Consider the following 144179-nt stretch of genomic DNA (forward strand, 5'->3'; position numbering starts at 1 on the left):
GTTTCCAATTAGGGGTGGTAAAGTTGTTGTTCGAAGACTCATCATGGTGTGCGACAGACGCGAATCTCCCATGCTGATTTCGATAGACTTTGCCACCGATTCAGATTAAATCCATTTGATCAAACTTGATGATAATCATAAAAACGCACACACGATAACAATCAACAAGGGGTGGTTGAACATAAATGAGGTAGCTGAAATGATAGCGATCACAACTCTCCACTTTTGCAACAAACATGTTTAATCCAACAATACTTTTCCATCAAGGAATACACCCTCGGCCTGCTAAATATTTCAGTGCGCATCATTTGTCTCTAGGCAATAGTGTCTCGTGCCCACCAAATACAAGTGGGTGGACTTCAAAGAATGAACCAACCTTTGATAGACGAAATTGGTAAAACACCGTGACAAATCTTATGACATATGCTGCTCAGGAGTTACGAGAGGTACCAGTTCCGGTCCATTTGCTGCTCAAGAGCACATACAATGTACCAGTATGATCCCATCTTCCATTCAAAAGCGCGCAAAGTTGACGTACACGAGACGCATTTTAATCATGTTAATTTCCATCACAGTCATCTCCGCAGCAACCTCTATCTTGATTAATTCCCTTGATATCAATTATGAAGGTAAATTAAGAGGCGTGTTTGTAATGTCCCTCGTAGGTTATGACGTAGATTATCACTTCCATCTACACCCTGTTGTCGTAAACAAGTTGCTTGTTCATACGGCAACAGTTGAACGTTTTCCTGTAAAAATGAGAGAAAGAAAAAGAAAATGTTATCGTGATTATGATAAATCTATTAAAATATGAACATTTCAAAATAATATTGAATAAAATAGTTTAAGACAACTCTATATTGATTTCTATAATAGTGCAGGTGTTGTGGTATAGTGGGTCATTTACTTAACTCTATCACAGGGTTGAGGGTTCGAATCCCAACCTGACATTAACGTCGCTTGGCAAAATATTGATCCACATTTCCCTCTTTACCTCCGCTATTGTTGTTGAAATAATAACTGCAGGGCCCGCAGAAAGAGCAGTATTTATATTGATTTAGCTACCCTAGCTGAATAACACTCAATAAGTAATATTATCAGCAGTTACAGTAGTAGAAGTAGTAGTATTAGTGGTAGCACAAAGTATTAGTAGTAGCAGCAGCAGAAGTAGTAGTATAGTAGTAGTAGTAGTAGAAGTAGCAGCAGAATAGTATAGTAGTAATAGTAGTAGCAGCAGCAGAAGTAGTAGTAGAAGTATTAGTAGCAGTAGTAGTAGTAGTAGCAGAAGTATTAGTAGCAGTAGTAGTAGTAGTAGTAGTAGTAGTAGTAATAGTAGTAGTAGTAGTAGTAGTAGTAGTAGTAGTAGTAGTAGTAGTAGTAGTAATGGTGGTGGTAGTAGTAGTAGTCTGTAGGAGCAGTGCTATTGCATGATTAAACATTTCCGACGAAGAAGTAATAATAATCCTCTTTCGGATGGGGAAAAAGTTCTACAAAGGCATGTAACTAACTTTATTCACATTGATAACAGCGTGTACATAGTCAGTCTGCAGAGCTGTGAACTGAAGAAAACAAAAACAAATGTGTATAACACATGGAAAGGTATACGTATTGTTAATTATGCAGTGCAGCTTTTGAGTAGTTTATATCTATCAAATTAGTGAATAAATCTAACATATTTCATTGGAGCGGAGGGTGTGCTCCCGAGTAATATACTCGCCGTCTTTGAATATGTTGAATACAACTCGATCCGTTGTTTATCTTGTTTATATTTTCTACTTTGTATTCATTTATACATCATGCATTGTAAATGCTTTATTTTGATTGATTCACTGTATACTTGAATGATGTACATGTTAATTCTTTTTATCGAGTGAAACAAATAAATTTAAATTTGAAGTGTGATCCCCCCCCCCCCCCCACCCCCTCACGGCGAATAATCAGAGACAATTTACCCAAGACAGCTTACCGTGTAAAAATAAATAGTATTATTAGTATCATTTGATTTTAATTCCAATTCAAAGGAAAAATCATACTAATCATACAAATGATGAAAAAATTAATATATAAAGATAAATATATAAAGTAGGGAGATGGGAATAATACAATACAATACATAATTTAGGTGAAAACAATATATATTATAAATAAACAGTACAAACTTAGAAATTACTAAATGAGAAGGTAAACTGTACATGTTGTTAAAATTTAATAATAGAACGGAATCGAGGAATACTGCAAGAATATTTAAATATTTTTGTAAATAGAAAATATTCATATCTGATATTAGAAAAAAAGTGCCAGGTTAGATTATAGTAGTTTATGTATTATGTAGCTCATTAAAAATAAATTTATTCTAAGACAACATCATCGGGGAAATTAATTCAGGGAGTAGTTGTCCGGGAATTTCCTAAGGGATTATTACGCTATTACAGAGGATAATGGTCTTGGGGTAGCTTATTCGACAATTTTTGAGGGGGAAGTTGCCTTGGGTGTTTTTGTTAGAGAGCAGCTGTCACAAGATTAATTTCATTTTCTTTCCGACACGTTGAAAAATAGGATAAAACCTATGTACTTCCACAACCACAGAAAAATATAATCATTCCTCTAAAAGAAAAGTTTATTCCTAATTCTTGTATTAAGCAGATTCCAGTACAATTGCTGAAAGAAAAAGCTAATGAATCCTTTTATTGTTCCTTGCTTAATTTTTACAATAAAGAATCTGTTATAGAAGAAGAAAATACAAATGACGCATTTGGAGATGGTACAGTGCCCTTACGTTTTCTTTTGTGTTTCTTGTCTTCTTTAGAATACAAACCGTTTTTCTTTCACAGGGAGAAATTAATTTTAGTACAACGTATACCTACAAGAATATCAACAGCCATTTTTTCTTCCGAAATCAATAAAGGTATTCAACTGTTTCCTGACTTTTTAAAATTGAAACCTACTTTGGAAATTAAGCTGTATTTTTGTTTTAAATCGATAATGCCGTATTCATTTTTTAATCAATAGCCAGGAAATCAAACTGAATACGTGTATATATAATCAATGAAATAAACATTATCCATATGACAAACTTCGTCATGTCATAACGCACAGTCGACTACTGATGTTAGGTTTTAGGAATCAGAAAATGGAGTTCTGTTATAAAGAACCCTCCTTTTTGCAAAGATCTTCTCTATCGCCGCTCATGCCTCTTACATTCGGAATACAAACAAGAAATAGCTAACAAGTTTTAAAGGTAAAGACCAGTATTGGAAACGCCCCAGTTTCAAAAAATGAAATGGAAGCTCTCATTACCAATCATGTGAAAGAATATGTTTTGAATAATACATGATGATAACAAATTTGCCGGGAAACCGCCTACTAATTCATATATTTGGTAAATTTGTTTCTCTCATGGTCTGTGAGAGATATAGGGTAGTCCCATATACATCTTTCTGTGTATAGTGCTTGTAACTTTACGAAGAATGGGCCAAATTTCTTATCATTTTCATGATTCCAGAACCTTGCAGATGCTAGATGCTAGATGATCAACCTTTTCTGATCGATTCCACAACGTTTCTTTCACAATGCAATCGCATGACCATAACTGGTCTTTACCTTTAACCAAATATTCATGTCACTTCCATGTGTGTGCGTGCGTGTGTGTGTATCTGTTCCTGTGTGTGACTCAATGTGACTTTCAACAAAATTCTATCAATTTCATATTAATGATTCTGAAACCTCATAGTGTACACCAATTCTTATGTGCTGAATAATCAACCTTCCCATTTACTGCTAAACAAGGTATTTCCCAACTAAAACGCATGACCCAAACTATATCTTTCATGTGTAATTAACGTATGCAAACGACAGAGAAAAGCAGCCTCATAGCGACAGCGAATGGGTGTTTGAACTAGTTGTGGAAGCAGAGCAAAGCAGAATGCATTAAAGCGTTCGATACTCCCGTTTCGCCTTAATATTGTGGTCATTAAATTGCTTTCTTGGAGATGATGCCTCTAGCGCGCGAGAGAAACGTTTTACGAGCATCCATCCCATTAACCGTGTTTCTCTAGAAGCTGACGCCATATAATAATTGATATTACAACGATCCAAACACATAATTTAGGCCTTCACAATAACGAGGGTGGACATGCACTCTAAATGGCACGTTTTGGTGATGTCTGTATCGTATCATCATCGCTATCCTCATTAGCGGAGAGTGGTTGATTATCTTGAAGAAAGTGGTAATAGAAAAGAGGTATGATTATGCAGGGTGAACTCAGTTAAGTGGCGAAGAGCTAGCATTTTTTGTTTATGTAGCCATGAACGTGATGGCACTGGATAGCCTATTTAAAACTCTAGTTTATGTTTCTATTTAAGTGGCACCGCATGATTTTACAATATTATTTCGTGAAACCCAACAAAAGAAGTGTTCAATTCAATTTATTCTCAATCATACGGTAGAAGTTTCAAATCCCTGTCACTGACACTTAAAGGGGTATACTCTTGTGAGTTGGATCAATCCTTCGAAAATAAAATGTTTTTAAAACAAATTCTCAATCGTTATTCCAGCTGGCTATCTCGACAATGTTGCTTCAGGATTATGAATATTTTCACTTGCGAGAAGAAGAAAATCACCCGAAGGTGATTACAGCTTTCAAAAATTCATAACTTTCTTATTTTCATCCAACTTTGTTCAAACTTATAGCATGCATAGTTTGCTTTTCTGATTTTTTGTTCCCTTTCAGATTTGTTTGCTATTAAGGTTAAATTTTCTTAATATCAGTGATGTACATCACTCTCCCAAATGAAATTATGGCGTTAGCACGCATCATTATGATTGCCGTTGTCATGGGAACAGCGGTTTACTTACTTCTTGGAAGACATTGTGAAATTGTTTTCTGTCTTATAAAGATTACATTTAAAGTGAAGGGAGTGAGCCGAAAGAAATTTGCAGCGTAATACCAACAACATGAAATGGCGCTAGAGAATGAAGGTACAGGGACAAGGATATTTATTTTCTTGTTTTTTAAAGAGGATTATCAATTTTAATGGTCATTTTAGATATTTACTCTGATGAGTATAAGACAAAAAGCTTTAGTTGGTATTTTCAGAATACATCTTTATTCATATTGATCGAGCTATTCATCCCTATGTATATAGTTTGTGATTTTACAAATAGGCCTATGCAGTATATTGTTGAAAAAGTCTACATTAGGCCTATACGGCTATACGAGGATAACAAAGAATGTGTACCCATGTATACTTATTTTGTCCTGTTTTGCTATTTTTTTTGTTATTGCACGATGTGTTACCAAACAGGGCCTTATGGAAGACCACCACTATTGGTTGAAATATGATACCCTGTATAAAATAATTTCAGAAATATCTAAATAAATAAAGAGTTTAACAGTTACCGTCGTTATAGAAAAGAGTATGAACGACTAAAGAATGATATTACGAAAATCAAATTAAAATCTGAATTTCATTGCATGGCTTATATGGTCATGATATTAATAAATTGTTGAATACTGCGTGCGTTCGAAAAGCATAAGTATTGAGAAAACAATTATCCACTTCACTTAATCATTTGATTGACTTCGAGCAGATTCATTTTTAAACGTGAAAAAAGCAACCGTCAAAATAGATCGAATATCGGTATAAAGAAATGTTAATCAAAAAAACCGTAAAATGATTTGTGCACTTAATTTTTGCACACGATAAAGAAATTTGAAGAAAAAAAAAATAGTTCGGCCTAATCGATAAGACTGACATGCACGGTTATTCGAATTTCAAGCCTGAATGCAGAATAAACATTTAGAAACAAACAGACAGATATTATACAAATATTCCAGGGCGTGCAGTGCAAGATTTTTCAGTCACGTCAGAAATAGGCCTAATAGTTCTAAAGGTAATCAGTATATTGAACATTAACAAAGATCCCCACCCCCCCCCCCCCCCTGTTAAACAAAAAAATAAAAATAAATAATAATAATAATAATAATAATAAATAAATGAATAAATAAAATAATAATAATAATAATAATAATAATTACACATACCTCATGTATCCTGCAACGTTTTGTCCTTATAATCCCTTGCGTGAATTTAATCATTACACGATCCGACTAGTACGTCTACATCTTCAGCAGACGATGCTATCGATGTATTAACAAACAGTGATTGCGTTCCCACCTCGCATGCTGACGACGGGCATCTTCATTTGCAGTTTTGTAATAGAAATGGGATGCGCGCGCGCTCGCACGTACAGGTTCATGATTTGTGTCAATTAATGTTGTCATTGATCAAGTGGAGGGAAGCCGGTGCAATACACGGCTATTATGGGGCAAACTCCTCCAAAAAAATCAACTAGATACATTATTTTGCTACAAAAAAAGGCAATGGGAATGATTTGCCATTAAAAAAAACAGAGTCATTAGCCCATTCAGATCAATTTATTGTTTTATTCCAATAATGTTTAAAAAATATAGGATTTATATAATCTTTGCCAGGGTTGTATTATGTATCAACTGAATCTGGACGAGTTGCCTCATGCATTAACTATTTTGTTTTAAAAAAATGAGTGATTCCACATTTACCCAACGAGACAATCTTCTTATACCATAATAATGTTAAGAACTCTTTGTAAACAGGAAACCTTTATTTACACTGGCCCGATCTTTCGGAATTCTCTTGATGAGTTTTTTCAAACACTCACCAAGTCTATTTTCATTTAATAGTTTAATCAGAAGTTAAACCTAGTTAACACTTAGAAGGAATCCATATATAACATTATGCAAATGCATGCCATTATTCATCACACTTTCCTTTGAAATTGATTTTTCTCGCTCTTGCGCTTGTTTTTAGTTTTGCTTGTCTTTCATGTATTATTGTCTTGTTTTGTAACGTCCCGTTTTCCCCATCTATCCTTTTCCTTGCATTTCTATTTATATTACTATGATATTTTATGTTAGGGAACTTAAATTACGAGCCATTCTTTCCTAGGTTTCCTCCGCAATACAGCAAGCAATTATCTTCTTAGTCTCGATTATATACTTTCATTGCATTGCACGTTCCGGTGTGTTGGCTCAGTCAGTAGAGCGTCCGCCTCACAACCGGGAGGTCGTGGGTTCGAACCCCTCCCGCGTCATACCAAAAGATTTGCTGCTACCAAGTTGTTTTGGCGTTCATCAATAAGGGATAGAGCCAACGTCGATCTGGCGCTGCTCAGTGGCTGCCGGGCTCACCATCAATTGGGAAAAAAGAATTTCCATTTTCGGTTTAATAAAATTTGGAGTGGACTAAAAGATTATTATTATTTTTATTATTATTTTATTATGTATATTTCTCGTTTGTTAATATTTTAATTGGAATGTCTTTGTAAAAACGAAAAGCTTTGTAAATTGTATATGCTGTAACTGGGGAAATAAGTGAAATGAAATGAAATAATAAAGAAATCCCATCAGTACGCTTAAGAAAAATATTCATTAAACTGCCAGAAGCGAGCGAATGGAAGTTCCGCGAAAGATAATTACGTCTCCAACTAAGGGAATCACGTACCCGAGTTTAGCGCAGAACCGTAGAATAATTTTACTACAATGTCGTGGCAACCAATATCACATTTCCTGTCAGCCTGCATGACAATAAAACAGGAAGGAAAACGGGCAGAAAGCAATTAAGGGCGTATCCAGCAATGACAAGACATTGTCTTCGGGGAAGGTTTGGGGGCAGTGTATAAATATCACGTGATCTATCATTAATTCAGGACAAAAATATAGTCGGCGGGGGGGGGGGGGGGGTCATCAGAATGATTTTTTTGTTAATGAGGCAGCTGTAAACAGGTAAAGGATGGGACAAAGCGCAACTGTATAAACCCAAGGAATGGATTTTCTTCCAGTGAGCGAGCATAATTTTGGCGTCATTTCCATTGATATTGTCTATATACGCCACTGCATATAGGCCTATATATATATATATATATATATATATATATATATATATATATTAAAAAAAGCTTACGTCTAAAAGTATTCAACAAAGGTCCCATACCAATCAGTGCACTTTTTATTCTTGAGTTACAAAAAGGGCAAAAAAATATTAATTTACAACACTGTTAGAAAAAAATTAACAAGTTGTTTAAAATTTTAAACAACCCCGAGTTAACCGGTGAATCGCTCAACGTTGTTTAAAAATTAAACAAATTAAGGTTGTTTACATTTTGAACACTTAGTTGTTTAAAAATTAGGAACCTTTTAAACAACAGTTGTTTAGTAATAAAATTGCTTAACTCGGTTGTTTAAAGCAAGTTGTTTAAATTTTAAACAATAATGTTAAAATTACTAAGCAACTGTTGTTTATTCAGTATTACTGCACAACTGGGTTGTTTAAAAGGAGTTGCTTAAATTTTAAACAGAACTGTTTAATGGTTATTATCTGGTTGTTTGAATTTGTGAAATGACCTACTGGAACCACTCCTGCAATAATCACAACGATTTATACACTGTAACATGCAGAGCTTGTTGCCAATTTACTTCAAAATTTGTTCATCATATTCATGGCAGTGACAGACAACATTATTATTTGTCTCTATAACTTCACCTAAACCCCATCGGCGAAGCCGAGAAGAACCAAGTCGTCGCCTTGCCCTTGTTCCGCCATTTTCGTATGCACTTGCACTGCACGCTAGCACTGCATGCTTGCATGCATGTATTATGTACGTACTTTGTGCATATCGCATGTGTGTGCGCAAATTGCAATCGCGTATTGAGAAAATATCAACGACGCCCCCGGGACTTTTTAAACAACTCTGTTTAATTAAATATGTTTGTCTTTTAATACATAGTTGTTTAAGTCAATCGAGCACTGATTTTTCGATTTTGAACAACGTTGTTTACTTTTTAAACAACATTCTTTTAAACAGTGATATTTTAAACACCGTTCTAACAGTGAAGAGATATGAATAATTCAATTGTTGCTGTACATTACTTCGTGTTCATACAAAAGAGAGTCATGAAACAAAGTATTTATTTTCATGGTTAAATCGCTTGCTTGATACTTGCTAGATAGTGGTAGCATAAAGAAATCCGGCGACTGTACATTTTGAAAACACAAGAGAGAATGCGGACACAATGCAGTCACAAATTCTGCTTCATCTTTTTTCTTAATGTTTTCTTTAAAAGTGTCAACAAAATAAGGAACGATAACTTGAACAGCCCCATATCATGGTGATAATTAGTTCGTCTATATGCAAACGGTAGAATTCGATGGTGATAGTTAATAATATCAGCTCATTTTTCTCTGTATTAATTGTGATTTAACTCTTTAAACTCGGACCGGTAGAAATCTTCTAACAACTAAAAAAAAAAGAACACGGGGTCGCCCCTATCCTGGCTATACGCTGGTATTAAACACTGAACATTGTTTCCATTGATTTCTTTATTTCATAAATTTTGAGATATTGATTCTAAACACAGCTTTTAAACAATATTGAATAATAATTCAAATATTAAGTGTAAATAAAAACTATGAAAATATATTGTCTAAGTCTAAAATTGACATTCCTCATTCTGTATTACTTTTGAAGTGTTTTTTTTCTCCAGAAGGGTAATAGAACAGCATTTACTCCTTTATTTATATCATTGTATCTCTTTAAACACTATTCGTTTAATACCTTTAAATTCCCAGAATAAATTAGACAATTCCTTAAAATGGACGAGAGTATACGGCTTAAGATAATGCATTATATACCATGGAATGAAGACTATGGGAGAGAAGCAGCAACCTTAGCATATTCATTGTCCAACATTTTCAATTTTAACCCGCTGGCAACCAAAAGGAAATCTAGAAAGCACAGAAATGACAGTTGTCTTGATATCATATCACCCGTTGACTGCTTCCTCCTTGTATATTATTATAGTTATTCTTATATTTTGCATGAAGTATTCCCTTCTGATTTGAGTGGTAATACAACACTCCGTTTTGCAGAGTTTCCGTTGAAACGCGACTCAATTTGGGCCCAAAATAGACACCGATCGCCAATCGCATTACTTTTTCCCTCGCCATTACTTATTCCTTGAAAAGAAGAAAAGAAAAAGAGTAAGAAAAAGCAAGAAGAAAATCGATTAGGTTTGCATTGTCGCAGCGATCGATCTTCACAAGGTGATGTATTTCATCGGTGTATTGATTAAGTAACAAGAGCATCTGCGGTGGCGGATCCAGAATTCACTGACAAGTGTCGGGGGGGGGGGTATTAGACGCTAAACTGTGACAAATAACAACAACGACGACGAAGACGACAAACAAAAACACATCAGCACCAACAACAAGACGTTATTGATGATGATTATTCTGCTATGGCCGTATACAATAAGAACAAAAAGTCTCATTCAGTCTTCATGCTCCGTACATCATAAAATAGTATATCGCAATATTTTAGAATCGCAATCTTGTAATGAGGCATTGATAACCAGAGGTGATTTAAATAAAATGAATGAATGAATTATTTAATAGATAGATACATATTGAATCAATCAATTAATGAATAAGTAAATAAATAAATGAACAAAATAAAATAAACATTTGAATAAATATACATGTAGATGAATAAATAAACAAATATACACATACATTATTTTGATCATTCCAAAGCTGGTGATCGCACATTTACCGTAACATCATTTAAAGAATGGAACCATATAGCCTCTTTCATAACATCAGATAATTACACAGACCAATTTAAGAAATTCTTGAAAACATAATGTCTTCCCATGCAGAAGTGCTAAACCCCTTTTTCATTTCATTCCTTTAATTTGTACATATTTAAATTTTAATTCAATATCATGTACTATTTATTTTGTAAGCACTGTTATAAAGTTGTACTATGTAGAGCATACTGAGTGTTACGTGTAGTTATTAAAGATAAACTTGAGTACCGGTGATGCGATTGCATTGTGAAAGAAAAGGTGTGGAATGGATCAGAAAAGTTGATCATATAGCATGTAAGTAATGGAGTGTAATGCAAGGTTCTGGAGTCATCAAAATCATCATAAATTTGGCAGAGTCTTGGTAAGTAACAATCACTTACACAGAAAGATGTATATGGGACAACACATATGGTGTCGGGGCTAGTACTACCCTGATTTTCTTATCTTTCTATGCTCATTACTCAGCCAGTATACATTTTCTTCCAAAATTGTTTGGCACATGACATTTATTTGTAATCTTGAACATTCAGTGTAAGTTTCGTTAGATTCTGTGAGAATTCATTTTTTTTTTTTTTTACCAGAACTCAAGTTTATCTTTAAGGTTTTGATACAGTTAATCGTCCCTCGGAAGACACTCTGTAGAAAACCATACTCTAGATAGCCGTAAGGTGCGATCGAATCGCTGAGATAAAACGCAATAATATACCCTTTATAACGAGGTTTTTGTGTGCTATTCGCCTTCGCTTCATTAATTAAGGCAATGAACATGGGTTTTGACCACTTTTGGGAAGAAAAGAGATCATGTCATGTACCATTGAAATTCCATTTGTTGTTAAAACTGTTAAATTGCGACGAACCACCATTCGTCCGTGTTAATTCTTCCTTTTATTCCTTTCGTCCTTTATTTATTTATTTGTTGATTTATCTATCAATTATTTTATTTTCTAATTATTTATTTATTCATATTGTTTCTTTATGTTTTAATCTGTTTGTTTATTCATGTATTCATTTATCTATTCTATTAAGCAATTTTTTTTTTTAGAGAATTGTCATATCATGTTTTATAAATCCTCCATGGATTTAAAATGTTTACGCAGGATTTCTTTTCAAGGGGAGTGTTTGAGAATTTGAGCACTAATTGTTTTGTGTTTTGCCCCCGGAAATCGCGCCGACCGATATTTCCCTCAATGGAGGGAGGGGTGAGGGGGAGAGTCAACCCCCAAAACACCGACCCCCCCCCCCTCCCCCGACCCCCTTGCCTACGCGCCTGGGCCTATGCCACATTACACCACATTCTCAATAACAAAAATCGGGAACGTTCAATTTTTCCTATGCTTGAAAAAATTATAAAACTTGGTAAGGGTATGACAATTTAGTTGTAAACTGTATGTCTCTTCTCTCGCTCTGAAGATGTCGCACAGGTATAGATTATGACGTCAGATTTGTCTTGCTCCAGGTGTTTCTGCCTGTGCCTTTTCATCCCACTATAGCTTTCAGGGTTGGCGTGACATCTAGCAGAGAATTGTACAAGACAGTATGGTCATGGTGTATATTATTTAAATATTTAGTGAACTCTGAATTCGCCACAAGAGGGCTCACATCCTTTAACCTTTCTGGCTGACATTAACGCTATGAATTTGTAAACTGCGAAAAATCTGCTATAGCCTATCAGTATCAGTACCGTGACTTCATTTATTTATTTTATGTTATGGCGAAGCCAGATTGAGAGCAATTCATTTTCTTAGGGTTTGCTTCATTCTTCACACACATCGTCAGCTATAAAACTGGCCAGTACGGCGGAGGGTTTGCGGGCAGGGCTGCCACCAGTGGTGGATCCAGGAAGGGGGGGGGGTTCTGGGGGCCCGGCGTCCCCTCTCCTGGCCAACAAATAGGTTACAAAAGAAGATGGTAACGTTAATTTTACCTTTAAAAAAAGAAGAAGATGGGCCCCCTTCCCCGGCGCTCAAGGGGGAGGGGGGGGGGGTGTTGAGTAAAACAAAAAATAGAGCTCCATACCCCCCCCCCCCCATTGAGCCACACAAAAATAGTGCTCACTACCCCCCCCCCCCCCCTCTCCCCCCCTCCCCCCCCCCCCCTCCCCCCCCCCCCCCCCCGCTCATTCAGCCGGACGGCTGAGTCGCCGCTAAATATTTTCTCACGAATTGGGCCCCCTTCCTCGCCGCCGGCTGGATCTGCCCCCTGGCTGCTACCCGCTTTAAAAAGTCAACACCCAAAATGAAAAAAATACTAGAAAAAGAAAAGGTACAGAAAAGAAAAGAAGAAAAAGTCGAATAAAAGAAGACACAAACAAGACAGACAGAAAGAAGAAAAAGAAGAGAAATAAATAATTAAACAAAGAAAATACAATCTTGCATGAACGCATGATGATGCAGGCCGATGACTTTATTTTAAAAAAAAAATTAAGTTAAACATGCAATGTAGTGGTATATCTAGCTACCCTGGTGGGGGCGGGCAATGTCTGAGCCGGTATGCAGTGATCTAAATTATTTTGATGTGGTAAGTTAACAATTTTCTGGATCTTAATTTGCATTGGGGTAGTGCGACAGTTTTAAAGTTTTCTTATTACTTGGTTCCATCTTTGGTAGAGTAGGCCTATCTGTCAGGATGCCACGACCCATTTATAATGTGCCTCGCCCAAAATTCTGGAGCCATTATTGTACCCATCCTAAAATAGAAAGCAATACCTATCAACAATTATTTGTTAAACTTGAAATGTTAGCTTATTAACTTCAATCAGTATAGTATTAATGCCATAGGATGCAACTGATATATTTTAATCAATTTCCATAGTAGAAGTATCGTGGTCTGGTGGATACGTCACTGGACTCAGTGGATCACATGATTCGCGGCTCAAGTCCCGCCGCGTCATTAATGCCCTCTGTCGAGACATCATGTGCCACTCTCCACCCAGGTGTTTAATGGGTATCCGAAAGGATGAGAACGTTAATTACGTATGTTTGGCATGTACTGTGCGCGCATTTTAAACTGCGCCTGGTCGAAATACTCTCATACAATGGAGTGGGGGCGTAAAGCTTGATGACTATCATGCCTATCATGTGCCGATTTGGAATCGGAATCCAATAACCTGGGTAATAATAAAAACAATGTAAAGCGTAAGTCTTGAACAAATGGGACCATTATTATATTGTTATTACTTTCGAGTTGTTCTTATTATTCATTTTTATTCATTGTAGTTTTGACATCAGATGAGGGCGTTGTGTTGTGGGCGTCGAGATACAGAACTCTTACAGTTCTGTGGTCGAGATGCTTCTTTTGAGAGAAGTGTGGCTGCATGATCATTCTCATCAGATTATGGTAGCCTTGAAAAGGTGACGTTAAAATTATACGTGTATGAGTCAACCTACATCTTCGTAATTCCCCGGCAGAATATTCCAGGCATACCGTCTATATTACAGGCGCGGATCCAGGATTTCTTAGGGGGGGGGGGGCCCAAATTTGAAATTATGCGAGCCAAATATTGGTACATAATGGTGACCAACAGTGACGTAATGCGGGGGGGGGGGGGGGGTCGGTGCGTGCAGGGAGGGGCGAGTTTCCCCCTCCCTCCTCCGCGAACGCGGAAGTTTTGACGTTTCATTAAATTACTAGAGAAAGAAGACGATTCGTTGTACCCTTCTCAAAAATAATTCTCGTCTGAATTTAGTTTTTCCCCTCCCGCGCGAAGCGCGGAAAATTTTACGATTTATTAAATCATTACGATTCTTTGGAGAGTTCTCGACTCTTAATCCTCGTCTGAATTCAGGTTCCCCCCCCCTCCCGCGCTTCGCGCGGAAGCTTTTTAAGTTTCCTTTAATCATTAGAGAAAGAAGACGATTCGTTGTACCGTTTTCGACACTAATCCTCGTCTGAAATCAGTTTTCCCCCTACCGCGCGAAGCGTGGAAGCTTTTACGATTCATTAAATCATTAGAGAAAGAAGACGATTCGTTATACCGTTCTCGAAAATAATCCTCGTCTAAAGTTAGTTTTTCCCCTCCCGCGCGAAGCGCGGAAAATTTTACGATTTATTAAATCATTACGATTCTTTGGAGAGTTCTCGACTCTTAATCCTCGTCTGAATTCAGGTCCCCCCCCCCCCCGCCCGCGCTTTGCGCGGAAGCTTTTTAAGTTTCCTTTAATCATTAGAGAAAGAAGACGATTCGTTGTACCGTTTTCGACACTAATCCTCGTCTGAAATCAGTTTTCCCCCTACCGCGCGAAGCGCAGAAGCTTTGACGTTTCATTAAATCATTAAAGATTCGTATTACCGTTCTCGCCTCTGAATCCTCGTCTGAATTCAGGTTTCCCCCCCCCTCCCGCGCTTCGCGCGGGAGCTTTGACGTTTCACAAGAAAAATTTACGATTTATTAAATTATTACGATTCTTTGGAGAGCTCTCGACTCTTAATCCTCGTCTGAATTCAGGTTCCCCCCCCCCCCCTCCCGCGCGAAGCGCGGAAGCTTTTACGTTTCATTAAATCATTAGAGAAAGAACACGATTCGTTGTACCGTTATCGACTCTTAATCCTCGTCTGAATTCAGTCCCCCCCCCCCCTTCACGCGCGAAGCGCGGAAGCTTTTAAGTTTCATAAGATTATGAGAGAAAGAAGACGATTGGTTGTACAGTTCTCGACTCTTAATTCTCGTCCGAATTCAGGTCCCCCCCCACCTTCCCGCGCGAAGCGCTAAAGCTTTTAAGTTCCATAATGTTATGAGAGAAAGAAGACGATTTGCTGTACAGTTCTCGACTCTTAATCCTCGTCTGAATTCAGGTTCCCTTCTGCCGCGCGAAGCGCGTAAGTTTTTACGTTTCAATAAATCATTCGAAAGAAGACGATTCGTTGTACAGTTCTCGACTCTTAATCCTCGTCCGAATTCAGGTCCCCCCCCCCTTCCCGCGCGAAGCGCTAAAGCTTTTAAGTTCCATAATGTTATGAGAGAAAGAAGACGATTTGCTGTACAGTTCTCGACTCTTAATCCTCGTCTGAATTCAGGTTCCCTTCTGCCGCGCGAAGCGCGTAAGTTTTTAATTTTCATTAAATCATTAGAGAAAGAAAACGATTTGTTGTACCGTTCTCGAAAATAATCCTCGTCGGAATTTAATTTCCCCTCCATCCCGCGCAAAGCGCGGAAGCTTTGACGTTTTTTATTAAATCATTAAAGATTCGTATTACCGTTCTCGCCTCTGAATTCAGGTTCCCCACTCCCGCGCTTCGCGCGGAAGCTTTGACGTTTCACAAGATTATGAGAGAAAGAAGACGATTCGCTGTACCGTTCTCGATTCTTAATCCTTGTCTGAATTCAGTTCCCCCCCCCCCCTCCTGAGCGAAGCTTTGACGTTTCATTAAATTATTAGAGAAAGAAGACGATGCGTTGTACCGTTCTCTATACTCTTAATCCTTTTTTCAAAGGTGTTCTTTGTCTGCTCCTTTTTCTTCCTACGTCCTCTTCCGATTTGGGGGGACCGCCCCCCCCCCCTTCCTGGCTACGCGCCTGCGTTGAGATAAACACATTTTGATACCTTGTCCGACCCCGCAAGCTCAGGGGTTTAAGGCAATAAATTGCGGTCAGATAAGCATTCAGGGGCCCGCCTTAGGGCCCCTGGTGGGGTCGAGGCGGCTGAGCCGGCCCCGGAAGCTCAGGGTTTTAGGCGTTTAATTAAGGTCAGATGAGCATTTTGTTTATACCTTATTATTTTATGACACTGGCAGGTCACTATTTGGCGTGGGTTCCAGGGGCGGAGCCCAAAAAAACAGGGGTTTTAGGCATTAAATTACCGTCAAATGAGCATCTAAGGGCCCGCCGTGGGTCCTAGGTGGAATCCAGGGCTTAGCCCCCGGGAGCTTAGGGATTTAGGCATTTAATCACGGTCAGATGAGCATATTTAGATGCCTCATTAATTGTTAACACTGGCAGTTAACTATTATTTCTTTCTTGCTCTCATTCTATTTTATTTCTCTTTAATATACTTTTTCAAAAAAGTGGGGGGGGGGGGGGGGGGGCTCGAGGCTCCCAATCCCCGCCCCACCTCGGGCCTGACATGTAGGAATCTCAAGAATCATATTTCTTGCCTGGCTGTAAATTTAGTAATTTGTCATTCTCCAACGAACACATACAAACGTATTTACTAAAAAGTGAGGAAAAATCTCGGAAATTATGTCATTTCTTTCCCTTTCCTTCCTTCTCTCTTATTTTTTTTATTTGGGGGGGGGGGGGGGGGGGTCAACAGCCTGGGAGGCAAGGCCCTTTCGGCCCCCCGATCTCCCTCTTCCCCCTTTTCTTTTTTTTCTTCCTCTTCTTTCTTTCCCTTCTCTCCTCTTTCCCTTTCCCTTCTTTTCCTTTCCTCTCTCTTTTTTTTTTTTTTTTGCGGGGGGGGGGGGGGGGGGGCCAAGGCCCGCTCGGCCCCCCCCCCCTGGATCCGCGCCTGTATATTAGTCAATAGGTGAACAATAGCTGAAGAGGTAAAGGAAACAAAAGATAATGGAAAATGTAGAACAAGATTAGGAGATTGCGTCGTTCTTCACTAGATAGACATGTACCGGTAGATTAAAATAAGTGCTAATAAATATGGCAATGAATCCACTGTACGTATTTATAAAGCTGTGGTCGGATGGTTTGCCTCGCAGTATCCAAGGCCAAGATACACAGGCTTAGTGTGAGGTTGGGGGGGGGGGGGTGCAATTAAAACAAGAAGAGATGAACAAACACCGCCAGCAAAAAAACAAACAGAGGCAATAATCATCTGATTGATGGTTTAATTAGACTCCAAATAATGTTTATTCACGCAAGAGAGGTTATAGTAAAACAAGGATTAGTCCACGATTTTGGCAAAGTAGGGGGGGGGGGGATGGGTACAATTAGAGACAAAACCGACAAAGAAGTATGTGTATTAATTTTTCACGGTATAGATTTTACATGACAAGAAGTTTTGATCAGGTGCCTTTGTGAAAATGGGGGAGTAATTTCCATTTGTACCTATTTGATGTACAACACTTTGGTTTATATTTGTTCTAAAATTGCACATGGGTCTATTGTCTCCCATGAATCCCATACAGCTAGAGTTAAACGTTTCAAAAACCTGATGTCGTAGATGAGCAGTTTCTGCTTTGGAGAGTTAAACTTATTTTTTCAACACATTGAAGCTACCATAGATTTCGATTGATTCATATACAGGTTGCTATCTTCACAAATTTAATGTGGGATCGATGCGACTTGTTAAAAATTGAAATGGAATATTACTAAAAAGAACAGGATTCTGAACAAAATGAACCGTCATCAAGTTTTAACTGGAGCTGTTAATCCAGGGGATTCTTGTTTTGCCATTGGATATGTAGACGGAGTACCATTTACGGTAATTTTGAGCTTATTTTATTGCCAGATTGCTGTGTTGTATCTGTGAGTGTGTCTGTGTGATTCTCTCCATTGATTGTTGTGCAATAGGAGGTGGGTGTGTACACTGAATACTGCATACTGAGTGGACTGTAGGCAAGCTCAAGCAAGAGAGTGAAGTCTAGAGTCGACTAGGTCTAGAGTTGGAGAGATCGGGTCTAATTTTCAACCCTGTTTATATTTTGATAGATCTAATTTTAATATTTTAACTATGAACAATATCAAACAGCAAAATCGAATATCAAATAGATTCCCAAGTCAAGCTGAGAAATAAAAATAAAAGTGGAAACAAGAACTTGAACTTTTTGATTGAAGAAGAAGAAAATGGAGCCGGGTCTGCAAAATTGCCAAAATATATTACAAAAGAACAAAACAGTCGATGTCATTTCTCATAAAATTTGACTTGGTTGACAATCTGATTAAGAATAGCAGTCAGAAAATGAAAGAAATGAGCTAAGTTCATGAAGGTGGTATTCCGAAAAAGATATTGAGGTTATTGTTAACTGTTATGTTAATTGTTTATGTTTGGGAAATGAAGTCAATTGCAGGGCCCGCGCTAGACATAGCGTCTACAGAGACCCCAAGTTCAAAGATCGACAATGCATGACATTTTCATGATTCGCCGCGTGAGGGTATAACACACGTTAAAGGTATAGCGTTTTTCAAAATCTAGAGCGCGCGCAGTGCGTAAGAGCATTTTCAGACCCTCGAAATGTGTGATGTCACGCCTAATCCGTGATACTTGGTAGCTCTGGGCCTATACGTTTTTCAAAGTGGAGGGGGGGGGGCTTAAGTATTTACGATTGGGTATAGCGTAGAGACCCTCAAGATTTTTGGCCTAGCGCGACCCTTATACATGTAGGCCCTACAGTATTATACTATACAGGCCCGGTAGAACGTTTTTCAAAGTGGGGGGGGGGGCTAAAGTATTTACAATCAGGTAGAGTGTAGTAGGCAGAGCCTAAATTGGCATGGGGCCCAGGGGGCAGAGCCCCCCCCCCCCCCCCCCCCCCCCCCCCCCCCCCCCCCCCCCCCCCCCCCCCCCCCCCCCCCCCCCCCCCCCCCCGCAAGCTCAGAGGTTTTAGGCTATTAATAAGGTCATTAAGGTCATACATGTATGAGCATCCAGGGGCCAGCTTTAGGGCTTTCAGGGGTACAGCCATGACTGGGGTCCAGGAGGCGAAGCGAGCCCCTGAGCTCAGGGGTTTTAGCCATTCAATTACGGTCAGATGAGCCCTTTTTTGTGATACTGGCAGGTCACTATTCTTTCTTTTCTTCTTTCTTTTTTTCTTTTTTTCTATTTAGATCTTTAACGTACTTTTTCAAAAAAATTGGGGGGGGGGGGGGGGGGGAGGATGTGGCGCTCAATAACCCCGAGCCCCGCAATAGTATGGGGCTCTAAATTTTCATATACTGTACATGTACATGTACACCCTACATGTTTAAGTTGTAACAAATCGGGAGAGGTCATTGGAACTTAATGTTTGCGCTAGCATAAAGCTGTAAAAGGGACATCTGTGCACACACCAATGGCATGGTATTTACCTTGATTTGGGACTTCAAGTATAGTTGCTCATACTGTATATGCCCCTCTGCAGCAGGAATAAAGCCTGTGTGTTCTGGAGACTGGGCCTATGTGGGAGCATCAAACAATTTACAATAGCACGGAAATATTTAATTTGGGTTGAACATGTGATATTGAGCACTCCAAAAAGTTGGCCTTGTGTAAATTCCATTTTTTAGTTTGTTGTGACGTACATTGTAAGACAACTAATATCATTGACCAAAAAAATAAATACATGTACATGTACAGGTGTACATTCATGAAGGTACATCATGGATGGTAATGACAGAAACCATAATGTTGTAAAGTAGGAAAGGAGAGCCTCTCACAACTACAATGTATACAAGGTATACAGTACAGTGTATGTGTACCGTTATCTGGTATGTTATGAATCAGTGACAAGTTGAGTTCTAAAATTTGATAAAGAATAAGAAAGTAATCATGTAACTTTAATAGTGCAGTAAATGAAAACCACTGCACAAATTGACATCTGTATGGTATTCTTCTTGTTTTGTGCACAAAGATTTTTTTTTTCAAAACAAAATATTTAATTCCTGAACAGGTCATGTACAATGTTTTTCTTAGTACATTTTAAGTTACTTTTGAACCATACATGTACATGTTTGTGTACATGTGTAACTATATTTACATGTAGGTACATGTACATGTATGCGGTTCTTTATTTTTTCTACTCATTCTATGATATGAAGCAAAAAAAATAAAATAATAATAATGATAATAATTAAAAACTAAAAGAAAAACAATGAAATAAAAGTTTGTTTATTTAAACACAATCATTTTATTACAAGTACATTAAATACAGTGTACACTACTCTAGTTAATTAGGCTTGCTGGTAATATTTCATTAAGCTGCTACTTAAAGCACATGTACTGATGTATGTACTGTATACATGTTGGATGCTAACCAGGAAAGAGCAAGAGTGTTTTTAGCCTTTAACATGTAGTTAATAATAAAGCTATATTATTATCATTGTTGTTTAGGGGATTGTTCTTTTTGTCTTATACAATGTATTTCTTCTTCTTCTTCTCTCTCCTTCTTCTTCTTCTTCTTCTTCTTCTTCTTCTTCTTCTTCTTCTTCTTCTTCTTCTCCTTTTTCTTCTTCTCCTCTCCTTCTTCTTCTTCTCCTCCGTATCTGTTTGTAAATTATGCAGATTAAAGTGTGTTCCAGTTTATTATTCATCAATGTACATGTACAGTATGACAACTCAAGATTGAAAAAAGATGTTTTTTTTTACATGTATTTGTCAAATTTTAGTTCCTCTCCCCCATCATGATGTGGGATACGTGTACATTGTAAGACTTCAAAAATGGGGGGGGGGGGGGGGGGGGGGAGGAGTACATACACATGTAGAGGGTCAATATTCTGGTTACCTAATAACCTATACTTCTCAGGTTACAGGCAAGCCGTGAGGATTGTGTTATTAAAAACCTCCATAGTAGAGAAATCAATAGAATAGCTTTACATACATGGACAGCTCAAACTGAATGCCAATACAATTCACACTGGCTCATAATTAAACTGAGGGCAGGCATTTGAGTTCATCACAAAATTCATCAAAAATCCACACGTACAGTGTACATAAATGTATGTGCATGTACATACTTGACATCTGAAATGAAATGGAACATTGCATTCATTTTTACTAGGTGTAAGTTTTTGACATACTTACACTGTACAGTACACACACACACATGTATAATTTATAAAGCTTCTGTTTGACAATTTCTCGAACATGTTTGGCACTTGCTTTTTATGGGTGCATGCATACAGTACAGTATAATATCCCAACCAAGAGTGAGTTCAAAATACATACATTTACATACTGGTAATTTTAAGTTTGAGTTGGATAATTTAAGTTCCCCTGGGCACAATATATTGCAAAGCTCAGTTGTGCAATTTTAGATTTTCTTGAGTTTTGGTCAGTGTCAGGAAAAATTTGGTTTTGTCAGAAGCCAAGAGTAGAATGTGATACTTATCTGCCAAAGATAAGATATGAGTCAGGAACAAAAAACAGATTCATGAGCAAGTGTCATACATTTGAGTTTTAATAATAACAACTAAATTATTCATACCCTTCTTGAAATTCAATGTTTGTTGTGTTTTACATATGGTTACTACAATATCTTACTGTATCAAATGAAAGGTGGACTACATTTCGTAGTTGAATTAGGACCTCTGGCTCTGTTAAATACTTTTTAGATACACGTTCTTGTTGCATTCACGAGAAGCATTAGGAACAAATCAGTTTTGACATGTGTACAATCCATGTATGTGCATGTACAATGTACTACACATGCAGTCTTCCATTATACAGGTACAGGACATTTACATCAGACCAATTTTAAGCCAATAATAATAATAATAATTACATTTATAGGGCGCTTTATACAGATGTTTCTAAGCGCATAGGTGGTACTATACTGCTATTGATACACAATACAACTCAAGATAGGCTACATGTAAATGTACATAATGTTGTATGTTTAGCCTGACCCATATTCATGTACAATGAACATCGTATGGTCATTACATTTACCATCATTGTTGTTTGCATCACATGATTATTGTATCACATGATATCCAATTCTTCAAGTACAGAATCCTATCACATCCTGTGCTTTCCTTGTATTTACCTTGGTTTGTTTTGTTTCTGTTTCTCAATGACTCATTTTTTTTTTTACAAACACAAATCAACAATGTACAATGTATGTTAAATCTGTGTACCGGTACATGGCATTGTATGAGATCTGTTAAAAGGTATTACAAAGTTTTGGTAAATTTTGAAAATTGGCTGGATAGTGATTCTTTACCATTTTGATGCGCCTATGGATGTGTGCAGGGCTCTGATCAAGGGCACCTAAGTGTTACATATGAGGTGAATTTTAAAAGTCAATTATAGACTGTGGCAACATTATTTTTGTAATCTGCAAACATTATGCAACATATAGCTAAAAAATCAGACCTTAACAAATCGCCGTTAAGTTGCAATCAGTAGCTAAATATCACATCATCAAAAATGTTACGTACATAACTCGGTGTCCACTTCATGCTGATATTTCCCTTATAATTTTAATTTTTCTGACAAAGTACATTGGATGTTAAAACATACTGTAAACAAAACTTAAAACCATTGCCATATCAATTTTTTTCAATTTAGTTATTAGAATATGGCCAAAACAAATGTGGACACTGAGTTATGTACAGTACATCTTATTCTCTACATGCTTTCTCTTTACCTTATTGTCAGATATGGTTTTGCATTAGTCTAATAACGACTTCAATTGAAGGAATGATGTGTTTCCTGAATGAAACATAATTTGCAATGTGTAAATAGTTTGTAAACTACTGAAATGTAAGATTTCTGTACTTACATGTAATCGTACATAACTGTGGACACCAAAAGTAAGTAGTTCTACATTCAAATAATATTTAACTTCTTGTTCCTTAAATTCAATAAATGTTTGTTTAAATGAAAATACAGAAGGGTGCAATTCATGCTGTATGGAATAAATACATTTATTTATGATAATTATTTCAAATTTTTGATTGGTAGTAACGTACATAACTTGGTGTCTTTTCATAATGGTGTCTTAGTTATGTACATGACATGAAAAAGTTCAAACTGCAATATTTTGTAATATTCTTCTCACCAAATCAGATGTGTGTACATGTCTTATACATTTTTTACTACCTTACCATGACAAATAACTAAATATAGGTGGTCTTATTGGAAAAACAAAACATGGAATACGTACATAACTGTCACGTACATAACTCGGTGTCCACATTCATTGTTGATTAAATAACACATACAAGCTAAAATGCGGAATCCAATGTTATCAGTGCTCTTTATTCACCTATATACACCATTACATTGTCATTTTGAAAGTATACAATATGTTTTTGTATAGATTCTGGTGCACTGGTTTGTACATAACTGCAGGACACCAAACATTTTCCATTTACAGACATCTCAATATTTTTAAAACCATGACCCAGAATGAGATGATCTGATTGGAAATCAAAGATAAAGTGAAACTGAACATTATAACATTGCAAGCTTGTAAATAAATCAATTATTTATACACCATTCTTCAGTTAGTAAGGTTTGAAATTTGCAGGACACCAAAGTTACGTACATATCACAAAACTTGTATCACATGTAAATAGAATAAGAAAGTAAAATAATAGGAATTAACTCAACAGAAATGTTAATTATTACATAGATTCTACATCAAGATAAAAAAAAATCATAAGTTTTGCATCCCATTAGCAAAAAATCTGGTAACCAATTAGTGCATGTTTTGAATGTAACATTAAAAGTGCTGAAAATAGGCCTTTTTACATCATAAAATTGCTCTAAAATCTTTAATTTGAACTCAATGAAGCTGAAACCTTGTTTGGAGCTTCCCCCAATGGTACTTTCTAATATAAAAATGCTAATTTGTGTCTGGGTCTCATGTTTTTGGATAATTAAACAATTTTCCAGTGTTCAATCTAAGGGTACCCTTGATCTGAGCCATGCACACGTACATGTATTATAAGCACTAAAACTGTTAGCCCCTAAAACTCTCCTGCTTTCGAGAAAAATTGAATATAAAAATTAACCAGTGCTCCCGGTAAATTTTGATAAATTTGAAATAGCGCCTACGGCCAGACGATGGTAGCTGCAATCATAAGAATCCAAGAATATGCAGATTTGATATATATTCCAAACGGTAATAGTTAATCGGTCGATTTTAGTCAAATAACAAGGTTTTATAGCTAAATTAATATCTTGGCCTGAAGAGGGCGCTATACAACATAACAAGTTTATCATTTACAATTTCATCACTTTAGACTCGAATTCAACCGCAACAACGATCACTGAATATTGTAGGATTGCATATACTTCCAATATGTTCATTTGAACCAAATCCATTACCCCATACCAAAACTTTGTATTACCTTTAAGCAATTTTCTATGTGCCAGCACTAGTTTGATCAATGCCAAAAAGAAGTACTGTAGGAGAATGATGATTATAGCAAAGCATGTATTATGTATGATATAGATCATGATCATGATGATCATAAATGTACAGCAGCAGTAGCAGTGTTGATGGTGATAGTATTACTGATAACAACAACAATTGTATTAAAGCGCTCCGCACTCTCCTTTTTGGAAGGGGTTTCAGATTTAACTTTTTAGATTCTGCATGAATTTTAAAATGTCATAATTTTTTTTTTTTAATTTATTTATTTATTTATTTATTTAAAAAAAAAAAATGTATGCTAAAAGTGGTTTAGTACCTTGTAAGAGCTACCGATACTTAGCAGCCTTCATGAAAGTAAAGGCAGTCATTGAGCGACAGACAGCTACTACTACTACTAGTAGAAAGGAGGAGGAGGAGGAGGGAGGAGGAGGAGGAGGAGGAGGAGGAGGAGGAGGAGGAGGAGAGAGAGAGAGAGGAGAGAGAGAGAGAGGAGAGGAGAGAGAGAGAGAGAGAGGAGGGAGGAGGGGAGGAGGGGGGAGGAGGGGGAGGAGGAGGAGGAGGGGGAGGAGGAGGAGGAGGGGGAGAAGGAGGAGGAGGAGGAGGGGGGGGGGGGGGGGGGGGAGGAGAGGAGGAGAGGAGGAGGAGGAGGAGGAGGAGGAGGAGGCCTTCCAATGTACATGTACATTGTTAATCTGTATGCATTAGAAAGGGGCGAGAATTAAAGTATACACTGTTTAATAAAATAATCAAAAAAGAAAGAAATGTATACTTCTCAAATTCTTTGAGAGTTTTATCTTACAATTCAGTCACAGTATCCATGGCCTCTGTATTGATTGGGTGAATACATTTAGAAATTGTACTGGTACTGAGAATTTGTACTGGTACTGAGAAGTTTGCCTTGAAATCACAATTACAAGAATGCAATCTAATGTCCTTGTACATGTAGATGCTGTAGATGAATTAAGCTTTGCAATAGTTGACCTGATACCCTCAGTTTTGCATGTACATGTATCGAAGAACGGGTGAAAAACTTACTTTTACTCGTCTAAAATACATATTAATGTACTTGTACATGCAGTAGCAGGCAGAGGAAGAGGTACATGTAGTATGTACATATGATAATTGCAATTAATTTCAATTGAATACTTTGTATATCAAGTTTTCAAGATACATACACCTGTATGTACCTCTATCAAACGGTTTACTTGGACTTTGATACAATATCATAGAGCCTGCACTGGACAGGCATTTTAAGAACATTTATCAAGTCCGTCGTGAAGATTGTAATGTTAATGAAAATTGATTAGTTTTTGGAATACCGGTAAGAGAGATTGGCAAAGAAGAAGTGAGAGAGAGAGAGCGAGCCTTCTGTGTACTGTAGAGAAATCCTGTATATTGAGTTGTACCATGTATTAGGTTCGATTGTACCTTATTCGAAATGCACAGCAAAACAAAGAAAACAATATAGCAAGAATTAAAAATCACATTTTGGTTAAGTCGTAATGGTTTGAAATCTGAAATAACCTCATTAGGAGGGAAGTTTTAATTATAAAAAATGAAATGAATCAAAAACACAGAGTAGAGAAGAACAGGGTTTAATTATTTGGGTTTGTTATACAATGTATGTGCACAGGTCAGGGTACCTTAAAGCTTGCATCATTTCTCGTATAGGTTATGATACATTTTAAAAATGTACATGTACATTTAAACAAATGTATGCTGATGTCTTCTTCTCTTACCCTTTTCCTGTACATTGCATCAATTTCAATATTAACATGTGTTTGTCAATATTTTCTATTTCCTATTGCAGGCCTATGCATCAGGATGTGATATAGTGATCTTGGCCAGTGACTTCCAGCGCACACAGATTATCCCTGGTGAGAAACATGGTAACATTCAAGTGGGCTGTATCGACTGCTCCTCAGAAAATGGAAAGGTAGGGATTAATCTCATTAAATTCTCAAGAAAATTGTAATTTGTTTTGTATGTCCCATTTGCAGGCCAAAAAAATGAAAAGGTTAAATTCTAAAGGCATTTGAAAGATACATGTAATACTAATTTAGAACTTCCCTAAAAAAAAGGGGGGGGGGGGGCTTGAAAATGTCGCTAAGTGGGAAAATACAGTGTAACAACTATTAGTTGTCAAATTGACTTAGGAGCTATAGAGCCAATAAGTAATAGTCTGACTTTTCAGACCATTGCACCGAATGGTCATACGTTTTATGCTGCGCAAAGGTTCAATCAGTTTAATTTTGGCGATTACAAGAAGTGGGTTATTGATGTAGACAAAATGCTCATGGGCTTTACAGCTCATTTTATGTATGTAAAGAGTGTCTGACAGTGAAGTCTAGCAAGTAAACGGGTTTCCTTGCATAATTTGAATATAAGGACGCTGCTAAGTTTAAATTTCACAGATACTGTAGGACATACTTGTACATGACATATTCATAATTCCTGCACAGTTCTACAGAATTTGATGTGGGCTGCAAAAGCGACATAGTCTCTTTAATATCACTCTGAGACATTTATATTTCATGTACAGAATACCACTCCTGATAGGAATTACAGCTGTAAAAATGTTTTTTCTTCCAGGTGTACATGTACATGTACATGTACAGTAGCCTTGACATGTACATGACAAGGCTACAGTGTACATGTACAATGTAACTTTCGGGCCCAACTGTACAGGTACTATGTTACAGGTATATTACATGTACATGCCAAGATACTGTATAATTTGTATTCCCGACACGGTGCTCTCATCAGACTTGATGATGTCATTGGGACTAAGCTGCATGCTATTAGGGATCAAAGGGTATTGTTTCTTATTAAAAGATAATTGTCTGCTATGAATAGCAATGATCCCAATAATTGAAGGGCGAGAGTACATGTACATGTGCCTATCAAATTTAGATGGATGTATTGCTCCTCAGGGGCTGTGTTTGTTCATCAAGCTCTTCCATGGTTTGATCATATAACTTAATGGGGCATTGAGTTAAAAATAAAGGTTGCGTTCTGGCAAAGGGGAAACTATTTACGTCGTTATTCTTCTCATGTGTAATAGTTTGGATGAAAGTCGTGATGAAAACTGTATCACCTGAAAATGTGTTGTTCTTCAGGGCGATTATTCAGTACGATTCATTCCAGAATGAATCCAGAATGAAAAGTTTGCTGACATGATTATGATATTAAAGAGGTACATGTACATGTACACTGTACATAGCAGAAAGCACCATTATTCAACATTGGTCATAATTAGGAGTCATAATGAGAGAGTCTTCCTTTTTTTTTAATAGATGAAATTGTTGGGGGGGGGGGGGGGAGACATACTCGGGCACACTTCATGGAATCTCTCTTCAAAAGCCCTAGTATTAAATATGTAACAAGAAATAGCTTAAGTATTGGGGAGGGGGGGGGGGGGGAGAATCATCTCACAAGTGTGTGTAGTCCCATACACCGGTTTACATGTACATGTAGGTGTGCATTGCATGTCCATTTCATCAAGGTTGAGTAGATTTCTAATAGATTTGATGTTTCTGAAATCTTACAGTATACAGTACAGTACATGCACCTGTACACCTACATGTACATGAACTGTACATGTACATGTCCTGGTATTTCTATTTATACAACATATTACATAATCATCCTTTCCGAATTGCTTCCAGACAGTTTAAAGGTAAAGACCAGTATCGGAAACGCCCCAATTTCAAAAAATGAAATGGAAGCTCTTGGCGTGGATGGCACACATTACCAATCATGTGAAAGAATATGTTTTGACTAATACATGATGATAACAAATTTGCCGGGAAACCGCCTACTAATTGATATATTTGGTAAATTAGTTTATCTACATGGTCTGTGAGAGATAAACGCACGTGTCGCGCACGTGTCCGTATAGTCCCATACACATCTTTTTGTGTACAGTGCTTGTAACTTTACGAAGACTGGGCCATATTTCTTATCATTTTGATGATTCCAGAACCTTGCAGTACACACCAATACTGTAGATGATCAACCTTTTTTGATCGATTCGACAACGTTTCTTTCACAATGCAATCGCATGACCATAACTGGTCTTTAACTTTAATTCTCATCATGATCACTCGCCAGCAAACAATTTTATTGTTAAGGTCATGTTTATTTTTGTAGCAGTTTGCTTGTGTTCCTATTTTGTATAAACACGGTACAATATACCTGTACAGTCGATACTTATAAAGTGGATAGAGTATTCCATGATTATTCATGGCTTTACAGTGTATTTTGTCATGATCAGGGCTAGGGCTGTGATTGTGTTTCATATCATTTTAGGGTCAAGGCTTAATAGAAGTACGTGCAGTGCTAAGTGTGGTTAAACTAAGATAAGACTTTGATTATTACAGTGAGAAATTGTCTGCTTACATGTACATGTAACAATTGTCGCCAGAGCATCATACTGTACATGTACATGTACTGTACATTATCATTGAAACACTGTTCACTGTACAAGACAACAATCTGATTTTCTTTTCTCTTTTTTTCAAATTGAATTCCCAAATTCATTTTTGATGTTGCAAATGTTATGGATACTGAAAAAAATGTCAGAATGCCAATGAAGACAGAAATATGCTGGTTAAGTACAGTTTTGTTTTGTACAATATATTACTGTATAATGATCAAGGGAATTCCATATCCACATCACTCTACCACAGGTGTATCAACTTCAAATTGTATTATGGATGGAATTCAAAATAGAGAAAATATTCAGATATTAACATGATGTACATGTACATGTAGTTTCAGTGAACAACACTATACATTATCTGTGAATTTAGCAGCATATACTGTATGTACATTGTATAGTGTGATGCCATGCACAGAAGATGTGCCACGCTCAGTATAGTGTGTCCACATCAGCATTAGATCGTGCTGTCCATTAAAGGTGAACCTAATGTTTGTATTGCTATTCAAGAGTAGGGAAGTTTTTGTTCAGAAAAAGAAAACCATCTACATGTACTCATGTTATACTTGTACAGTATGTACAGTTACAACAAAATGAATTACACTTAATGTACCAATATATTGCAAAATTATTTACTTTACTTGTATCAAAGAGAACTGTTGCTGAGCTAGCGCCATGAGCGTCCCTGGACGGTGTGTGCGCTCTATAAGTTTACACTATTATTATTATTATTATTATTTCATGAAGTACATGTACATGTCGATTTGTATTTTAATGAAGCTTAATACATACAACATATAAAAGCATTCAACAAAGGCCATCATTCAACCAGTCCTTCTTTCATTCTTGAGTTACAAAAAACACAAAATACATCAAATTTACAAGGAGTGTGAATAATTCAGTTGTTAAATGTATTTTACATCTATTTTCTCATTCTAACCTCATTCTGTTCTGCATGGTGAAATGCAAGGAATGTTTCATACTTATCAGAACCTGTGAGGTTTCTCGTTGCAAAGTGTTTTCCAGACACTGCGGTCACAAAAAGAAGATGTGTTTGTTAACTGATTTGAGGAGCATGTACAATGTTTGCAGACATTTTCTGCCTGCCTTTTCAATGCCTTCTTTGTTATTTTTTAATAGGTTGAGAGATGGGAAGGTGAGATACATGTACATGTACATGTGGAAAGAAACAAAAGAGAGAGAGAGAGAGAGAGAGAGAGAGAGACGGACAGAGAAAGAGGTACAACTGTATATGTACATGTACAGTATGTTAAGAATGTGATGGGAGAGAGATGATGAGAGATAGAGAGACATTGATAGGTGGAGAGAGAGAGAGAGAGAGAGATAAAGAGAGAAAGAGAGGGAGAGAGAGAGAGAAAGAGAGAGATAGAAAGAGAGAGATAGAGAAAGAGAGAAATAGAGAAAGAGAGAGATAGAGAAAGAGAGAAATAGAGAAAGAGAGAGATAGAGAAAGAGAGAATAGAGAGAGAGAGAGAGAGAGAGAGAGAGAGAGTTCCAGTGGGAGGAGAGAGAGAGAAGGGTGAAGAGATAAAGAGATGTATTATATATTAAAGAATGAGGGTCATACGGATTTAGAGAGATACAGTACAGGGCTCAGACAGAAAAATAGGTAGTTGGTTACATCTACATGTACATGTACATGTAGGTGGAGAGTAAAAGAGAGAGAGAGAGAGTAATTGAGGAAGAGAAAGGGATACATCTAGAGAAGAGATAGGAAATAAATTGAATGATATTCTTGGGGGTATCCTACGCTCCGTCTACATCGTCGTATAATTGCAGGGAATGAGCTGCGTGTCCAATTTGATATCATCCGCCGAAGATCCGGGAGTGATGAACCTAGAAGTTCTCCCATGAGAAGCTAGTCTCCCCTCCAAACCCCTCTTATTTCCAAGTACATGTAGAAGCTGAATAGTGTCTCTTTGTTATTTGAATACCAAGTTGTCCCATGGTTGCTTTTGGAGAATAATATGTAGTATTAAAGACATTTTCTCCTGAGATGAATTTTACTCAGATTGCATTTTCTCCAAAAAGGAAAGGTGGGATACACTGCAGTGTATACTACATTGATACACATACAGGTTGTACCTGTGATTCCATAACTGTACCATTTCCAGTGTCACAATTTTGATAAAAACCACCAGCACCATTGACTAATTACAATGTACCGTACATGTTTATATTCTCTAATCTCTATCTCTCTCTCTCTCTCTCTCTCTCTCTCTCTTTCACTCAAAAGTTCATTTCTTTTAATGCTAATTAGTATTTCCAGTATACACTGTACATGTACATGTACCTTCTCCATATATTTCTCTTTTATGTGTAACTCCTCCGTCATAGTTTTTTTATATATTTTTTTAAAAATATTTTTTTGGAGTTACTTGAATGTAACTCCTTATTAGATATAATTTTTAAAAAGTCATTCATATCTTATGACCTACACTGCACTTAATATAATTTTGCATCCACAAAGATTTACATGAGTTGTTTTATAAATTTTATAAAAATATTTGTTATATAAAGTTTTTACAAATTACTACCAATGAAGTATACAATGTACACTTAGTTTGCATCTAACAGCAATTATAAGACCATGAAGCCGGTCTGCACGCTGAGACTGAAATCCCCCACAATGAATCAGGTTGTTGGGGAGTGGATGTATAATGTATACATCCATGTCGGCGGGTTTGTGCTCACATGCATACCTGAACGTGCATAATCCGCCCACCTAGTAGGTTTCACGTTCTTGAATCTTCTGATGAATGAATGAATGAATGAACGAACGAATAAGCGGAGTGCCCCCACTTTGTACAGTAGAGTGCAGGTCATGCCAGACGACAGCTGTCTGTGTGTGCTTGAGTGTATTGAAGGTGTACTGCTGGGATATAATGTAATGGGGTCGGAGCATGGGAGTGCATGTTTTTTTAAGAAATAATGAATACACACGAATTGCACTTAATACAGTAGAGTGCTTGCACTTTTGCTGGTACATAAAACTTCTGGAGTATTATCAATCTTTATTATCGATATTTCTATGTTAACAAGGTGTTATTGCATTACAGCATAGGGGCTCACTCGTTGTATTCATTTGATATACTTTGCATGAAAGGGACTTATCTTTTCTATTATACTGGAGTCAGCATCCTCTCCCCCCCCCCCTCCCTCCTTGGCTATATTGTTGATCAATCTAATTATTTACATTTTGATAATATAAAAATATTGACTGCTCATGAGGATGATGGTGGAAGTTATCACTCTCAAGGTGGTGTTCACACCAGTTCTTCCGTCACCCACGAAGCGAAGCCGAGGGGTGATAGAAGGGCCGGTATGAACACAACCGAGGGAGTGATAATTTCCTCCATCCGATTACAGAGCAGTCCATACAATATTTGTTTTATATACCTATTTTTAATACATGTTTGTGATACTTTTTCATCTCGGTATTCTTAATTAACTTAAGTTTATTTCATCTCTTAAGTTAAATTACAAGTGAGTGTATCTTGTATTTTGAGACTGTTTCTTTTATTTGTACTCATACTATCAGTCAAACTTTCATTGAACCTAATATATATATAATATAAAATTTTATGCATTTTTTTCTTACAGATTGCTGCATCTTACGCAAACCAGGTCTACATATTTGAACCGTCTCCCGTCGCTCAAAAGAAGAACTCAAATGTAAGTACATGTACAGTATCAAAGGGCCATATCTGTTGAACAGCTTTAGACATTGTTTATTTTGTCAATCAGCGTTTGTTTAGGAATAGAGGGAGAGAGATACTTGTAGAAAAGTTGTCAAAGAGATAGAAGGCTTTTTGCTGTCTAGTATGTCACTGCAATTACCCAGCTGAATACATGTACATGTGCCACATATCAAGGCTTTCAAAATACATGCAAAACATCCTAAAATACAACAATAGAACACTTGATACTTCATGTACTTCATGTTTTATTATACAAGATACAAATTGTATATTACACTGACATCTACATTTATTGGCATACAAAAACAAAACAAAAATTGCAAAAGATATACAGGGATGCATTCAGTCAAGGAGAAAATTTGACAAAGGAGTTGTGTCCCCTTAAGTTTGATTTATTGATTTATCCCTCCTAATGTATGATTTTTTAATATTTTTTTGCATAGATGTTGATTTTAATAGATATTATTCATTTATTAAGATTAAATAGTTTTACTTTTCATTGCAAATGCATTCCATTCATTAGCGTGTGTCAATCACTGTAAATATGTATAAAGTAAAGTAAAATCTAAAAAGAAATGGGGGTATCAAACAAAGAAACTTAAAAAGGAGGGAGTAAAGGATGGAACATAAGAGAAACAAAATTATTAGAAAATAATGAGAAATGCAGCTTAGACTTGAGGGAGAGAGGGAGAGATAGAGAGAAAGAAAGAAAGAAAGATAGGAGAGAGAGAGAGAGAAAAAAAGAGATCAACATACTCAAAGGAAAGAGGCACAAATAATGTATTTTTTCAGTGGATAGAATCAACCAAGGTCAATGACATCTATGGTAGATAGGAAACTATTAAAGGGATCCGGTAACTTTGTCTCAGATTCTGAAACAAAATCCTGGATTTAGCTCATGCTGCAATGGTAATTACAAACCTTTTGGTCCGTCAGGAACCCCATGACTTTTACAAGCCGATTATCAAGATATTTATGATTAGAAATCAAAACCAAATTTTGCGTTTGCCTAACAGTTTTCATAACACTACAGTCTGTTGCGAAAAATGAGTATGGTGAAACCGGTGTCACCCAAAGATTTTTTACTTTTTTGAGGCACTTCTTGATCATTTTGAAGCATATTAGGGCTTCAATATTACACCATATCACAGACACTGATAATACGTAGGGCCGTGCATCTCAGATTTAACATTGTTAAATGATGCCTTTAATATCTAATAAAAATCCGTTTACAAAATTCGAGAGAATGGGCTTAGAGACCTGACAGTAACATTTTCTTTGTGACCTCAAATGTATTGGAAATACAGTTTTGTCAATGGGAAAATGAATATTTCAATCCTGAAAGTATTTACCAATATTATGTCACTGGCCACTATTGAGGAAATTTTCAAGAATTTCCAGTTTCTATTATATGGCTACATGGTTCTTCTCGTAGATATTCAGAGAGCTGGATATTCTAATCAAGTCAATCAGTAGCATAAAAGAGATTCCAACTTGTTTCAAATGTTGAATAATTGGAAAAGCAGCATTAGTAAAGTCTATAAGGTGCAGTTTTTTATGCTCGCGTCGATGTCACGTTCGCCTGCACCTTTCGGTGGACTTGCCTCATGACGAAGAAGGAGACGCCAGCCAACACACTCAAGAGGATGATGACACCAATGACGATACCGGCGATGCTTCCCGCAGATGCCCCATTGGCAAGGTTCTGCATGCTATCATCGTAACCTGGGTTACCACCGTCAGCAAAGGAGCCACCAGCAACACCGCTACCACCGCCCATTCCTCCACCGGCGCCGCCCGATACACCGCCAGTACCACCATGTCCAGTGCCGCCGCTGTTTCCACCGTAATCGGCGCCTCCCGTGTTGATGCCCCAATCGCTTCCCCCGTTACCAGAGGTGTCGCCTGTACCCGCTAAAGCAGGGTTTTCCACGGGTGCAGTGTCCAAGGGCGTGTAGCTACCGGTACTGCTGCCCCCGGCAAAGTCATTGGCGGCGGCGCCAAGGCCAAAGAGGTTGCCATCTCTGCGTTGCTTTGGTACCATACCGAAGGGTTTAGGAGTGGTACTTGGTTTCATGAAACCAAATTCTGTCTGTCTCTGCGGTGCCCCGGCATTGAGTTGTCTGTAATTCAGCAGCCAGTCAAACTGGGCAGAACATGCTGTTTAGACAAGAACAATTTGAAAACAATTATTAATTTTCATGTTTGTAATTTTGGGAAATTTCCAGATTTGAATTCAAATATCAGTCCACAAAATACATATATGCATGCAAGATTCAAACAAATATAGACCAATTCATTAATCTTCTCAGTTTGGCACCTAAACCTATCATTTTCAAAAGAATGGAAGACTTTCTTTTATTAAATCATTACAAGAATCTTTCACTAAAATGTCTGAAATTACTGGGCAATGAATTAATGTTCAATGTACAGTACATTTACATGTAGGATAGGAAACCTGCATAAATTATGGAATCTTTGATTCTACATCACAAAATTATAATATAGAAGAGTTTGGGGTCATACACAGATTTACTCTCAAACATTGAGTATTGTTGCCACTGGATTGTTACATGTACATGTACATGTACAGAACAAGTTGACCAACATGCACCAGATTTTATGTAGGGAAATTTGGCACAAACTACTGGAAATGAACTTTCAAAGATCTTTTGACCTCAGAATGACTGTACATGTATGCCATAGGAACATTTATTTAGGGTGTTATTTTTAGTAGATCATATCATTTTCAACACCGAAATCAATCGTAAGGATCCATGTTTCACATTAAAACAAGAAAGATAATCTGTCTTTCACCACGTGTATTAAATGTACATGTGTCAGTGAAAGTGGTTGCTTGGCACAGGTTTGGAATGGGTTAATATAAGGAGTTCTGCCACTGTGGCATGAATTTCTTTGGAGTGACAGCGGTGGGATACGGAAACTTGATAATTCCAAGGATTCAACAGATTAGGTGTATATGATCTCTATAATCCCCCAACACTTTTAGCTTTAATATGATGCTTCACCCCAAAACACAGTTCAGGTTTCAGTAATTACCACTCTGTGTCAGAGCCCTGCATGAGCCAGGATGAGTAATGTAGTTGTCCATCCATCAGAGTGAAATGACTCAAAGGGTTTTTATTAGATCAAGAAAGAAGAGTAAATACTCTGCCTTTTCTAGTCCATTTACCAATAACCTTTAAGTGCATGGTAAAGGATTTTGATGAGCTCATGATGTGCGGGTGGCAGACACACAGATTCTGACATCTTGTATTTGAAAGCATTGTAGTTTAAAATTCAGCCTCTTTTTGCAGATCTGATTCTACACATTGGAATTTCTCAGAGTTTTGCATTGCAAGATTTATTGAAACATTCATATAATTGAGAAAAAGTTGTGCAGATTTGCTTAAATCCAAAGTACCGGTAAAGAAATTTGTATAGAAATTGTACATGAAATCATATAATGATAGATAAATCTCTTAATTACTAGTACAAGGGCAAGATGTGTGAGTACTACAGTACCGGGTATGTCACCATGTTCTTGAGTTTATGGCTATCGGTATGTCATGATGATCTGCAGTGAACATGTCTCTACAGGTTGACACATTTTTGTCTTTTCAGATAATGGCAAAATGCCTCTTTATGCTGCCTTATTTTCCCTTTCCTGGTCTTGACAAAGATACGGATTTGATTATCAATTTCCATTTCACCTAACTTTCTAATTTCACCTTGCAGGAGTGAAGGCCCTTATTTAGAACTGATCATGCCCGAGGTAGCGTCACTGCCAAGTGCAGAGATGATGATGATTCAATTATGACACACAGTTATTCATAGGTGGAGAGAATGGGAGAGGGAGAGAGAGAGAGAGAGAGTGAAAGAGGGTGGAAATGAGAGAATAAAAGAGCGTGAAAGTGAGAGTGGAAGACGGTGAATGAGAGAGAGAGAGAGAGAGAGAGAGAGAGAGAATGGGAGAGAGAGTGAGAGTCACAGGTGAGATAGAGACAGAAAATAATGAGAGATAGAGAGAAATAAAAAGGTTAAAGATTTTGAGAGATACAAGAGTAAAGAGAAAGATAAAAAAAAGAGCGATAGATAGAAAATGTGTGAGCACAAGGTAGAAAGAGTGAGAGAGAGAGAGAGAAATAAGTGGAAGGAGGGGGGGGGGGGGGGTAAGATAAAATGGGAGGGGTCAGGGGGAGAATGAAAATGTAGCGAGAGGATAAGAGAAATTCATGTAGAGGGAGAGGGAAAAGAACGAATGAGAGCAATACAGACAGAGAGATAGAGACCGAGAGACCAACAGCAAAAATAGATGTAGAAGAGGTTTCTGGGTCACATGACCCACTCATACCATGTACTTTGCAGTGTCTCCCCCTTAATTATCAGGTGACCTTTCATGGCTGACGTACCAGTAGTCAAAACCTTTTCAGCACGAACTCATCACAAGTGTGCATCAGGTGTTCTGATTTTGTTCCCAATCAGAGGAGTCTATATACAGTTAACGACTGAATTATTCATACCCTTGTAAACTTGATAGGGGTTTAGGGGGGTGTTTAAAAAAAAAAAGTTTAATCAAGAATGAAATGCAAACTGGTTAAATTAGGACCTTTATTGAACACTTTTAGATGTATGCTTCAATATGTGCTATTCTCAGAAAACATATATTGCGACAAATCAATTTTTCACTTACTTAAAAAATTACAAAATTTGGTTAGGGTATAAATAATTTAGATGTTTAATAGCTGTAGTTCCTTCTCTATTTTGTTTGGAAACAAGCAACTTAAATCTAAATAGCTGATCCATCCCTAGACTTTCTATTTGGAAGCACATCGTACAAGCTTGAAATTGACAGTGTGCCTAATGAGTCAGGGATACTTTAATACATGTATGTGCTATTGTCAGAAAGCATACAGAACATCACAACAAATCAATTTTTCACTTACTTACAAAATTACAAAATTTGGTAAGGGTATGAATAATTTAGTTGTACACTGTAGTACCTTCTCTATTCTGTTTGGAAACAAGCATCTTAAATCTAAATAGCTGATTCATCCCTATACTTTCTACTGTATTTGGAAGCACAAGCTTGAAATTGACTGTGTGCCTAATGAGTCAAGGATACTTGAATTGAGTGGCAGCGATGCAACCGAACCTATTAATTGCATGTGGTATAGTTTACAAACCGAGTGAATTAAGTGGGTGTACTGTATCAGTTTTAATAGAATGTCATGCTCAAAACTAGACGATGAACAGTGATTGATGATAATAATAATTACCGTAGTAATAAAAACTGTGCTTATAAAGCGCTTGACCACCGAAGTCTCTAAACGACAATATTAGAATACTATTAGACCTACAGTTGCAAGCTTGATCATGAAATAGTAACCATATAATTATGAACAACATGATATCAAATGAGTCTACTTCAAATAATTGAATGAAGGTCATTTTCAACTTTAACAACTTCTGCTCTTGAGGATTGTCCAATATACTGTACATTTATATTTCCATGTTTATGCACAAACTACATATGCATTCCTACATGTTTTAACTACTAGTTGGCTAATTTCCTGTTACCGGTAACGGCTGAATTCTGTAATTCCCTTAGAGCTATAAACACTACATGTACAATAGTATTACAGAGTTCACCTGGTTCCAATAGGTGATGAATTAAATCCAACTAAATTCACCATATATTTCTTTTCGGAGGAAAGAACTTGAATTCATTGTCAAAGATGTTGATGTAGAATGTTGACTTTTGGTGTGCTTCGATCACATCAAAAGCATATATGATACATGGTTATGGAAAACAGAACAGAGGTAATTTACCAGCCTGAAATGCCAAATAAACCCAGGGGATTCCCCCAAAGGCTGAGCATGTCTGACAGTAATTCATAGGGCGGGCCTAAGTAATTTATCATATTGGAATCCGATTAGAGAATTGCGTGTTACCTGCAGTGAAAAAAAATACACAGGAGGTAGGAGGAGTGAGCAATTTTTCTCTTGCCAAATTGGAAAAATCTTAAAGTGCTTTGGAAAACAAAGAATTGTGTTAAACAAAAATATTTTTTGTTTATTTCCAAAATCAGACTTGATATTGAATCCAAAAAGAGCCCCTGTGATCAGAAAAGTATTTCTTCTGGTTACGATGTTCCTTGATAAAACACATTTATTAATGAATACCAAATATAGACATTTTGGAAATGGTTTTGTATTCAGTCTGTCAGCAATTATGAAACCATGATAATGAATTACTTATAATATATATACCTACACTGTATCAATGAGAGGTATATATATTAGAAGTAATTCATTATCATGGTTTCATAATTGCTGACAGACTGAATACAAAGCCATTTCCAAAATGTATCATGTACCAACTGTAGAAAATGATAGATTTTTATATTATGAGCAATGTTGACCCTATGTATCCTACCGTAATCAAATAGGAAAAGGAAATTTGGTAATGGACTTTGCGAGTGAAGCAATTATGAAACTATGATACCAATCTTTGTGTATTATGGAAAACGATGTGTCAAGTTGTCATTTAAGAAGCACATTATCAAACCAAAAAGCTGGGGAAATAACCCCAGAATGCTCCAAAGTCGGATTAGCCCAGTTTCTCCTGACTTTCCGATGTTTATCTAAGAGATCTCATGTCTCACTTATCAATCAGCGCCGCAATCGTAGATAAATGGCGTAGATTTCCCTGGAGAAAGGATGCATTTGAAAGGAAAAAAGTAGTACATTTCCAGTGTACATTTTCACACCTCCTGAGTGATGGCTATCAGTGGAGGCATGATGAGGCATCAGGGGCCTGCCTGCCAAAAAGCAGATTGAAGTGGGCCATGAGACTTTGCTATTGTTTTTGATAGGGACAAATAAAAGCTGCATACTGAACACACTACACCTTAAAGCTGAACCCCATTGACCGTTACATGTATGATAGCTGACCCCCCAATACAACAAGAACAAACAAACTGCCACCCCCCCCCCCCCCCCAAAAAAAAAAAAAAAAAAAAAAAAGTTTTTATTTTCTTTGATATTAGTTCATAAATATTGATGTTTCCTGTGGTTTTTTTTCTTTCTTATAAATGTATGGAATATCAAACCACGAGCTGAAAATAATCTTCATGTCAATACGGTACCCTGATACTTTAAACTAAAATTTATCAGAAATCCAGGACAGAATCATCAATATTTGGCACATCATCATTTGACAGAAGTGGAACAGTACAAGGACATAAATAACTAAGTTTCATGAAAGTTTTCTTTTCTCTACCGGAACTAGATGTCATCTTTGATGTGCAATGTTGATACATGTACATGTGACTGTTGCAGTGTGAACAAAATCATTTGTAGATACCTTTACAAGGATAGAACCTGGGCCCCATTTCACAAAACTTGTCATCAGTGACAAGTGACAGTTTTTGTATAAGCTACTGAAATCCTTGCTTCTGATTGGTTATCAACAGATTTGTCACTGATTTTGTCATTTTGCATTGAAAAAAAGCTTTGTGAAATGGGTCCCAGATCAACACCTCAGATCTTTGCCCTGGAAAATCAGCATTTCCGGGAAGTCACATTTAGTTTTGATTTTGTAGCATTCATCTGTCACTGATGATTATTTCAAGTTATAGCCGATTCACGTCAATTAATTATGAGGTATCTAATATATGAAATTAATTCACAAATGAATTTCTATTATTGCCAATATAAAGTTCATACTAGAAATGGGCATTTCCTAAGGAAAAGAAAGAGTTCAAAAGGTCAAACCGATTTGTTGGGTAAAGTAAATAATAATTTTCAAAAAGTATCACCACATATGTAGGTCTGTGCTTTCACCAAGTGCATGAGTTTTACCAATAAAGATAATATGTGCAGTCATCTTTCAAGGAAAATATAATGAAATTAGGCTTTTCTGTTGTACTGTAGGCTATATATTTTAAATCTACTGTTGAAAGATTTGATAGGCATGGATTCCAAATAACACTGCACAATCTTGACTATCACAGATATTAAAAGCAAGACAGTTTTAATTAAATTACCGGTAGTATAGATTATTAATATCACAATTTCATTCAGGTTAGACTCAAAGGCACAATAAGTTTCTAACAGTCATGGCAATTTGTATAGTATTCACACCCGCAGTATAGATGAAATTTTTGTCTGTAATTTTTACTCACCCAAAATTGGCATTAAAAGACAAACAGCTAGCAGTTGCATCTTCATGTTGACAAGCAAATTAAATCCTCCTGTCTTTCCAAAAGCAATCGAGTAACAGTCCTCGCTTTCCTTTTCAACAAGGCTACCTATATCTGCCCAAATTGGCGCAAATCCACCAGTAAAATGGTCAGTTATCTTCCTAGCTTTACAGATAAGTCAGTATGGTATGAGAGGTAAGCATGTAATCAGCTTTTAAGCGATAGTAAACCCCCCAAAGCCCCCTTCCCGGAACATTTAAAACAGAGGAATCAAGAGAGGGGGGAAGATTCACACCGCAACTGGCGTCTGATTGGCCGAGAGTTTTGAGCGATGCCTGGATAGGGGGATGCCACCTGAAACTGTAGGCCTGCCCACAAGTGTTGCATTCCTGTCTGATTTTTTTTTCTCTCTCTCTCTCTCTCTCTCCCTCCCTCCCTCCCTCTCTCCCTTCCTTTCCTCTCCTCTCTCCTCTCCTCTCTCTTCTCTCTCTCCTCTCTCTCTCACTCTCTCTCTCTCTGTCCTCTGTTGATTTCTCTCACCCTCCCTCCCTCTCTCTCTCCTCTCCTCTCTCCTCTTTCCTCTATCTCTCTCTCTCTTCTCTTTTCTTCTCTTCTCTTCTCTCCTCTCCTCTCCTCTCCTCTCTCCTGTCTTGTTCTCTTCTCTTCTCTCCTCTCCTCTCCTCTCCTCTCTTCTCTCTCTCCTCTCTCTCCTCTCCTCTCTCCTCTCTCTCTCTCTCTTCTCTTTTCTTCTCTCCTCTCCTCTCCTCTCCTCTCTTCTCTCTCCTCTCTCTCCTCTCCTCTCTCCTCTCCTCTCTTCTCTCTCTCTTCTCTTCTCTCTCCTCTCCTCTCTCCTCTCTCTCTTTCTCCTCTCCTCTCTCTCTTCTCCCTCTCTCTGCCCCTCCTTTTGTCTCCCCACTCTCTTTGTCTCTTCTCTATCTTTCTATCTCTCTTTGTTTGTAAGGCAGGAAATGCGTTTTGGGGTTAGGGGGAACCTTGTATGGAAGGGGATGTAATGGTAAGGTCCGTCATCTGTCAATGTTAATAGGTCTTTAGGTATTTGAAGAGGAAAGTACGTTGGTAATAGTGTGGTCTGATGAAGTTTGGAAAGCTCTTTTTTGTTTTCATGTTCTACCTGCGCTTCTGAAAATTCATGAGACAGAGAGTATTTATAGAATCGATCTTATCCTAAAATCATATGTACAGTGTATGAGTGTCAATACTTCAATTGAATGCATGCTCTTTTCATTTGTTTTGAAGTCGTTGTCAGGCATCCTGAGATTTCTATGTATATTTATCACAAAGATACTTTTAGATAACTTTATTGCCTTTGCAAAATGCCTAAAGCTACTTTAATATGAATCATTTGAATTCATTGCCTGCCATACAGGATGGACCCTGTATTCAGCTTATGTGACTAAAAAGAGCATACAATAGTCAGGGGGGTGAATGTCATTTTCATATCATATTGAACAACAACTGAAGTACATTATGGGTTACCGTTAATCATACATTGTTTCCAAACGCGTCATGAACTGCATCCATCCAACAGCCTTGTACATCAATTAGGACTCAATATCTAAAGCTTGTCAATGATTAGTCAATACAAGTCGTTAATTTACCCTGTGATGACTGCATTACCCTAACGACACCCATCAGATCACTAGCTTGATATGGCATGTGCATCTCCCTTTAAGCGCAAGCAGACAGACAATCCGGTGTTTGGAAAATAAAATCAATGGTCATGAATTATTCAACTGTACATTTTCTTGCAACATTATAGGCGAGTCTAGGCATATGGTAGGATACATCATATCATATCATAGGAGTGCATTATGTGGTATTTATAGAGCACAGGGTGTAAAGATGCTACATGTTGTTTCCCTGCTCAAACTGTCTAATGCATGTTACTGATAATGCAGGGTTTAATTCACATGTGCTTTAGACCACAGATATATAATGTTACATAATGTCACTTATCCTGCTAACGACTACAATTTGATATACAGACTACAATGTATGCATGGGGGCTTAGATTACAGTTGAAAATTTATTTCAAATAATAAGTTATGGTCTGGGGTGTTCAGACTAGCACGAGGTGACCATGTCCTCTGTTTCATCAGATGTTGCTCCAGGGGGGTGTTTCACAAAAATCCTTAGTTGAACTTATCTCTAAGTTAGACTTTAAAATTGTGGAAAGCAGTTAGCATCTATGAAAATATTTTGTAAAAGATATTTTTAAAGGCATAAAAAGTACATTCAATTCATATATATTTTCTATTATCAAGGAGTTCTTATGTTCTTCATGTGGAATTTATGAAAAGTCTAAAATACTTGAACTTTTGCTCATGAATATATTTCATTTTAAGGCTACAAATGGCTCTCCATATTTTTTTAAGTCCAACTTAGAGTTAAGTTCAACTTAGGACCTTTGTGAAACACCCACAAGTTTGTACAACTGTAGTGTGGCTTCCACACAGACTGAGGGAATTTCATCATGTCTTATCTGAAGCGACCTTCTGATCACTGGTTCAAAATGTGTTTTTTTTAATCTCACTACATGCATATACTCTATGTGTGAATGGCACTTTCTTGTCACATTGAACCCTTATCAAGAGAAACAATGTTTAGCCACATGCGTGCCAAAGTTGCCATGAAATTTGATAATCTTTGCAGGAAAAAAAAAAACCAACAACAGAAGAATAGAAGAATGACTAAGATTCTGAAAACTGTTCGGAATTGATGGTAGTTTTAAAGCAATAATGAAATTGGCTGTTTCCTCTGAAGTTTCAGTCTGTTTGTGAAAATGGCATGTTGCTTGAATGAGCCATCCAGTAAAACAAAGGGGGTCTCCATGATAATCCTGGAGAGATTTGCCATTTAGAGTCAGATGTTGGCCTACACTGTACATTAGGTTTCAAGTCTTTTGCACTTTAAGGCCCAGGCACAGTGGAGAGATCTACATCTTACCGACAATAGTAGACATAGCGGAAACAAAAAGATTACACAATTTGCCAAAATTTCATTGATTGGCATTCCTGTAATATTCCATGATTATATAATAATATAATAAAAAAAGCTCAATTGAAATGTATGAAAAGTTCTTTTTTCACTACTACGTGTAGTTTAATATCATTAAACCTTTCATCTTTGTCTTTCTCTGTATATCTGTCTCTCTATCTTTCTGTCTCTGTCTTTGTGTCTCTGTCTCTCAGTCTGTCTGTTGGTCTCTCTCTCTCTCTCTCTGTCTGTCTGTTGGTCTTTCTCTGTCTCTCTGTATGTCTCTTTCTCTAACCCTCTGTTCCCTTTCTATAATTTTGTATCCTCCCCACCTCTCCTTTCTTACCCTCCCCTTCATATCTCTCTCTCTCTCTCTCTCTCTCTCTCTCTCCCTCTGAACCCTCCCCTTACTTTCTGTATCTGTCGTTTCACCTATGTATGTTTATGCATTTAATGATATATTTCTTTTTATAAATTTCTCTTCCTGTATTTACAGCATAAGCTTGAATACCAGTGGGAGGAGACTGGAAGCTTTAAGATCGACTCGCTGGTGAGCAACCTGTCATGGAATCAGGATGGTAAGAATAATCATCGATCTTAGAGCCAGAAGGGAATTTATCTCACATTGAACACAAGATGAATCTCCTTCTGTCTCTGAACAGACAATATGATTTATATAATTTCCATGAAATTTTTAGTAAGTACATGTACATGTAGCTTTAAATTATTATACAGGGATGCCAGGTTTCAGGCCCCGGCGAGTTATTTTCAGACCATAGTTTAGGCTTTTATGTGTACAAAATAGCTCATTCTAGGTGATTTTCAGGCCCTCTGATCAATTCTAACTGGCATCCCTGATTATATTTAGAAATCAAAATCAAAATCAAAATTGTCATATTCATGATGACTGTCAAATAGAGGGTTATTTCAAGTTCTTGTTAAATACATATTGAAGCAGTTTTCACAGAAACAAAGATGAAATGCAAGATAACAGATTTTCATCAAGCAAATTGGCTATTTTTTATCTGATAATTTTGTTATTTTAATCAACTTCAGAATCCGGTTAGCTTGTGTTTCTGAGTAATGATGTCTAAAAACAGTGTAAGGTGAGAAATGTAGGTCAATCACCAGACTGGGTATTTGATATCTTATAGGTATTTGATACCTATACACATAGTCCGATATTTTACAGTAGGCATACTATATACCGTGACATGTACAAGTAATGTACCTTCATGACCCCAAAGAAATAAACATGTAGGCCTACATGTTTTAAAGAGTTAAAGGGAAACCTAAACAGACAACTTCTCTAAAAGAAAGCGGGAAAAATCATATAAGCAGACTGGTGAAAGTTTGAATTAAATCAGGGGAAAAAAAGTTATGATGTTGTGAAATCTGTAATCACTATAAGCCTCAAATTGGCCAAGTCGATAATGTCTCTGTGATGTACATGTACAGTAGTAGCGGACAAATATCCCATTTGAAAAAATAACAAAGTTGTAAATTTTAAAAAATCTGTTATCACTATATTTGTATGTGAGGGCATTTCAAATTGGCTGAGTCCATTTAATGCCTCTGTGATGCATGTAGTGGTGGAAACTTTCCCATTTGATCCAGCACACAAAAAGGTTCTGAGACGAACATTTACTGAGCTCTGTGTCATGTGTACATTTGTACATGTATATTACTACATACAAATTTTTAAAAAATGCTGCGGCTTACCAATTCATATATGAACAAGGTTTTAATAAGGGTTACATACATGTATGTGCATGTGTACTTTATACATTAACAAATGAGCACACAGTAGTAGATCATCATCTGCATAAAATTGACCACTGAGCAAATATTTTATCCACATACAATTTTGTCGGCCGAGAGCCTGAGACGAAGGGCTCTGTTTGAACGAGTAATAATATTTTCAATTTGTACTGAACCAGAAAGAAACTGCTGTACATTTGATGGACTTTTGGAGCATTGGTACATGTACATTGTACCCTTCTCTGAAGATATCTCCTACTTTAATATACATAAATGCCATTCTTTCTCAGAATGAATACACTAGATACTAGTTTGATAAAGCCGAGTGTATAGATGCCTAAAATTTTGTTAGTTTTTATAAAAACAAACCAACCACATCTTTGTACATTCATCAGATGGGTAACATATGGTACAGTGTAGATATTGAAAATGCCTTAAGCCCTAAAAATAAAAGGCAAAAAGTGTAAACAAAATCCTTGGAAAATTCTCTCATAGGAAAGAAATAAACAAATTATGATTTCAGTGGGTGCCTGGACAACTGGTGCAAGTATGCATAATAGAAAATAGGTTTTTAAAAAGAATTCATCATTTTATCGCTACGAAAAGAACCCAATATCCGGCTTGTCACCAGAGAGATATAAACCAGCAGATACAGATAATGATGGCTGTCTCATGAATTCTTGATAACGCTGCCCTTTTCCCATCCCAACAATTTTGTCAGCCCCTGGTCGGTAACTGAATCAGTGATCGATCAATTTCAGACGTACGCCACGGAAATGGATGTAAAGGCGATTAGGCACCAAAATGTAATGTTCTCGTTAGGCCGTTTCACCGCTTGGGCAGGAATATATTTTGTCCGATACTGTTTCACCTTTACGCTACAAAAAGGGGAAGAGGGAGAGGTCTGTTCGTTATGTTTAGTCGAGGTGTACTGAATTTTTGATTTGTTTAATCTCTGATTGTTATCTTTTATGCCCATGAATTATGGGCAGAGTATTTTACAGTGGTTGGTCAATTACCTGTAGCTCGAAATGGAATGTGTTTCATATTATTATTTAATATTGTCTTTTCTGTCTACTCATGTGTACATCCAGTAAAAAACCTGTTTTACTTTGCATCACCACTTTCTTTCTGGTGTATGTACAGTACATACAAGTACATCTACAAGCTGTTTGCAGGTTAGAAATGCCATTTTGTCATGTCATTGAAAATTTATTATACAGTAGGCTTTTACAGTAGGCTTGCAATTTCTTAGGGAAATAGATTTAATTTGAAATTGAACTGTTCATATTTTATCAACATTCTTTCAATTTTCCATCATTACAGGAACCAAACTTCTGACTGGGAGCAACGCCATCCAGCTGTGGGCTTGTGAGAAGGTGGTGACGATAGAAGTGAGTGATGCTGGAGAGGAGACTAGTCAGCCGGCGGACAAACATATCCCAGGATACACCTGGCAGTGCTCATGGCAGTGCAAGTAAGCATGTTTTTACTATATCTTGATTCCATGTATAAAAGAAGAAATGCCCCTTCACCCCCCCCCCCCCAAAAAAAAAAGAAGCAAAAACATACCTACAAACAAACAAATAAACAAACAAGCAAAAGGAACAGACATGGTTCAAGGGAGAATGTGCAAAAATATGTTAAAGATATGAAGATAAAAATATTACATTTTTTGTTCATGTTTATTGATTATAAGAAAACCAAAGAACGCGAACTTGAATTCTTTTATTTTTCTGACTGAAAAGTTATTGCTATAGGTGTAGATTGGTCATTGTGGTGACCATGCTCCTGTTGCTAGGTGTTGCCTGGTTAGAAAAGCTCTTGAGGAAACAAGAAATATGTAGATTGTGAATTTGTGTATGGTCAATAGAAAAGTAGTCTAGGACTTGATCCTTTTTTCTTTCTTCCATTACATACTCTTTCAGGAAATGCTATTCTGTGTTGTCTGTGCTATTTTGTTTGAGTCATAAAGTCTGCTTTAGAAAAAAGAGTGAGGAGGGGTGGGGGAGTGAGGGGGGAGGGCGAGGGGAGCAATCAATTTTGAGATGAATGGGGATGAAAGATTGAAGTATGAAAAGAAGAGAGAGTGAGAGAGAGAGATATTTAGGAGACTATTACATGTATAAAAGCCAACAAATGTAGGTTTGTTCAGAAAAAGAGAAGAATATTTTTTTTTTAAAGAAATAGCACAAGTGACCATTGATGACTTACAACACTTCATTGTACACATACAAGTAACCTTTTAGTCTTGATATAACATTTTTGTGAAAATTAAGTGGGTTGGGTTCCAAGTTTTACCTCATTTCAGTTTATGAACAAATTTACCACGGCACAAGAACTGTGTAAAAAAATCACCTCATGATGCCTTGAAACATGGCCTCCCTTCCTGACAGTAAATGGACAGTGGAGGGTCAATCAGTACAGAAATAATTTCATATTTTAGTCTGGATTCATGAATACAATACTCGCTATAGGCTTCAGGGGATGGTCTGGCACTTTTATTGGTCATTAACGATCTCAGCATCCTGCTGCCCTCGATGGTCAATTGAAGAGATCATCCAACCACAATATACAAGTAAAGGCAATTACAGAAGTCTGAAGTATGCAATTGTGCAACTACTGTACAATCAACATATAATTGCATTTCTGCTCAAGGCGTATTTTGCAGGGTCTTGATATCAAGCAATGCTCATGAAACTCTTTCACATTTAGGCTTATTCGTAATATCTGGAAGGGGCAAGGCAATGTTGATAGGAAAAGGGAAAACCTTGGAAACAGATTGGTAAAATGAGAACAAATTGGACTAATCATAAGGTCATTAAGTTTGTTGAAACAAACTGCTGCTGCAATATTTCATTTGCTTTCATTCAAAGCAACTCATCATCTTTTGCTTTTTTTAAAGGTAAAGACCAGTATTGGAAATGCCCCAATTTCAAAAAATGAAATAGAAGCTCTCATTACCAATCATGTGAAAGAATATGTTTTGACTAATACATGATGATAAAAAATTGCCGGGAAACCGCCTACTAATTCATATATTTGGTAAATTTGTTTCTCTCATGGTCTGTGAGAGATATAGGGTAGTCCCATATACATCTTTCTGTGTATAGTGCTTGTAACTTTACGAAGAATGGGCCAAATTTCTTATCATTTTGATGATTCCAGAACCTTGCAGATGCTAGATGCTAGATGATCAACCTTTTCTGATCGATTCCACAACGTTTCTTTCACAATGCAATTGCATGACCATAACTGGTCTTTACCTTTAAAGATATGATTGGGTGAATAGAATGTATTTAGTTATTCTGAGATACAGTGAACCACTTGATTGCCCTACCAGAGAGAGTATGCTGTTTCAGCACTTTTCTGAAAATGTAACTTTTTTAAATATTACAAAAAAAAGCCTTTCTTGTGTTGAGATACAAGTAGTTATAGCAGGATCCTGTAAAAATACGCTGGTGCCCATAAAGTCGGAATAATATGTTCTTACTTTTTTTATGAAATGATTGTGACAGTGGATTATTCTTGTTAAATGGGTACCCGGTAGGATGCGAAAGCTAATGTGGTTAGATTAGCAAGTGTGCGCTTGTAAAAAAAAAGATGCCTGGCTGGAATGCTCCCCAGGGAGTGGAGAATGTGAATACATTGTGTGCGGGTAAGCCTGAATCCTATGACCGGGGTAATAATATATATATATATTTGTAAAGCGCTTTGAGAGGGCCTTCGGTCCTGAAAAGCGCTATATAAGAACTAGCTATTATTATTATTATTATTAATCTCTATGACTCTTCAGATTGATCAATACATTTCTGAGAAGATATACAATTTTCAAACTCATATTGTCACAATCATTTGAAGGGAAGAAGATAGAACAAATTAAATCCATGTACAGTATCTAAATTTCTCTGCTTGTAGGCACTTTTGTTTTTACAGGACTCTCACATATACATGTATACATTTGAGATTTACTTGTACTTGGAATTACATTAAAACAAAACACTCTCATGGCAGGAAACAAGGCCAATTTTGTGTCAAGAAACTTTTGTGTCAAACTTTTGCTCACTGCTGTCAAGGATCAGAATCACTCACAAAAAAAGCTTACTAAGTTTCTGTTTTTATAGGGCAGAACCTGGTACTCATATTTTGAGGGAAAATATCATCTTGCTTTTGATATATTTCTAAGAAAAGAACAAATACGCTTTTAGAGTTGGGATTAGATCATTAGGCCTAATTTGGCATGAGTGATTGTAACGCAGCCACTCACTTTTTTGGTTCAAGCTAGTCCAGATAATAATAGAATTGCAATTAAATACCTTTCATTTCTTATCTTATGTCTGAAAAAAATAGCAAATACTTTGGAAAATAATATTTCTTATGCTTTATTTGAGGTAGAGGGTAATTGGATAAAGTGCCCTCCAGCACACTTAAATCCCCTATGTGGATCATTTTTTAATCCCTGGAATAACTTGAGACTTGTCTCTTAATTGCATCGTTTCCTATTTCCTTGTTTTAGGTTAGAAAATGCTTGATTTAACAGGAAAATCTCTCCTTTCCTTTGCACTCTTGAGATCTATTTTAGGGTTTAGAGCTGTGGGGTTTTTGTCAAAAACTTGACTAAGCGAGCTGAAGACTTTTTCCGATAGAGAGAGGGGGAGACGGGAGGAGAAATGTTAGAGAGAGAGGAGAGAACGAGATAGATAGAGAGAGAGAGAAAGAGAGAGAGAGAGAGAAAGAGAGAGTGAGAGAGAAAGAGAGAGTGAGAGAGAGAGAGAGAGAGAGAGAGAAGAAATGTTAGAGAGAGAGAAGAGAAGTGAGGGGGAGATAAGAGAGAGAATAGAGCAAGTCGATACTACTAGAGAGAGAACAAAAAGATTTTGTTTTAAAGAGAGAGAGAGAGAACAAGATAGAGAAAAAGTGAGAGAGAGAGAGAGAGTGAGGGTGAATGGTTAGGAGAGGAAATGAGAGAGAGGGGGGCAGGAGAAAAAAGCAAGGGAGAGTAAAGGAGAAGAGTGTGCGAGAGAGAGAGAGAGAGAGAGAGAGAGAGAGAGAGAGAGAGAGAGAGAGAGAGAAACAGGCAAGTGTTGTTTGGTGTATTTTGGGGATAATTGTTTGAGCTGACTCACTCTGAGCTATATCATAAGTAGTACATGAAAAGGTCATGAATAGATTACTTATGAAGATGTCATTGCTCCGTAGGAGGAGTGCAAGAAGCACCACAAATTATGGTAGACAGCTCAAAAAGAGCTGTGGAACGAATACTTTATACAAGGTTATGGTGCATGTTTTCCAGTTTTTTTGCAAGGATCTATAAAGAAGTTTCATCCACTTTACATAATTTTCTTTTAATCCAACTACTATACTGAATGCCTCTTTAGTCATTGAACATTGATACAAACCCATCTTTTCAGCAGTACCATCTACAAATATAGGAACATTTATTACTAATAACTTATGTAGAGGAAATCTATTAGACCTTACTGTATGCCACAATACAAGATTTTGACTTACTTTTGATGCATGTATATGTTTAATATTTTCATTTTATTTTATTTTTATTTTTTCAATAATACAATGCATAATAACGAACAATGTAAAATATATACAAAACATAATTTATAGTTACATTAATTTTGTAATAATAAAAACTTTACATTAATTAATTTATACATTTGAAGACAAAAATTTAATTATAAATTTAACTGTATTTATATTTTGGGGAAACATTATACTAGTGTGTGCATTCAGTTTCCTTAGTATTGGAATTATGCACTTGCAATAAAGAAATACTATTATAATATTCAAGATACGTGAACGGACTGTCATATCCGGAAACCTTCTTCCGAGTGATACTAGAGCGGATGCCATCAGATGATCCCAGCCCTAATTATAATAGATTATAATGCCCTCTGGTCAAATCTTGAAGTATTATGACCTAGGAATCTCTCTCTAGTACCCAATAGGCCTGTCTTCATCAGCTCGAGTTTGCCAAATAACCCGCTATTTTAACTATCCCAATCGCAAATTATCCAGCTTATGTGCGTCTTCATCAGCAATTAGCTGGATATTTTGCGCTTGTCCGAGCTTATTTGTGATGAGCGTATCGGTCTGGTGAAGACACATTTCGGGTTCGGGATAATATCCTGAGTCTGAAAATAGCGGGTTATTTGGCAAACTTGAGCTGATGGAGACAGGCCTTATTAGTATGCTTTATGGTGGATTCACAGCAAAAGTGTCCGATGACGGCTAATCTTTGAGTTCAGATGAAAATTTGCATTTTGTGTATCGAACTGGCCAAAATCATTTCATAGAAATTGTGTCATATATTAGATGTGTTGTTTGGACTAGCAAAATATATGAATGAACCAAAAACAAGTCAGAAATTGAATTGAATTGATGTATTGTTTCCACATTTAAAAAAGAAATAACAAAACAATATACTCAAAATATTTCAATACATTAATGACATAATAAACATCAAAAATATTCAGCAAGAACAAAAGCAGAGATACATAATAATATTAAACTACAAACAAATTCATGTCAATGTGGGGAATTATAAAAAAAGTGATAAACTATAAATATAGCATAACACCATGTTGGTATTAATAAATAGATAACTTATATTGGGAAAGAAGACAATTCAAATTAATAAATAACTTGACGAGAAGAATTCAGTGAGAATTTATTTTCCTTTGATACCAGAATCCACAATTGCATTTGCATAAATCAACTATCAGTAAGGTTAATTCTGGGACTATTCTTGCAATTTTATCAAAATGAGCATATTTATATTAAAACATTCTATCAGTGAGAGCCATCAAAAAAGGATTTTGTTCCTGCTGCAGAATAACAGTCGTTGCTTGATGACTTTTTCATGAGCAGATTTTTGTCTGTACTGTAGATAGCATTAAAATCTGTTGTCATTCTGCATTTGATAGTAGCATTAGTTTGAATACGAATATTACTTCAGAAATGCAGATTGTACATTCATTTATGTGATGCATGCATGTAATAATGGAAAGTGTTTACTAAACACCAATTAAGTATGAACATAACTCATCAAAATTTGTAGTGTAGGAGCGTATGCTTTATCAAAAGCAGTGGGGAAAAATAAATTTCCTTTCAATATTCAAATAAAATGTTCAAGGACACAGGTTCATGTATAAAGTTTGATTGATTATGAGCTGAATAATTATCAAATCTCTTGGGGAAAAAATAATCTTGTCTAAATGTTCAGACAGAAACTGAGCCATCATTCTACAAAGCGTTGATTGAGGGAAAGCCGAATGTAGAATTGATGAAAAGCCGAACGTAGAATCGATTTCAGGGAACGTATATCAATTTGTCAAGCTTCAGTGGGCAAGAGGTGATACATGTAATACAATGTAGCACAAGATGAGGGAAGATGAACATTAGATTGAGAATAATATGAAATAATGTATGAAGGGTGCTCCAGGTCACATTTTAAACATCTTTGCATACATCTTTGCACATGTACACGTATGTAGATAACATTAAGGAACCAAATTTGTGTTTTTAAAATTCTACTTCATTTTAAAAAGATACTGTACAGCAAAATATTTGCTAAGTTGTTACATGGCCATTTTTTATTTATTTATTTATTTTTTTTTTTGGGGGGGGGGGGACCATCGCAAAAAGGGGAATGATATGAGTCATATATTTAAACATAAAATTTCCCTAATCTGCACTAATTGCAAATTTAGCAAATTTTTCTTGCAGGTGACAGGCTGTTCAAGAGCAAGGCCTTGAAGTTACTTCAACTTGAAGATTTTACTTTTCCTCCAAGAATACAATGCTCCCAGCAATAGATTATTATCATGTTATTGATGTTCGCAGATCAATTTCACATGTGTATCTTGTATCTATTTAGAATTATAGTTTCCAAAATTTAATAACCATGTGACTGCCAGAATCATTAAAGTCAGGAACAATCGTAGAGTGTGAAACTGAAGATACAGAAATTACTAAAATTTCCTTTCTCCTCTTTTTCAGATGAAATAGAATGAATTCATTTTAGGATAAGGTTCCCCACCCATAGTATCAATAGTCAAGCCAAGAGGTAAAATTCATGAGGAGAAAATGGAAATTGAGTAAATTCCCCAAAGTTGAAAAACATACAAAAACAGCAACAGATGTTGAATTGCTGATTATTAAATTACAACTACCCGGTACGTGACCAAGCTGCCAGTCTTTAACTCTCATGTGATTCAAGTCTTCTTACCTTTCATCAAATAAATATCTGATGTATGATTTGTACAGTTTTCTTCAAACTGTTTAGTAACATATTCATCTGAATTTTTTTCCTGCTCCCCCAATTAAGGGACATATGATATGAAGGCCGCTGGGCCATACACTTGATTATTCTTGTTCTAAAGAAATCATACAATTATCTTCCTTTTGTATATGTTTATATACTTTTGTTTTACTTGTTGAGCTTTTGTGGGGGAAAGATTATGAAGATATACATGAACAAAATGAGTAATGGTAATAGTTTTTGTTTATGAATGCTCGCAAGTTATTCTTGTTCTGAAGAAATCATAAAATTAACTTCTTTTTTAAAAATGTTCATATCATTTTGGTATACTTGTTGAAATTTTGTGGGGGGAATGATTATGACGATGTACACGAACAAGATGAGTTATAGTTTTTGTTTATGAACGCTCGCGAGTACATGTATGTTATTCATTGTGTTATTATTTTCTATTTTCCCCTTTTACAGAACTGCCACTCCCATATACCACCTCAAGTTTTCAGCCGACGGTCAGTTCTTTGCGTCAGCTGGAAAGGTAAGCCTCAATTTGTCTGCTGAGAGCCAGAAGGGCATTAAAGCCCAACTGTACTACTTGTAGCTACTAGCTCCCTCTATGTAGAATACAATGGCTAAGCGGTGCCCATTTGTCCCCCATGATCCTCTTTTTCTTATGTTAAATATTTGAGAACTGATTTGATGAGATAAACAGCTGTCAGTGACCATGCTGGGGAGTCTAATCCCTCCTGGCCAAACAAGTGCAGACAGGCTTTAAATGGGATGTACGCCACTTGCTCCTGCGACATTCCCTCTGTGTCACTGTCTTACACTTACCAAATTCTTAACTTCAAACCCTGGTCCCAACACTATTCCTTACCCTTTAAAGCCCATCTGCACTAGTTTGGCCACGAGGGATTAGACCTCCCTGCATGGTCATTGACAGGAGGTTTTCTCATCAAATCAGCTCTTGATTAACAAAAGAAAAAGGAGACCATGGGGGACCAACGGTTCCCGATTAGGCATTGCTTGCTAGAGGGCGCACATAGCTATACATGTAAGTCGTGCAGTGGAGCTTTAAGCTAACCCTACACCTAACTTAAAACTCAATTTCAAATCTTACTGTATACCTAAATTTTTAGCAAAATAAATCCCTGAGCAATTGTTGCAGGAGCATGTGTCAGGTCACCATTAACACATTCACTTTAAAGCAGAGTTAACACCTCTCTGGCTCTCAACAGATTACTTTATGTATCCAGTCAGTCGTATTAAATATGTCTAAAAGTTTTTTGAATGATGGCTTTTGAAATTTAAGCTATGGTAGCCTCGAAAAGACAAAAGACGTGTTCTAAAGAATGTTTAGACATTTTTGTGATTGACGACCATTGAAATTTAAGCTATGGTAGCCTTAAAAGGACAAAAGAAGTCAATGGTTGTAAAGAATGTCTAGATATTTTTGTGAATGATGGATGATGACCATTGACATTTAAGCTATGGTAGCCTTCATAGGACAAAAGAAGCCAGTGATACATGACTGCCAGACAGCATTTTTCCTTTTTGGAATTCCAATTTGTTCTTTATGTTTACTGAATAGAACCCAATTTGTAGATGTAAACGGAGAAAAAAAGAATGGTATGCATGAGGTTTTAATCTACATGTACCTGATTGATGTACATGTACATTTACCTTGGGTACTGTGTGTGGCAAATCCTACCCAAGATTTGTCTTTGCAGACTGAAACCACTTTCTTTCCCTATCTTGAACATAATAGATATACTCCTATGGTATATTCAGGGCTGTCAACCCTCCCACATTTGGAGGGAGTCTCACACCACCACGCTCATTCTCCCGCCGTCCCGCCAGCTCGTAGCGGAAGACTCCCGCCATCACGCCCTTTCTCCCGCAAATGTCCCGGCAAACGTGTTAAATAAACCAGCGTACTCGTATCGTATAGATTTTTTTTGCTCAATGTGGGGGGGGGGGGGGAGGGGTAGTGAGCACTTCAATTTTTCTTTCTTACTCTTACTCAACACCCCGCCCCCCTTCCCTGTTGAGCCAAACAAAAATTGCACTGACGATCTCCCTTGAAGCAATTCCCCAAAGTTGACAGCCCTGTGTATTCTCATCCTTCATTCAGTACAATCATGCACTTTCCATGCTCATAATAACGTGTTCCAAATATCATCTGCTAATATAGCACATATTGATACCAATATGATGGGGATATAGCGGCAATAGCCAGCCAGACAGACAGAGCCAGCTTTTATTTGAATGTTTTCTTGTCTTGAAACATTCTTGATTATGAATTTCTTATAAATGTTCTGAACATCAAATTTTTATCAACTGGTATCTACATTGAAGATTGGAATATCAATTGATAAAATATGAAATGCACAATAGATTGTAGATTGTGCTACCCTAACCCTGGATGGAGCTATTGTCTTTATCAGCTTCATGCCTGGACCGATGTCCTAGGTTGAAAAAATAGAGATAGATTATTTATAAGATAAATGCTCGAGAAAGACTTATGAGGCAAATGCTCAGGAAAGACTTAATGGGAGATGATTTGACATATGTCAATGAAATTTGGTTCAATATCTTTTTGTATTTTATCATCAGACCAACTGTATCTGAATATAATCATATTCCTCTTTATATTAATTTCATTTTAAAGTATCATTACGAAAAGCTCTCGTTAAAACTATACCCCACCACTATAGCACAGCAGTCAATGTAATCTGGTGGGGTAGCACTACCCCAGATTCGTTTCTCTCGTTAAAACTTTGTAATCTGGTGGGGTAGCAATACCCCAGTTTCGTTTCTCTCGTTAAAACTTTGAGAGAGCTACTACTATTACACAGGCACCAATGGGAATCTGATGGGGTCTCACTACCCCACTTTCAATTCTCTCGTTAAAAACTTGGACAGAGCCTTGAGGCTCTGAGTGAGAGATTAAGATATTGGATTGCAACTGGACTCTACATCATCTTACGTAATACTAGTGTAAACAAACTCTTACTGGGGTCTGCCTGAAAGGAAATGAGAAGTAGGAAATAAGTATTTTACTTGTTTTAAGATATTTTTATGTCCTAAAGTCACTAATAATTTAGATGAAGACCAAAATGAAAGTTCGAACGAAGCAAAATGACCCATAATTGGCGATATAACAACAATTTTAACTCTGGCAGCGAACCCCTGCATGTGTCTCTTTCTCCCTTCTCCCTTCCTTTCCCCTTGTATCATGCTTATCTCTCTCTCGCTATCACCTCATCAAGGTCTCGGTGGGGGTGGATTACAGCGCTAGTGTTTACTTAGGGCTTATCACAATCTCAGCTCTAGTACAAGTAGAAATGGTGAAAGTCAAATGGGGGTTTCAATTTTAAACGACGAGTTTTCGTCATGAAGGTGTTGTCTGACAAAGCTAGAATGACATCCATGCCCTTTTCTCTCTCTGATTATGCTTGTCTGAACATTCCTTATCCTCTAAATACTATAACATTCACCTGACAAATCATTAGAGCTCCCCCGCCTGGCGGTCTCGTGGCATCTTGCCACTCTGTTGTAATCATTAAATGGATACACATACAGGTGAATACCAAATTTTCCTGCTCATGTTGGAACCCAATAAAATACAAGTACCAGTATATTTTCACCCTTCATTCAATACGATCAGAGGTTTTCCACACTCATAATATCGTGTTCCAAATTTCATATGCTAATAAAGCACATATTTATACCAATATTCTGGGGATAGCCTGCCAGGCAGACCTATGTGTAAAAAGGAACGGGTTGATTTTTTGTACTAAATTTTGTTGATTGTCTTACTAGCTAGATTCTTCTTCTTCTTCTTTGGGTTAAGTCTACCTCCTTCACAGTTGAAGATTCTTGCAGACTGATGAGTGTGTGTTTGCTTACGAGAGCAAGGTGCATGGTGCAATGCTATTTACATGGTGCAAGTAAAAAGTTCCCAGACTTAGTTGCTGCCTCCCGTCAGGCATTGATTTGGGAGTGATACCCACCAATTTATGTATTTTTTTCAAGTTTAACTGAATGCATTTAAAAATGCCATCTGTCAGACTGCACCACCATCAAGAATTGAATTTAATACATTTTGTATTATATTCATTTTCAAATATGTCAGTTTCTTGTGGACCCCCTGCTTTCTACAAATACATGTTCTCCTTAACATCATCATTGTAGAGGTGTTTTAGTTCAGTGGTTTAAGCGCTTGACTTGAAATGCAAAAGCCGTGGGTTTAATCCCCGACACGACACTAATGTCCTTTGGCAAGGCATTAATCTACGTTTGCCACTCATACGCAAGAGAGAAATGGGGACCTGGTAGGATGACATAAGCATTTGTGTTAGTAATTGCCATACAGTGTATATGCCTTCACTGTGACTATATGTTAGGAATACTCCGCAGGGAGTGGAGATGGTGCACATTGTGTGGGAATGAATCCGATGACAGGGTTTATGTAAAATGCTTAGAGATGGTATTTCATATGAAGCGCTACATTATTAGCATCACCCTCTCCTTTCCTGCTTAAACTGCCTGCTTTACGATTAATTTCTCTAACCCATCGCCCAAATAAATGATCACGTTATTTCTTGTGATCTCCAATGGGCAACCATTGGTCTTGTTAATTATGTGAAAATCTATCCTCCTGTAAAAATACCAAAAGGAAGGACATCGAATACATAATATTTCCCGTGAACCTTTAAATCCCAAGAAAATTCTAAATAGTTCATGTGTTGTCTGAATAACCCAACGTGATGATAAGCAGATTTTAAATCAAACATAAACATGAATACACTTTACATTCTCTTCTTTCTTTTTGTTAGCTATACTTTCTCCCTCCTATCTAACTTTTGGCTTGAAATGCGGATTGAATTTTCGACAGTCAAAGACCAGTTTTTCTTTGTTTTCTGCCACCGTAAGGGGATTTATTACTTCTGAGGTGTTTCAAACTTCAGATGCCCATCCTATCTTTATGAGATTGTCTATTTCCTTTTCTACAAGTTCTCTATTTTGAAGAGCAGACCTATTGTTTTTGCTTTCAGAATCTCCAAGACAAGTTATGCAAGGTAATTTATAACCTTCAAAAATGACATCCAATGTATACTCATTAGTTCTGATTTTCTTCCATTTAATCTTTGTGGCTTTCAGTCTTCTAATTGAAATATTAACTCTGTGATTCGACTCAGAATTAGCCTTGGGTTCTGTATAATCATTTTTCTTTTGCAGTTGCAAATATTCTGAACTTTCATCTCTTCAAACTGAATCTCGAGTTCCTCTGTACTTATCTTATCATTCCTTATCTCCTCCCTAAGTGCCATCTCTCGGCATTCTAACTTCCTGTGCCCAAATCTCCGACAGCACAACAAGCTACCAGTCTCCTCTTGAATCCCACTGGTCTGGGTTTGACCATGGGTTTGACCATACGGGAAGATGTGCTGATTGTTGACCAAAGGGATATGGCCAATTTCTTTTATGGAATTTGGTGATCTTTCTTTTAGTTCTGGACTTTTCGATTAGATACCTCACTGAAAACTCATCAGTTTCTCTGCCCATTTCTAGCTAGCCTTATCTAATAAGAACTAATTCTGCCCTCTAAATACAATAACATTCACCTGCCCATATTACTCACACTCTCCCACCTCATGGTCTTGTGGCATCTTGCCACTCCGGTGTAACATAATCATTTAATGGATATGTATTTACAAACTTTTTTTCTCTGGGTTGTACCGCAGGACAATTCAATTACATACAGCGCTGTAATGATTGTTACATCTACCCAGTACTTACATATGTATGGTAGTGAAACATGGCCTTTAGCCTCTGGTACTTAAAGGCGTTTGGAAAGTTGTGAAATATGGTTTTTGAGAAGAATGAGGATTGGACTGATAAAGTTAGTAATGAGAAAGTTCTTAAAAGAGCTGGAGTGCAAGGAAAATGATACGTGAGATGCTGGTTGGGCAGTTGAAGTTCATGGGTCACATCATGTAAAGAAGCTTAGCCTAGAGAATCTTGCTTTGAAAGGGAAAATTGTGGGAAAGAGGAGTAGGGGACGAAGGAGGATACTTTGGATGGACATTCTGCAGAAATTGTTAGAAGAGAGAGGAGTGAAAGAACTTGATGTGGTGCTAAAAAACTATAGAAAAGGCTAGGAACCAAGCGTTGGGGAACAGCATGATTGCCAAAGTCAATCGATATGGCACTTAGAGAGAGGGGGAGGGAGGGAGGGAGAGAGAGAGAGAGAGAGAGAGAGAGAGAGAAGAAAGAGAGAGCGAGTTGTATGATCTTTATTGCTTTTCTTGTACCATTCTAATAATTATTATTATTATCACATTCATCCAGGCTGATAGGTTAGTCAAGATATGGTACCAGAACAGACACCCTAGTATCGGGTCTGGAACCGCCAAGGACCAGGCCCAAGATGACTCCAACAAGACCGATAGCTACAGCTTTATCTACATCGCTCACCCCAGGGCCGTCACTGGATTCTCCTGGAGAAAAACAAGCAAGTACATGCCAAGGTATGTGTGAGGCTTATCCTCTGTTAGCCTGTTGTATGGTTAATCCCCACAATGTCTCCATGGCCTCAATTCCTTTTAGAAGGGACTTTTAGCATGACGTTAATTCCCGTGCTTAGTGATTTGCAACCATGTATTTGCTTCCATAGGAGTTCGGTAAAATCAACTCCAGCACCATAACATTTGCAGTAGAAATGGTGTTGTCATGCTTTTATTAAAGATTGTCCCATTTCCATTTTTCTTTGATTTTATGTTATATTTTATGATTGTACAGATCTATACATCTTTCCTAATGCTACGGTCACAAAGGTTCGTACGAACGATAGGTTCGTACGAACGATAAGTTCGTACAAATCTCCGTTTTTCCATTGTCTTCCCGAATTTCCATCGTCTGAAAATCGTTCGTACGGCGTTCGTAGCAGTTCGTAATGGCATTTGTGACCGAGGCTTTAATTCCTGGATTTCATTCATAGCATGCATTGTACATTTGCATGTATATCAGCAGTTGGTCATCTTGTCCAAGGGTCCTAGCTGTTCCCACATCATTCTAGGTTTTGCATGCCTCTGATGCCAAAGGGTTCCTGTTTCCTTATTGAAGTAGGTTTCTTTTGCCTCTGAAATCTTAGGGTCCCCATTCCTCCTGTGTTCTAAGCTTCCTGTTCCCTCCGATGTCCTAGGGTTCCTTTGCCCTCTTTGTTTATCTTAGGGTGTTTTTCCCTCTAATGTGTGTCTTTGGGTGCTTGTGCCCATTGTGTCCTAGGGTTCCAGTCCACCAGTCTGTAGGGTTCCTGTCCCCCCCCCCCCCCCCCCCCCCATGGTGTAATAGGATTTCTGTGTCCTCTGTGTCCTGGGTTCCTGTTCCCCTAATGCCCTCCATTTGTCCCAGATGTCCTACAATGTCCCAGGGCTCCAGTGCTTTTGTGCTTGGGGTCCTTGGGGCCGTGTGCTCTTGGTATCCTCTGCGCCTCTGCTGCACTCTAAAGTTTCTGTTCTTCCAGAGATGTAAGGTTAGGGTTAGTTTTTTTGTTAAATGGGATGTCTTCTGTTAACATCAGAATCTACAGTACGTGCCAGGAGTTGCAGTTAAGCATCTGTAAATATAATTCTCTATTTCAGTGGTGCCGTTGCCAACGTTCTGGTCACATCGTGCCGTGACAACATCTGCCGCCTGTGGTGCGAGACTCTCCTCCCTGACACGACATCATCAAAGGGAACATCCAAGTATAGCAAGCATGTTGAGAACACCAAGGAGCATACGACCACAACCACCAAGAGGCCCCAATTCGGTCTCAACCTCAAACCAAGGTACGTTTAATACATCCTTCTCTTTCCCTCATCTCTTCCTCTTTACCATGCCCCTGATCAGTATAAACAAAGTTAATTTTTAGTTTTTTATGCCAGAAATTTGGAAAGATAGTAAACATTGAGATATTTGCAATGTCAATATATTGATAATTTCAAAGCCTTTGTTTTCCCCATACATTTACATGAAGCATTCTTTTTTCTTCTTCTTTAACCCTATTTTAACTGGGCTATTTCAGACCAGGTTTTTACTGGGGGGGGGGTCAATTTGACCCCCCCTTAAGATCTCGGCCGTTTCACCGCCGATCGCCGCGAAAATTTGCATGCATGTCAAGTGAAGTGTATAGAATACTATGGTAATTTTAAATTTTTGAAAAATTCACTCATTTGCATATTTGTGGTAATTTATGCAAATAAGGTCATCAAATTCACATTTCTGCCCATAAATCATAGATTATTCATGTTTACGTATTCTTTTTCACTACATATATTTATTAGACCATTTGGTATAATAATACAACACAAAAATTTGGAAGAGCCAGGTTATTCCTTATGTTATCTCTTGTTTTTATAATTTCTTATGTATTTCATTGTTTTTTTAACTTATGTATTTTATTGTTTTTGTTGTTTTATTTCATTCATAACTACAATTCAACTATTTTGACCCCAAAACAAACATCTAAACTTTAAACAAGACTGAATAACTAATGTTTTATCTATTTTTAGGAAAAATGACTTTTACATATGTTTTGTACACAAATCACGAAAATGAGCTATTTTCGGGCTGACATGCAAAGACGAAAGGTCACGTGACCTTGTAACCGTAGGTCCGATTTTCGAAAAAATCGTTTTAAAAGATGCGTAAGACTCGAAAGTAAAAAGTCATGAAAGGAAAATTTTATATCTGCCGCGGTTTCGGAGTAGTCGCGAAATTTCAACAGGGGGGGTCAAATTGACCCCCCCCCCCCCCCCCCAGTTAACATAGGGTTAAAGTGATTTCTCTTTTTTTGTTTTAGATGTTTTTGTTTGAAACAGTGCCATGGTAAAAGAAATTATAAATTTTGCCTATTCAAATTAAAAAGACAACAACTGTACATACATTGCAATTAGACTTTCCCATCATAAAGTGGAACAGTTTATGCAATAGATTCTCTCATAGATTCTCTCACCAAGAAATACTGTTAGCAATAGTGATATTAAAATTTACAAAATAAGAATTGGATGGCATGAGGGAAAGTGTGATTAGGTTCATCCACAAAATTCAAAGTAAATTCAACAATTATTTAACCTTACAAGTAGATCTATGTTCAAAGCTTACTCTGAAATATTGTGCTTGTCTGATTTGTAACTGTTATTTAAATATAAAACCTTTAAGAAGCATTGTGATTGTATTTGTACTTGTCTTATACCCATGTCATTGAAGAAGTTCAGTTATGATTCTAGTCGGGTATAACCATTATTTTATGAACAGGGATGAGGTTGATGCACAGGATAGTGAGAGCGGTTCAAGTCAGTAAGTTCCTCGATCGAGAGAGACAGTAGTCTTGCTGACAAGTGATTTCTCATTGAGAATGCACAGGAATGCTTTTTCATAACTTTTCTTTTATTTATCAACTCTTGTTTTCATAGTGGCTCTCCTGATTTATGCCCTTTCGGCATGATTGACTCCAATAACTATATTTCATCTTAAAGATGTTCATGCGTGGGTATATAGTCGTTCGTGAAGTAGGCAACTTGGTGATCACTACATACATGTAGCACTGAGCCAATGGGTATTACGCTCCTGTGCATACGTCCTTGTGCTCCCCTCTATATACCCATGCTTGAGCAATTTTGAGATGTTTTTGCTACGCCTTTTGTATTAATACCCATAACAGCATTTTGATTGGTCTGTAAAACTGTGAATAGCATTCTCATGAAAGTACTAAAGTTTTCAATAAAATATATTTCGTTCTCCAAGTCTTAATCTATTACAAGAGCATTTGGGGCACCTAACATTTTGTAGGATGGTCATAATATATGTGAGAGGCATGACCCCCCCCCCCCCCCCCCCCTCAACAAAAAACAGAATGGTAGATGCAGGTCCATGGCATGTGACCTGTGCTTTAAAGTTCTCTTGCAAGTTCCAACACACCATTGTGTTTGCCTCTTACCAACCTTGTGTAACTCTTTTGGTGATTTTGCTCTCTTTCCCAAATATTTGATTTGTACAAACCACGCTTTGGGCAAGTTTTTGTTCCATCCTTATTTATTACAATACAAAGCTTTAAAACACACCTTTTTGAGGCAGGATTGAAACCCTATTGAAATGGAGAGTATTTAACATCACTAAACTCAAATATTATTTTATTTTCTTCTTCTTTTTCATTTTTTTTTTAAAAGGTTGTTTTGTTCTTTTGTTTCTGTTTTTGTTTTCCTCCTTTGAAATAATAATTTTCATTTTCATTCTTTGAGCTAGGATTGATCAAACATTTTTGGTCATGATTTTAAACTCTTTTCCTTTTCAAATCTATGAATTGATTGGTATTAGTGAGTCTGTACATGAAACCTGGGAAAGTTTGTTTTATGAATTTATTTCTTCTTATTCAATAGATTACCATAACCATTTACAGACTTTAAATTTGGTAATTGTACCTGTATCCTTACTGGAAAATTAGAAAGACATTAATATACATGTACATATTTATCTTATGGGTTCTACAATAATGTGCACAAAACAATTAGGTACCAATTGACAATCGTTTGCTTTGTGTAACACCCTTGCTTTGCAAAATTACCTATAAATTTTGGTATTAATTAGCACCATGACAACCCTATTAACACCAGTTTAGATTAATCTTGCACTGAAATCAGAAAAATAGTCTTGAATCCTTTGTTATTTATTTATTTATTTATTTATACATATTTATACGGGTACACAAGATCAGAAATAAATATGTCTTGCATCTTGGACCTGGTATTAAAAGCATCATATAAAAAGTAGTAAAAAATAATGAAGCATAACAAAGTAAAATACACAATACATCATAGTAATACAAAATGTGGTAGCATAATAATTCAAGGCCTTAACAAAAATGATTCTAAATATAAATGAAGGTTACGTATAACAATATCAACATAAAGATAGTCATGTATTTATATATCTATCCCATAATAAATATAATGTGGCACATTGGAGACAATTTGGATGGGATATAAAGAGTTAAAGATGTGTATTTATTGCAAGAAATATTTGAAGTGATGTTTGTCCAGTAATAAATACATCGCATGTGCAAGTAGGAAAATGGATAAGAGTTAGCTCCAAATTCTGCTTAGCTTAAAAAGAAGTGAATCTTATCACAGAAATCATTGCTAATCGATTCGGATTTTGTTTTAGTTTGGCAAGAAAGGAGTAATGCACTTCGCATGTGCAAAGTTTTGCTTTTTACAAGATTGACATGATTTATCTAATTTTCTCTCACTTTATACTTTAAATCTAAACACGATCGCAAAGACGTTTAAATAATCAACCTTTGGAAATGTTGATACCTTTCCACATCACGTACTGAAATTGCAAGGACATATTATATCATCTGAATATGATTTCTATAGTTGTGCTTGAATTGATCTTACAAAAGTTTCAGCATTTGCCTTTTTGGTGTTCAATTCCTAAATGCAAGTTTATTCTGTGTGTGTTTTACTTGGCAAGTTTTGTTCAGTCTATCAATCTATTGAACAAACAAAAGCAACAACAACAACCTCGAGTATTGAATTGGCATCCCATATCTTAGTTTTTTATGAGTCCATTTTGGATTTTTCAGTTGCATGCATGTCTTGCATTTTGTTGACCTTGCCAGAGCAGTTGATTGGAACAAACATTTACAAGGCAATAAACATTTTTGATATTCTTCAAAGAAATTAATTTCACAAAATCATAGTATTTAGCAATTAAAAGATTAGAATCACAGTGAAATGATATGTTTGATAAGCAGACAATAAACATTATTTGTATGCATGAAGAAAGAAAAATCAGAGCATCTTGCAATTAGGAACATATGCAGGTACAAATTCAAAGTAGAGCAAATTTACAAAAATTTAAAACCTATGATGCCCTGTAAAGCAAAATCTATAGTTACTCAATCAGGTTATGGAGTGCTGCATGTCAACCTCTTAATCTTGAAAAAATCACAAAAACTGTTTATTTTAATGAAAATAAAAATTTTGCCTCATGAAATTTGTCCATATTAAGTTCATTACCAAATTTTATTTTGTTTTTATTTTTTGTTATATTGATCACAGTACTTCATATGCAACTTAGGAATTAACATTTGGCCTTCCATACAGTATATGATTGGACTAACTTAAGCCAGGTTTAAATGGTGACCTCTTAAAGCCCGTCTGTTAGTTTGGCCAGGGAGGTTTGGACCTCCCTGCAAGGTCACTGGCAGGTGGTTTTCTCATCAAACCAGCTCTTAATTAACATAAGAAAAAGGGCGATCAGGGGGGACCAACAGGCACCAATTAGGCATTGTTAGCTTTATAGAGGATGCAAGTAGCTATAAGTAGTGCAGTGGGGCTTTAAGAAAAGATAGGCCATGGAATTAGAACTAAATGATGCCTGATTCGAATATATTCCTGAGTTTGATTGTTTTGATTTTTTTCTTTTTCTGCTTAGGAAAAAGAGGAAGCAGGTTGAGCATGCCATTCCCTTACCGAGTCAGAAGAAAGAACATGAGCTGCATAGGTACTACCACGGCAAGGTGCAGAGAAATGGACTAGGGGGGAATCCCCTCCACTTTCACATTGCAGCTACCATAAACCCTAACACAGGTTAGTTTTTAATACATTGTTTTTATAATGTTTTTTAATTAATCTATTTTTCTTCTCCTACTTCTTCTCCTTCTTCTTCTCCTTCTTCTTCACTTTCTTTTTGTATTTTGCTTTTGCCCTTACCTGCTCTTTTTATTCTTCTTTACTTCTTCTTCTTCTTTTTCTTCTTCTTTACTTCTTCTTTTTCTTCTTCTTTTTCTTCTTCTTCTTCTTCTTCTTCTTCTTCTTCTTCTTCTTCACCTTCTTCTTCTTCTTCTTCTTCTTCACCTTCTTCTTCTTCTTCTTCTTCTTCTTCTTCTTCTTCTTCTCTTCTTCTTCTTCTTCTTCTTCTTCTTCCTCTTCCTCTTCTTCTTCTTCTTCTTCTTCTTCTTCTTCTTCTTCTTCTTCTTCTTCTTCTTCTTCTTCTTCTTCTCCTCCTCCTCCTCTTCATTTTTCTTCTCCTCCTCCTACTCTTATTGTTCTTCTTTCTCTCTTCCTTTTCTTCTTGCTTTTCCCTTTTTTTAAAGAATTTTTTTCAGGATACAAGTATAATGTTGATAAAAATTGTTCTATTACAAATTAAAATGACATCATTTGACATTACCTCGAGAAATATCTTTGTAGTAGAGCTACTTACTATGCTTTAAATAGGAACACTGTATATATATTTTTGAAAATGTTATCTTGTGCTTGATCAAAAAAATGCCTATTAATTTCATGCTAATAGAATAAAAATAGACAAGAAGAGTAATATTGCCATTTATAATCCATTGAGGCTAACTCTGTTACTAATTTCAGGCACGTTGTGATTAAGTGTGTAAGCAGACACTGTTACTAATTGAAGTGCTCTATTGGAGCGATGCTTCACATCCTGCAATTCATATTAGAACTAGTTAGCAAGAGGATTAGCAAGAGTATTGCTTGTTTCGTGACATTTGAGGGAACTCTGACTAATCCTACAATAGTCACTTGACTGAATATGATCTTCAAGAGCTATCAACTTTAGTTTGAATAATTACGTTTTTCGAGATTTAGAAGGAAAGGTGAATAGTGCAAAATTAAACCAATTGTGAGAGAGAGGGAGAGAAAGAGAGACAGAGAGAGACAGAGAGAGAGAGAGGAGTGGGAGGTGGGGGTGAGAGATGGGAGGAGGGAGGAGAGCAAGAGAGAGGGCAGAGGGGAGGAGAGACAGAGAAAGAGACGGACAGACAGAGGTGGAAGAGGAATGGAGAAAAGCGTGAGAGTAGAATAGAATTAGAAAAAAAGCAGAGAATCTTGGAAGATGACATATAGAAACACATTGCTTACCTAACAAAAATATAGTAGAATTATTTAAATGAAAACAAAACATATGAATATTTGTCAAAAATAGGTTGACACATACCTGTTTGATATTCATTACTGTGATAAGAGCCATTTTTAACTTCAATGTCCTCTATAATAGAGAGATACACAGTGTATAATAATCCTACAATAAACCTATGATAATCTTAGATTGGGATATATTTAAAATGAAATCATGTTTATTACTCATTAAGTGATATACATTACATGTAACATAGAGGTGTGGAATTACACACATCTGTAAGACACAAGTAATCTTTTATAGTATCTGAGTCATTTTTTCTTCAAAAATAAATTATTCTCTGTTTTTGCACAAATAGAGAAACAAAATGATATCTCACTTAAAAGAAATATGAGGTATTCTATTTGCCAGGAGGGTAATTGAAGAGCAGTAATGGGAGAAGAAAGGATTTGTGGAAGACTTCAGAGTTGGTCACCTGACACTTCAGAGTTGGTCACCTGACACTTTGACTTCCTGTGACACATGATTGGCGGCAATTTGAGAATGATAGGGCTCCGTGCTGCCAAATGTATTAATCTGCCGCCTCCTTGAAATTTCTATAAACTGTACTGATTTGTGTTGAAACATAAGTGATGGATGAGTGCTTAAAGCCCAAGTCCACTCGAAAAATAACTTACTTTTAATAGAACCAGAAAAATTAGACAAACCAATCAAAAAAAGTTTGAGCTAAATCAGATAACTAATAAGAAAGTTATGAATTTTTAATGATATGAAAAACTTTGAAAATCACTACACAAATTGGCAACTCACTCATGAGTCTGTGACGTATGGTCCTCACTATCCACTAATTATTTTCTGTATATTGATAATATAAATGTTCTATTTTCACCCTAAGAATCTTATTTCTTCACACCAGCATCCAAGTTAGATTGTTAGTAATATGTGTTTGTGTGGATGCACAAATAAAGAGTAATTTTTGTCCAGTTAAATCATGAAAAAAATTGAATTTTGATAAACTATTTATATTAACATCAATAATTATGAAATACAATATTCAGAAAATAGTATAAATTCTTCAAAATTCATAAAAGTTTTTGGGAAATGTCATGCACGCAATATGATACAAATCATATAACCTGGGCAAAGGTATGGGGAAATCAAGTTTTGGGGGATAAAAAGGGAAATTCACGGGATTAAACTATGTAAAGCAATTGATAAGTTGTGAGGACATGACGTCACAAACTGATAACCATCTTGGCAATTTATGTTGTGATTCTCATTGTTCCATAGTTTTACATACTTTTTCAAAAATTCATAACTTTCTTATTAGTTATCCGATTTTGCTCAAACGTTTTTTGATTGGTTTGTCTGATTTTTCTGCTTTTATTGAAAGTAAGTTATTTTTCGAGTGGACTTGTCCTTTAAGTGAGAAGGGAGAAGGGAGAAAAAAGAAATGGAGAGTGGGATAGAGAAAGAGATGTATGTAGGAATAAAGGATGAGAGAGAGAGAAAGAGAGAGAGGGAGAGGGGTGGGGTGGGTGAAGAGTGACAGAGAGAATGAGAGGTTTAGATAGTGATAGTTAGAGAGACAGAGATATGGAGATGTAGAGAAAGAAAGAAACAGAAATATATAAATAAAGAGGGACACAGAACACACTGAGTTAAGGGGAAGGTTAAAGACTGAACTTAAAGAAAGAAAGACCTGTAGGTTAAGAGTTGAGAGAAGAAAAAAATCACAAGAATAGGACGGAGGAAACAAATGGAATGGAAGAAAGAAGTCAGAAGAAAAGAAAGGGAACAACAAAAGGGAGGAAAGGGAGAAGGCAAAGAGCTTGAATGGCGGAAAGAGAGATCAGAGAAAGAGGTACATGTGTACAGAAAACATGAGAAGATTTTGGAGAAATGTGTGTGAAGAGACAAAAAGCTAATGAAAAGAGAAGAAGATGTAAATCAAAGGTAGGGTTTACATCAAAATACATTTACATTTTAGACACACAAATGCTTTATTTCATTATCTTCCACTTATTCCGGCACTATTTTTTGATGGAATGTGAGGGATCTACATTTAATGTAAGAGAACATAACCCCAAACCCTGACGATATTAGGGCACACTCTTTATCCATTCTTTGTTTTCAGAGGGGATATGAATATTCTATGAACAGAAAAAGATAGTATGTAGGTTGATATAATTTAAATGTATGCTCCACTGTATTGCGACTTCCAGTAGAACATGTGTCTATGTTTCAAGGCAAATATATAATTGCTTTCAGGTTTAATTCAATTTTTCAAGATGCATGCATGTTTCAAATCTCTGTCTGAGAGCCTGGGATGCATGAATAATCTTGTTATATGACAATTTTGGTAACCTGTAAATGTCAAGGATTACTTGCCAGACAATTATCTTTGACTTTGTGTTGAAAACCATCGCAGAGTCATGGGCGATATGTTTTTGAAGGGGAACATCAACCATGGCAGATATAAATCAAAATTATGCAATTTATCTCAATTCTTCATGAATATGTCTGTAATTAAACAGTAGAAAACAGACATATCTTTCATGTACTACATGCTTACAGTTAAACATTACTTTACCTCAGATTTCAGGGTTATGAATATTATGCTACTATGATTCTTCATTTCTGTATAATGCATGATTGTACGCTATCAGGTACTGTAGATTTCATTCATTTGTTAATTCAGTTAATCCATTATGGCACTGTGTGCTGATACCGACTGTCAGAGCTAAAGCTAGGGTAATAATTTCCAAAGCTCTTTGGAAGCGCATAGAGACTTTGTTTCATAATGTGTTATGCGCTATACAAGAACAAATTATTGCTAGTATTGTATCGTAGTACATATTCAGTTCATTTTTTCTAATTTCCATTTTCTAAGTATTTGGGAAGCAAGAGGTATTGAAAATAAACCTTTCTCTCTTCCCCAGACATTCCACTCCTGCCAGCCATCGGCACCATGACCAAGGGCAGCGCCCCCAACTTTGTGGTCAACTGGCTCAACAACAAGGAGCTCCAGTTCACCCTGGCGGCCGAGACGCTACTCCAGACCGGAAGAGAGTCTCGGAACAACATCTCCAACACCACCCTAGCCCCCGATGAGGAGGTAGATGGTGACACTTCTATCGATCAGGGGACGACCTCGGACGATGGTGGGTTTCAAATTTTCCTCTCTTTTTTTTTTCGACAAAAGCTAATCAAACTAATGCTCAATGCAATCGAGAAGTTAGCTTAGCCAGACCTAGTCATCATCATTATGAAAGTCAGTATTTTCCCTCTAAGGTATTAATTACGACTTTCACGCTATGATAACACTCCCTTCCTCCACTTCTTCTTGTCTCAAGCATTCTCCTCAGAAAGACCAACCTTACTGATTTTTGTCCTCACGATATCTTTCCATGAAATCTGATTATAATTTTGATTATAGGCTTCTTGTTTTCATTGTGATATATCACAAATAATTCCATCATTTCCTATACTGAATCTAGGGAGGAGGCATATAGGAGACGCAATCGTATTTATATAAAAGCTTTGTCATGACATGGTGTTAATCATCTGTGATAATCCATTAGATCACTTTGAACTTTTGTAAATCGACCCATCAGCATGAAACTTCTAATATAACTACAGCATGACTTTGGAGCGGTATTCGTGCCATGCAAACGATACTTGGCAGTAGTTTGAATTCTATGAACCAGATATGCAAGGAATTAATGATGGATCGCTGACAAAGCTGGTGATTTATCTGCCAATATTTGAAGCTCCATTGTCAGCTGACATTTAGTTTAAAAGCTCTTTTGAAAGAAGATTAAGACTATAGATTAACATGTAGTATTAAGAATCATCTGGGGTGTTGGGCGACTCTTTATCTGAAGGGATGTGTTGGCATCCTTCCAAATTCTTTTATTTATTTAGAAAGTAATGACCCGTAGCATGCAAAAAATATTGAATTTAGCTGTTTTTTTTATTCACAAATGAACTAATGCTCCCCTAACAATTTCTACAAATTAAGCACTTAATCTCATGTGTTGCTTTTAAGTGAAAAAGGATGTTTCTATAATGTGTTTAGTGGGCATTAACATATTATACCAACTTAAGACGTTTATTTCTCTCAGGGAGTGTTAAAGAACATTCAATAGGACTTCAATTAATGAAAATTATATGCTATGATAATGAATCAATTATCACATTCATTAGTAAATGAATATTTCTTCTTCTTTTGATTTTAACTTACAGATGACATTCCAACAGTGAAAATACATGTTGAAAACTCCTCTCCAGGTATGTTTATCACTCTTGTATAATACATGATTACGTTTTAATAGTGCTTCTTCCCTCGTTGCTTCCTGAGCCATCATTTGTGATAAAGAAAGAATTTGTCCTTTGAAATACATTATCTCTTAATGTGCCACCATGTTTTTACAAAATTCATTTTAAGAGCCAATTGTTTTTGTCACTTTGTCTTGCCTGCATAGCTGAGCGAGACATATATACACTGTAGGCATCACTATTCAAGTTCGAAAATGAGTAAAATCTGACCCAGGTCAAAGGTCGAAAGGTCAATAGAGTTTCCATGAAAAACACTACATACAAATACTTTCTATAGCTTTGATGATAAGGTCAAAGGTTCAAGGCCATCTTCGGGAAATATCTCAAAGAAGATCCAGTACAGTTTCATCAAACCTTAGAAATATCATATGTACCTCATGAGGATCAAACAATCTCAAGGGGATTTAGGGTCACCAGGTCAACAGTCATTTCAGATGAGAAACATTTCACTTGAGGGATATTGAATGAGAGTGGAGGCATAATTTTTATCTGCAGTTGAATTTTCTGGCATTTTTTAATGTGTATTGGTCTCCTCACTTGGATAAGAGTAAAGTTTAAGAAACATGTTGTATTAACAGCATTCTTAAGGAGCGTTCTCTCATTTTCCAGGGATAAATTATGTGCAAAATTACCAGCACTGCTTCATCTCAGTCTATTCTTCAATCTATTGTTCTTTGTTACAGACCTAACCAAAGAAGCCAATACCGGCAGCCCTCGTATCCAGTTACCAACACGTCCGGATAGTTTGAACACCAGTGCATTCTCACCACCCAGCAGTACTCTTCCCAACACAGACGCACTGGACATCCAGGAGAAGCGGTCCATTGAGAAGAGGTTCCAGGCACTGATCAAGGAATGGCACTGCAGTCCAGATATGCTTTACAGCATCCATCCAATTGATGGGTCCTTTCTGCTTTGGTTGGTGGATTGGATGGATGAGCACATCCCTGGTGTCCATCGGCAACCCCAGGTCAGCTTCTCGTGCCGCATCCCACATTCCTTCCCTACGTTCGATGCCACCACCCTGTGCAACAACCTGGTGTTGTATCGGAGCAACCTGACCATGGACCCTCGAGCCAGCAAGCGATTGATGGACCCCTTATCCCCTGTGGATAGCTCTGGCCTGACCCCCAGCTACAGTTTTGCCAAGTACCTGAGCCAGGTGCCTTCTGGTGTGGATATCTTTGCCTTTACGCCAAAGGTGTCCATGCTTTCGAAGCACACCAATGGCTCATTGAATCAGTGGGAGATCAGTTTTCAGGAGGGGTCCAAGTTCCAGACTGTCCTGAATGTCAACCACGTTGCGCGCTCCTGCGGTCATCGCTTTAGCCTCAATCACCTCGCCTGCCATCCAATCTTGCCTCTCCTCCTCACCACTTCCCATCATAACATCCCCAAGGTTGAAGTGGACTTTGATGTGGCCACGAGCCGCAGCCGAAGGACTTCCATGATATCGCGGAGAGCGTCCATTGTGAAACGTGCCAGCATGGTGATCGAAGCGACAGGGCAGAACCCTGTCACACCCGGCGCGATAAACCTCTTTGGCAAAAACATTCTCTCGGAGAGTGAGCACAACCGTCTGATGACACTCTACAACTCCTCCGTGGAAGGATCAACTCAGGATTTCAATGAAAAGGACGATATCATTCTCCCAGACGAGCTGATGGAGCAGGTCAACGCCGAGCTCAACTGGCCAGACATGAGCGCTCCAACAGGACTCTGCAGCGAACTCATCCTGTGGAGGGTCTTCAATGTTGGTCCGCTCGGGAAAGGAGGCGGGGTAATGGAGCTGGCACGCATCAACTCTCCTTTTGTGTCTGCCTTCTCCCACATTGCTTGGATGCCCAGCCTCCTACCCAGCTCCTGCTTGGGACCCATCTCCAACTCTCCCAGTGCATGCTTCATTGCATCTGATGGGTACAGTCTTCGGCTGTTCCAGGCAGTCATCGATGCTCGCTCTCTGCTCAATGAGATAACACCCAGCAGCAACCAGCTTGAGGTTAGTTCACCTAATTTAAACAATTTGGACAGAGCCCAGGATTACTGCACTCACTTCACATCCTCTGTCTCTATTGAGTTAGTACATCCTTGGGACAATATTTGCATCAGTTACAATGAAATTCAACAAAAAATTATCTTCATCTTGCTTCATCTTGTTTGTTTTTTTGTTTTTTTTTTGTGCATGAATTACTTAAAAATATCTCTCAGGCATTCCAGAAATATGTCACTTCAAACATGCTTGGACTCTTCCTTTATAATCGCAGAGTTGATAGTGATAAGAGACTCACAAAGATGTATGTGTATTTTAGCAGCATTTTTGTTGTTGTTGATATTACAAGAAGTACTGTACATCCAGAAAACTCTAACAATGTAACAACTGAGTATCTCAGTATGTTCAATTTACATGACTTTGTAATACATTTAGGAATTTAATCCTTGGATCTTTTTAAAGGAGTCTTTCTTTTCTTTATCTTTTTTTAATCCATATTGCATTTTAGCGCTTAGAGACTTTGGTGGTATGTGCTTTATAAGCACCGCTTTTATTTATTTAGTATTTATTTATTATTTATTTATCTGTTTGTTATTTATTTATTTATTTATTTATTTATTTATTTATTTATTTATTTATTTATTTATTTATTTATTTATTTATTTATTTATTTATTCATGTGCTGCAGGGTTACCTGAGCAGTAGCTCTCCAGTCACAGCCTTCCTGCTCCAGAATGCAGAGGAAAGCGAAGAGGATGACGATGATGACGGGAAGAAAGTTCCCAAGTGTCCCCAGGTCATCAGTCTCCAGTCCACCTCCAGACCAGGCTGTATCATCGAGCTGGACACACTCAACGATGCCAAACAGGTATAGTTCGCATCCAGCATTCAAGCATGTTTTTTTACAGGATTTCAAAATACTGTTACTTTCTGTCACTTTCCAGGTTTTTCCAGGATACACTCTGTAGAAACACACCATAATCAGTTTATAACAGTAATGCTAAGGAATACCATACTTGTCTGCAGACGTTTGATTCTCCTGGTTATGCTTGCCTCATCAGTTCTGTACTTTTCCATACTTTAGTCTTAGCGTTTAAGGTCACGTGACACAATGCATTATTTGCATGCAGACATCCAGTTGGCAGTATCACTGGTAAATTCCATTAGTGGTTTATTGTGCTTTTGTAGAAACGGACTGATCACATTTTGTTACATATTCCATTCGCTTATCAGGTCTATTCCTGGTAGACAATACCATAACTTTCTAGGTTTGCTGTAGAAACATAGTGAGTGTATGTGAGGAAGACATGAGTTGTATATGCAGAACAGCTTGAAAAAAACTGAGAAGCAAATGATTTGGTGACGATGGTGCCTTTTCCTTGACAGCATGATTTATAAAGGCCAAATGATTAGATTCTAGAAAAACAGATTTTGGTACATGTAAGCAAGAAAAAGCCTTCAATGTTTACAAATGAAGCTTTCATACCAGTGGTAGGTGCAATTTTTTTTTCCACATCAGATGGTATTTTGAAGCTGAAGTATACAGACCTTTATCAAGCAACATACATGTATGGTGCAATTTAGCTAAATACCCAGTTAAGCTGTCCAAATGATGTAGAAAAGAATACAGTATTAAAATATACAGAGTACTGTATGGAAGTAACCGAACTGCTTACAAGTATGACAGACATTCTTCTGACCATTTCTTCTTCCCACAGAATTGGCAGAACGTGCAGCTGATGCATGTGTATCAGCAGCAGTTCATCTCGGGTCCTGACAGCAAGATCAGCCACTCCCGGTCCAGCCACCGACTGGGCGGCAGTGCCAACTCTTCCCCGCTCCACACCAGTCTCTTCGAGGAGCGCTTCTTCCTGGTGGTCGTAGAGAGGAAACTGACCGGTCAGCCCATGGTCCACATGTGGTACATTCGGCTGGAGAGGGATGTGTCCAAGGGTGGAGGTGAGTTTGTTGACCGAAGAGCCTGCCTACATGTACCTTGGAATGAAAGCGTTAGCCAAGGCAGCAGGATTAGAGGAATTTGTATTACTTGCACAGCACATCATGTACCCCATTTTCAGTACCTTGGTGGATGGAGACAGTTTTATACAGTTGTCTGCTATACATGAAGAGGTACATGTCAGGGGTGGGCTGGGGGTGATAGTTTGTTTTGTTTCACTAAAATAAAAGTGGTAGCTAGTTGCAGTAGATTTCAAGAAATTTTTATACATACATGTACACCATGTACCATTTTCAGCACTGGGGTCATGTGGAACTGCCATTAATGAACATTGTATCATTCACAGCTGGGGAATTACACTGTGTTTTCCATTTTTTAGTGCCTTTGAATGGAAGAGTGAGATGGATATATCCACAAAATGTTTTGAAATTGTTAAAATGATTTTCAATTAATTACATTGGTTTATCTGTTTCTTTTTCTAGCGCCCTGTGATGGCTTAGATTCTGATGAGGAATCTCAGTTGGATGACGATATTCCAGATGATTCTTCCAGTGATTTCTCAGATGGAGATGCATCGAACCAGTACGACTCTGAGAAGAGTACTACCCAGGTCTCCAGCAAGATCAAAACCTTCTCCTGGAAAGTGTGCAGTCAGAAGCTGGACCTTCCTTCCGGGGTGGAGGTCGTCAGTGCCACACCAGCCGCAGGTCATCTGAGTTCGTCCAGCATTTACCCAGCTTGCGTTGCGCCCTACCTCTTCGCAACGGCTTGTTCAGATGGGAAACTGCGCTTCTGGAAGTGTAATATGTCATCAGGGGATGGTTCCCAGAGTAGCTTTGATCAGGGTGAGGAGTTGCCAGGGGAGATTGACCCTTCCAAAAAAGATGATTACACAAGAGCTGAGTACCGTTGGGAGGAGTGGAAGCTGCTTGTTCAGCCTGAGACGGATAGTTCACTTGGTGTTGCAGGCGTGCCTGTTGCACTAAGTTCTGCATACAATGGACGCATTGCTTGCATTTCCAGGACAAGTCCACACCATGAACACCACAACGCTGACCTGATACCACTGAAGTTGGCTATCTATGAGTGCGAGTCTACGGGAGGATCGGAGTGGATGATTGAAGAAGCCATTGACCTTGGGATGCTCAACCTGAAAGCTTGGATGCGACAAGAAGACGACGAAGTCCCAGAATCGGAGGTGATCAACTACAAGACGATGAAACGTAGCTCTAAGGTGAATGACTTCCTCCACATCTCGGCATCACCGAACTCCAGTTGCGGCAGTCCGCCATCTCCAGAGAACCTGCCAGCTGTTCTGACGCAGCGCAAGCGCAGCATCCTCAGGGCGAAGCAGTCACAGTATGATGATGCAGGACTCCCTGTACAGCTCTCTTGGGTCTCCAAAGAGGACGGCACCCATATTCTAACCGTTGGCATGGGATCCAAAGTAGTTGTCTTTGCACCTGTTTCAACAGAGTTTGTAGAAGCAGGAGCTAATGGCGTACCTGATGATATCATAACACAGCAAACAGGTCTTCAGCGAGTGGCAACCATGGGGGAAACCACAAGGTTAAGATGGCTGCCACTAAGAACAGTCAATCTAAGTTCAGTGGATGGGATTGCACCACATTCCAAGATGCTGTCATGGGTCAGAGCAGGAATTCTTGTGGTTGGATTGCAGAATGAGATGCATGTATATAGTCAGTGGAGAGAGGAGAACTGGAGATCCAGGAGACGAAAGTACAGGAGGCCAGTACCAAGCACGACAGAGACGATTGTCTCTCAGAAGAGCACAAATTCCAACTTGTCTGTCAAAATCCAGACAATCCCCATGTCAAGGACAGACAGAGAGAAGTCTTACAATGACATGTCTGAGCTCCTCCGAGAGTCCACGATGATGTCTTCTAGCCAAGAGCAGGAGAATGATAATGATGATATCAAGCAAGACTTGGGTCTCTTTGAAATCTCCTACTCCACGTGCCCTGTTCTTCCACAGTACCATCCTAAACAACTCATGGGTTTGATGAGCAGTGGGAAGATTCGAAGAGTCAAGGCCATTCTCGTTCACCTGGTCAACTGCATTGCTGGTGAGGATGCAGTCAAGCAGTCCCTCCTGGCTGGGGTCTCTCAAGATAGAGACCAGGATGATGAGGAAGCAAAGTTTCGCCGCAACTTGCGAACACTGTCGGTGGCACACAGTCCTGTTGAGTCTTCTGTCCTGGATGACAGTGGTCCCCAGCCAGACTACATCGAACTTGCATCAGTCCCACCTCTTCCGCTCTACCGTCTCACGTCTGCAGACACACCTGTCACCGTCACAACCGCTCCGACGGTTGCCAAGACGACTCGTCCAACCAGCATTCTTGGTCTACCTGATGAAATCACCATGGTGGATACCCAGGACTACACCCAGCTCTTCTCGACCAGCCTAGACGCATTCCCATCTTCTCTCGATGCAGAAGGCGAACTCAGATCGCCTCAAGATGGTGCTGCGTCGTTGGCCAGCAAGCTCAAAGACCCTACGTACTTCACCGTAGGACAGGCACAGCTACTCACCAACTACCTGACTCATATGCACTTGCCAGGATTGTCCTCTCAGGATCAGATGCATCTACTAGCTCTTGCTGATACCATAGCTTCCACCAAGACTGAGATCACACCACACAGTGGAGGCAGTGCAGGTGAGACACAAGCAAATGTTTTAAAGATTAGAGGTCATCTATTAGCAAGTGTGCTACTGATTTAAGGATCATACATGAATTAAAAGTAAAAGAGCATCACAAACAGATGTTGACACACATGGATGTCAAATTTTTATTTTGAAAGTGAGATTTTCCGTTAGATTCCTTGTTCTTTTCTTCCATGATCTTGCAAACATTTCTTTTAATATAAGGTGTTACTTTACTACAATGCAATTTCTGTACCAATGAATAAATACCTATTTGAAAATACTTTATTATCATTTTACCAAAAGCTTGTATTTTGCATCATTATTGAGACCTGTCTTCTACGAGTTCTACAATTGGGATCTCTCTTTTATCCAATTGAAATTCATATGTGATGGGCTCTTGTTTCTCCTTTTCCAGGGACCGTGATTGCCAGGGAAGGAGCAGGCTATGCAACCGTTGATAACTCAGATTCATCTCATGCAGGTTAGTAGCAGGGACCTGTTTCACAAAACCTTTTTTCAATGAAAAATGACAAAAACCAGAAGCAAGGATTTCAGTAGCTTATAACAAAATCTGTTATTTGTCACTGATGACAAGTTTTGTGAAACGCTCCCCAGGTATCTCTTCATATAATAAAAAGAAGAACGGAGAGGTAAAAAAAACATCGCATACAGACACATTTTGGTGGAATTTAGTCAAACAAAAGCAGAGAAGAGGATGGGGGAAAGGGGAGGAAGTTGGAAGAGCAGGAAGAAGGATGAAGATGAATGAATATGGGAAGAAGAAATGGGGGAGAAATTATTTGACAAGAGTAGAGATAAGAGAAAGGAGAAGAATTGAGAGAAAGGAAATATATAACAAGGAGAAGAAGAGTCACACAAATGTTCGGGGAGAGTCAGACCACTGTAAAGCATTGTTAAAAATGTGTGAAGATACACTGTATCTGGTGGAAAAAAAGTTGTGTTGCTCAAGGAATAAAGTTGTCACATTGGCACATGCAATGGCATAATTCATTTCCAACTCGTCTCAACAATTAGGTAAATGGCACATGATTCCAATTATTTATTTTCAAGGACTTCAGTATACATCTTTTTTTTTAAACCCATATCCTTTCATTCCTAAAAGTTTTATTTCAAGGACTCTGTAATGAGGATTATAATGCCTTACATGTACCTATCGAGGTCACTGCCGTGTGTTGACCTGGTTGTGAACCTTGACCTCTGCTTTGAGCCGTTCTACCTCAATACATTGCTTGCTCTTTATCTGACCCTTTGTTACACTGTAGGTGAAACTCTGGATGAATGTGGATTGAGATTCTTACTTGCCATGAGGTTCCACATCTGCCTCACTAAATCTCTTCCAAGACATCAACAGGTAAGTTCCAAGCACCCTGTTTTATCTGCGGTTTGCTGTCCAAGTAGATTGGAATTGGGCCATCCACAATCAGATTGCCAATGATAAGGATCACTCAGTCTTTTTGTAAACAGGTCTAGGTCCTATCTTATAAAGCTTTACAAATGATTCATATTGGTTGCTATCTAACTTGACTTCAGTGGTGACTCTGTACCTAAGAGATAGGGACCACTTTCAACTCTTTTTGAGGTAGGTCCGATGTCCTAACTTAAAAAGTTTTACAAATGATTCATATTATTTGCTACCTAACTTGACTTTGTGACTTAACTCCGTACCTAAGAGGTACATTGTACATGTAGGAAATTGTAAGGCCTTGTTAACATTATGAAGACAGGAAAAAAAGTGTTAGTTATCAGGTAACTACTGTTCAAGTCAGGTATTCTGAGCTGATCAGTTATGTCATTATCGTTACTGGATGTACTGTATCCATTCTCTAAGCGTTTTTGCATTTGAATTCATACCTGAACTCAACTCTGTACCACTGTGCATACACAGTTTGTACTACTGTGTGTGATAAGAGGACCTCAGCCTGTGTGGTATGGATATTATGGACCTATGGACCGATAATTTGATAGTGTGCCAAAATGGAAAAAATAACATATATCCTGAAAGAAGTATGTACATGTACATGTATGATGATTTTGGTCTGCAGTCAAAACGAAGAAAACAATTAAATTTTCATTAGGCCTGTCTTCATTAGACCGAAGTTGCAAAATAACCCGCTATTTTAAGACTCAGGATATTTTCCTGAAGCTTAAAATTGCATCTTCACCAGACCGATACGCTCATCAGAAACTAGATGAAGACAGGTGCAAATTAGTCCGCTATTTTCCAAAAAGCGGGCCATTTAGGAAACAAGACTAATATTTCTTGGTATATTATCTCAACCAAATAACCCGCTAATCGCAACTGCAGGCTGATAAAGATGCAAATTAGTGGGCTAATTTGAGATCGGGCTAGTTAAAATAGTGGGTTAGTATCAAAATCAAAATGTGTTTTACAGATAGACACATATTTATGTATTTCTAATATTTGTAGGTACAACTGAAGCACCAGGGAATTGGGAGCTGCCACTTTGCTTGGGCGTTTCACTCTGAGGCTGAGGAGGAGCTCCTGTCGCTCATACCGGGTCTTCAGAAGGGAACACCCACCTGGGCGGAGCTTCGGTCGGTGGGCGTCGGCTGGTGGGTCAGGAACAACACCACACTCAAGAGATGCATGGAGAAGGTATGACCGCTTGCCTTCTGCCCCCTCCCTCCACCCCCACCCCCACCCCTCTCTCTATCTCTATCTTTTATGTGATTCATTACTCTGTGAAAGTACAAGTATGTATACAGTAGAACCTGCCTTAACAACCACCTGTATAGAAAGACCACCTGTCTATGAAGACTAAACATTTTGTTTCCTTTGAATAGGGTTATTCATTGAAAGCTGTAAATAGGAACCTGTACATAAAGAGCACCTGCCTATAAATACCACTGTTCATGTTTCCCTTGAGCGATCTTTAAGTACAGGTTCCACAGACTGTATTTAATAATAATTTTTTGTTGTTGTCTATCTTTGACAGGTTGCCAAGTCTCAGTTCCAGGCTCAGAAGAACCCGTTGGATTCAGCCCTCTTCTACCTGGCTATGAAGAAGAAGAATGTAGTTTGGGGTTTGTTCAGGTTAGAACAGAGCGTATGGATCAGTGTACTGTAGACATACAGTAGATTAAAGAGAAGGTTGATTTCTGGGGGGAGGTGCAAAATTATTTATGAGTGTTATCACTGTTATTATGCAAGTGTGGAAGAACATCAGAGGAAAAATGCTCCCTGAAAGGCATGACTCTTCAAATGCCTTCATATTCTAAATATAACAAGTAGCATTTTTAAAATGAGGCCTGATTTTATGACACATGTTTGTGTAGTCCCATATACATCTTTCTGTGAACAGCGCTTGTTACTTTTTCCAAGACTGGGCCAAATTTCTTATCATTTTGATGACTCCAAAACCTTGCAGTACCAACCAATACTAATATGCTACATGATCAACTTTTTTTGGATCGATTTCAAACTGTACATGTATCTTTCACTATGCAATCGCATGACCAGAACTCAACTTTATCTTTAATGAAAAGAAGTGGATGTTCTATGTCTATTTATGAAACAGATTTTAACTTAGAAATTTCTTCTTTTTTTCTTCTTTAGGTCCATCTCAGACCAACGCATGACGCAGTTCTTCCGTAACGACTTCAACACCGATCGCTGGCGCAAGGCTGCTCTGAAGAATGCCTTTGCCCTGCTTGGCAGGCAGCGCTTTGAGCATGCAGCAGCCTTCTTCCTCCTGGCAGGGTCCCTTGAGGATGCCGTAGAGGTCTGCATGAACAACCTAGGGGATGTCCAGCTGGCTATGGTGGTGGCCAGGCTGTACGAGGATGAAGAGATGCCAGCCAAACAGAAGGAGATACTCAGATACAAAGTAAAGTTGCTAAATGACTAGGGGTTTCTTCATCTCCTCTTCTTCTCCTCTTCTTCTTCTTCTTCTTCTTCTTCTTTTTCATCTTCTTCTTCTTCCTCTCCTTCTTCTTCTTCTTCTTCTCCTCCTCCTCCTCCTTCTTCTTCTTCTTCTTCTTCTTCTTCTTCTTCTTCTTCTTCTTCTAATACTTCTTTTCGATTTTGTTGATTTTATACTGCTACATGTACTTCACTGATGAATATCTAGGATTTCAATTTTAGTTTTTGTTCTTTTGTTTACTTGAATTATTTCTTAATCACCTTCACATGTATTCATAGAAAGCGTAAATTTGAACTTAATCTCCTCCTGGTATGACCAATTGCATGAATTTATTCATGAATTAATTTTTTTTATTCCCTGAAAAGATCTTTTAAAACTACATGTCATTACACTGAAATGTGACTTTTCATGACAGATTCTTGCTCAAGATGAGAAGGGTGAGAAGTTGATGGAAACTCAGCCTCACTCTGATCCTTTCCTGAGGAGTATAGCCTTCTGGATGCTTAAAGACTACCCTGCCTCTCTGAAGACCTTGCTGCAGTCTTCCAGCCAGGAGACCAATGGTCCCAAGAACAACCTACCTGATGGACAGGCCACAGGGGATCATGAAGATCAGAAAGGAGAGAGGGCAAATCCAGATGTCTTCAACTTCTACAACTACCTGCGGACACATCCTCTCCTGTTGCGTCGACAGCTTGCGGATGCCAGCAAGGGAAGCCAAGGAGCGGCGTTGATGATCTCTGGTGGAGGCGTAGGTGGCTTTGGAAATACATCTGTGGGAGGTGACCAACTGGTCAAGAACGAGATCACTCCAGAGGAGAGGCGGTTGTTCTTCACTACAGCGCATGCCCACCTTTCTGCAGGGTGCCCGCTGTTAGCTTTGGATGTCTTAGCAAAGATCCCTAAAGTGAGGACTAAAACAAAAGAAGAGGATAACAAGATGGTGGAGAGCAAGAGTGCTGATGACCTTCCAAGTAGCAACATGATCTCAACGGGAACCATCGATACGGGGTTCTCAAGTGCCAGCTTCACGGGTTCATCATCAAAGGACAGTGGGATGAGTATGGACTGGGGGGCACCGGTCAGCAGTCAGTTGACCAATGGACACAAGAGTGATTCAGGGTTAGAAATGGACTGGGGTGCACCAATAGGGGGTAGGTTAGAAGAGGAAGATCTCTCTCTGGATTGGGGTGGTGATGATGATGATGATGATAGTGATGGGGAAGGTAAGGAGGAAGGTAAAAAACTAGAACAGAAGAAGTCCAGTTCTTCAGATGATAGTAATAACGCAACCCTAGTGAATGGCCTGGGTGATAGTACTAGTGAGAAGAATGATGGTTCAGTGGTTAGTGATGACAATCAAGGCAAGATAGACATCATAGCTCAGCAGCTCAAGTTCACCTGCTGCCTGAAGATCATGATGGAGGAGCTGCGGACACTGGCCACTGGCTTTGAGGTGGACGGCGGTCAGCTTCGCTACCAGCTCTACATTTGGTTGGAGCAACAGGTAGAGACTCTCCAGCAGCTTTGTAATTACGGCAGCCCTGTTACGGCCAAGAACACTGCCGAAGATGATGAGATGGATGAGCAGGACGGAGCTGAGACCAACGGGGGTCAGGGAACGCTTTACGAGCAGCTGCAGGCGAAGCGATTGGATCTGGAGGAGAAGAGACAGAGGGCCGTCAGACGGAAACGATGGCTGCGTGACAATCACCACCTCCTGCGGACACTCGTCAGCTACACCATGCTGTATGGAGCCAACGGAGGTGGGCTGGCATCCGTTGCAATGGAGCTAGTTCTCCTGGTCCAGGAGCTCCAGCAGGAGCGCATTGTCCAGCAGCTGTCATCTCCTCTGCCTATCCCAACGACACTCCCCTTGATGTCTGCAAGCATCGCCAACTGCAAGACGGTGGTGACTGACCCTATCCTTTACCTCAGACTTCACATCCACAGCGTCCTTCGAACCGTCTTGGATTTCAGTGCTCCACCATCACCTAACCATCACTCGCCCATCATATCGATCGTCCACGCACTCAGTGCAGCTCTCTCTGCTTGCATCTACCAGAGCCTGTGTGATAGTGATTCTTTCAGTGCATCTATTGGAAAGTCAAAGGTCATAGGTAAGAAGCACATCACACTGTATATGTCATTTTTAAGCATGAATTCATGTTTTTTGTACATGGACACCATCCAATTTTTTTAAATGAACATAATAGAGTTGTTCTAAAAATTTGTTATTACATTATCATGAATTAGTCCAAAAATTCATCAGCAAGAAGATGCTTTACAAAAAAAATTCTTGCAGCGTCTATATTGGCAATAAAAAAAGGTATATTTAACAGAAGGAAGGAAAAATAAACCTTTTTTACTTACATATAATAATAATAATAATAATAGCTAGTTCTTATAAAGTGCTTTTCAGGACTCTCAAAGCGCTTTACAGATATATATATATATATATATATATATACATGTATATATACATATTATTTTGGATTACACTCATAAGCTAAATACTCAGCATCTATTAAACACATCAGTATATATCCTTGTGTAGTTTACTTGAAACATATCACTATTTTCTGTTAAGAGCCAGATGTGCATTAAATCTGTATTAAAGTACACTGTACATATCGATATTATATGATAATAAAAATAATAATAACAAAGTATTACACATGCAAAACCATTTCACAGCGCTTCGCAGAGTTCAAAGAAGTTAACATAAAAGTAGCAAAAGCTAACAATCATCAAGAGATATTTGAGATTGAGAGCCTTCTTTAATAATATTTTGTATTGCAACAGGAATGGATGCCTACACCCCTGGGGGTAGAAGTCATGTGATGTACAGGGTTGGTCACCTGGTGAGCGTGGGCAGGAAACGTAGCAGACATCAGAGTCAGGAGCAGAACAATCTCAGTATCACATCACCTCCAGGAAAATGGCCAGGTAAATAACAGCCTATACATGTACATACTGTTAATATTAAAATTATTCTTTGAATTAAGAAAACCTGTTCAAAATTGCCTAATTAGTAAAGCATCAACATGTACATTTACGCTTTGTTCATGAAGATGTACATGTATAATCCATGTATTACACATTCCAAGCAGAGTTACTTTGCAGACACCATTCATTTAAAATTTGGGAACATTTTACAATTCCCTGCACATATAATTGTGCTACATCTATATTCCCCCGTCACTCAGGTGTAGCGACATACCAGGCCCTCCTGGCCAGCGAGAGGGACGATGACATCCCTAGTCCAAACATCCAGCTCTGTGAGGGTCTCGTGGCGGTCTACATGAGCCTTCTCCTCCATGCCCTCTCCAACAACAACGCCAATGACCTCTTCAGGCTGGTCGGCCACGACCTCAACAGCAAGACGTGGGCTTCCGTGTTTGGGGGTGGGGCCAAGGTGGTTGCCCCGAACAAACTCCTAGGTATAAAGCATTCATATTTTTTTTTAAATCCTATTTCTCAACTCAAATGTGGTAATTTTGGTAGTCTGGATACTTCTAAGACACTCTTTTTTTTCTACCTCTCCCTTTTTTTTCTGTCACTCACTTTTTTTTTTCTCTCTCTCTCTCTTTTTCTTTCTTTCTCTCTCTCTCTCTCTCTCTCTCTCTCTCTCTCTCTCTCTGTGTGCTATACTTGTATCTGTAAAAAAAACAGTTGCAAACTACACAACGTGTACCATTTACATTTACTTTTCATGAGAGATGAATGTATTACATGCCCCATTTTACACTCTTCTGGAAGGAAGGATAACAATATTGATGAATTATTTGATGCCACATTTGCTCTGGTGACATTTGCTCCAGGTTTTTATTTTGTGAAATATATATGGTTAGGGTTGCAATTGAGTCTTGGTTTATATGATTAGGGTTGGGTACAGTTTTAGTTCCAGAGTTGGCATTAAGATTTCTGTCAATGTAGGAAATTGACAATAGCACAACCCTTTTAGGGCAATCAAAGTTGAACCACTTAACGTCACAAAAGCTTAGTTATGCATGAGTGATTTGTAACTAAGATTTTACACATGACATTCTTGACAAAAATATATGCATTTCATGACATCCTCTGGTCTTGATTTTCCTGCAATTTTAGCATCATCATACAGCTCATCAAGTGGTGACGAGGCACTAGCCAAGCAGAGGGATAGACTAGCCCTGAGACTGATGGGCAAGGCCAGGACAGGAGGTAAATCTGCTGCAGCTACTGATGACAAGCCAGTCCTGAGAGAGGTCTTCGTTCCCCCTGAAACCAGTCTTAGGGATTACTTCCTAGTTAAGGTGAGAGTTGGTCTTATAGCTAGAGAAGAATGTTGTCATTATCACCTTAATTTTTCGTCTTCTTTGTCTCATTCTTCCTTTCCTTCTTTATCCTCTCCTTTTCCTTCTAATTCTCCTCATTTTTCTCATTCTTCTTCTCCTTCTCCATCTCCTCTTCCTCCTCCTTCTTCTCCTTCTCCCATTCCTTCTCATTCTCCTTCTCATTTTTCTTCTTCTATTTCTTCTAATTCTCTTCTCCTTGTATTTCTTTTGCAAAAACACAGATCTTGTTACGGAAGTGCAATCAAAATTAATTTTATTTGGTGAACATGTACAGAAACAACCACTAGTACATGCATGCTACCAACTAGGGAATTTGAAGTCCAACCACGAATTAATTTTTGTTTCTATTCTCTCTATATCTGCCTATGTTCATCTAATTATCAATTTTCTCCTCCTTCTCCCCTTCTGTTCCTTCTTCTATTTCTTTTAATTCTTCTAATTTTTCTTCAACCTTGTATAAAAAACAACTACATGCATGTTACCAAATAGGGAACTTGAAGTCCAACCACAAATTAATTGTTGTTCCTATTCTCTTCAAATCTGCCCATGCTCTTCTCAGCCTTACATTCCACCCAGCCAGACTGGAACCGATTACGACTCCAACGCCAGCGACAGCTCCGACGACGACGAGGACCTCAACGACTACATGGATGACGATTACGATGACACCGGTCCGTTCTCGTCATCTCGCTCATCCCGAAGGAAACGGAACGTACCCTTGCCAGGGGAAACGGAACATTCTGATGCTAACTCCTATAGCTGGTGCCTGATGCGTTGTGCTGTGATCAAGCTGGTCATTAGTAAAATACAGACCTTCCTTCCTATAGCCGGTATTGAATTAGCAGGTGAGTGTTACTTGTATTAAGTCAGGATCTGTTATCCTATCAGTACCACAAGTAGAAATTGGTTATGGTACTTGATGAGCCGCTTTAATATTATTGTTATTATTATTATTAAGTATTTGGCATCAACTGTGCCTGGGAGGCGAAAAGCAAACTGAATCACTGTAACCCTCGGGTCTCTCCTCCCGGTATAACTGATTAGGGGTGTGCAAGTGGACCACTATACCGGGTTTCCCCCTACTCTTATACAAATAATGCAGCGGGTTCTTAACGCACAAAGGTGCTGACTCTCCTCTACACGGGGCCTCCATTTAACGTCCTATCTGAGGAGACAATCCATATTGGTTACTAGAATATTTGAACCTATTAAAAAAAAAACTAATAAGTTATTTTGCATCGTGCCATGATGGTGATACAAAATCTGTGTTCAATATAGGGAGACCATGTTATAGTAGAGTAATGTCAGCTCTTGAGAAAATAGAACTGTATATTAGCACTTTGTTACAAGATATTTAGAACTTCATGTAGTATTGTTTATTTCATCTGGTCTTTAATCCATGTAATGGCAAAAGTACACTTAAATTCTAATTCCATAACAGGAACACACAGTGATTCAGTAATAACCTTAGCTACACAAATTCATGTGTGCACACATAAGATGAATTTGATGGAAAGATCCTTAATCCCTTAATACATAAAATTGCCCAATAGTATTCTTGAATTGTAATATACAATTATTCCTTTTACATTACACTGCCAACTAGTATTTTCAAATGGTAACATACAATTCTAATTTCTACCCCCACTCTCCCTCTGTCTTCAGAGCTTCCTGTAGCGACGGCCATCTTGCATTCTATTCTCAAGCTCTTGGAGCAATGGCAGCAGGCGTGCGTCCGCAAGCTGGACTTGTTTGCCCGACCGCCTCCCGATTTCCTCTCGGAGACCGGCGGTAGCAGCATGACCGGCCTCAGCGGACCGGCCATCCTCAGATACAAAGGACTCTTGGATCCTGCCAACACCCCTTTCAGGTGAGTGAGGTTAGGGTGAATGATGCATCCTCTGGCAACAGTTTTCTAATGCAGGTTTGACTGTATCTCAGACACAGGTGCCTTCAACACTAGATTCCTGTCTATTATCCTCCTCATTGCTGGCATTGGCATTGCGTATGATTGCTTTGCTGAGTTGAGACATGAATGTCTCATCTTTTTGTTCTAATTCTCCATCAGTGTCTAAACATAGTTACAATGTTGGACCTTGTGGCAGATAAGCCTTGTGTTCAACAATTTGTCTAAGAAAGTCTACTACATGTACAATGAAACCTGTCTATAAAGATCACCCAAGGGAGACAAGAAAAGTGGTCTTCATCTACTACTTCTACTTCTACTACTACAACTAATTGTGTGCTTAGGAAGAAAGGTTACATATTCCAGGATGATTAAAACATTTTCAAAAATGATCAATACCTAAGACATATATGGGAAATTCCATCATGTACTGTACCCTTCCCTGTAAATGGGTTGATTGGTATGCCAAACAGTAGAGCTCTGCGTGCATTGGGAATGGGAGAATTGCTTTGCAGCCCTTTTTATACACTAAATGTATTCTTGATTTCAACACTAGACCAAAGGATTATACCTCACCCTCACCCTAACCATAAAAGTGATCTAAATCCAATCTCCAATCCTGTACTAGTGTATATGAGATTATAAATCATGGACGAATTTCTTGAATGGCGGATTATAACTCAACCTTCGCTTTTATTTTTCAATTTTTTTTTTTCCTCTCATAGGAATGACTCCAAGGCAACTCTTCCAGCGAAGAGGCTCTGGAACTTCCTGGTGAGGCAAGAGGTAGTCCAGGATATCTTCATCCAGTACATCTTCAAGAAGGGCAGTGTCATGGAAGATATGGTAGGGTACCAGTCTTTTATTTTCCATCTTCCCAGGGGGGGGGGGGGGGTGTTTCAGAAAGCTGTTTGTATATTTACGCATGACTTTACGAACGACTTGTATATGAAGTGCAGGATGTGGTGCCCAAAGTTTTTTTCTGATACTTTTAATAACCTCAATTAAATTATGGCAAAAAATATACTTTGCATTAAAAATGTTTGTTATAATAAGAATGTTAATCTACATGTACATCTGCACAGTTCAACTTTAGTTGATGCAGTTAAACATGATTGAGCATCCTATCTGGCACTTCATATACAAGTCATTTGTAAAGTCATGCGTAACTTTACGAACAGCTTTATGAAACAACCCCCCCCCCCCCTTGCAAATTTACAGTCTACCATCTCTTATGATAACAATTGCAAACTCATTTTCCTCTATACTTCAACATGCTCTAAAAAGAACTTAATGAGCTAAAGTTTGGATAGGAATTTCCAAAATATTTTCTTTTTTAAATGGCAAAGGGAATTCATATCAAATATGATCTGTGCTATACAAGAATGGAATAATGTTACAACTCACTATTTCTTTGTCTCATGTCCAACATGTATCTGTCTCTTGGATCCCTTCCATCCCTTCTCCACTCACCAGACTGACTCCGTCTCCATGAGAAGCCCTAGCAAAAGCACCGGCTCTCTCCCCCAAGCAGCTTCACAGGCAAGACTCGTCCACAAAGAACAGGAAAAGATTTCTGCTTTCTGCTTCAACCAGGTAACCAAACACTCCCTTATAAAGGACCAAGGGGTGTGTTCTTGCACCCTTTAAACCATTCATCAATATAATCTTGCTGTAGACCAGTACAAGCTTTGTTCCCCAAGTAGATAGAGTTGGTAGACCAAGGGGCGTGTCCTTGAACCCTTAACCAATCGCAATATGATCTTACTATAGACCAGTACAAGCTTAATGTTCCCCAAGTAGATAGAGTTGGTAGACCAAGGGGCGTGTCCTTGCACCCCTTACCATTTGTCAATATGATCTTGCTGTAGACCAGTACAAGCTAAATGTTCCCCAAGTCGGTAGAGTTGGTAGACCAAAGGTGTATTCTTGCACCCTTAACCATTAGTCAATATGGTCTTGCTGTGATCAGTACAAGCTTAATGTTCCCCAAGTTGGTAGATTATTGGTACGGTTATTAATCTTTGCATGTATCCTGAGCCCTGAGTGTAAACAGTTTGCTATTGTGAGACCTATCTGTAAATCCCTAGTACACACTTTTGTAACGATAGAGATAATTGTTGTAGGTCCCCTTGTATCAGATATATGTGTCAAGTTCTGTTTTGAAGACTTGCCGTCCATTATATTTTTTTAAACTTAGAATGAAATAGAATTTGAACAATAAACAGATCTTATAGGGTCATTCAAAATAAATGTTTACAGACTGAGTGAATCTCAACTAAATCTCTAGAAATATTAAAGGACACTAAAGAGCTTGTGTTCTAGAAATTATGTACCAGCGGAGCATTAAGAAGAGGACATGGGGTCAAACATTACTTATTTTAATGAGGCAGTGACAGCATGCCTCACCCTTATTTGGAAGAATGTTTGCATTGTAGGATGCATGAAATTTGGCTTGTATGCTATGTGCTGCTGCTTTGCAGAGCAAAATGCAAGTGCTTTGAAGTGCATGTTGGGTGAATGCTTGTTACAAAGAGCATGCAGAAAATGCAAATGCATAGAATTTTTAAGCATTCTAAATAGTGATGCATTGGATTGAGTGGGAAGGCATTATATGATTTGAAAAATATCCTACTCTTTGGGTGGGTGATGTCTTCCAGTTTGTGTCATCAAGGAGGGACCTTATAATCATCAATCACACTGTATTGGGAGGGGGAGAATGTTGTACTTTCTAACATTATGCATTTGTCGTTGCATTAATCGCCTTACATTTATTTTTTTTATTTTTTTTTATTGATTGATTTATTTTTTATTTTTGTTATTGATTCATTGATTTATTTTTTATTGATTTATTTTATTTTATTTTTTATTTATTTTTTTTTTTTTTGGGGGGGGGGGAATAAAGTTAGACATTACCACCTCCTACGAAAGATCCCTTTCTGTACAATATTTTTTGTTCTGATTTGAGCCAGAAGGGCATTAACTGTGTATCAAAATCATATGAGTTAATGCCCTTCAAGCTCCAAAACATGGAAGTGACTGTAATTCAATGGTTCCTTTAACCAGATCAGTCACTGAAAAAAAAACAGCCAAAACATTGTGTGGTATCCGTACATGTATACTGTACCTGTTCGCATACTTTTTTAGATCATACTTAAGTGTCCATGAAAACGTAGTCTGAGTAAAAAAAAGTTGGAGCATGTCTAAATATTAAACTCAAAAGTCCTCCCAACCCAATGTTCATGTATGAACCCAATGATTGTGATACATGTATTCCCCTCTTGTGCCATGCCGTGCAATGACAGGAACTGCTTTCTTCTCAAAGACACAGTCCTGTAAGTTACTCTGAGTTTCAGAGGGATTGTAACCTAATCAAAACGAGCCGTCAGAAAGAAAAACCCTTCAACCATTTTGGAGGAAAAACTGTGTCCTGTGAAGTTTCATCTGGCCCAAACATTGCTGGAAAAATAACTATTTTTATAGAAAGGAAAAGAAAGAAAATAGAAAGGATTCGATTTGAAAGGATTACAGCTGTACTTAATTCTGAGAGTATTGAATACTTATTCGCACACCCCTTCAAACTTGTACATTTTACAACAAACTAAGAGGCATAAAATACTGTCATTTGTATATTTTCTGGTGAAATTGAATAATGTATTTTGTATAGCAAAGATGATTTTAAATCTTTGGACATGAATGCTCCAAATGAGCATTTCCTGAAACCAAATACTCATTTGCAATCAACGGGCTCTTCTGGTTTTGTATGAGGTTACAATTCTGATGAGTTTGTGATGAGATTAGATAAGATTTACTCTCATAAGCCTCATTTAATTGATTTTTATATCCTTGAAGCTAATCATTTTTTTCTTGATATTGCAGCTTTTATTTCATGATTTGCAATTTTAGTTCATCACTTTAGCTTGCTGTTGCAGTAGTCTGATTTCCCTTTGAATACATTTTTTCTCCTATATTTACAGAGCAGGATTATATCTTAGATTTAATTGAGTTAAAGTTTGCAAGGCACAGAATATTTTTTGGCTACTGTATGTGGAGCATGCAGTATCAATTTTTTCCACATATATTCTTTTTGATAATTTATATTTATTGTGTTTATCTTGTGTTGCACTATAGGCCTACAGTACATGTAGGTTACTAGTGAGATGTACGATCTATCTATAAACAAAATATTAAAAAACCCTTTTTCATTTAGCTACAGTGTACAGGTATTTTGTACATGTACCCGCTGATTCAAACCTGCTTCTAAATATATAAGTATATAAGTATATATTTCATACTTTATGATTGCAGTGAAGCCAACAAAATAGCCATAACAATGTCTGATTCACATACATGTATGTGTAATAGAGAATGCCTGAAATCATATAATTATTTCTGAATTTCGTTTTTTTCTTCTGTTTTAAAGATGTTTCTTTTGTCAATATATGCTGCACGACTTCTCATATGAGTTTGAGAGTACCATAAACCATTTCTGTCTTGTACTTGTACCTTTTGAGAGACAAATTTTGTGCAGTGTATGTACATGTGATCAATTAAGAAGGAATGAAAGGGAACTCACACAACAGGATGAATTGTTTGCAAAGTTTCCATCAGCAGAAACGCTTCACCTTTTCTGTCAAATGCACATTTTTCTTTGCATTTTGATGCAAAACCTTTATGTATTTTTGTATGTACATGTACTGTACTCGAATGTGCTTTTTGTTGGTGGTGTTTCGGAAGGCATAGGGTTATATCTTTAATTTTCTCTTTTTTGTTGGGGGGGGGGGCAATAACAGAAAATTGACTTTAGCTGTTTACCATGCCGATGATGTACATGTAAATCTGAAGGATTATCAATTATTGTTGGAATACTTTACCCTACCACAAGTATCAATAGACAGAGGATTCAATTCATGCCTGTCCATATTGTACGTGCAAATGTACATGCTTGTAGAGCCACTTTCTACTTCTAAGGGCTTGTAACTTGATTGTATAACTTGTTGGCTTCCCGCAAGAAAGTTGTTACTGCAATTGAAAAGACTTTATAGCACTTATGGCCTTCTTGTGTGGTAGCCAGCGAATGTGTTTGTCTGTGTGTATTGTGTTGTCTCCCGCTATGTTTTTATCCTTGTTTGGTCTCGCCTCCTCCTCCTCCTCCTCCTCCTCCAACAGGCCGACTGGAAGAACATCTCTATGAACGGAGAGTTCCAAGTATGTAGCATGTTTTTGTTTTGCATGGGCAACCTCCAGAAACTCTTCCCAACACCTCAATGTTCTAACCCTACGGTGATGGGAGGGTTTATGCAAGATATCTTTAATATAACTTCATTTTATGCATACTCATCTTTTATTATTTTGTGCATGGTTATGTTTATTTAGCATTATCAGCATCGTGTTTCCGTTATTAGTGACTTTTTTTTTAATGGAGAATGGCATGTGCATTCATTTAATTCCAGTAGGTAACGTTGCCTTAAAGGAGGTACTGTACACTATGATTTCTTTTAGATATAGTTTCATGAGGATAGACTACAATGCTCATCATCTGTAGTACTTAATCTTCAGCTACAACCAGTAAATCATTTAGTAGCAAATGTAGTGGTTCTAAAAATGTTGGTATAGAATCACTAGTTAAATATAGAATGGACATGCATTGCATTTGTCATTCAAATCTAGTAGAAACAGTTTATTTTTACTTAGCCGATTCCAGGCTTTATGGTTATGTTGTATAACAAACAAATAAACAAAAAATTATGTTCAAAAATGTATTTTTTAAATATATATCTTTACCAATGGGGCCAGGATTCATCCATCAAATTCTGTCCTTAACACATCAGTCAATAGAAGAGAACTGATTACCTAACAAACTTCAAAAAGTTTATGGTAAATAACCAAAACTGAAGGGCAGATGGTGTAATTTTTGACTGCCTGGGGTCATGTGACGGACATGTGCGCTATATAAGAAGCCATTGTTATTATTATTATTATGTGTATGATGAGAGGAAGATAGAAATGTAAGATGAAAATCATCAACAAACGCATATTTTTTTTTAAATTCTTTATTTTGTTATTTAATATTTGGCTTCTGGGGGACAAGTAGACCCTAAACTTTTTAGAATTAATATACGTTGCCCGGCGAAGCAACCATTTATTTGAGACTATGTTTAACCCAGGTATATAAAGGTGTTGGAAAAAATTCTTCAGTGTGTAATCGTTACCAGTTAGGAAGAAACTATTTATTCAAAAGAAGGGTTTACCAAAGTCACAAATTCTCTTGATTTAATCATCTAGGCTGATAAAATCTTATTGATTAATGCTTGTACATGTACATGTTAATTTGCAATCTTTAACAATTAATTGTCATCTCTAACAAAATCATTCAAAGTGGACAAGTATATACTATATAGTCAATCTAATATCTGCTAACCTTATCTGAAAAGCCTGATATTAGATGGCTTGACCTTAAGAAGTATTACATTATCCTAATATATGATTTTGAAAGACAAGCAATCAGACATAGAACATTATGACAACTCTTGAATAAAAGCTCAAAGACATATTTGTATAGATTGTCAGCTTGAAGATAAAGATAACAGAAAATAAACACTTTTATCAATGTTATATACTACAAAATATGTTTTTCCCAAACGTGGTTAAATGCAACTTCAATAGATAAATGCACTTTACTGTACTTCATGAATCAGCTAATACTTTGTATGATTATAATTTGAGATTATATCTTATTCATCCAGCTGTTCTCTGCAAAGATATGTGCTTTATTTTTATATTCATTTATTTTCAAAAAGAAAAGTCTTTCTAAGCTTTCGAGAACTAAAAGAACAGAAAAGGAAAAAATATTTTGATTGCGCATTTTGTAATGAAAGAAAATATCAGAGTAGTAAATTTACCTGCTTGCAATGAAATTATATTTACATACTAATGTAACCATAGGAGTTTATTACTTGGTACAGAGGCTTATTAACCTGGTACTGATATTTAACGGTTTAATAGTTCAAGTATGTCCAACATGCATGCATATTGCAAGCGGGATGCAATAATTACACTCATACATGTATTGGGGTCCAGGACGGTACTAACAAGACCTACATGTATCTTTAGTACATGGTACTACATTGAACATGCAAATTATACTGGGTGAAGGTAGCACTTACATGTATATGCATATTATAATTGAGATTTTTGTGACACTACTTCAAATTATTTATTTTAAAGTGTACCGATTACCAATGCTATTTTGTTATCTACCTTAGCGATACAATGATGCTATGCTATGTTAAAATATGAGCTTCAAGTATCACTTGTATAAAGAGATAATTCTAGAGATTTTTGTTTATACATGCTTCAGGATAGTTTCAATTCAACTCAATGAAATGCATACAGTGTATTGGGGCAGTGATATGCTATACATGGAGTAGCTATGGTGTATTGAAAAAGAATAGAGTTTAGCAAAAACGTCTGCATCTCTGATGTCAGTTCATACCTAGCAAAGAGAGAAAATGATAGTAAGATTGAAACCCCTCTCTTTGAATATTGGGACTGCATGTAAACTCACACACATATGATCCAAGTTATGCACCCATATTATCACATTTTCTACACTGCAAAGATGCACAATGGCCATTATATTCCTCTTCCACTTTAGGGCAGTTCCAGTTTGGACAAATAGAAAAAATTGACTCTATGTTCAAGCCTTCTAATCGTGTCGACTAATTCATTGAAGTTTGGTTTGGGGCAGCCATAATGTACACTGTACTGTTAGAGTGCATGCCCCATTGATAAATTGAAAAGGTCACTCGGAGTGACCAAGTCCATATAAGGTGAAACACATGTGCATATAAACATCAAAATGGGCATATCTTGTATGGGACATCGTAGAGTCCTATACGACATATGCTTAATTTCCAATTGCAATGGGCATATCTTGTATGGGACATCGTAGAGTCCTGTATGACATATGCTTCATTTCCAATTACAATGGGCATATCTTGTATGGGACATTGTAGAGTCCTGTATGACATATGCTTCATTTCCAATTACAATGGGCTTATGTTGTACATTACACCGTGGAGTCCTATACGACATATGCTTAATTTCCCTTTCACTCCACAATAGAAAATCACTGATTATGATCATTGATATACATGTAGGTCCAAATCTGATGGAAATATGGAATGACATTGAAACAATTATATCAATTATTTATGTAGCCAGTAGGTTTGAAATTGTAAAATGATCTTTTTGCTAATACAGAATAATCCTGTAGCTTAATTCTTCCACGAGAATCTAAACATAACAATCAATCCTCTCTTTCCTTCATGTCACTTCTAGTCCAACCCGTCCAGTGTAGTCGTGTCCACTCACAGGGGTCTTCTTGAACTGGACATCTCTCTCCTACTCACACCAGACAACTCCTTCTGGCTGGACGATGATGACGGTGGTGACCAACAAACTAAAGGGTCAGTTCCTCTTCAAGCTCAAACTTGCGAATATTATTGTCTTTGTACAGGTTACATTCAACACTGGTTTTGATGTAAAATATGAAGCAAGAAAACAGAAGAAACTAAATATACACCGTATAAACTGTGTACACTTGGTTAAAAGTAGCTTGACTGTACTTGATAATAATAATAATAATAATAGCGTCAGTCTTGTGTAGCCCTCATATCTGGCACCTTGCCACTCCTGGCGCTTCATTATCATTACCCCTGCTTTAGCACGGCTGTCATTACAGCGCTTAGAATTAATTCTTGCCAGTAGCCCATTTACAGTGGCAACTGTAGATTAATATCTTGCCAAAATACATACCCGGTAAGTGCTGTATAAAACAGGGATTCAAACATTGTGGTTCACAGTCCTGAGACTTAACTGTATCTACTGGACCATAACAACCCTACACCTACATTGTATAATGTAGGCTTGGAGTTTCACCAAGTGAGAGAGGGGGAGGATTGGAGAGTCTTGAAAAGGACTCTCTTTAATCTTTCTTTCTTGAGTATGTGTGTAGTCCTGAAAAGGACTGAAAAGCACTCCTGACGACGGATAGTCAACCTGTTCGAAATGTCAAGCCACTCATACCACCCATCCTCTCCAAGCGACCCTATAGTTCTCCTAAGACTCCCCAATCCTCCCCCCTCTCTCACATGGTGCAACCGCAAGCCTACTGTATATCTACATCGCCATGCAAGACGATACTTATAAGCAGCATCTAACCCTTACACCTACTTCATTTCCCTCTCTTCGGCCAACAGAAAGAACTCCCAAATGGAAGATGAATTCTTCATGGTGGAGCCTAAGAGCATCCCGTCTCCTCGCTTGAGCAAGTCCTCATCCGTTCCATTCATCCAGCTCCCTCCTGGTGGCTTCAACCCCGCCTTTCCCTCGGACTCTACCCCGGCACAGACGGGCAGGAGTACACATGTGGTGAGTCCCAATGTATGATGTACACAGTTTTCTTTTCTGAGCTTTAAAGACATCATTAAGTCTGAGATGCATGGCCCTACCTGTTATCAGTGTCTGTAATATGGTGTATTATTAACTGTATCAGACATCTGAGCAGGGCAATTGTTAAATGTTATTGCCCTCAAGGTTTGATGGATAAGCCAACAAAACTACAATATTTTAGCCCGATCTGAAAAGTCAATGGCAAAATGCGTGTTAAACTAGTGAGCAATAATATAGAGCCAGTTGTAATTTACATCGTGCATCAGCTACTGTAATTTACATCGCGCATCAATCAATCAATTACACCCTAGGCAAACTGTTTGCAGTGTATCAAAAATTTGTCAAACACTGGATGCACAGTGCTGGTTTGACAATGTTTTTGCAACTTCTAATGCTAGGAAACCCTGTGTACATAATTTAAGAGTATAAGATAGTAAGAGTTTCTTGTTTGCTCTAGATGTCTGATGTGGTTAATAATAGTAATATTGACTGCCTAATTGAGAGCAATACGACTTGTCGAATATCACCCTCACCTTCGGTTCGGGCGATATATGTCGTATTTCCCAGAAGGCAGTCAATATTACTTAAATATTGAAGCAAAAAAAAAATTGCACTTCAAAATTATCAAGAAGTGCCTCAAAAAAGTAAAAATCTGTGAGTGACCGGTTTTACAATACTCGTTTTCCCCAATAGACTGTAGTGTTATAAAACTGTTAGGACAACACAAAATTTAATATTTCGATTTCCAATCATAAATATCTTGACACTTAGATAGGCGATCGGCTTATACAAGTCATGGGGTTCCTGACTGACTTAAAGGTTTATAATTATCATTGCAGCATGAGTTAAATCCAGGATTTTGTTTCTGAATCTGAGACAAAGTTACCCAATCCCTTTAAGAAAATGGGAAGACCTTTTTTTAGAAAGTAAATGCATGTACATGTACAGTTTATTCATTATATATATATTTCCTTATTCTGATTTCAGATGTAGAGATGAAATATTTGTTTAAAGTTAAATCCACAGTGGCCCCTAGACTGGAGATCAACATTTTATAATTGCAACTGCTATTCAAATTATATTTTTGGTTTAAATACACGTACACGTATGCTTAATGTAGTTGGTTGTACAACATCAGTTCTGTTTCATGTTCTAGTATTTTCACAGTGAACTTTTACTCTCATTTCTACCATATGCTGTTGCTTTAAGGCCCACTTAAAATTATTCCAGACAATGCTGGCATCTGGTCCCATAGAATAATCATGGTGCATGATAGTTTTAATGTCTTTGATGGATCTTGTTTGTATCCTAGATTACACATCGGCCATTGTATCACATCAGGAAACTGTCGGCACACCCTCATCTACCCTACTGTAAGTACATATATGTAGGCTTGTTATCTATCAGCCTGATATCTGCAAAGATTTTAGGTGCAGATGCATACATAGCACAGGCATTTGTTAGTTTAAAAGGACAGCTAATGTAATGAGGGGAAATAAGCAATTAAAATTTGAAAATGAATAATGACTTTTTAATGTTTAAACCCAAGTCAATATTATGAAACATTTATTTGACAATCATACAGATGTACAGTACAGTCTTGTACATGTATACTATGAATGTATATCTGTACATTGCATTCGTGAAAATTCTGGTATTTATTGATTTTATAGCTTTACTTTTCAATATAGTGATGAGTGATTTGATTATCAGATATAATTTGTTTCAATTTGTAAATTGGCAATTCATGATTATACACCATATGATATTGTACAATTGTTTTATTTGTAACTGCTGAATACTGCATGCAAATTCTAGCTCTTTATTGTGCAGTAATAATAATAAGAAGAATACTCAGTTTTTATATAGCGCTTATTACAATCACTAAGCGCTTCCAAACTTGGAGATCATTACCCCGGCTTTAGCAGTATACATGTATGATGATATATAAATGTTTCCATTTTTGAAATCTCCTTCAGATCTGAGTGGGTCTAACGATGGTAGCGTCCACATGTGGGAATGGGGTCACTCTCAGAAGCTCTACACCCACAGGACTCCGGGTCAGTTCCCAAAGGTCACTCAGATCAATTTCAATGACCAGGGTAACAAGGTGAGTGTGTGACTGGTGGGCGGAATAATTTCCCATTGATAGGATATTAAAAAGAGGTCCTGTGGATAGAAAGAGGGAGGGAGGGAGGGAGGAAGGAAGAAGAAAGAAAGAAAGAAAGAAAGAAAGAGAAAGAAAGAAAGAAAGAAAGAAAGAAAGAAAGAAAGAAAGAAAGAAAAGAGACAGACAGAAAGAGAGAGAGAGAGAGAGACAGGGAGATAGAGAGGGGGGGGGGGTAGAGGGAGAGAGAGCTATACATGTTTAATTATAAACTCACTGCAGAATCAGGGATAGGGTAGGGTGAAAACATATTAGAACCAGTCTGGAATTCGCAATCGGTCTATGCAGTGGCCATGTTTTCTATACACATTGGATTGTAGTCCTAAGGGGTTCTCTGATTTTTTAATGTCAAAGCAAGCATGTTCTAAGTTTCAAACTCATGGGAAATGTAGTGGTTGACTGTACTTTATTATTAATTTCTAGCTTCAGTGTAGACGTTTCCTTAAAGAGCAGACCAATGTAATATATAAACCGGGATTTAGTTTGAGAATCGGAGGCAATGTTACCGAGTCACTTGAAAGTGCAGTCTTACTATATTATTGATGGACTTGTATTTTCTTGATTTGTATCAGTTTGGAGTATGCGATGATGGTGGACAGCTTGCTCTCTGGCAGGTTGGGATGAACTCACCATCAGCAACCAAGCCATTCTGGGTAAGTCAGTGACTTCATCTGAGTTTATTAGCACCTAAATATTTGATGAATGAAATACAATGTTCAAGAAAGCAAGGTGGAGTTGACTGAGGAGAGGGGTTATATCACTTTTTTTCCAAGTTGTCCTTCCTCTTTTCTTTTCTTTTCTTTTCTTTCAAAAATATGAAATAAGAGAAAACAAAGCCAACACTTTTGAAAGGAGGGTACAATGTATGAGGGGTTGATGTATCACCTTATTTTCATGTTTTCTATAACCCTCCCCTTTTATGTCTCTATTCCCTTCTTCTTCTTTCTCTCTCTCTCTCTCTCTCTCTCTCTCTCTCTTTTCCTCATTTCTTTTTATAGGAAGGTACAATGTATGAGGGGTTGTTGTGTCACCTTCTTTTCATGTTTTCTTGCCATCTCCCCTTTTATTTCTCTCTTCCCTTGGTGGTACTGTCATTTGTCACTGATGACAAGTTTTGTGAAATGCCCCCCTGTGCTACCCCACTGCTCCCCATCTCCAACTCTCTTGACATTTTCTCTTATTCTGCAGGGCATGGCCTGTCACAACAAGACAGCGTATGACTTTGCTTTCCTAGGATCATCCAGTCTACTGGTAACATCAGGGGTCTCTACTGACAGCAAGAATGTTTGTCTGTGGGATACTCTGCTTCCATTCAGAAAATGCATGGTGCATGGTGAGTATATGGACATGACAATGAGATTGTAGTTGATCCAAACATAACCATTACAGGCGACTGACTTGCACTGGCAGTGATTTTCACAGTGACATTATTAGAATAATGTTTGGATGTTTGTTTGCCCCTTAGCAGAGTGTATTTGGTTTTGGAAGTGGCAAAATATTACAGGGACCTCTTAAGCCTCAATCAATCGTGAGGCTGTAAACAACATATAAAACAAGAAGAAAAAAAAAAAGCTGTGGCAATATAAAATATTGTTTTAAAGCTTATATGTACTAGTGAACTGGAGGGATTAGACCATCCTGCAAGGTCACTGACAGGTGGTTATCTCATCAACTCAGCTGTCAATTATCATAAGAAAAAGAGGATCATGGGGGACCAATGGTCACCAATTAGGCATTGTTTTCTATATAGAGGGAGCAAGTAGCTACAAGTAGGGCAGTGTGGCTTTAAGGGCAAATAAATGGCAGGTGGATATAGTAGCTGCATTCAAAAAATGGCCATAAGGATATATGCTTTTGTTTGTTATGAAAATATGAAATGTGAAGCACTTTCTGCCATTTTATTCTGCCATTGCAATTTTTTTTTAGGTGGCTAGATAATCCAAGCTCCGCTTCTGTGAGCAAAACAAGATGTTTTTAAAATTACCCTTAGAAAAAAATTTCCTGAAAGTATTTGTGACCGTGGCTAACTTTTCAAAACAATTTTGACCCCTAACCCCAGGGTTCTCCTGCCATGAGGGAGGTGTGCCGTCCGTGCTCTACTGCCCTCGCAACCAGACCATCATCGCCGGTAGTAAGAAGGGAGAGGTGAGCATCTTTGACATCAGACAGCGCAAGCTCCGACACACCTTCCAGGCCCACGAGTCCAGCATCAGGACGCTGTGTGTCGATCCCATGGAGGAGTTCTTCGTGACGGGATCTGCAGAAGGCAATATAAAGGTACAGTACGCTCAAGAAAAAACATGATAAGTGGTCTTTATAGACTGGTGGTCTTTTTATACAGGTGGTTGCTAAAGCAAATGTGACTGCCCAAGAAGAAAAAAAAAAAAAAAAATCGCTTGTTGTTGTTTTAGTGATTAGTTGAGAACAGTGCCTGTACATATATCAAGACAACAGGTCATGCCAGCAGTTCCCAGTTACTGTATGAGGAGTCCTACATACATGTATACATGTAGATAGCCCAATTGGTTTACTGCTGTTCAGATAGTCATCTCTTTTTTCAAATTATAAGAAAGGAACAAACTACGGAAACAGAGGAGTAATAGTAATGAGGAATAATGCCTTAGCAAAAGGCACTAGCCTGAACAACTTTATACCAGTGACCTTGTATCACCCATGCATCACCCCTGCACAATACCTTTATGAATTACTCTGTATTCACCCCTCTTTCTCCATCTCTGTCACTCTCACTTCTACTCTCACTCTAATCTCTTTAGGTCTGGTCGCTGTCGGTGCACAGCCTCCTTCACTACTTCCCAGGCCAGCACACCAGGGGTAACTTCTTCCGGCAGTCTGGTAACGGCGTGGTCCAGCTGGCCCTCTTGCCTCCCAACAACCTCTACTCCTGCGGCGCCGACGGCACCATGAAATGGCGCAGCCTGAACATCTCAAGCAACCCGATATCGGCAAGAAAATCCTCGTCCATTCACGCTTGAGTAATGATTGTCTTCTTCACCGCCAAACTTGGAAATGTGACAAAGCGTAACCAGCTTCACATTGGAATCCTGGTGTGCATGACAATAGTGTGTTCAGCAGTACCTCAGAAATGTAAATGGTATTTCTGTAAGCTTTAGCGACAATTCTAGACTCTACGAAATGATGAGAGGCATCAAAAGTCAGTCTCAATCAGTCGAGAGTCGTGCAGATGATTACCCCTAGAAACTGAGGCAAACAGGTCTCTGCTCCTGGCATTGATATTGGCTTTCTACAAATGTTGGAAAAGCTGTATTGCAGTAACACATGAATCAGATAGCCTGACATGCAGGTTTGTATGTGCTGATTGTGACACCTCCAAATTTTCAACCTGGGATATCCTAAATTTCAATTATGATAATGTCCGCGAGACCTGTCCAGATGCCGTTCATTGCAGAATGTTCATATGCTATTGCTTTATTGAAGAGGCGCGCCAGCAATACTTGAGTCAAAAGCTAAGTGAGCAGAGATCACTTAATCTGCAGAGAGCTATAAAGGCATTAATTATATGTGAAATTATATTAGTTTATGACTTTCTTCCTCTCAACAGATTATTTGATAGTCATTGTTAAAACGTTGTCACCTAACCAACAACTATAATTTTTTTAAAGAATTCCAAATATTTGATGTATAAACCCATTGTTTGGGATGCATAGACTTTGTCACATTCAGTCAAATGATGTTAAGTCAGTAGTACATGTATGTTATTGGGGGTCGAAGGTTGAATTAATATGTTACCAAGCAACGATCAGATGGAACAATGTACAATAATCGTTATATTTGTGGAGGAATATTGTTTATGTTCAAGATGATATAGTACTAATCTATGCAAAGCAAAATGATTGTTGTATATGTTATGAAATGAAAATTATAGATGTCTATGTGTGTATTTTATGTACATATCAACATGAAATCGATGGAGCGTGTATATTTATAGCCATATACCTGATATTATATCCATATCTCTATGTCTAAGAAAGTGAATAAATCAGTATTTTTGTGATCGACTGCGACGCGATGCCAGTCAGAATGTGTCGAGTAATAGTCTATGATGCCAAAGGGATCGACAAAAATTTATTAACGTATATAGCCAACATGAAGTGATTGTACCATATCGTTGTAACTGATCATTTAACATTTCTGTTTCCTCTGTTCTGTCATTTGTCGATTATGTGCTGCATAACTTTGTGAGAAAGCTATAAATGAAATTGGACAAAGGTGGCTACGTTCTCTTGTGAAAGAAATATATATATGGTCAAAGAAATATACTATTATGCATTTGCCCGGCAATACGTATCTGTACATTGAGTTAAGAAGCTGAACAGTTAAATGAGATGCATTTAATGAATTAAGCGATGTTTGTAATTTCTCAATCGTGTATCTGTAGAATAGCATTGTACATGTGGTATCACTGGCATTATCTGGTCCCGTCCTACTGTATGCAAAGAACAAATTTCTAATTTGGAGCGATCTAACTAATGTGTAACCTTTTTCATTGCAATGCTGCTCCTAAAACTCCCTGAACTACCTAAAATGTCCTGTACCCTTTCATGTTCTACAGCAGCAAGAGTACGGTGAGATGTGCCATCTTGCATGGTTTATCTTCACAGATTCCTCACCTTCATCCTGTGTTGAAAGCGGTGTTATAGGGTTAAAAGTCGTTGCTTTACTGTCAAATAGCGAGCAAACATAGTAGTACAAGGTTCACAGATTGTTTGTCAGGGATTTATTTCTTTGTATTTTATATTTGTGTAAGATTATTAAAGGTGAAATTCAAAGAAAATCACAAATATGTCAACTAATGTATCACTAGAAACTGGTAAGCTAACAAATGGCCATCGTACAAGTTTGAGGTCAGCTACATATCGGGTGATTTATAAAAATAAAAATACAACCACCTCCATAGCAGCTGGGATATACGAGAGATTCGCCAGAAAAATAACGATGTTTTAATGACGTCACAACAGGGACCAATACTGCCCAAGCAGACGACATCCCATAAAGAATGAACATAATTGCAAAGCTATTATTTGTCAAATTATAATGAGTTTAGTGTATATAAATGTACTGGCACGTCAAACCGATCAAAAGGGGACATGACCCGATTCTGATAACTAAAATCTTTTGCTTGTAAATACTCAGGATAGGGGTTAATTAACAATCAAAGAAACCAGCCTTTCAAATTGAAAAGCCCCCGGATTGATATTAACGACTGCATTTGTTCCCTCTTAAAACGCCGAACATACCGCGGTGTCTGCAGCTGAATATACAATGGCGTCTTATTTTGTTTACAAGCGACAGATTCCTTTATTTTTGTATCGCTGCATTTGTCATCAAAATAAAACCATGCGCGGGGTTTAGAGTGAGGCAATAGATTATACATTTAGCCTGGCGGTGGTGAAGTAAGAGAAAGAACTCAAGAGAAGATGAAAATACAGGCACTGAAAATGTGTGAGATGTCGATGGTACATCGTCTGCTTGTGCAAATCATGTCCCTGCTGTGATCTCACACATCTCAGCAGCGTTCGGAGAGCTATTCAGGTGCTATGCCGGGGCTGTATTTAAGCGTTTTGTAATTTATAATAATCATTACTTCGAATGTTTCCAAGCATTGAATTTTGATAACCTTGTCGAATCAAAGTTTCAACTTTGCAATAATGAAAATAAAGCTAGATTTAAAATCAATGAATATCTACTTTAAAATTGCATTAATTGGGAACTCAAAAATAATGATGTTATTTTTCAGTCCAATGACTATATCCTCCTTATTTGGACTGACAGCTTTACATAGATCTTCATCCTCAAACTTCATGTAATCACAATAATGATTCCATTAGGGTCTTAATTGTTGAAACGCATACGAGAAGACATAGATGAAACTACATAAATGTATAGCCATAGAAATACCAAGAAATCTCTTATCATTAGAACATAATAATTTCACTTGCATTTGAGTCTGGGGGTATCAACACAAAAAATAGAGCTTTGTGTATAAAATTCCCCATCAGCTCTCAGCTGAAAGTCTAATCAGAAATGCATATGTGACGTTTGCTTTATAAAATTGAGAAGTCAAATCATCTAGTCTTTCAAAATCCAAACATTCAAATTGAAATTCATTGCATACATTGTGTTTCATTCCTGCTTGTTGTTTGGTACAGTGTAGTTGCATAGCATTTGATTTGTGTGTGTGTTCATTTACTGCCATATTAGATCAAACTGTCTAAATTTAATTTTGTTTTTACATTTGAAAGTATCAAGGCAATAGGTGAAATAGACTAGTCACAGAAGCAAATTAGATTACCTGAAGGTGTTTTTGTTTCCATTGAGATATCTTTTACCATAATCAGGGAGGGAGTTTGTTGTGCCATGCTCATAGTTGTTCATTATTATGCATTCAATAATACATGTACATGTAGCTATCAGTATATTATATCAGATGATGATTCATTTCCATTCTATAGCCTCTGTAACCTCAGATACACGTACATGTAGTAGAAGGAGTCCAATATTATGTCGTAGACTTGTTTCATTGACCGAATATGCCCCATGTTTTGTTCTGGTTCATATTGTATCTATAGATGCATTGTTGCTTACTTTTATGCAGTTCTTAGCTGCTCTGTACTGGTATAGTGCATTTTCATATATAGTTTACGTTCAGTTGTTGAAGATGTGTGTAATCAGAAGGATATATTGAATATAGGTCTTTAATCTATTATTGAAAAAATGATTTGGTCATATTTTGTGCAATTTTCCATTGTGATTCCAAAAAGGTTCAGGATTATTTTGTCCATATATTTGTCTCCTGTGTGAAAGTTTTCACACTAATGTTCTATTAAGTTGTTATTACAGTATGCCTGACATTATTACAAATGTACCAACTCAGTGTTCAAATAGAATACTTCCTGAATGTTCTAAAAACAAAGAAGGAAAATAAGATACTTTTTAAAACTCCTTTACTTTTCCCCGGAGTGTACAAAGTTATTTAACAAATTTAAATTGAATATGTTTTTAGCATCTGCTGTACTATGTTAATTCGTTATTTTAGTAATGTAACCTTAAAGTAGATATTGATGCAGATGTGTTATGCATTTTAATATTGAAAGTCAGAATAGGATTTGTTGGTTACGTGAAGGTGAACATCTTTATGTATATTTCAAATCATAGCTTTAATTGTCCCTGCACCCAGATGCAGGCAATATCATGATGTTAGTACAACACTTTCCCTACCCCAAATTACGATTGGTTGCTTATATGTTTTGAATATGATGAATAGTTGTATATTTGCATTCCATTTCCACCTATCCATCAAGAGTCTTTAAACAAAAATTGTACTGGGTAAACAAAATGTGAAGCAACTCAAAATGTATGATTTAGCCAAATATTCTGACCCTATACTGACATACATGTTCATGTTTGTGTATCCATGGAAATGTTAATGATGATTTGTACCAAGTATTGGTCAGAACATATAATTTCGACAGTTATGTCTTCCCCATGCATTTAGTACAAAGCTTAGCTATATGTTGGTTTTAACTCAGATCATCAGTGTTTATGTACGACCTCTCGAAATAAATGTAAACTACCGGTATGTTACCTTCAGTTGTGTGTATTCCCAGCCGATTTCAAGAATTATTATTTGATTATTGGTATATATATATATAAATGAAAAGTGTATTTTGATGTGTGTTTCGAACATCAAATTTAGAAATATATCTTTGGCACATTACGGTGTTCTTGTCATAGAAGAATCTAATAATTCAATAATTCTGTAGTCTTAACTTGTATGAAAGAGCCTGCATATGCATTTAGTTTAAGTGTTACAATAGGAAAAGTTTAAATCAGTGCTTAAATGTATCTTAGGGCTCATACAACCATTCTAACACCAACAAGCCCGATAGCACCCGTTTAGTGCTTTGGTGTGAAGGGGGCAACGTATGGAATGAGGTCATGTATTACAATAGAAATAGTGTTCACATCAGAGGTTTAAATATGCCTCCATCCAACACTTTTTACCTCCAGTCTTTGATTGACATACTTAAAGATTCACTTTGCAAAAAAATAAAATGCAAATTATGGCATTCGATCGGCAGGGTAATGATTTACATGCATATAGAAAGAGACCTCTCACAATTACTTTATGTCAATGTACCAATGCCACCCAATCCAATAAAGTGTCAGAGTAATCTTTCATAACTCTAGTAGCATTTGTTTTACTTCATTGTTTATGTGATTATGGCATTTCCCCCCTCAGCTGTCTATCAGTTATCTTTATCCATTAATTAACATTGTTTCTATTTTGCAAATAAAAAGGTATTTGTATTTGTATGATACATGAGAGTTATATGGTCAACAATGAGTTGAGATATGTGTATTATTTGGGAAGTTTATAGTATACTAAAAGCAAATATGTGTGTACATTCAAAGTAATTATTATGATTTTTCTCAGACAATTTATTTATCCTCTATGTTCCAGTCTCGTTCATTGCTTTTTGTACCAACGTATGTTCATACCAAAATTATAGTTATATGGCCATCAGCATTTACAGTACCCGATTACTGTGTCAGTACAAAAATATAATTAAATGATATTGCACAATGTCAGAGATGTTTGAAGGTGTTTTCTTATTTTTATTGTGGTGTGTGTGTGTGTGTGTGTATGTGATGTATCCTTTAAATCCCGTCTGTACTAGTTTGGCCAGGATCGTGCGTGACAATGTGATATATATAGTTTACACATTTGAGATATATTTCATAGAATATTGTCGGGGCAGGGGGTAGTTTCTGTCATTTCTGACAATAGCTCCCATTGACAAATAAGTAGTTCTGCCTCCTTGCACTTGGGAACAATTTCAACATCATACATTTTAGATTTTTTTTTTTTGGGGGGGGGGGGTTTACACACATAAAAATACCAAAGGGGGGGTTCAACCCCCGAACACCCCCCCCCCCCCACCCCCTGCGTACGCGCCTGACATGGAACCCCATCCTCTTCGTTTTCGAAATCTTGGACGAGAAACAGGAATAAATTGTATGTGGCCTTTTCCTTCAAATATTTTGCATATTCATATTATGCAAATTAATACAATTGACACCGCCTACCGTCTTCAACACGCTACACATGTTCTATAAATTTCGATTGTTATAAAGTCACTCTTAGAGAATTATCTTTGTCAATGCTTCTCTCTTTTCTTTCACTTGAATTGTCAAATAGAAAACTGCGTTCAATATTATTTAAATATCTCAAAATTTACGAAGTTCTACGTTAAAAGAATTTATTCGCGATCCTTTAGTTTACATTGTCCCACATGTCGGAAATTGTGTTGGGCATTTGGATAGATCGCTGAATTAATAAGAGTGCCGACTGAGCTGAGCAGCTGAGCTGATGCAACAACCTCGACAATAATGGCTGCAATGATGGAGATGGATTGTTGGAAAGGTGACTGGGGATTGCCCTCAGTTGATAGAGATTGTCTGAAAGTTATGGTAAGAATTGCTTAAGAATATGCTTATTTTCAGAAGTTATACCATTAAAGTCAAATAAAATTCAGAATCAAAATAAAATTTAAAATGAAGTCAAATCAAGATCGGTCATGATGAAGTCAAAAAGTTTAATATTGTAATAAAACTAATAATTATTGCACAAGCGCTTTAATAATTTGCTAACCCTATGAGAGCTGGATATTGTGAAACTTTAAACTTAGCACAATATTTTTAAACATCAGGAACATTGTCGTTGCCATTGGCAATATTTCCTGCAAGACTCAAAAGTAAAATTGTGAATGTGATCAGATTCACTGGTGTTCATTTTTTTGTAGATTCATGATCTATTGACAACGTTTTTTTTATGAGCCACATCACATGCATTATTCAAAGAAGTTTTACACAATATGCAAAGTTTTATGGTGGTTATTTTTCAAAGACAAATGAGGAAAAACAGGTCTAAAGAGACGCCAAGTTCAAAGATCGGCAAAGACTCGGCGCGCGAGCGAGGGTACACACATATAAGGTATAGCATTTTTTCAAAATACTAGCGTGCGTGTCTTTCGTGAAACCCTCGAAATGCTTTTGGTAGCTCTCGGTCTATTTTTTTAATTTATTTGGTCCTCCAAAATACTTGTCTGAGTTTTAATTGGAGGAGTTTTATAAACTAGCCTACACTACAAGTACAATGTATTTGTAATATCAACTCAGTTACAGTAGTGTCTATAACTTCAGGGAGCTATGACGTCGGAGCTCCCTAGAGAATATCGTCTAGTGATGTACATATTAAATATGAAAGTTCTTGATCTATTTCCAAATATTTTCATCTTAGGCCTATGCCCAGTTTGCTGGAGCCCCCATCAAAGTTCACCGTGACAGACGGCTTTGGAGGAATATATCAGGTAGGAATTTTTGCTGCATCATTGTTTTGTATGCTGCTAGGCAGAAGGGTATAAAACCATGTAAAAGGTCTTATTGCCCTTCTGGCTTTTAACACATAATAAATGTGCATAAGCTGCTTGGCGAACTGAAATGAGCCTTCACATGTGAATATCAAAGTAAAGTTTGATGGGAAAATGAAGTTTACTTAAAAACACGATGTACTGTATGCATAACTTCAACATAGGGTCTAGTTAACTTTGGCAATCTAGCTATATCGCAAATTGCTTTGGATGGAAGCAGAAAAATTGAGAAGATGGATTTTAAAAAGATTTAGAAAGACAACAATAAATTGCATGGAAGTTATGAATGTTTTAGAGCTTATCAACACAAGTGTGGCTAGGAGGGATTAGACCACACAGCGGGGTCACTGACAGGTGGCTATCTCATCAACTCAGCTCTCAAATAACATAAGAAATAGAGGATCATGGGGGACCAACAGGCACCGATTGGGGAAGTTTTCTCTATAGAGGGAGCAAGTAGCTACAAGTAGGACAGTGGGGCTTTAAATTGCAGTTTCCTCTGTGGGAATCTCAAACTGGGGCATTGATGATTTTCAGTGCTTAGATTCATTCTTTATTATACTTAACATATTGATTGTAAACATTACTTGTACAATATTTGTAACTCTTGTGTAAAAATGTTCTCTGCTATATTTTGAATATTTTTTTCAGCGCATTATCCAGTCTTCTATTCCGATGGCAGAACGTTGAAGTCAGCAGACAGTATTATAGAGCATCTAAAGCAGAATCAATTTGATGCAGACTCAGAGTTGAATGACCAGCAAAGGGCAGACATTCTCGCCTACTCCTCACTACTAGAAGAGAAACTGTTACCTGCATTGGTGTGTATTAATATTTAATTCCATGGCACAAGATCATGTCTGCTAGGTCACTGCTTTACTCTCAATTCACTTTGAATGTTTATCCATGGACATTCATGGTTTAGTGTTTAAAACATTACCATTCCAGCTTGTTGTACATATAGCTGAATTGTTAAGTAAATATGATGACAGTGTTAACAATCTTGACAAATTATATTACAAAATCAACAGTTTTCATGAGTACATGTGAAGTAGTATAACGGTATTCATAGAAATAAGGCATTTAAGACATAGCATTAGTTTAGAAAGTCCTAAATGTTCTAATAGAGAAAAGAGAACTGAAACAATAGAGCAAGAGAAGAGAAGAGAAAATGAGGGAGGGCTGTAAGAGAGAGAACTTTAAATAGAGGAATGCATAATAGAGAGAAGCATAAAGTCTGAGATAAAATGAGAGAGAATGATCTTTGTTCATCTACCGTAATCAAATGACATTTGTGTCTTTTATCACAAATAGCTAGTCGGGAGTTTAAAAAAAAATGGCTTCTTAATAATGTACAGAGAAAAGTAAAAGAAAGCAACTTGTCTAATACTACTTCAGTTACTCATGCACTGCACAGGTCTGTTATAATTAGTTACCACTTTTACACTTTACAGTTTTGTAGTCATAAAATTTCTTTGTATGTAATTAATCTTTGTTTTCATAATCTTAGTTTCTTATGTTAACCACGTGTTCAATTTCTACTTAATAAGTCTGTAAATATATTCTATGTACATTGTTTTTATTGTGCAGAACCCTGAAGGATAGCAGTCTGTTAACTGAAGAGGCAACGCTGCTGAAATAAAACTGTAAATGAAATAATAAATAAATATAATTTCACTTTATCTTCCTCAGCAATACACATGGTGGGTGGATGCCAAGAACTACACTGAATTTTCCCGTCCCTGGTTTGCAAAGACAATGCACTTTCCTTTCAACTACTTCATACCGGGCCAGTTACAAAGGACAGCTGAGAGCAGTCTAGAAGTGAGAAGAGGTGGCCTGCATTTACTAGATGGAGAACTCTCTCAGAATGTAAGCATGTAATGGTTAAAGACCCTCTGAAGTGTTGGGAGCCCAACAAATTTGATGGCCAAATTTCCCCTAAATTGTGTCATAATTGTAAAAGAGGATGTCATTTAAGACACATTACTGCAAGGATTTTCAAAACAAATGTGTTTGAAGTCGGATATTGATGAAATAATACAAAATTTAGGTGTTTTGAGTACAACAGAAAACCCCAAATATGTATTCTTTTATCAATATTTGTCTTCAAACACATTTTTAGGGGGGAAATCTTTGCAGGAGTGTGTCATACTGTAAATGACATCCTCTTTCACGTTTTGATACAATTTAAGTAAAATTTAACATCATACATGGGAACGGCCATTCAGACTAGGATAGCTAGAGACAGAAGAGAATGGAAATGTTATGAGGAGGGCTTCGTCCAACCTCTGGATGAACTATAGCCTGACAGATAGATATAAGTGAAAATTTTGCCATCCAATTTTTTGGCGAAAGCAGAAAGGAAATTGGAAAGAAACCTTGAAATTATAGCCTCGCAGTGTTCTCTGTTTTAATACGAATAATATGTGTATGAGATCATGGGGTATTCCATCCACGATTTCCGTTGAGTGTAAATATCTGCCAGAAATGCTAGATAACAGTTATGCACCCCCCCCCCCCCCTCCTCCAATGCTAATACACTTCCACCCTGATGACTCCTGGCGCATTAATCTCGTCTGCGCTTTGCTTAGAGCATGAATGTGGACTCTAGTGTATAGACACCGTGCTCATAAGTTTTAGAGGTGTAGTGTGTAGTGTAGGTTGTTAGAATTTATGTTGCAGGATGGTACCACTTTACTTATTTGCTTAATATTTCACTTGAGAAAGAAAAAAACAAGATTTAAACAAAAAAAGAATATCAGAATTCAGTAGTCAATGTGTTTAGTCTTTGTATGTTTTATACATCCTTTCTTTTTCCCCTCTCTATGAAAGGTCATGAAAGATGCCAGGTACTGTCTCAATATGTTGTCTGAGAGACTAGGAGAGAAAGAATTCTTCTTTGGAGAAAGGTGAGAGCCTGACTATGTTTTCTTCCTCTTATGAAAACCGGGCATGGTGGCTCAGTGGTTAGAGCGCCCGCCTCATAAACGGGAGGTCGTGGGTTCGAACCCCGGCCGAGTCATACCAAAGACTTAGAACAATGGGACCTTCTGCCTTCTAGCTAGGCGCTCAGCATATTAGATTGGAGAAGGGTAGTAATAGCATATTATGTTATGCAGGGCCCGCTGGAAGAACAGTTTCATAACTGAAGTGGCTACCCTGGGTAAATAAAACGTTATTATTATTATTATTATGTTTTGTATATTTTGAGTGTGTGAAAACTACTTTTAATGACCAAGTTTCAAGATATGTGTTTGAAATATTGTTTTAAAAAGGGAATCCTCATTTATTCTGCGGCCGGTATTCCAACATACATGTAAGACAAGGGGATTTCATTCGGGTCTTGACCTATTGACCTCATGTTTCTCTTCTCATGTATATTTGTGTATACTCACGTAGTTTGAAATCGTGTGACAGTTATCAATCATTTATAAGTGTTTGTTTTATTTGACTCTGGAAAAGATTATAATTCAAGACTACCTTTAGGCTCCAGAAATATACCATTGTATTAGTAAAGGCAGTAGATTTATATTATTCTTACTGCTCATGTCAATACCCTTAAGAGTGTGTCAGTATCAAGGAGAGTCTGTTTCAATGTTTCTAATAGTGAACCATGAATCATTGAAAGTTTGATATATATATATCATTATTATTAGTAGTAGTATTATGATTTTATCATATCTTAATTTTATTTATTGTTTTAAAATGACATATGATATTTGCATATTTGACTGTATGGTGCCAAAAAACTGAGAATGCAAATGAAAAACAATTTTTTTTATGACTAGATTGGAAGCATACTTGTATGATGTTGATGTAAATGATGATCGTGATATGCAAAGCAATAACAGTTATTGAAACCTATCCCCTTTTTCTCCTTTATTTATGCTCAGTCCCACATCTTTAGACGCCCTAGTATTCAGCTACCTGGCTCCCCTTGTACGAGTTCCGTTCCCTAGCAACACCCTCCAAGTCCACTGCAAGGCTTGTGAGAACCTTGTCATGTTTTGCAGCCGTATCTTACAACGCTACTTTCCTCAGGATCCACAAGGTACAAGCCATTCAAAGGCACCCATTTTCCATCATTCAACATGCAAATTGCTTTATGTAAAGTGCAGAGATGAGAGAGAGATAGATTATCGAAGAATTTATGTAATCTCATGGACATCTAGAGAGCTATGTCTAATGACTAGAGTAAACTGATTTTTTTTATGTGGAATTTTCTGATCAAGCAATTCAGTTATTATATTCCTTTTTGGTATGGCACTGTGGGTCTTCAAAACTTATTCCAAATCCAGATTTCTTGCACTCTACTCTAATTAGGAGACAACAGTATTCTATTTATCACATTTAGATGCTAGTCATTTTAGAATGAGCCACATTTACCAAATGCTCGATGGACGTGGAATCTCAAATGAAATATTGCACTCATCCATAACTGTAACTCTTCAGAATTTTTTGAGGAAAATATATCATCTACATGCCAAAAGGCAAATATAGAGAGGACATGGTGGCAGAGACAGAAATAAATGTTTCTCAAGAAATCAACAAGTTTACCCATTTTTTCCCCAGAGCCCCAGACTGCACCCAAAGAGTCTCAGGCCACATCTGAGGAAGTGTTTGATGACCCACACAAGACGAGGAACCAGATCCTCTCTGTGCTCTTTGCTGCTACCGCCATGGTCGGATATGCCCTCTTCAGCGGCATGGTGCAGTTTGAGATCGTGGACGATGACGAGATGGACGACCATGGGATGATGGACGATGAGGGTGATGACTACCAGGCACAAGAATAGATCTTGGACAAGAGGAGATCCCGGTGTCAAGGGTGTCAAGGGTGGTCATTGATCACCAAAGAGGTTTCCAGGTCTTCCAAAGTGTTGTCCTGCAACGTTGTCCTGGGACCCATTTCACAAAGCCTTTTTTCAATGACAATTGACAAAAAAATCAATGACAACTCTGCTGATAACCAATCAGAAACAAGGATTTCAGTAGCTTATAACAAAAACTGTCATTTGTCACTGATGACAAGTTTTGTGAAACACTCCCCAGGAGGACTCCAATAAGCCTGACATACCCTTGTTTCTACATCTGAACAAATATGTCAGCAATGCAGGATGATTTGCGGTCTGCTTTATCAGCAGTATCTGGACTTTCTCATAAGGGGTTGTATTCTACTAATTCAAGTTATACTCACTGCAAGGTCCAAGTCATGTTTAACAAAGCGAAAACTTAGACTAAAGTCAAATTTCCTTTGCTAAACTTGACTTCAAATCAGGTACAAATGAAGCATTACGTTAGAATTTGATATGGACCATGGTGTCCGGTGATAATACTCTATGCAGGGCTTGATACAAATAGGGGCCTTCACATAGACCCCCAAATTATGAGTTTGGGCCTAATTTTAAATTTTAAAGGGGCCCCATTTTATACAGACCTTGAAAATTGTAATATGGTTCCTGTGTGCAAAACTTAGTGTGGAGCCATGCGTCAGGGGACCATAATACTCTTGCATCTTTTACAAAAGGAATCCCACTCCTTTGCTTATTTTGAGAAATGATTTTATTTAATAATTCATCATAATTTTTTGAAGTTGAATGCCAAAATGTTAAATGTAAAGGCACTTTTAGTGGATCATTTTATATCAGTTCATGTAAATTATGTAATTTTACTTGGTTACCATGCTTATGTCTTGTTTTTCAATTCATTACTAGATAAGTTGCCATGGGTTTCTAATAATAATAGTTTTTCCAGTTCACCTTCTTGCTCGTGAAAAATATTCTCCACTCTTTCAGGTATAACCGAAATGTAGAATACTAAGGTAAAGCAATTTTTTCAGAATTCTTTTTTAATCATTTGTTACCCATGAAATGGACAATGACACAAAAGTATTATTAGATACAATACAAGCCTGAAAGTAACTTCAGACCAAAATACATGTACATGTATAGAAAGGGACTGTGCTGGAAAGTGTGGACATTCTTTAGGGCCATGCACTGAACAGCATTATGTATTTGATTGCTTCTATTTTGATTAGCCACTGGAGAATAGATCTATGTCATGTACTTTGATTTAACACACATTTTATCTATGTAATTATAGGGTGTGTATGAAATCGCAGAATTACTTTCTTCTACGACCCTTAGCAATCGGGTGGCACTTAACCTTTCACAATACACATGTGTGATTCTTGGAATGTTGGTGTATAAGGAGGAGAAGGAAAATATTGAATAAACGTACATCGCATTGATATATATGTACATTTTATTTGGTGAATTGTTGTGAATGAAACAATATGGAGCTTGACTTCAACATTATATTTGCTTTACCAAATAAAAACATTGTGAGTTGTGATTTTTAGAAAACTGACGTAAGATCTCAAATGATGAAAGAAAATACACACTTTTGGTCTTTATCATGAGAGAGATGGGGAGAGTGAGAGTGAAAGAAAGTGGGGGATAGAGAGTGAAAGAGAGAGAGGGGAGAGTGAGTGCGAAAGAGAGATGGGGAGAGTGAGTGCGAAGGAGAGATGGGGAGAGTGAGTGCGAAAGAAAGTGGGGGAGAGTGAAAGTAAAAGGGAGAAAGAGAGTGAGAATGAAGGAGAGAAGAGAGAGTATGTGAGAGTGAAAGGGGGAGCGAGAGAGTGGTGGGGGGGGGGGGGGGTAGGGGACGATGAAAGGGATGGTGATGTATGGACAAGCATAGTGTCCCATATTAGTGTCCCAAACACGACGAAAAATCGAAATCGAAAAACTTCCTCTTTATCTGGAGTGTAGTTTCACCGATTTGTATAGTGTAAATGCAAAATTCGGTAAGGTAACGGTTTTTGCTCACGTTGCTCTCCTCGCTTCCATGTTAACGGCAAAAGGGTATGCGTAAACTTCTATTTTTTTTTTTTTCCAGTGATGTAAATTTAAGATTAAAAAAAAAAGATCGACGGTTTTTCAAATGATGTTTCGGATGTGTAAATGGGCCTATATATATATATATACTCCACATATAGCTGGTATCAATTAAACGACAAGTCAAGAAAGTTTATCGTGTTATTTCTAAGTGATGCAATGCGACCAAAGTATCTTGATTGCCATTACAACAAGCTATCGTTTCAATAGGCACCTTAATCTTACTTATTTCTGTACTAATCAAATAAAAATAGTAGATGCACGCTAATATTAGTTCACGTATCACAATTACCTACATGCAGGGGCGGATCTACGAGGGGGGGGGGGGGGGTTAGGGGGCTGCCAAGTGAAAATCATGTGTCCATCATGTGTCCAAACTCACACACTATTAGTAAATGTTAGTACATCCGGAAAACACTTAATACGGGGGTTCATAATAGCCCCCCAAAGTCCGATGGGTCAGCCCCCCCCCCCCCCTTAGCAAAGAGCTAGATCCGCACCTGCAATGTACTAAATTGACATGATGTAATTTTTCTTTTCATACTGGGTTCCACGTACCTTACCAGTTCAGGGAATACATAAGAGCCACCTAAAAGCTGTATGAAAAAAAGCAGACGGCGTTATATAAAAAGTTTTGGGGAATTTTGAAAATTGGGTGGATAGTGATTCTTTACAACTTTGATATATTTGGACAGTAGCAGATCTAGGGGGACCGGGGGCCCGCCCCCCCCCCCCCCTCCCCCTGGGGGAAAAACGTGTAAAAACACGTTAAATTTACCTTTTTTTTGGAGATGGGCCTCCTCCCCTGGCGCTCAAGGGGGAAGGGGGTGCGATTTTTCAAATTTTCGAGAGCCAAAAAAAAATTAGTGCTCACTAAAAATTAATAGATTAAAGGACATCATGCAAAATAATCGGTTTGAAAATATCATATGATATCTAGAGTTATCCAACTACTCATGATGTAGAAATGACATCAAAATATTTGACCTGCACATGTTTAAAAAAAAAGATTCATGCATTGCGCTGCACCTGACAAACTTACTAAACTTTTGCTGCGCGCGCATCCTTACCATTGTTGACGTAGAGCTATTGGCAAGCGCGCCTCATTATTAACAATGTGCATGCGTGTATCTCTGGTAACCACTAGCACTGCCATACAATTTTATGACAATCTAAATTCATTTCTCTTGCGCACATAGCTTTCGGACTAGAGTTATTGAGCGATCTTCGCAAATTCTTTCGAAACTAGGATTAGGAAACCTTTTGGCGATTTTCAAAATGGGCTCTGCTAAATCCAAACCCCGATCTTTGTCTTTCAAGGAGGAAGTCGAAGATCATTCTGAGACCACTGAGACCTGCTGTTGGGCAGGAATCATAAAAATGTTCTCCAAGAGCAAGAGGGTAAGGGCAGATAAACTTCGCAGAGTCTCACTTTTTTAGTTTTATATCCAATCTTCAATGGCGTATCCAGCATAAGATGGGGCCGGCTTTAATATGAAGGTCCAGTAAAAAGGAGATAGAAACCCGTTCCCCATTCTCCCTTCAGTTCATGGCAGGATTCCACCAATTTAGAAGAATCGAACTAGCTCTAATATGATATATATTGTACTCAATATACAGATATACCATGCTAGTAGCATGGTACTTCTACTTCTACGACGATACTCAGCAGGATCCATAAGTCAGGATGTATAGTGCTGAGGAATAAACTATCTAGTTCTTGGTCTAGATGCTGGGTGGAAGCGCTCCCTTGAAGCCCTCCAGTAAAGTAGCGTCAAGGGTGATCTTTGAAAGTGCATTCCACGCAGTTACTGTCCGACGGAAAAATGAGTTCTGGTAGAGCTGGGTGCGGGATGGGATAGCCAGCAACTTCTTTGAGTGATACTGTCGTGTGTTGCTGGCAATCATGGGTGCTGTGTAATCGTGTGCATTAATGGCTACTGTGTGTTTTGGAACTTGTACATGAGGTGGAGGCTTGCAGCATTTCTTCTCCTCTCCAGGCTCTCCCATTTCAGATGTTGAATCATGGCCGTATATCTGTATGATGCTACAATATGCAATATCATAGAATATATTTGTTTATGGTAAACTATTACAGCCAAAGTCGATGGCATTGCAAGTGATGGAGGACGATATGGACAGTGATGGCGACAACGACGACGTCGTCCTTGTCAACGACTCCAGCAAGTCATCTGCTACTTCGATCCACTCAGCCGAGTGCGTCGAGGCACTTCAGATATATTGGTCTGCCCCTGCTGTACTTGACCAGGATTGCCACCCGTCCTTGATGCATTCTTTGAGGAAGGTCGAGGACGAGCTACCCTCTACGTCCTATCCGAAGGACGTGAGGGTTTCCTCTCAGTACTTCCTGTCCTACCGTAAGTTGCCAGGTCGTTCTCTTTGCAAGTGTCAAAAATTGCTCGTGATGGCTTTGAAGGTTTTTTTTTTTTTTTTTTAATTATTTTTATTTCTAAAACAAGACTCTATTCATTGTGAATTGGTTGTCAAACAAGTAGCCTTGTTTCTGCACGATATATTGGAATAAGAAAAAAAACCATGGTGTTGACGATGTGTGAATGATAACAAACATATTTTTCGTTATGTTATGGATTTTGCATTATAAAATATGAGGCGAAACTAAGACTCTGAACAATTAAGTACATGTATGGTATATATTTATGACATATTTTGTGATATTACATGGATGTGTCGGAAAATGTTAAATGAAGGAGGGCCAGAAAGAAAAAAAAAGGAGATAGAAGAAATGATACAGAAGGGATAAGAAATTCTTAACCTTTGAGAGGAGAAAATAGATCAACATAAGTATGTATTAGAAAGCTAAGTATGTATTAGAAAGCCGGTATGTTCAGCTTTGCTCACGTCCGTCACAATAGATCGGTTCATCAACGACGAGGAGAACGATGACGAGTCGGTGACATCCGATGTCGAGTACGGGAACGAAGATGTTGACAATGCCGATGTCGAATCCAACGCTGATGACGACACGACACCAGTCCCTGGCCTTGTGTATTCTGACGATGAATGTAAGCAAACGAGAATAATTAGCTTATGTTGAGTTAGAAAATTAAATAAAAGAGAAATTGTTTTCGCGAGATATTCATAATTAGGACTTGCATGGAATAAATAGACCAAAGATAGAGATAGACCAAAGAAAGAGAGGATTTGAAATACATTCTGATACATAATGTATATTTTAGATGGAGATTTAAGAGAGAAAGAAAGAGAGAGAGAGAGAGAGAGAGAGAGAGAGAGAAAGAGAGAAAGAGAGAATGAGGGGGTGGAGAAATACTAATTTGGTACCTGGGAGTACTTAAATCCTCTTTCTTGATGAGCTAGCAATATCTTGGAAACAACTTTACAGGACTCATTGTCAAATCTATATTGTGTGGTTTTCTTAATCATTTTCCATCTCAAGACACCGACGACGATTGCAGTGATGATCAGGAGGTAGAGCGCGAGATCAAGGGTGCAATCGAAGAGTCCAGTGAGGATGAGATCAGCTCACAGACTGACCAGAGCGTGATGGTCAAGAGATATAACCTTGTCCAAATGACCAAGGTCAGTGCCATGTACCAGACAGGTAAGCTTTTGGTTGTTGTTATATTTCAATTTTACAAATAGTTTTACTTGTATAATTCCTACAATATTTGATTATAAATCATAAAATGATATTACTTTGAGGTTTATCACCTGTGAATGTTATGATTTGCATGCTCCTTATTTTCTCTCCTCTTCCCCCTCCCCCTCCCCCCTCTCTCTCTCTCTCTCTCCCGCCCCCTCTCCCTCTCTCTATCACTCTCTCTCACACACACACACACACAACAATATTTGGCTCTTTTTACAAGTTTTGAGATTTTCACCGTGCAAGTCCCTGCAACGCCCTTACTTTTTTTTAAATTTCTTACTGAAAATAGAGGAGGATAGCAGCAGCTACCTGTCTAGTTGCTCTGGTGAAAACAAAGATGTGAGCCAATCACCGGTGAGCATTACCCCCCCCCCCCCCCTACCCGCCCCCTCCACCTTTGATTGGTCGTCATGATGGGTTGAAAGGTAAAGACCAGTTCTGGTCATGCGATTGCATTGTGAAAGAAACTTTGTGGAATCGATCAGAAAAGGTTGATCATCTATAGCATCTAGCATCTGCAAGGATCTGGAATCATCAAAATGATAAGAAATTTGGCCCATTCTTCGTAAAGTTACAAGCAGGGGCGTCGCCAAAGGGGGGGTGTGGGGGGTGCGACACCCCCCCCCCCCCCCACCTGTCAGGATATTGTCGGTAAAATTGCGCTGCCGTCGGGAAAAAAGAGAAAAGGGGGAGGGGAAAAAAGAGAGGAAAAAAAAGAGAGGGAAAAAAAGAGAGGGGAAAAAAAGAGAGGGAAAAAAAGAGAGGGGAAAAGAGAGGGAAAGGGAAAGAAAAGAAAAAAAGAAAAGGAAAAGAAAAGAAAGAAAGGAAAAGAAAGGAAAGAAAGGAAAGAAAGGAAAGAAAGGAAAGAAAAGAGAAAAAGAAAGAGAAAAAAAGAAAAGAGGGAGGAGAGGAAAGAAAGGAAAAGAAAGAAAAGAAAGAAAAGGAAAAAAAGAAGAAAAAAGAGTGAAAGGGAAACAAAAGAAACGGGGAATGAAAAAGAGGAGAGAGAGGGGAGGTAAGAGTCTGAGAGTGGAGGAGTGGGAGTAAAAGAGAGAAGGTGGATGTTAGGTGGAGTCGTCTCGTCGAGGGAGCAAGAAAGACACGGGTAAATATGTTGCTGTGTCGGGTCAGCTGTGTCGGTATTCTTGCTCGATCCTCGTGTACTATAATTTATCAATGCAGAAGTTTGAAGTCGGTGAGATGTATATTGTCGGTCGGCCGACAAGTTTTTTTCCCTACGAACTGTGACTTCTTATCCGCTGTGACGACTTCGAGAGTGACTACAACTACAATACTTGTATTTTCTCAAAGTTTCACTTTCCTATAATATCAGCTAAAGAAATCAGAGGTTTAAAATTTTCGGGGAAACTAAATTCAAACAAGGTTTAAGAGTCAACAACGGTACAACGAATCGTCTTCTTTCTCTAATAATGTAAGGAAATGTCAAAGCTTTCGCGCTTCGCGCGAAAGTGGGAAACTGAATTCAGACAAAATTAATAGGGCTTATTTAGAGTCGAAAACGGTACAACGAATCGTGTCCTTTCTCTAATGATATGAGGAAACGTCAAAGCTTTCGCGCTTCGCGCGAGAGGAGGAAACTGAATTCAGACAAAATTAATAGAGCTTATTTAGAGTCGAAAACGGTACAACGAATCGTGTCCTTTCTCTAATGATATGAGGACACGTCAAAGCTTTCGCGCTTCGCGCGAGTGGGGGAAATTGATTCAGATGAATAGGGCTTAATAAGAGTCGAGAACGGTACAATGAATCGTATTCTTTCTCTAATAATTTAAGGAAACGTCAAGGCTTCCGCGCTTCGCGCGAGAGGGGGAAACTGGATTCAGACAAAAATTAATAGGGCTCATTTAGAGTCGAAAACGATACAACGAATCGTGTTCTTTCTCTAATAATTTAAGGAAACGTCAAAGCTTCCGCGCTTCGCGCGAGAGGGGGAAACTGAATTCAGACAAAATTAATAGGGCTTATATAGAGTCGAAAACGGTACAACGAATCGTGTCCTTTCTCTAATGATATGAGGAAACGTCAAAGCTTTCGCGCTTTGCGCGACAGGGGGAAACTGAATTCAGATAAATAGGGCTTATTAAGAGTCAAAAACGGTACGACGAATCGTCTTCTTTCTCTAATAATTTAATGAAACGTCAAAACTTTCGCGCTTCGCGCGGGAGGGGGAAGCTTCATTCAGATAAGGATTAAGAGTCGAGAATAGTACACCGAATCGTCTGCTTTTTCTCATGATTTAATGAAATGTCAAAGCTTCCGCGCTTTGCTCGGGAGGGGGATACTGAATTCAGAAAAGGATAAACAGTCGAGAACGGTACAGCAAATCGTCTTCTTTTTTTATAATAATTTAATAAAACGTCAAAGCTTTCGCGCTTTGCGCGGGAGGGGGGGGGGACTTCATTCAACCAAGGATTACCAGTCGAAAACGGTACAATTAATCGTCTTCTTTTCCTAATAATTTTAGGAAACGTCTAAGCTTCCGCGCTTCGCGCGGGAGGCCCATCACCCACACCCCCCTAATGAGCGCGCTTTTAAGTGATTCTCTTGATCACTACCGCCCCTCCCTCAAAATAAGATCCTAGCTCCGCGCCTGCATTAAAATGTATAGCTATGATGCTGACTAAATTGAAGAAATAATTCGTATATTTATGTCTTTGAGGAAAATGACCATTTTGCGCATATGCAAGTACTATAAATAGTCCATAGGAAAAACAATTTAGCCTTCGGCCCCAGGTTTATAGGGTTGAATTTGTAGATATTGGAAATTTAATTTTGTCGGTAATTGGTGGCTAGTTTTGTCGGTAATCGTTGGCCTCTACACCCCCCCACTGAAAAAGGTCTAGCGACGCCCCTGGTTACAAGCACTATACTCAGAAAGATGTGTATGGGACCACCCTATATCTCTCACAGACCATGAGAGAAACAAATTTACCAAATATATGAATCAGTAGGCGGTTTCCCGGCAAATTTTTTATCATCATGTATTAGTCAAAACATATTCTTTCACATGATTGGTAATGAGATCTTCCATTTCATTTTTTGAAATTGGGGCGTTTCCAATACTGGTCTTTACCTTTAATTAATTTCAGATGTTAATAGTTACTAAAGTGGTTGGCAATATCTACATTATCGTAGACTTTATTTTAACATGTTTTAAGTTAAGAACTTCCCTTGGCTGGTCTTTGCAGATTTTTCTTTTAGTTGTCAACACATTATTGTTCTAAATATTCTATAATCATTCCAATAAAGAAATAAATGAAATATAATCAAAATTCATCTCAATGATAATGCTCTACATATTAGGCCTATATTATAATTGTCAGCCTCACTGCTGCAATGGAGCACCGTCTTTTTGGCATGCCACACAGCTTAGAAAAACTAACATGATGTCTGAAAGCAAGTTAGTGAATCATACTCTGCATTTTCATGTCATTTAAACAGCAGCATAAGCGAGCGGCCATCATCACCAGCCGAGCCTCCTGCAAATCGGCTACATGGCAGCACTGTGTAACATCCAAACCTCGACAATTTGCATGAATGAAATTGGATGCATCTCAAGCTGGGATCTCAAGTTTATTCCTTGGTATATAATAAACACGGTGATTGGGATCATAATGATGGTGGTCTGTTGCAATGGCGGAATCTAGTTGAGGAAACCTTATTTTCGTAGTGAGTATTTTCTAGCTTCTTCCTTAAAAAGTCCGAGAATAACGTGGGCTAATCTTTAATGACGAACCCATTTTTGTCTTTACCCTTGATAATATATTATACCTGTGACATTTTAACCTTCGTATTATGATCGAAAATTAAATTAAAAGATTTTAACTATATATATACAATATGTTAAGTAAGTCTTCTTTTTCTCTTTCTCAATGATTTTACCATGCATACAGGAAACTACATCAGCAACATAATGCATGTAGATCCAAAATAATTCATCACTGCGTGCTATCTACTGTATTATCATGAGTACAACCAACAGTTGGAATTGTGCCATTATAGGTTCAACCAAAAATGATTCAGCACAGCTTTGGATAATAGTGCAGTTGGCAAGAAAATGCAGTTAACAGAAACCGACAAACATGGTCAAAGATATAGCAGAACGTGTCCCATGAACATGATGAGAGCCATCATTCATTCCAGCCTCTCACGCAGGAGTTGACGGAATCTTCTTATCAGGGGTCCGCCCATATGCATACGGGCATGCCAAATGAAGCCTTAACTTGAGATGACATGGGACAAACCCCGTCTGTATACCATTTATCTCAGAAACATAGATAGTGAGGAATCATATCGAGAAGGAGGAGAAACTTGCAACAAAATCAAGGAGTTTTCCAACTCTTTGACAAAATCAACTAATCTTTCATCATGATGCAAAGACCCTACAGCTTGAAATTTGCAGATAGTTTCAAGCGACAGAAATAAAGCACAAGACAACCTGCAGAGTACTGATATAAAGTATGAATGGCCCAAACTGTTGGTCATGTCTCATGGTTAAAATAAAACGATCAAAACATAGATTAGAATGACTATCACTCAGTATGAATAAAGGAGAAGACAACTTGTCAACAATGTGATGAACCAAAACTCTTATTTATGAGATTGAGCCGATGAATGACATAACAGAATCTGCCAGTGGCAGATCCAGGGGGAGAGGCCCCCACCCCTGGAGAAAAAAACGTGTAAAAACACGTTAATTTTACCTTTTTCGGAGATGAGCCCCCTCCCCTGGCGTTCAAGGTAGGGGGGGGGGGTGCGATTTTTCAAATTTTCGAGGGCCAAAAAAAAAAATTAGTGCTCACTACTACCCCCCCCCCCCCCCCCCCCCCCCCCCCCCCCCCCCCCCCCCCACTGAGCGAATTGTCTTAGAGCTAAAGTAATATCAGTCTTGAGAGGGCGCTATACAACATAAAGAGTTTATTATTTACAATTTCATAACTTTAGACTCGATTTCAACCACGACAACTATCACTGAATATTGTAGGATCGCATATGCTTTCATTATGTTCATTTGAGCCATATTCATGACCTCATACCAAAACATTGTATTACCTTTAAAATTTGCTGGAGCAGACTCTGCTCTGAATCATTAACTACACGCATTATAACTCCATTATTTTACACAAGTGCAAAGTAACCATGGTTGTCGCATGATGGTGCATGTTATCGCATAGGTCATGGCGGAGGGGGGGGGGGGACGAAATAAAACTCATGAGAAGTAAGCCTGTTAAATGGGTCGACCCCGCCCCCCCCCCCCCCCTCTCCAGCTCCTTATATATATATATATATATATATATATATATATATATATAAGGTATATTACATCCACAGAGGCATCCAAAAATTTCAAAATTGTAAAGAATCACTATCCAGCCAATATTCAAAATTTCTCAAAACTTTGTATTACATTTAACTACCAAAAAGAAAAACAGAGAGGGGTAGAAATAGAGAGTGAGAGAGAGAGAGAGAGAGATATTCTGTAAACGCCTTGTGGGATACCAGAATTCGATGAAATACCCGTGTCACCCCCCCCCCCCCCCCCCATCCGTACCATCCCGACAATCCTGGCTCCACCCCTACAATATAACCAACCGAAACCAAGAGTGACAAAAATGTTGAAAAACTGTTTCATAAAACTCCAATCATGCAGATTTTCCTCCATTCATTTAGTCTGATGGCCGTATATAGAAAGGGTTGGTCACTTCCTTAAAACAGTAAGTATCTGCTTCATGTACGAGCCCCCCCCCCCCCACACACACACACACCCTTTCCCTTTTGCGAGGGCATGAATTTGACCAAGCACGAATAATCTTCGATTCTAGCTTCCATGCAATAAAATCGAGTACCTTTTTTTTAAAGGATGGTGCGCTCCTTCGCTTGATTGTCAATCGTCAAAACTGTCAAATCCGGTTTCAGGAATTATGAACGCATGTGCCTGAAAATGTGAAAACTACCGAGTTTATTTTCTCTTCGTTGCTTCTCTTACTCCCAAATTTTATCCGCCTCAATCTTTTCAAGAAAGTCGTCAAAGAACGCCTCCGTTTTTTAAAAAATCTAGCTACCTACATGACTTGTATATCGTTCTAAAATCAACTTTGGATTGCGTGACTAGTGACAGCAGTCAATTAACAGCCGCTGCTTGTATCACCAATTTCACCTTCATTTTTTTCATAATTAATAACTTCAGTATAAAACCACGCCGCAAATAGCTCACTTTCAACGACGATCTCCCTCTACCCCCCCCCCTTTCTCTCTCACTCCCTCTCTCTCTCTCTCTCTGTATGTCTCTCTGTCTATCGCGCTCTGTATCTCTGTCTCTCTCTCTCCTCTCATATCTCCATCTCTCTCTCTACCCCATCCCCAAACCTCTCTCACACCTCTCCACCCCCTTTGTTTTCCTCTCTCCCCCATACTAACGCAGTAGACGTAGTCAGCCTGCGCAAAACTGCCTTTCGCCCTCCTTTCTCTTCGTTTAATCTATCTACGTGTAGTTTTACTTCTACAAAACACTGGAAATTTTGTTTTTATCTCATAATCATTATAATCATCATCATCTTGATAACTTAACCCTCTTAACCCCAGCAACTGTTACCAGAAAAATATCGAGGGTACCCTTTGGTGACCCATTTCGAACAAGAAGGAGACCCTGCTACTCTAGAATAAAACAAAGAGCATCCAAAGTTGAGGTTGCATTGTGTCAATTTTTATTACTTCTTCTCATGAGAAATAAAGAAAGAATCAGTACTGACATGACTTATGCATATCTAAATCATAGATCAGAATAGAGTTAGATATAAAATATATAAAATTATATAAATATATTTGAGTCTTTATCAATAATGATAAAATAACGCACACTAATAATAAGACGAGATCTTCACCTGGCAAAATGAGATATTTGGTGTGTTCATGAAAACGAAATGCATACAATTATGAAATGTGTTTGAAAAGTTTGAATAATCAATTACAATATCTTTGGACACTGCTCTTTCTCTCCTTAATCGTTGGACGAAGATTTGCAAAAGACAAGTTTTTATTTTGTTTTTTTCTCGAGAAATTAATCATGTTCCATGAAGTTGTCATAGTACAGTAGATTTTATTTTTGTCAACTAATTTATGCTGATTTTAGTAGATTATATTGGGTGCACTATTTTATCTTGTGTGCGAACTGAACTAGTTCGGCGAGTGCAGAATGCCGATGTCATGATGACGGGAATGTTGTGTGTGTTTAGGCCTCGTCGGCTTCAGCTTCTTCCTCATCAAACTCGCCCTCCTCCTCGGCGGTGGCGTCCTGGTACTGCTGGTACTCGGACACAAGTCGTTCATGTTGCTCTCAGCCTCTGTGAACTCCATCTCATCCATACCCTCACCAGTGTACCAATGAAGGAAGGCCTTTCGTCTGAACATAGCGGTGAACTGCTCGGAGATGCGCTTGAAGAGCTCCTGGATGGCGGTGCTGTTGCCGATGAAGGTGGCAGCCATCTTGAGACCACGGGGTGGGATGTCGCAGACGGCGGTCTTGACGTTGTTGGGGATCCATTCGACGAAGTAGCTGCTGTTCTTGTTCTGGACATTGAGCATCTGTTCGTCAACCTCCTTCATGGACATTCGCCCACGGAACACCGCTGCGACGGTGAGGTAACGACCGTGACGAGGATCGCAGGCGGCCATCATATTCTTGGCATCGAACATCTGCTGGGTGAGCTCGGGAACGGTGAGGGCACGGTACTGCTGGCTGCCACGGCTTGTCAGAGGAGCGAAGCCTGGCATGAAGAAATGGAGACGGGGGAATGGCACCATGTTGACGGCAAGCTTGCGGAGATCAGCGTTGAGCTGTCCGGGGAAACGAAGACACGTGGTCACTCCACTCATGGTGGCAGACACCAAATGGTTCAGGTCACCATACGTCGGCGTGGTGAGCTTCAAGGTGCGGAAACAAATATCGTAGAGTGCTTCATTGTCAATGCAGTAGGTCTCGTCTGTGTTCTCAACCAGCTGATGGACTGAGAGTGTAGCGTTGTATGGCTCTACAACGGTATCTGATACTTTAGGTGATGGCACAACGCTGAATGTGTTCATGATACGGTCCGGGTACTCTTCACGGATCTTGCTGATGAGAAGTGTTCCCATACCAGAGCCGGTACCGCCACCAAGGGAATGTGTCAGTTGGAAGCCCTGAAAAAAGGAAGACACACAAACATTCATAAGTAAGCACCTACCAACTTAAGTCAACAAATTCAGGAAGTCATGACGGAATTAGGAGAAGCCTAACATTCATTATCGACTTTCGTCTGCATCGTTTTAGTTTGAACCTCTGAAGAATTATCTCATTCCCACAAATCATTTTGAATTGTAGCACATCATAACCAATATCGAAATTTAAATCTGTACCCTTTGCACACGAGGCGTCACTCTGATTGCGTTATTTATTTTGATCGCACTAAACAAGCCATTGAAGGCGATTACTTCATATGCAAGTAATTCAACATGATATGTGTACTCTTTAGTTTGCATGCACTTTCACACGGCACGTCAAAACAGCGCAAGTCACTGATGCAGTCCTGCATCAGGCAAAATAGGGATATTAGATTTGCACGTCGACATAGTGGACTGTTACGTGTGACGTCCTTTTAAAGTACTGTTAGTGCCTTGAAGGGACGTCACAGTGCCTTAAAAGGACGTCACACGTAGCAGTCCACTATGTCGACGCGCAAATCTAACAGTCTCTATTGACGCCTGGTACGTGTGCAACTGAAATATAAAGAACCATGAACAAAATTCCAACCTATATTTTATTCTATACGGTGACCTTTTATCAGGAAATGGATAAGAGTTGGTGGGAAATGGCCATAATTCCCTTTACAATTCATTACCTGTAGGCAATCACAGCTCTCGGCTTCCTTGCGGACAACATCGAGTACAGAATCTACCAGTTCAGCGCCCTCTGTGTAGTGTCCTTTGGCCCAGTTGTTTCCCGCTCCACTCTGTCCAAAAACAAAGTTGTCTGGTCTGAAGATCTGTCCGAATGGTCCCGACCTGACGGAGTCCATGGTGCCTGGCTCGAGGTCGACGAGCACGGCTCGTGGAACGTACTTGCCGCCGGTAGCCTCATTGTAGTAGACGTTGATACGCTCGAGCTGGAGATCAGAGTCGCCATGGTAAGTACCGGTGGGGTCGATTCCGTGCTCGTCTGAGATCACCTCCCAGAACTGTTAGAGAAAGACCAAAAAAAGAAAAACAGTTCACTTGATTTGAGTTGCACGGATTCATACTTTTAATTGGGCGCGAATCTATATCCTTAAAATTAATGGTGAACGCCAAAAAATAGCTTCAAGGAGATTTATGATTTCTTTTTTGGCTATACCCTTTTCTCACACCACTGGTGCCCTGATAATATATGTTTCATCTTCGAAATTGAAACATTTATTTTTTTCGCTATTGCATTTAAAAAACGATATGGACTTTTTGGGGTGCACCGCGGTCCAAATATCGTGAAATAAAAGTTACAACTCTTTAAATAAACACAGGGTATAGGGGGCCGGGGTAGACTCTCAACGAATATCCATCCCAAGTCTTTGGAACGCAGGCATAGAGGTGCGTGAAAGAATTGTCTTAAACTTACAAATGCAGCTAATTTGGGCAGTTTCTTTCATCCTGGGGATTTACTCAACAATTACTGAAAACAAAGACAAAAGAAAAGAAATTACTTTTTGCTTGAAACTTGTCAACATTTTATGGATCATTGCATATCGATTTTCATTCAAAAAGTTCAACAGCACCTTTAAAGAAAGTACTGTACATAATAATTAGTGACGTAGGCTATATAATGAAAGAAGATCATATATAGGAATGAGGAAATATGATGCGACATGGTAGATTACCAGGCAAGCTAGGTTTTAAGTATCCCCTCTTTGCGTCTTGTGGAACATGAAAAGACACGTTTCAATACGCGAGTGCTCGGCGCTGAGGGGGCGGAGGTTTATTACATAGACAAGTGATGAAAAATTGCAAATTTTATTGGCAATTTAGTTCGGTTGCAATTAGCATTTCTTTTCTTGGGTGCTGGAGAATATCGTAGTTGATCCCTGGTAATGGTGGCATTTCTTCTTCGTTTTTTATTTTAAAAATAATCTTATCATACTGGTTGTCTGTAAATATAAGATTTAATATCCCGTTGCCCTTTTGTTTTGTTTTTTGTTTCTAGGGGGGGGGGTTGGGGTAACTCAAATGAAATTTTTACTTTCAAACGACAGATCATCGATGAAATTTGTACGACCCACCCTTCCCTTTCCCCTCTCTCATTCCCTTACCCTCTGCAGAGCATGAACCAGCCAACAAGAGATTTATCCACCTCCCCCCCCCCCCGAATATTTATCGCTATACAACTCTTGATTTGCGGCTTGTTTTTTTTCATCTGATTCTGAACACTGTGACCATGTAATTGCAAATACGTGTATGCAAGTGGCGAAGTACGTACTCATGTCCTTATCTCAGTTTTTTCAATGCATAGGAAAATATAACGTCATTTTTATTGATCGGTCACCACTCTAACAAAATTGCTCTAAGAAATCAGGATTTGTTTTGATAATCTAATGAAACTGCCCATTAACGGTAATTCTTCACGTGATAAAAGGTAGAAGTCAGATCTACTTTGTAAAAAAAAAGGAAACAATGCTCTCGCCCCCCCCCCCCCCCCAAAGGCCATGATAAAGATAATCAGCCTTTTTTTTTGGGTATATAATGCCAACATAATGCCAACAACAAGCACACACATTTAAAAATGCAAACGCAGCTAGCTCTCGAGGACTCGTACTCATGTGCCATTTTACTCTCAGATCAAAGGTCGTTGAGCAATATTATACTGGCCAGGGGCACCCTCATAATAATTACACAAGCCCACGAGCAAAGGCCGTGATTCGCAGTAAAGAAAGATCCAATCGTGCATGCGTTATGTCTTATGTATAGATATACAGCTGCACTGCAGATGTTTTTACTAACTTCAAGAAAACAGTTGGGATTTTATGTTCACAGTCCGAGCTTCCCCCCCCCCCCCACCCTCTCTCTCCGGGTCGGACGGACCGTATATTCGTGTTCCCCCAAATCTCCGGTAAAGGGGTACTTTTCACGCAACAAAAGTCCGGCCCATAAGGCCTAAAAAAAAAAAGATGTTGTATTGCCCTTTGCGACCGATCCAATAATCTTAAAATCTACGGTCGGCTTTTTCTTTTTTACCGTTTTTTAAGAAGAAGAAAAATGTATTAAAGCATTCAAAAGTAAACAAAAGATTTCCGACGACCGACCTATGTTTTGGCACCTAAAGGGCAATACAACGTCTTTTTTAAAGGCCTAATACACAAACAAACCTGGCCCGTATTGACCTTTACACACCTGACAGAGGGGTGCTTTCAAGGGGAGGGAGCCTGCATACGCATAACCTGTAACACTGAGTGTGTGTGTGTGTGTGTGGGGGGGGGGGGGTCACATCTATTTGCTCTCGTTCAATGATGAGCAATATTTAATTGCAATTTTGCAAGGCGTGGCTTAAATGGACAACATTCTTTTGCAGTACTTGAATGAGACGTAGTAAGCATTCTCTTCTGAAGATGTGTTCTTCATTTTCAAAATAATTTGTTTGTAAAGTTCTAGCCTATTCAATTTCAAATATGCTTTTGTGACTTATAAAGTTATACTGTCGACACTTGGAATGGATCCCTGCTTTAATTATGTAACTACAATTCCTTGTTTTTACTAACAGTCTCAGCAGGCGCGTACGCAGGATTTTTTCAAGGGGGGGGTTTTAACATTTATAAATCGGTCCGAAAATTTCGCAACGACTCAGCCAGCCGCTGAATAAGCGGGGGGGGGGGGGGGGGGGGGGGGGGGGGGGGGGGGGGGGGGGGGGGGGGTAAGGGGGGGGAAGAGACACATTTTTTGTTTTGTTTGGTCCCAAAAAAATCGCAACGACTCAGCCGACCGCTGAATAAGCGGGGGGGGGGGGGGGGGGGGGGTGGATGGGGGGGGGGGGGGGGGGGAAGAGGACACTTTTTTTTTTTTTTTTTGGTCTCGAAATTTGGAAATTTTGACATTTTGCTCCGTTGGGGGGGGGGTAAGGTCACCTTTTTTAGGTCGGCCATGGGAATAATTTTTTTTTTTTTTTTTTTTTTTTAATAATTAAAAAAAAAAAAAAAAAAAAAAAAAAAAAATCCAAGAGGGGGGGGGTTTTAGGTTTTTTTTAGGGGGGTTTACACACAAAAAATTTCCAAAGGGGGGGGTTTAACCCCCCAAAACCCCCCCCCCCCCTGCGTACGCGCCTGAGTCTCAGTGAAATTGAAACCGTTATATTTTCTTGACAAGCCTCAATTACTACCAGTAGTACTCCCCGTAATATGTACCAGCAAATTTGTATTTCGGATTATCCCGCGGAGAGTGAGCAGGGTCACGCGCATGCTCACAAAGGGACACCCTATCGTCATCCATATAACGGTCAAACTGGCTCCATGACTTCGGCTTGGACTGTTTCAGTTATTATGGTTCGAATTTCAATATACTGTGGACACTTTCTCTCACGTCACCAGAGCGCAAAAAAAGACAACATTTTCCTGCAATGGTGAAAAACAGTGGCGTAATGAGCAAAAACTTGGGGAGAAATCAGTGGTTGTCCTTGTTTGTTCTTGGAGGTGGGGTAATTGTCCTCGAGGGTAAATTTTCCGGGGTAATTATTGTCCTCGGGGGTGGTTGTACCTAGGGTGTAATTTTCCTGGGGTAATATTCCGGGGGTTATTGTCCTTGGGGGCTAGTTTTCCTGGGGGTGATTGCCCAGGGGTATTTGTTCTAGAACCCTTGGGGACAGATCCCCCCCCCCCCCCTCATCAGTACGCCAGTGGGTGAAAGGGGATGAATTGATTATAAGCGCGCCTTGTTGGCTTCCATCGCTGTGATTTCATTTTAATTATGGTAAACAGCTTTTTGTTCTGCGATCGATACAGAACTCAATTCACTGGCCGGGTATTTTAAATTACATGAGCTATTATTTAAACATACACAATTACGGCTCCAATAAACTTATACTAAGTAACCATATGGTCTATTGATATTGCTCGTTTTGTCTTATTTCCATTTGGTCTAATCACCGTTTTTATATACTGCCTATTTGTCTACTATACATCATTTGATGATTACTATTTAGGATTAAATGATTATCAGAACATATAGATCATAGTAGACAAATGGGAATAAACAAATTGGGTAGAAGACGAACTGGTCGTATATCAAACGGCAATAAACAATATACAATGTAATTGCTAGTCGTGACTCTTTAAAAGTAGTAATTTTAGCCAATATTTTACAAAACAGTCTTGTATATGAAGAAAAAAATAGAGGAGACAGCTATGATGACAGAACTGACACAGCCAAGTGAATACAGGTGTTTATCATGTTTATATATACCTAGGCTCCATGGTTATACTATAGTAGCCTGTATGCATACACTTATGCCTATATTCTTTAAACTTATAGATTCTTGATTTCAAAAGTAAGATGAAAAATCGATTTCTTACCTTAGCACCAATCTGGTTTCCGCACTGTCCGGCTTGCAGATGAACGATTTCGCGCATGATGACAGATTTATTTGACTAAAATGACAAATAGGAGAAAGACCTGTAAGAGGAAGGAGTCCGGCCGCTTTCACGTCTTCGGCTACCGGGAGCTTGCTCGTGTACTAAAAGATTTATCTGCCCGACGCCCGACAGATGGAGAGTGTTTCAGATTCTCACCAGACGGGATAATGTATGCTGCATATAATTAGGGATCGACTCAGAAGCGGGCTGTTGTTTAGCGTTCTAATGGGTTATTTTATATCGTTTCTAAATCTCCGAATGATTTAGTTTAATAGTAATCTCTACTGCATTTCAATATTGTTTGTAGATTGTTATATGTCGTCGATTTCGTAATTATGAGGTCTATTCTGAAATGTATGACATAATTTTTCTTAGACTATCCCGGCTCGGTTCACGATAAACCCACCAATGGGAAACCTCGACTCTTTCATTGACCGGTTACTGATATAGAGGATTTCATGGATCGTACACCACCGCACCCATTGATATATTATGGTGTTGTCAGTTTATAGACTTGACGCCAAAAGTAAGAGGAAATCTGTGGCAACTTTGCTTGGTTACTCAATGGTAAATTATGGAGAAATAAAAACCACACTCCTTTACGATGCATGAACTTTTTCATAGTCATGGAATATGCCTCTAACGTCGTCTAACATTACAGCATTGATTTAGTTACCTTTTAGTGGGCGCATATATCTCTGTGTCTGTGTGTTGAGATAGATAGAGAGACAGAGAGAGAGAGATAGAGGAGAGAGAGAGAGAGAGAGAGAGAGAGAGGAAGAGAGAGATAGATAGAGAAGAGAGTGTTGTGTGTGTGCGTGTGTGTGCGTGCGTGCGTGTGTGTGGTATGTGTGTGTGTTTGTCAGCGATAAAGGGACAAAGAGAAAAAATGGCAAAAGAGAGAGAGAGAGAGAGAGAGAGAGAGAGAGGACGAGAGATAGGAAGAGAGAGAGAGAGAGAGAGAGAGAGAGGACGAGAGATAGAAGAAAGAGAGAGAGAGAGAGAGCTAGGGGATGGGGAAAGAGGAAGAGGGGGAGATGAACGGGAAGAAAGAGAGATAAGAGGGGCGTATATTTGCATGTATAACTACAACAATCCATGCTATACTTAGTAAAGGTAAGGTGATACCCTAAACATCATTAAGGGGATTACGAAACTACAATATCAGTAATTAGCACACCAGATGCATAAATCAATAACATAAATATTGTACTTAAATGCATTGGCAGACCTATAGCTGCAAGAGAGACAGACATCGTGTCGCGAGATCATAATGCAGCACTGACTCATGATTCAACTTTAAAGGCACATTCCGACATTGTTGGTACATCACGTGATTGCTACTTCAGCAATAAAGGAACAGAGGCATTTAATATGGCAACGACATACAAGGAAGAGAGAACATAATTTTAAAAAGCTTAGAACTTGACTCGATTAAAATGGTCCATAAAGGGGCAGGTAACATCAGAAGATTTGTGTTAACCTATTAAAAATCAACATGGTAGTTTAAGATTAGGTAGCCACGTAATGAGATAAATGTTATAAAATATTGAAAACCATCGATAATTGGGGTGAGATGGAGAGAGAGAAAATTGAAGCGTCGTCCAGGAGTCAGTACCCTGGTTATAACCCACGAGAGAGGATTAACAGGTAACCATGGAAACTGTTCCCAAAATAGATCGCCATACGTCTTCTGCCGTGATGCCCACTATCTTCACATCAGATTATCACGATCAATATTTAATATTATGTTCATGACAATAATTCCAATATGTTAATATGGTATTATGAATTTATAATATTGAACACATTGAGAGAGAAAAAATGCAGCGGTATTTCGTTCACAAAAGGAGAAGAGGAATCCAAACTATATTCTTCAATAATACAGGAATAAATATTACATTTTTTACATTCTATTTCTTTCTTTCTTTCTTACAAACTTTTTTCTCTCTCTCTCTCTGCCGCCGCGAATGTGTTCCCGCTTCTTAGCGTACGAACATGGAGTTTCTTTTTTTCTTCCAAATCTCTTCACCCAGTGCCATTGAGTCAGCCAAAACTGAAGAGTACATTGCAACTTTAAGTGAAATCGAGTGACTCATGTCAATGTCTCTGACTCACACAAATGATAATGTGTGGTTTGGGAGACGTGGAAGGAAAACGGAATAGTCTTATCTGAAGTCATACTATACAGAAATAATCTACCGAACCCAAATCATTGGTGAATTTAAGCGAGGTATACGATTGCATTTTCCCATTCTCACCCCTACCGCCCCTCATCCAGGCCCCTAATCATCGATGGTTGTGTTCGCCAAATGAGTAGAATCGAATAGCCTGAAAATTATACGAAATGTTTATGCGGGACTGCACTACTTGTAGCTACTTGCGCCCTTATATACAGCCAACAATACCTAAGCGATACCCCATGGTCCCCTTTTCTTATTTTTGAGAGCTTGATTTGATGAGATAACCACCTGCCAGTGACCATGCAGGGAGGTCTAATCACTCCTGGCCAAACTAGTGCAGATAAAATTAAAATCATGAAACAGACACAAAACAAATTATGATTTACCGACATGTATACATGGTGAAAGGGGACGTACAAATATATTCCAACCTCCCCCCCCCCCCCCCCCCCCCCCCTCCCCCGAGACATATCGATGGTTCTTTTTGCCAATGTTGGCGTTTCATAAATCTCCTTGGCATGCCTAGACAGTGAATTATAAAACAACGCCGTGAATGAATAAAACAATGAATTATAAAACAATGTGAATTGTAAAACAATGTGAAATATAAAAACAATGTGAATTGTAAAACAATGTGAAATAAAAACAATGTGAATGATTAAAGAATCGTGAAGCAGACACCAAAATACGTTTTGTATGTAAATCGAGGCAAAGAGTTACTCTTTGCTTTATCAGCAGACGTCTAATAGAAAAGAACTTGCCCGTCGCTTTTTGTCTGTGTACACAGAGCGATTATTCCAAGTTCAGAGAGCATCGTGAATGTATAATGTAAACATCATCATAATACTCAGTCGTTGTTTCAACAAACCCCTTTCAGCAGGAAGAGGTAGGTGAATATGGGTACTATATATTATCCAAGCAACAACCTACTAACTCATTCTTCTCTCGATCATACAGCAATGAATGGTTCTCTGTTCGATTTTTAATGTAACGAGACCATCACTATTTACAGATTAGTAGTATTATTATTAAGTATTTGGCGTCACCCGTGCCTGGGAGGCGAAAAGCAAACGAATCACTCTAACCCTCGGGTCTCTTCTCCCGGTATACTGATTGGGGTGTACAGGTGGACCACTACACCGGGGGTTCCCTCTACTCTTATACGAATAGTGCAGTGGGTTCTTAACGTGCAAATGTGGTGCACTCTCCTCCCGGCCCCCCCCCCCCCCACTGACAGTGTTATTTAGGGTACGTATATGCTCGTACCCTCTTTTTGAAAGCACCCCCTATCTGAGGACTGCCAACATTTCCGAACCCCCCTTTCGCGGGCTTTTTCGCGGGCTTTTCGCGGCTTTTTTTGCATTGGAGACCCCCAAATCAGAAAAAATGCTCAATGTACCCCCTAAATTCGGAATAATTTCTCAGGAGTCCAAAGAGATGAGAGAAAAAAAGAAAAACACCCCTTTTTAAAGAAATCTCCGGGTGAAAAGTCAAATACACCCTTTTCTTACAATTCTCGGGCCGGACTTTGTCGCACGAAAAGTACCCTTTACCGGACATTTTGGCAACACGCATGCGGTCATTCCGACCTCTGAGTGGGGGGGGGGGGGCCCGGACTCTCCTCTACACGGGGCCTCCATTTAACGTCCTATCCGAGGGACGGAGTGTTTTCCACTTAGTCTGCGTCTATGAAACAAGGGGAGGGGCACGTTAACACACCACGCAGGCTTCAGTCATTCGCCAGGGCTTGGATTCGAACCCGAGATCTTTGGTTCGACACGCATACGCTTTACCGACTGAGCCAACTCGCCTCCGATCCGTACACTCAAACCTAGCTCGCGTACCTCTGGACTATATATTTCGTAATATAAATGAGCAACTGATAGTAAGCAGGATGTAATCTAATTATCTTAACGAACAATATCCTATCATTAAAAAAAAATCTTTGTAGGACGATGTTGATTGTAATAAAGCCGAGGAAAATTAATTCCTCAAGTTTCTGATCCGGAATTTACAAACGTGAGGAGGCGAGTGGGTTTATATTATTTAATGTTTGATCTACACGTACATGTATATTTTTCTGTACATATAATGCTATTTGGGTCAGTTTCAACACAAGTTTCGTAATTCAAATTGTATTTGTTCATGAAGAAAAATTGCATTATATATTTTGCTGAGTCCATGCAGCTGATGTCCTCGCCCTTTTTCGACTTCCGATCAAACATATGAGATAACAAACAGGTTGGGGGGGGGGGGGGGCTGAAGTAATAAACGAGGAGGCGAAAAAGAAACGCGGTCATCTCGCTATTCATAAGGAGAGCTATTCATAAGGGCCGCTATTCATAAGGGCTCCTATTGACGTCACAAAGGCCGCTATTCATAGCGGATCGCTCAAGGAGCGCTATTCGTCAAGGACCGCTATTCATAACACGAGAAGAGAGTCGCTATTCATTGTGCAGAATGAGGGTCGCTTATTCCATAACACGATAAGTAGTACCACTGGCACTGCATAGCTAGTTCTATCGCCAGTACATAAGCTCAGCTCAGCAAGCTCACTTGAGCGTTATGTGCTAGGAGATAGGACGATTAGATGATCTGAGACGAATGAAGTATTTCTGTTCTTTCTAGCAATATCACCTGTGCACTGTGCAAATTGGACTTGTGTTGCATCTTTACTTTGAGCGTTTCATGACATGATGGCCGCGGACGGTGACTTGGATGCTTTGGCACTTGACGCTCCTTCTGTAACGGCCGCAGACAGGCGAGGTGAAAAGTTTTGACCTACGGAGGCTACAGGTACGTAGACTAAATATTATTGTATTGTGTTTTGCTCTAAATTAATCATAGTTCATACCCCTTAAAAGTTGGGATTTCCACATTTTCTCTCATAGATATATTAATGCCTTTAAGTTGTAAATTAGACTTTCAGTTTCAACAGATAGACTGAATCTTGATCTTGATGATAGATCCCTGAACTTGCTGAAGCAGCTTTTTGGAACTAAACTCATAATACTGGGTCTGGGTGGCATGCGTTGTGACAGCAGGTGAAGGTGCAGACTATAACAGAAAGATGTTTCACGAAACAAGCCCCTGTAACCTAGTGACTGTTGTATTATGGTTGATCAGTATGTTATCCACCACTATTTATTAAATGTAACTCTGGGATGGATACCTTCTATTGAAGAAACAGTACTATGGGTGTATGGTATTTCATTTTAAATTGAGTTTGGAATTTCATTACTCAAAATCTCAAATAGTAATTGTGTATGATATCTTTCACATTATTGAGAACAAATGTGTCCTATACCTTCAGATAATCCTGTAAGTGTAATGGGCAACTAAAATAATGAAATTTATGGATTTTGCCTGCCCAACAAGTAGGGCAAGTAGAAAATTATGTTTGTGTGGAGACTTGCGTTATCCATTCAAATATTTAAATCACCTTATGATTACTGGTAGAAAGCGAAAATGATTTGAAGCACCCTACATTTTTCTCCATCACTGCACCTGTTTTCATATAATTGAGTCAATACGATAAATAAAGAAAAGTTCTCTCTCTTTCTCTTTATATATAATTATCTTCTGCAGATACACCCGGAGCAACAGTTCCAAGACTCGGCTCTATTGGCGATGTGCAAGACGGAACTGTGGTGAAACGATCATAACGAACCGCTTCGACGTTAAGCATGAAAATCCAGAGATTCAAATCGAACGAAAACCGATCGGGGAACACACGCATGCCCCTGATGAAGACCAAATCCTCCGCCGACAATTTCTTGACGAAGCAACTGCATTAGTCAAGGATGATCCAAGTCATACGATAAGGAGGGCATACAACATTGTTTTGGATAGAGGACACCACCATCGGCCAGGTGTACCAACATTTCCAGAAATCAGAAGCCAGCTGCAACGAATCCGTTTGGCATGTGTGAAAAGGACAGTACAGCTTCAGTGAAACAGCATTTCTTCAGTGAAACAGCATTTCTTATTGAAAAGTTTAATCCATCATTAAAAACTAACGAATTATGCTTGTATAGTGGTGAAACCTATGAACGGTTTAAGTTACAGACTTACAGTTCTCTATTGAAAACGTTACACTTACAACACATGTATGCGCTCTGGAGACTTTTTGTATTAATCAAACACTATAACATGTTTGGTATAAATAATCATTTGATAGAGAGATCATGTTTGTATCATCTATGTATGTATTCAAAAGTATTTTTCATGCATATTTATTACGAGGATAAGTTAATCCTACCCTTGTTGCTTGTCATACCAAGTTGTTGTACTGTTAGGACTTAGAGCCAGGTCAGATTTAAGTCAGGCAGTTGAAAAAGCAAAAAGTATGTTGGTATTATGTAACTGTGTAGTATGTAGATATGCATTTAAAACAATGCTGGACATCTTTTCAGTTTTTCAGGAATATGTTATCGTTGAGTGTTTATTTTTCTATTGTTATGGAACGGTTTAAATGAAATTAGGCACACATGGTGAACTTGAGATTTCATTGTGTAAAATATGTTTTCCAACTTACTGTTGACTTGCTGTTTGCATGATAACCGCCTAATGTTGCAGAGCAGTCTCATATTTCTACTGGTTTGAATTGCTCTTGGTCCTTGGTAACACAGCGGTAGAGATATACAGAGAAATAGTCTTCTATTTTTAGAATAAGCGATTCGTATACTTAATATAGTAAATTCCTTTTCAGAGGGATGATGGGATGAAGTAACTGTTAAGCATTCATTTCCATTGCTATATGATCATACCCCAAAGGTATTGTTGTAATTTATAGACATAATATTTATGTAAACCAATAGTCTGTATTGTGTCTCGCTTTGAGGAAGATATGAGAGGTAATCCGCTTCGAATAGAAAAAATATAAAGGTGTGCTTTTAGGTAAAAAATTAAATACCACTTTCATAATAATGACATAGCATAGACATGTGCCTTGATTTTACTGTCTGAAGTTGAAGTTTTGTGTTTTTAAAATTGATCAGCTTAACATTTTGCAGGACATAATAATGTAAAGCGAAATCAATGATCTTCTTAATGCTTTTTTTCATATAAATTTGTTTTATATAAAATTGTTTCACACCACCTTCTTCATTTAGTTGATGTGTATGGATACATTATATACAAGCAAGATAGTGGATAGTTGGAAAATGGCGGCACGAGGAGGGCGAGGTAAATTATTAAACGTGATGTGTGTGTATGTATAACGAAACAATTATAATCATTTCGTATTATGAATAGCGACCCGCAATTCTTATTATGAATAGCGACCCTCTTCTCACGCTATGAATAGCGACCCTCATTCCGTATTATGAATAGCAACCCTCTTCTCGTATAGTATATGAATAGCGACCCTCTTCTCATGCTATGAATAGTGACCCTCATTCCGTAATATGAATAGCGGTCGACCCTCATACCGTGCTATGAATAGCGACCCTCATTCCGCATTTAATATGAATAGCGACCCTCATTTCGCATTATGAATAGTGACCTTATTCCGTGTTATGAATGGCGACTCTCTTCTTCGTGTTATGAATAGCGACCCTCATTCCGTGTGATGAATAACGACCCTCGTATCGTCTTATGAAAAGCGACCCTCAATCTGTATTGTGAATAGTGACCCTATTGACGTATTTGAATAGCGGTCCTCATAATATGAACAGCGACCCTCTTCTTGTATCATGAATAGCGTCGAGTTATGAATAGCTTTCCTTATGAATAGCGGTCCTTATGGCTAGCGAGGTTAGTAGAGAAACGATGCATTATTTGCATTTGGCCTAATGCAAGGAGATCCGGTTAACGCATAGGAGATGTGAGTTTGATCGAACAAAGCATGTCCAAAGAGGTTATCCACTCCCGAATAGCATGACATTGGGGATATAAAATGTTAATTAAGCTCGTGGCTGCCTTTGATGCTTCCGTATATGTCATGAATTTGATGAATATCTGGTATAGATTAAAGGGATAGTTCAGTCACTAAAACATTATTTGGAGGGGGTGGGACAATCGTTTCTTGCCACCCTCTTGTGTACCCTCTCAATAGTATTTCATTATTATCATTTATTGTTTTGTTGTTGCTTGTTAGAGAATTCGGTGTAAACTAGTAATAATAATATGTGATAACAATTTTTTTTCTTGTCATAGATTCTTCCCCTTATCAAACGGACCCGGCCCCGGTTGAGTAGTATGGATTACCATGTAATAATGGAATAGCTAAAGACTCTTTGCAAGTTGTAATAATGATGCACTTTGGGTGTCAGACGGTCGGAAGCGGGGGTGGGGGAAGAGGGGAGGGGGAATTCGCCGGTTTGATCTTGTGATTACGCTGGATAAAACGCTTGATACTAGATAATAGGAGGCATTAATATTCATAATGATCTTACTACCGCAGAGGCGCAAAATACATTGCGAACAAATTATTTCTCATTTATCATTTTACAAGGTACATTTTTTTCTTTTTTTCATACATATATAGAAAATATCAGTCAATCAATCAAATTATGAACTGCAATATAATCAGACAATGCACCATCACCATAACAAATCGTTCATTCAATTTAGGGAAAGAATGATGGTTGGACCGTTCGTTCAATTTTCCTACAATTAATT

At 38.1% G+C, this 144179-nt stretch overlaps 5 protein-coding genes, 1 long non-coding RNA gene and 1 other non-coding gene across 8 annotated transcripts in view; 4 read left to right on the forward strand and 3 right to left on the reverse strand.

Moving 5' to 3' along the window:
* Positions 1 to 144, reverse strand: part of LOC115920690 (adenosine receptor A1-like) — a 1660-nt gene extending 1516 nt beyond the window's left edge. Inside the window, exon 1 of the mRNA XM_030977119.1 lies at positions 1 to 144. This exon is cut by the window's left edge and continues 1516 nt beyond it. Coding sequence (XP_030832979.1) covers positions 1 to 72 — 72 coding nt within the window. The 5' untranslated portion in view covers positions 73 to 144.
* A 17731-nt stretch (positions 145 to 17875) lies between these two features.
* LOC585848 (dmX-like protein 2) lies at positions 17876 to 105501 on the forward strand. 2 transcript variants are annotated; one of them, XM_030976884.1, is made up of 37 exons: positions 17876 to 18055; positions 26464 to 26589; positions 32719 to 32790; positions 44517 to 44598; positions 47108 to 47258; positions 54525 to 54591; positions 60411 to 60589; positions 61703 to 61891; positions 66543 to 66697; positions 70925 to 71146; positions 72231 to 72275; positions 73007 to 74322; positions 75002 to 75181; positions 76032 to 76272; positions 76753 to 78951; positions 79357 to 79422; positions 80225 to 80313; positions 81391 to 81579; positions 81920 to 82017; positions 82540 to 82810; positions 83262 to 84966; positions 85652 to 85795; positions 86056 to 86289; positions 86957 to 87141; positions 87743 to 88028; positions 88849 to 89053; positions 89815 to 89935; positions 90566 to 90685; positions 94259 to 94297; positions 97433 to 97560; positions 98353 to 98524; positions 99858 to 99918; positions 100525 to 100655; positions 101285 to 101365; positions 101901 to 102045; positions 102772 to 102989; positions 103487 to 105501. In XM_030976884.1, the coding sequence occupies exons 1-37, from the start codon at positions 17969 to 17971 to the stop codon at positions 103703 to 103705; spliced, it is 10218 nt and encodes a 3405-aa protein (XP_030832744.1). In that variant the 5' UTR covers positions 17876 to 17968; the 3' UTR covers positions 103706 to 105501. The 2 variants fall into 2 exon arrangements, with proteins under 2 accessions (XP_030832744.1, XP_030832745.1); XM_030976885.1 differs by lacking the exon at positions 94259 to 94297.
* LOC100891838 (glycine-rich protein 23) lies at positions 33980 to 41438 on the reverse strand. The gene is made up of 2 exons (XM_003725227.3): positions 41006 to 41438; positions 33980 to 34976 (listed from the first exon to the last, which is right to left on the reverse strand). The coding sequence occupies exons 1-2, from the start codon at positions 41049 to 41051 to the stop codon at positions 34372 to 34374; spliced, it is 651 nt and encodes a 216-aa protein (XP_003725275.1). The 5' UTR covers positions 41052 to 41438; the 3' UTR covers positions 33980 to 34371.
* A 4376-nt stretch (positions 105502 to 109877) lies between the features above and the next one.
* LOC585826 (metaxin-1) lies at positions 109878 to 117604 on the forward strand. The gene is made up of 7 exons (XM_785635.4): positions 109878 to 110225; positions 111055 to 111124; positions 111836 to 112005; positions 112877 to 113056; positions 114020 to 114096; positions 115081 to 115238; positions 115760 to 117604. The coding sequence occupies exons 1-7, from the start codon at positions 110145 to 110147 to the stop codon at positions 115981 to 115983; spliced, it is 960 nt and encodes a 319-aa protein (XP_790728.1). The 5' UTR covers positions 109878 to 110144; the 3' UTR covers positions 115984 to 117604.
* Positions 114137 to 114209, forward strand: TRNAM-CAU. The gene has a single exon. It is a non-coding gene; the product is annotated as a tRNA-Met (tRNA).
* Positions 117605 to 128437: 10833 nt separating the features above from the next.
* Positions 128438 to 135414, reverse strand: LOC594231 (tubulin beta chain). Its single transcript, XM_793679.5, is given in 4 exon segments — positions 128438 to 129073; positions 129076 to 129931; positions 130630 to 130965; positions 135313 to 135414. Coding segments are annotated over 4 exon segments (1338 nt in total). The 5' UTR covers positions 135370 to 135414; the 3' UTR covers positions 128438 to 128984.
* Positions 135415 to 139986: 4572 nt separating this feature from the next.
* Positions 139987 to 142642, forward strand: LOC752174. Its single transcript, XR_004062462.1, has 2 exons — positions 139987 to 140351; positions 141144 to 142642. It is a non-coding gene; the product is annotated as an uncharacterized LOC752174 (long non-coding RNA).
* Positions 142643 to 144179: the final 1537 nt, after the last annotated feature.

This window comes from Strongylocentrotus purpuratus, unplaced genomic scaffold, assembly GCF_000002235.5.
Source record: "Strongylocentrotus purpuratus isolate Spur 01 unplaced genomic scaffold, Spur_5.0 spur5_scaffold_9, whole genome shotgun sequence".
NCBI classification, from domain to species: Eukaryota; Metazoa; Echinodermata; class Echinoidea; order Camarodonta; family Strongylocentrotidae; genus Strongylocentrotus; species Strongylocentrotus purpuratus.

Coding starts and splice junctions, on each gene's coding strand:
- LOC585848 (XM_030976884.1), top strand. CDS start 17,969: ATGAACCGTCATCAAGTTTTAACTGGAGCTGTTAATCCAGGGGATTCT. Junction 72,276..73,006: donor TGTTGAAAACTCCTCTCCAG/GTATGTTTATCA, acceptor TCTTTGTTACAG/ACCTAACCAAAGAAGCCAAT. Junction 90,686..94,258: donor CTGCTTTCTGCTTCAACCAG/GTAACCAAACAC, acceptor CTCCTCCAACAG/GCCGACTGGAAGAACATCTC.
- LOC100891838 (XM_003725227.3), bottom strand. CDS start 41,051: ATGAAGATGCAACTGCTAGCTGTTTGTCTTTTAATGCCAATTTTGG. Junction 34,977..41,005: donor TCTTTTAATGCCAATTTTGG/GTGAGTAAAAAT, acceptor TTGTCTAAACAG/CATGTTCTGCCCAGTTTGAC.
- LOC585826 (XM_785635.4), top strand. CDS start 110,145: ATGGCTGCAATGATGGAGATGGATTGTTGGAAAGGTGACTGGGGATTG. Junction 113,057..114,019: donor ATGGAGAACTCTCTCAGAAT/GTAAGCATGTAA, acceptor TCTCTATGAAAG/GTCATGAAAGATGCCAGGTA. Junction 115,239..115,759: donor CTTTCCTCAGGATCCACAAG/GTACAAGCCATT, acceptor TTTTTTCCCCAG/AGCCCCAGACTGCACCCAAA.